At 41.6% G+C, this 144,179-nt stretch overlaps 1 protein-coding gene across 3 annotated transcripts; it reads right to left on the bottom strand.

The window, feature by feature from the left end:
* Nucleotides 1-39,751: 39,751 nt before the first annotated feature.
* AGTR1 (angiotensin II receptor type 1) lies at nt 39,752-111,619 on the bottom strand. Of its 3 annotated transcripts, XM_056121745.1 has the most exons (3): nt 111,506-111,619; nt 94,257-94,323; nt 39,752-41,891 (listed from the first exon to the last, which is right to left on the bottom strand). In XM_056121745.1, exon 3 carries the CDS (start codon nt 41,842-41,844, stop codon nt 40,765-40,767), a length of 1,080 nt encoding a protein of 359 aa, XP_055977720.1. In that variant the 5' UTR covers nt 41,845-41,891; nt 94,257-94,323; nt 111,506-111,619; the 3' UTR covers nt 39,752-40,764. The 3 variants fall into 3 exon arrangements, with proteins under 3 accessions (XP_055977720.1, XP_055977721.1, XP_055977722.1); XM_056121746.1 differs by lacking the exon at nt 94,257-94,323 and having other exon boundaries at nt 111,506-111,601; XM_056121747.1 differs by lacking the exons at nt 94,257-94,323; nt 111,506-111,619 and adding an exon at nt 43,735-43,821.
* Nucleotides 111,620-144,179: the final 32,560 nt, after the last annotated feature.

Raw genomic sequence — 144,179 nt, forward strand, 5'->3', positions numbered from 1 at the left:
GATACCCATCCCTCCACCAGTGCCCATTTTCCACCACCATGGATAATATTCCCCCCACCCCCATCCCCCCATCCCCCCTGTCTCTGTGGCAGGGCAATCCCCTGTGTACTCTCTCTCCTTTTGGGTGTTGTGGTCTGCAAAAGAGGCATTGAGTGGCAAACATGTTCAGTCCATAGTCTACTTTCGACATGCATCTCCCCTCCTGGGAGGATCCTCCAAACATCCTTTATTTGGTGCTCCCTTCTCTATCTGAACTGCCCTTTCCTCTAGGATACCCGGCTGGCCTCTAAGTTATGGAGTAATCCTCCTGGTGCTGATCTCAGCTATTCTTGGGTATTAATCTCATACTTTGTTACTTTATATCCCCCAGATGAATGCAATCTTTCTATGTCTATCCCTCTCTTTCTGACTCATTTCGCTTAGCATGATACTTTCCACATTGTACCACTTGTATGTAAATTTCATGACTTCATCTTTTCTAAGAGCTACATAGTACTCCATTGTGTAGATGTACCAAAGTTTCTTTAACCAGTCATCTGTTCGTGGGCATTCAGGTTTCTTCCAGAAGAAAACCTATTTTTAGTCTTTTTTGCTAGAAGAGCCTTTTGTAAATTTCATAATCTGTAGGGGGAAATTTTTCCTCAGAAGAAAATATATTTACAATAAGTGATACTATATACAATTGGAGAAAGGAAGATTATATCAGAAATCTTTGTTTTAGTCAATGTTTTTGTTCCTTCTTTAAAACACCTGTATAAATTATAATTATAAAATAAAATATTGGCAAAAATTATTTTTGTATAAATCTGAGAAATGGTGGAATCATGATAAAAAACAGATTGTGGCTTAAGGGAAAATCATCTGGAAAAAGCAAGGACTTTGAGGTGGGTTCAGATCCATTGACAAATTTTGACTTTGTCCACGTGGCCTCTCACAATTTTTGCAAACGTTTATTCATGTTTTTAAAATTTGGCTTTTTGGGTCACAACTGGTGATACACAAGGGTTACTTGTGGCTATGCACTCAGGAATTATTCCTGGTGGTGCTTGGGGGACCATATGGGATGCTGGGGATTGAACCTGGGTTGTGAGCAAGCCAAATGCCCTACCCTCTATACTATAGCTCCAGATCCAATTTTATTCCATTATTTAAAAAGAATCTATGAGAAGAAAAAAGTCGTATTTCATTGACTGGATTATTCAGAGTTATGCAGTACCTTGTGAGTACCTGGCACCCAATCCATAGCTCATTGGTCTGGATGTTTCTTCTAGACCCACAAAGACTTGGTGCTGGTTTTGTGTGTTGCCATGATTTCTGGTCTTACTGATGTGAGATCTTTGATCACTTTGATTTGCTGATGACGTTCTTAATATTGGCCATACCTTCCTCTAAAAGAGAGTGGGAGGGGAAAGTGGAGAATCATGGAGAATCTCCTTTGTAAGAGCCAAGTGCAGCAGAGATTTAGACTGGAGAAACATACTGTGGATAGAGCACTTGCCTTGCATGGGGCTGATGCAGTTCGATTCCTGGCATCCTATATGGTTTTCTGAATACCGCCAAGAGTGGACCCTGAGCACAGAGCCAGGAGTAAAATATCGGACTCTCATTTTGCTTTCAAATCTATGGGAAACCCCCTTTTGCTGTTTTCATTAGAATCCCAAGACAATTCTAGCTGACTCTGGCTGCTTGAGAACCAGATGTCCACATAATTAAAGATGATTTTATTAAACTGAGTTATTTTACTTTCTGGGTGTCCAAATTGAAACCAACATTTTTATATTTCATAGCTACCGAGAGTATCTCGCCATCACGGTAAAGCCTAGCAAGCTACCCATGACGTATTAGATATGCCAAACACAGTAACAACAAGTCTCAAGATGGAGATGTTACTGGGCCTGCTCGAGCAAATCGATGAACAATGGGAGGACAGTGACAGTGATTCATTCAAGAAAAGGAACAAACAAAACACCAGTTTGATTTTTCTTCTCTACTATGCCACTTCTGAATGGGTCTCCAGTTATAAATTCTACAATGAAAGATGGGGTGATTCTGAGACCGTCTGTTTCCCTTGTTTAGAAGCATAACCCTTCCAATGCACTCCTCTTATGTGATGAGTTTTCTACTTCCTGGTCTTCAATTAAGGAGGCGGGTTCTCTTCCAACCTTTAGCTTTCTTATATAAATTTGTTTGTTTACAAGTTACATAAGTAATAAGAAACCCAGATAGAATGATGTGGTGGTTAAACTGTTCTAAACATAACAACAACAACAAAACAACCCCACAACTATCTTCTTTGGAAAACAAGATGATATTATAGATAAGGATCTTTCCCTTTAGTCAGTAAAGAATCTGGACTCCTGAATGCTGCCTCCCCAGACCTTTTCCTCAGTTATGACTGAGGAATAGAAAAGATTTTATTTTGTTTCTAAAAGGATAGTAGCCTAACAATTTTTTACATGTCAATTTGGAGTAGGAGTACTGCTATTAATTCAGGCACTGATTAGCTGATTGAATTGTGCGTGAATTTCACCTTACTTTTCTTTTTTTCATATTTTATAATTTTATTTATTGAATCACCATGGGAGCAGTTACAAAGCTTTTGGGTCTAAGTCTCAGTCATACAATGAAACACCCACAACCTTCACCAGTGCCCATTCTCCACCACTAAAAACCCCAGTATACCCCCATCCTACACCCTCCCCCTACCTGTGGGGCAGATGATTACCACATTACTCTCTCTATACTTTGATCACATTCAACACTTTGACACCAGACCCACCATTATTATTTGAGATTTTTACCCCAACATTCAGATATGCCAAAAAGGCAACAGTAGAAAATCTGTTTTGTATTGCTGGTTATGAATAACATATGATATCACGTGGCTGCAGTAGTGGCCGCGTGATTTTGAAATTCAGAAATTTTAACACTTAAATCTGGAGGGATTTCTGCCAAAACCTTCTAGGTTCCGACATTTGCTCCTGAGTCTCTGGGATCATGGCCGTTAAGCAGCTTGATCAGGAGCCAGAAAGACCATTTGGGGGCAATGACTTGGGGTCTCGTTGGGGTGGGGAGGACAGGACTGGCTCCACCCCCACCCCATGAGGCCCCAAATGTCTCGTCACTGTGGGCCCAAACCTGACTGTCCAATGGCCTCTGGAGGATGATGGCCACCGAGCCACCAGGGGGAAGAAGGCGGAGGGACAACACTCTTTCCCCCCTGGGGTGGCCCAGCGACAGTAACCTACTGTGGGGTCCGGACGCATTTTTGCCAAAAGCCACTGGGTTTTGAGGTTTGTTTCTGAGTCTTTGGGATAATGGCCATTAAGCAGATGATCAGGAGCCAGAGAGGCCATTTGTGGGCGATGACTTGGGGTCTTGTTGGAGTTCTGGAGGATGGCAGCCACCGGGCCACAAGGGAGAACAGGACAAGGCACGAAACCTATTCCCACCTGGGTTGGCCCAGCACCAGTAACCTACTGCGTGGCCCACACGCATTTCTGCCAAAAACCGCTGGGTTTTGAGATTTGTTTCTGAGTCTCTGGGATCATGGCCATTAAGCAGTTTGATCAGAAACCAAAGAGGCCATGCCTCCAATTATATAGCAGAGCCAGAGGTGGTTTGTGGGTGTGTTTCCCATATAACTAACTTTTGGCCGTTTACTTTCTTGGTAAACTTTGCCCCAAGTTTTTGGGGTCTGACCAAAGGCACCACAGCAATTTTGTGGTATCTGGAAGTCTGAAGGTGCCATCAGGCTGCTGATGCACTCACCTCACAGATTGACCTGCTGGCGGCACCATACCCCCATCAAAACATTTTTGTTTGATTGATCAGATGCCATTTATTCCATTCTCTCCATGTGCGTGTTCCAGTATCTCTGAACCCCTAGTTCTAGTCTCATGCTGCCCCTCATTCTCGTCTCCTCCTTTCTCTCCTGCTCATCTCTCCACACTCCAACTTGCAGCCTGGGTTCTCTCTCTCCATGTGCCTGCCTTCTTCTTCTTCTTCTTCTTCTTCTTCTTCTTCTTCTTCTTCTTCTTCTTCTTCTTCTTCTTCTTCTTCTTCTTCTTCTTCTTCTTCTTCTTCTTCTTCTTCTTCCTTTTCCTCTTCCTCTTCCTCTTCCTCCTCTTCCTCTTCCGTTTCTTCTTCTTCTTCTTCTTCTTCTTCTTCTTCTTCTTCTTCTTCTTCTTCTTCTTCTTCTTCTTCTTCTTCTTCTTCTTCTTCTTCTTCTTCTCCTTCTTCTCCTTCTTCTCGTGTTCTCTTTTATTTACTGAAGTAGCATTTTGTAGTTTTCTTTGTACAGGTCCTTTACTTTCTTAGTTAAGGTGATTCCTAGGTACTTGATTTTCTGGGGCACAATTGTGAATGGGATTGTTTTCTTCATGTCACTTTCTTCTCTTTCACTATTTGTATATAGGAAAGCCATGGACTTTTGGGTATAGATTTTATAGCTTGCCACTTTACTATACAAGCCTATTGTTTCTAGAAGTTTCTTGATAGAGGTTTTAGGATTCTCTAAGTATAGTATCATATCATCTGCGAATAGTGAGAGCTTGATTTCTTCCTTTCCTACCTGGTTGGCCCTAATATCTTTTTCTTGCCTAATCGCTATTGCAAGTACTTCCAGTACTATATTGAACAGCAGTGGAGAGAGTGGACATCCTTGTCTTGTCCCTCATCTTAGAGGGAAGGCTCTCAGTTTTTCGCCATTGAGGACGATGCTTGCTGTAGGCTTGTGGTAGATGGCTTTAACTATATTGAGGAAAGTCCCCACTATCCCCATTTTGGCTAGGGTTTTCATCATAAATGGGTGCTGGATTTTGTCAAATGCTTTCTCTGCATCTATTGATATGATCACATGCTTTTTATCTTTTCTTTTGTTGATATGGTGCATTATGTTGATTGATTTCCGAGTGTTCAACCAACCTTGCATCCCTGGGATGAATCCTACTTGGTCATGGTGTATGATCTTTTTGATGAGTAGTTGAATTCTATTTGCTTGTATTTTGTTGAGAATCTTCGCATCCGTGTTCATCGGGGATATCGGCCTGTAGTTTTCTTTTCTTGTGGTGTCTTTGTTTCCTTTTGGTATTAGAGAGATATGGGCTTCATAGGAACTGTTTGGGAGAGTTTCCGTTTTTTCAATTTCCTGGAAAAGCTTGAGAAGAACTGGCAGTAGGTCCTCTTTAAATGTTTGGAAAACTTCGCTAGTGAATCCATCTGGACCTGGGCTTTTGTTTTTGGGAAGACTTTTCATTACAGTTTTGATTTCGTTGATGTTAATAGGTCTATTCAGATACTCCAGATCTTCTTGATTCAGCTTTGGGAGATTATAGGAGTCCAGGAATTTGTCCATTTCTTCTATGTTCTCTTGTTCCGTGGCATACAGACTTTCAAAGTAGTCTCTGATGATCTTTTGAATTTCTTTGGTTTCTGTTTTGATATCCCCATTCTTATTTCTGATTCAATTTATTAGGGTTCTCTCTTTCTGTTTCTTTGTGAGTGTTGCTAGTGCTTTATCTATCTTATCTATTTTCTTGAAGAACCAGCTCTTGGTTTTATTGATCTTTCGGATTGTTGTTTTGGTTTCCATGTCATTGATTTCTGCTCTAAGTTTTATGATCTCTTTCCTTCTGCCTGATTTCGGCTCTTTCTCTTGATCCTTTTCTAAGGTCTTAAGCTGTGAGGTCAAGTTGTTTATGTGCATCGTTACTACAGACCTAAGATATGCTTGCAGCACCATAAAGTTTCCCCTTAAAACGGCTTTCGCTGCATCCCATAAGTTCTGGTAGCTCGTGTCTTCATTCTCATTTGTTCCCAGGTATCTTTTGATTTCGTCCTTGGCTTCATTCCTGACCCACTCGTAGTTCAGCATTGAGTTGTTTAATTTCCAGGTGTTTGATTTGGTTCTCCGTGTCTGTGTGTGATTCACTTCTATCCTCAGTGCATCATGGTCTGAAAAGATGGCTGATACTATTTCTATCTTCCTGATTCTCTTGAGGTATGTTTTGTGTCCTAGCACATGGTCTATTTTGGAAAATGTTCCGTGCGCACTGGAGAAGAATGTGTATTCTTTCTTTTTGGCGTGTAAAGCCCTGTATAGGTCTATAAGTCCTCTCTCTTCTATTTCTTCGTTCAAAGCCAACGATTCCTTGCTGGGTTTTGTTCTTGTTGATCTGTCCAGAGGTGATAGGGCGATGTTCAAGTCTCCAAGTACTATTGTGTTGTTAGAAATGTCCTCCTTAAAATCTGTTAGCAGTTGTTTTAAATATTTAGCTGTTCCCTCATTAGGTGTGTATACATTTAAGAGTGTGATTTCTTCCTGTTGTACATATCCCTTGATGAAGAGAAAATAGCCTTCACTGTCTCTTCTAGTCTTTTTCAAGGTGAAATTAATGCCGTCGGATACTAGTATGGCCACCCCAGCTTTTTTTGCAGGAGCTGTTTGCTTGCAGGATTCAAAACTTTTAATAAAAGAATATTGTTTGTTCAATGCTGACTAGAAAGAACTTCAAAAATGCCAGTAAACTAGTTACTAATTCCACATGACTCCAATAACTTACATGGCTTGGACATTTTATTTCAGTCATTGGGTATTAAACAGTATTCATCTCATTTGTCTTTGGAAATATCGAGTAATTTGTCTTTGAAAATGTATTGCAGAGTATCATGCATTTAATTTCATTCTGAATAGCAATAGCTGAGTTATTTTCTTGGGGTGTTGGTAGCAAGAGACACGGGTTCAGGTCCTCTTTGGTTTCTCTTAGTTTTGATTGAGTTCTGAATCTAATCTCTTTTCAGAATAAATAACTAGTTTTAACAAATCATAAAATATTTATAGTCTCTAAGTCATTGAATGATTACCCAAGAATTTGATGTTTCTATTGCCTCTTACCAATGCAGAAAACAAGGCTCACTTATCATTAGGATTTATTTAACAAATGTCAACTTATTTTCAAAATATCTAACTGCATCATCAGTCTTAAACTTTGGTAATAAATTGTGGCTAAATTGTCACACAGCCTATATATGCTGTAGGCAATGTGCTACATTTTCTAAATGAGTTGTTTAGATTTTTTATTTTCAGTTGTCAAAATTGACACACAACAATCTCAGAAGCCTGATTCTACAAGGTCAGTCCAGAGTAAAGCCTGCTTGTATATGGGAGGTGTGACTCCAGCCAGAGTGCCCACACAGCATTGAGTATATCTGAACAATTTGTCCCATCTCATTTTCATAAGCTAAAAGTTGTATGTTTGGAAACCACATCACACCTGCACCATTACAGCTTAAGCCAAATCTACCGTTCTGGGATCCAGGTGCTGTTTTGTTTTCACCGTTGTGTGCAGCAAGATGATAGAGGAGAAGATCACAAAAAACTTCGACTAGATCAGCGAGAGGATTTATTTATATGGACCTGTGACGGACTTTTATTAAAATTAAGATCAGAGGATTACATTATATGGGTATAAACATACCCATATAATGTAATCCTCTAATTTTATGGAGGATGAAATCTGGACTCAGAAAGATTAAGGAACTTTCTCAAAGTGCTACAGTCGCTGAATTGTGGGCTGGTCATTTCTCTGGACCATTTTTATGTATTCCCGGAGCTATTTTTGTGGTGTACAGAGGAGGCTGGCCTAGGCCTCAAATTTTGGGATTAGATGGAGTCACGTGTCTAATCTGACTTTATTTTCAGACATCCACCCTTGCACATTTAGTGCCATCTTCTCCTACCATTTCCTCTGGAAGTAGCTTGATCTTAGCAAGTCTCTTGTAGAGCTCTGCTATGTGAGGATTTTGACAAATCTAACCGAAAGGTTGATGTTAAGACCTCTAGGGAGAGTAAATCAGGATTTACTAAACATATACCAGGAAACACCCCAATCGAAGCAACAGAAACACTAAGTCTAATCAGACAAGTATTCCCTTGGGTTTCTTGATGCCTTCTTTTGGGCCTGCATTACCTATTAAATTTTATAAGTATTTTTTATTCAAGCCAGAGCTGGAAGAATAAAAAGTTTATGAAAGGATCAAAGCATTTATTCCTCAATTTCCTTGAGCTACAGCATGAATCCCTTGACATGGGGGAATCTATTCTTATAAATATGTGTTTGTCCGAAAAAAAGAAATCACTCTGTATCTGGTGAATAAAACAATCATTGTGTGTATGTGTGTAGGTGTGTACATGTGTGCAGGTGCACACATCAGGACTTAAAATTATTATTTCCATAAGCTTCTATTTTCTTTGGGATATCCACACAATATTACTCAACAAGCAATTTTGAATTCATCATGAAAACATTTTTCCAGTCCTCCTTAGTGCCAAGAATTCATATTTTACTTTGAAAACTATACATATTGAAAATAGTTTTATAAAGGTACATAGGTACATTACGATGAATGAAAAGAATCTTACTAGCTTCCGATTCCATGAGGTTCTTTGCTCAATGAGAGTTTCGGGCTTTTGGGGGCCATTAAAGCTGATGAATCCACACCTTCATGTTACTTAGAGGAAGGACAGCCCTCCACAGAGTGTATCACGAAATTGAGAGCTGGTTTGGGGCGACATTAATGAATTGCAACTGTAAATTATTCTGTATCTCTTCTATTTTTGTTTGGGAGCCATGGCTAAAAGGCTGATACTGGGTAATTAGCAGACTCCATTCTGCCTTGTCAGTGAGGCTAATTCGTAAAGGATTTGATGTTTTCTTTCCTGAAACAAACAAAAACAGCGTCAGAACTGTCAGGAAATAGCAGCCGCTCTTGAAGGCGCATCATTACCAGCTTTTGTCATGTGGTTGTAATTGTTGCATGAATTCTGCTTCAATCAGGGAAAAATATGCTTAAGTGCCAGTAAAAGTTTTTATGCTGCTATGAAATTTTGCAATTTATGGCTCTGTACAGATCAGCTCATGTTACTAGGCAACACTCTATGTGTCGTTTGCTCAAATTATTTGTTAATCCCAGGCATTGCTCTAGCTGAGGAAAGGAAAAACCAACAACAAAGAAAACCATAACAAAGTATTGTAACAGAGTTAAATCTGAGGACAAAAGTAAATGAAGGTTTGGGTGCTGAAAAAATTATAGAATTTATTAAAACACACACACACATGTACACACACATGCACACTGGCCAGAAATTGATAAGAATATTAACCCTTCACCATATTCACCTTAGGAAAAAAATAGTGGTTTCAAATGAATTTAATGATGATGCAGATTTCTTATTGGCTGTTCCCCGGGCCAGGTATCTGGTAAACAGGCATCCATCTCTGGATGCTGGTTTTAATTAAGAAGTACACTGCAGGATAGCCAGTGACCAGGGAGGTATCATACCACTGCCCACTTGCGGTGTATTCATATGCATTAGAGAGAAGAGAAAGGCTGGAAAAGAGATGCAGTGTTGTTCTCTCTCTCTCTCTCTCTCTCTCTCTCTTAAATATCACCTTAGGCATGGACATTACTTCTACATAATGCTTCTTTTATTTTTTAAATTTATTTATTTATTGAATCACTGTGGGAAAAGTTACAAAGCTTTCAGGTTTAAGTCTAGGTAATGCAAATATCAAACACATTTCCCTTTACCAATACTTATTTTTCACCACGAAGAACCCCAATAAACCCCCCCGCCCCAGCCCTCCCAATGCATGTGAGGCAGATGAATTCTAGTTAACACTCTATCTACTTTGACTAGATTCATTGTTTCAACAAAAGATGCACCATTATTATTTAGAGTTTACACCCCCAAATCAGACATGCTGAAAAGGCATTGTGAAATAATTTGTTTTCTACTTCTGGTCACAAGAATCAAATGATGTCGCGAGGCCGCGATAGCGGCTGCTCGATTTTGGATTTCTGGTATTTTACTTATTAACCCTGGAAGTATTTCTGCTGAGAGTCAGATAGTTATGAGATTGGTTTCTGTGCTACTGCAGCCATGGCCATGCTGGAGAGCCGCTCGTGGGGGGCAACTAGTGACCTCGGTAGGGCGTGAAGGATGAGCCGGGAATGCCCTACTTCCCATGAGGTTTCAGTCACCCCATCACGACCGGCTCATACCTGGCTTTCCACAAAGCTCCCAAGCAGCTGCCATCTTTTTTTTTCCATAATGCTTCTTTTAAAAAAGATTTTTTTTTATTAAATCACAGTGAGATTCAGTTATAAGACTGAGTTTGAGTTTCAGTCATACAATGATTGAACACCCATCCCTCCACTAGTGAGTGCATTCTCCATCACCAATGTCTCCCATATCCCCCCTATCACCAACCCTCCCCCTGCCTCCATGGCAGACAATTTCCTCCATACTCTCTCTCCCTATTTTTGGGCATTAAGCTTTGCAGTTCAGATACTGAGAGGCTATCACATTTGGTCCTTTATCTACTTTTTGTTTGTTTTTTGCTTTTTGGGTCACACCCAGCGATGCACAGGGGTTGTTTCTGGTTCATGCACTCAGGAATTACTCCTGGCCATGCTCGGGGGAGCATATGGGATGCTGGGAGTTGAACCCGGGTTGGGCCGCGTGCAAGGCAAATGCCCTACCCACTGTGCTATCACTCCAGCCCCCTCCCCCTCCCCGCCCTTTATCTACTTTTGGTGAGCTCATTCTCCATCTTTCAACAGCCAGGCCACCTGACACCCTGAACTGCTGTGCAGAACATGGTCTTAGAACCATGAGAAGTCCCGGCTTTGCTATGGAGCAGGCTAGAAATGGGAATGTGTTCCTCAGAGCGGTGCCACAAGGAAGGGCCAGCTCTTAAATGGAGGTGCTGCAGAGATGTTGGATACTTCTGGATGTGGTAGAGAAACCCCATTGTTGGCTACAACCACCTTCCCTAGTGAGATGTGAGTGCTTTCTGCTTCATATGCTTCTGGTGTTTTGAATCACCATTCTTATGTCTGGGAAGTAGTTTTCATGCTGTTTCACAAGGGGTTCCACGTCAAGATGCACGTTTCAGTTTCAGGCTGAACCCTCCTCACCCCCCCACCAACTTCACATGTGGATGTTGCTTTCCCATTGGAAAAGCTTGGCCCAGTACCACATGCAATTTTGGGGCCAGGAAGCATGAATGCTTGAATTAATGAATGCTTGAATTAATTCTTGAAGTAAGCTTGAATGCTCAGAGATCAGAGTTGGTCTTCCTCACTGGTTCCTCTCCTGGAAGCAGGAAGAGCAACAGCTGGGAAGGAGGATTGAAATTGCCCCTGCCAGTTCCTCTAGCTTGCAGACTCAGGCGTCTCACTAGCTGGAAATGGGGGGTACTGGGAGTAAGTGATGAAGAGAATATTAATAGAAAGAGGTAACGGGCAATTCATTTCCTTGGAGACAAGACAGTTGTCCTTGCCTACAGAAATACATCCCTTCCCCTTCTCTGATTTCCCATTTTCTCAGTGGGTGATTTGGTTCTTCCTCCCATGACCTCTGCTTACTATCAGGTTTGACCTAAGTAAGACCTAAGTCAAGAGTCCTAGAAGAGCTTCTCTTCCAAACCTGCTCCCCGTCATCTGAGAGAATAACCTCCATCCAGAGGCCCACCTCTTGTGGTGGGCACATCATATGTTATTCATAACCAGAAATAGAAAACAAATTGTCTACTGTTGCCTTTTTGGCAGATCTGAGTGTTGGGGTAAAATCCCAAATAATAATGGTGGGTCAGGTGTTATATTGAATGTAATCAAAGTAGAGAGAGAGAGTAATGTGGAGGTCATCTGCCCCACAGGTAGGGGGGAAGGAGCTGGCCTCAGGAGGGCTCATTTTTCAGGGATACACCTCTGGAGTAAGTGCTGCAACCCCCCCCCCCGACTTATTGGACATTGCCTTTTCTTGGAGTTATAACCTGTATACAATTTGATGAGAACTTTTCTCCTTGAACTGCAACCAGCCATGGAAGGAGTGGGGGTGAAAAGTTTGTAAAAATGAGGTAAGAGATTTGGTGAGCAAGAGATTAGCCCAGAACAAATAGTTCACAGAAACAAAAATTAATCGTTAACTTCAGTAAAATGTGGCAGCTGGGTACCAGAAACTTTTTTTTTTATGTAGGAGTACTGCTATTTATTCAGCCACTGATTAAGCTGATTGAATTGGGCATGAACTCCACCTTACTTTTTTTCATTTTTTATAATTTTATTTATTGAATCACCATGAGAGCAGTTACAAAGCTTTCATGTTTAAGTCTTGAAAGACTTCTACATTGTACATTTCATTCTACAATGAAACACCTGTACCTTCACAAGTGTTCTTTCTCCACTACCCAAAACCCCAGCCATCCCAGACCTTCCCCCCTACCTGTGGGGCAGATGACCTCCACATTACTCTCTCTCTACTTTGATTACATTCAATATAACACCTGATCCACCATTATTATTTGGGATTTTACCCCATCACTCAGATCTGCCAAAAAGGGAACAGTAGACAATTTGTTTTCTATTTCTGGTTATGAATAACATATGATGTCAATTTTGAAATTCTGAAATTTTAACGATTAAATCTGGAGGGATTTCTGCCAAGACCTGCTGGGTTCTGAGATTTGTTTCTGAGTCTCTGGGATCATGGCTGTTAAGCAGCTTGATCAGGATCCAGAGAGGTCTTTTGTGGGCGGTGACTTGGGGTCTCGTTGGGATAAGGAGAAAAGGGTTGGCTCCACCCCCCATCCCGTGAGGCCCAAGATGTTTCATCACTGCGGGCCCAAACCTAACTGTCCAGTGGCCTCTGGAGTATGGTGGCCACCAGGCTGCCAGAGGGGAGCAGGCGGAGGGACAGCACCCTTTCCCCTCTGGAGTGGCCCAGTGACAGTAACCTACTGCATGGTCCGGATGCATTTCTGCCAAAAGCCACTGGATTTCTAGATTTGTTTCTGAGTCTCTGGGATCATGGCTGTTAAGCAGCTTGATCAGGAGCCAGAGAGGCCTTTTGTGGGCAGCGACTTGGGGTCTCATTGAGACGGGAGGAAAGGGCCGGCTCCACCCTCATCCTGTGAGGTCCCATGTGTCTCGTCATTGCGGGCCCAAACCTGACTGTTCAGTGGCCTCTGGGGGAGCAGGTGGAGGGACAGCACTCTTTCTCCCCTAAGGTGGCCCGGCGACAGTAACCTATTGCGTGGTCCGGACACATTTCTGCCAAAAGCTATTGGCTTTCGAGATTTGTTTCTGAGTCTCTGGGATCATGGCTTTTAAGTAGCTTGATAGGAGCCAGAGAGGCCATTCATGGATGGCGACTTGGGGTCTCGTTGGGATGGGAAGGAAAGCCAGAAACTTTTTAAGTGTCAGATTATTTGAATATCATTCGTATGTTTTGTGCCTGCATAAGGTAGAGGGAGAAGAGGATTACTTACAAAATATACATCTAGGTATTAGCCACATGATAGGTATTTTTAAAATACACATGGCATTGCCTTACATTTTTCAAGTCACTGTAGAATGCTTGAACTTCTTAAAAATGAAATCCAATGATATGCTAAATGTATTTGAGAGTGAAAATGTGGGAAAGGTGGTTCCACTTAAACATCCATTGGATGTGCCCCCAAGGGTGTCTTTAAGAAGTGACTGGCTGCCCTGAGTAGGGGACCCCTTTCACACACAGAGCGGAGGGAAGCCCCCACCAGTAGGGACAGCAGGAAGTGACATCTCAGATTGACAGAAAACAAGGAGGAAGGAAGAAGCCTGAATGCTACATAAATCAAATTATGACCTCTCGTTCCTTGAGACAATTTCCTGCTTTCCACCATTAGGATTACAGGTGGGAACTATTGGCTTGTCCTTAAGTGGAGTGAAAAATTATTTATCTTAGAAATGTGTGCTGGAATTTTTCTCAGAGAATACCCCCGTAATCTGTGGGAGATGAGTCCCTGCCTTGATCATGGTGGCTATTTAACAGGGGGAGTTAATGAAATGAATGACCAGACTGACTTAGGAGAGAAAGTATAAGAAACTGGACTTGTTTCCCCAGAGGAGGTGGAGATAGGACTGTACAGGGGCTGGAGAAGGAAACACAGGATTTGAGATGAGATGAAGTTGGGGACTGCATGAGGGTGCCTAGAGAGAAATGATCACAAGATGGAGGAGTTTTGGATAAAAGAGTTATTGCTGATGCCATGAATGTCCTGTGAGTGTTGTGTGTGTGTGTGTGTGTGTGTGTTTTACTGGAGTTTTTGCACCTGTATCACATGGTTCAGGATGTACTACAGTCTGCATAGAATAGTGAGATGACTTTAAAGAGAACTGGGAAAAACAGAAGGATAGACTGATAACATGGAAATGTAAACTTCTTAGCCTTCTGCATAAAATTCTGGAGATTTTTTTTGTTGCATGTTTTATTTCAGTCTGAAAACAGGAAGTGGTAAATTTAGGTATTAATGAGTATAAAGAAAAGACCCCTAGGACCCTCCAGCCAAGTTGAGGTGAATGAAATGATACTCACCCCTCTATTTTTAGGAATCATTCTGGATTTTTCTGGGACTTGAGTCCTTTATGTCTTATTTGGGCTGGAAAGTAAAATTTCTTAGTCACGCTCACTCAATTCTTCTAGTTCTCTTATTTAGATTTTCTTTCCTGGGCTCCTGGGTTTGCTTTTCATATCTCCCTTCCAAACTCCATCATCCATGATTTCTTATTCTTATTTTATTTTACTTCATTGTATTCAATACATTTCATTTTAATTTAGTGCATTGGGTAGTGTTTAGCATTACGAGAAACTCAAGAATATATGTGTTAAAGAGGCATGGTAATTAAAAAACACACAAAGTCTTGAATTTTGTACTTATGCCCTTTTTTTTTACAACTAAACTTAATTAGTTAATTAATTTATTAATTTTAGCTGGAGCGATAGCACATTGGTAGGGTGTTTGCCTTGCACGCAGCCAACATGGCCGACCCGAGTTCGATTCCTCCGCCCCTCTCAGAGAGCCCAGCAAGCTACCTAGAGTATCTCACCCGCACAGCAGAGCCTGGCAAGCTCCCCGTGACGTATTCGATATGCCAGACACAGTAACAACAAAGTCTCCAATGGAGACGTTAATGGGCCCACTCGAGCAAATCGATAAACAACGGGAGGGCCTTTACCTTTACCTTTACCTGGATGGTGACTTTGGGGTCGAGAGGCATCTCTATGGTGTATCATTCTGTTTCGCTCTCTTATGAGAGATTTATTTGTGAGTCTCTGGATCGTGGCCATTAATGAGCTTACTTGGAGCCAGAGGTAGTTCATGGGCATGACTCCCGGGCTAGAAGAAACACAGGGAGATGGGGAAGGTTGCCCACTCCAGACTCAGTAACAGCCTGGAGATTTCAGTCACAAGTCCTGCATTCCTGGGATTTTCAGCAGATTCACTCATGAATGAGGCTTGTTCAAACCTGTGGAGATCACCCAGGAGCATGGTGGTGATTGAGTTCTGTAAGTTTTCAGCTGCTAAGGCTCTGTTGGCAAGGGGAGAGGAAGTCACCCACACCTCTCTGAGCTCCCCAGGATAAGACAGTCTGGTGCATGTCCAGAGGCATTTCTATTGCAAGGACCCTCAAACCCAGCTTATAGTCAAATTATTGTCATTCTGGAGATCTTGGACTTTCTCAGGGAGTCCAAGATGAATCAATCTCATCTAAGTTTCCAGAATACCAGAGGTCCCCACAGATATCACAAAGGCCTTACTTCCCTGTCAATGATGTCATTGGATGCGCTCACTTTACTGCCTCCATGGATTTGGTGGCCATGCTCTTGGCTTTAGTGAGGAAAGATTGCAAACAACAACACCAACAAAACAAAATCCCCAAACAACCCCATATAAGAATCATGGAAAGTATTTTAGAAATAAATCAATATTATGAAAAATAGCATGAAGATTCCTTATCCCACTCTGGGCAATTCTCTGACGCATACAAAAACACAAATTGACAGCAATAAATGCATTCCTCCCCCCATGTGTATCCACGGCATTATTTACAATAGCCAAATGTTGACATCAAATGTCCATTGACAGAGAATTGGGTACGAAGTTGTGCTTTTCACGCATAACGGATTACCATTCTGCTATAAACAGATGAAATACTGTCATTTGCCAAACAGGGATATGTTTAAAGAGTATTACAATAAGTGGATCTAAATTTTGTGCCTCCTTTTATCTTCATCACAATGGAGATGGATGGGCCCGAGAGAAAGCCCTGGGTGCTTGCTTTGCATGTGGCTGACTCTGTTGTCAACCCAGGCGAGACCCAGCAGCTCCTGAGAACCTCCAGAAGTGACCCCTGAGCACAGAAACAGAAATAAACTCTGAGTATGGCCGGGTGTGGTCCCCAGACAAAACAAGAACAAAGCAGAGATCAGCTCCCAAGGATAAATGAGACCGGCTGGAGGATTGCAGTTTGGAGGTACGGACCTCCCTACCCCCTTCCCCACCCACCATACGCCCTGGTGACATTCTTTTTAAAATTTTGCTCGAGGTAAAGGTAAAGGCCCTCCCGTTGATCGTCGATTTGCTCGAGCGGGCCCAGTAACGTCTCCATTGGAGACTTTGTTGTTACTGTGTCTGGCATATCGAATTTTAATGCAAGTAAATAACTGTGAGATACGCAAACTTGTTCATGATTGGGTTCCAGTCATACATTGTTCCAACACCTGTTTGTTCACCAGTGCATATTTCTCACAACCAATTTTCAATTTTCCCAGATTCCCTCCCGCCTACCCCTACCCCTGGTCTGCTTCTATGGCAGACATTTTTCTTCTCTCTCACTCTCATTCCTCTCAGGCATAGTTGGCACTACAAGTACTAAAAAGGTGATATTCTTTTGAACTTTGACTGGATCGAGAAATATCTTTGTTCTGAAAAGGATTGAGACCCCCGACTAGACAGAACTAGCATAACGTGTCAGTGTACAATGGGAACCATGCCCTGGGCCCTCCTTGACCTACTCATCATCTTTTTCCTCCTTACCATACTAAACACACAACCCTGCCACATTTCTCTAGAATTTTTGGTACCAGAGATGTGTGATTTTGTATGTTCATTGTCTGTTCCTCCATGGTGCATGACCAGCTTTCTCCCTCATGATGCGAATGCTTGTTCTGGAAAACTCCTACCTTTGTACAGACAGTTCCTGCTCCCCACCCAGATCCCTACTTTGCAGCTTGCTCTAAAGCCTGTGCCAGCCAACTTTGTTTCTCAACCTGTATGTCTTCTGTGAGTGATTATAGTGCAGTTTGGATGACCGTTGATTGCCAAGTGAAATGACTTGGACACCTTACAATGTTAGGGGAAAAGGCAGCTGGGATGGAGAAGGGACCACCAAGTAAAGGGTGCTTGAAAGGCTAGCTTGAGATGGTAGATGTGTGCTGAAAGTAGACTATGGACCAAACATAATGGCCATTCACTACCTGTATTGCAAACCATAACCCAAAATGAGATAGAGAGTAAAAGGGAATGTGCCTGCCACAGAGGCAGGTGGGGGGGATGAGGTGGGGGTGGCGGGAGGGATACTGGGAACATTGTTGGTGGAGAATGGGCACTGCTGGGGGGATGGATACTCTATCATTGTTTGACTGAAACATAATCACAAAAGTTTCTAAGTCTGTAACTGTATCTCATGGTGATTCATTAAAAGTATGTATATATGTATATATACATATAAATATATATAGATATATATATAAAGAAATGACTTGGACAGAGAAATATTATATGACCTCACTCTTATGTGGAAGATAAACTAGTGGGCATGCAAAACCTACCACACTCTTAAAGGTAAAGGCCCTCCCGTTGTTCGTCGATTTGCTCGAGCGGGCCCAGTAACGTCTCCATTGGAGACTTTGTTGTTACTGTGTCTGGCACATCGAACACGTCACGGCAAGCTTGCCAGGCTCTGCCGTGTGGGCGAGATACTCTCGGTAGCTTGCCGGGCTCTCCGAGAGGGGCGGAGGAATCGAACTCGGGTCGGCCATGTTGGCTGCGTGCAAGGCAAACGCCTTACCGCTGTGCTATCTTGGTCTCCAGTAATATTTAGTGGTGACCAGAAGGAAAGGAGGGAAGGGGTACATCAAGTGTTGGGGGTCAGCTGTATAGCAGATGATGGAAACGATTGTTTGGTGGCAAACAATGTGGTAGATACAAATATCAATTTATGATGGTCCACACCTAAAACTTACATAAAGTTATAAATCAATGCTGCTTCAGTTTAAAAAAAATAAGGGGCAATAAGGGACACTTGAAGTAAAAAAAATAAGAACAAAAACAAATCACTAGATTTCTGCATGCAGACCTGTGCGAGTAATTCAGCACCCAGCGGACCCTGCTCTGTTTGGAAACCTGGTCTTCTGTCCCTTCAATGAAAAGAGCTGGAAATATCAGGTTTTCTCAATGCAGTTGCAATTGGCTCTGCTGTTTCTCTCACACACGCCCCTGGACCCCCTTCAGCCTGCATTGTCAACGTTCCTTTCTGCTGTCCTTTTTCTCATTCCTGTTGTGATGTATCCTTCAGTATGCTCTTCCTTGGAAGTTGCCCAGTTCCACTATGGAAATAATGAGAGCAGAAATAAAACACACCTTCTCTTTGGTTACTCAGTTTCCATTAGGCGGTCCTCTAATGCCAGAGCCACTGTAGAGTGAGTGACAAGCAGGGCACGCATGCCCACAGATTCCATGTGGGAACTTGATGCCTTCTCTGAGGATTAGCTATCTGCGGGAAACCCATCTTTGTTCTATCTCCCTTGGAGAGAGATTGGAGGAGGAAGAGCATGTGTGTATGTGTATGTGTATGTGTGTGTGTGTGTGTGTGTGTGTGTGTGTGTGTGTATTCATGTGATAACCCTAAGGCTTTTCCATCCTGTGATCAGCTGCATTTGTTACTAACATTCACAAGTGAATTTAAAATATGCAACTGTTTAAGCAGATGGAAGTAGACTCACCGACTTAGTCCCAGATATACCACTGTAGGTGATAAAATCCCTCCTCCTCCATGAAATTCTAGCTGTTTGGATAAGATTCATATGGCAGACAACTCAGTTACCAGGAGCACAGCGAAAGAGAGGAGGCAGCTGAAGATCCTAACGGCAGGGGACTAGCACTTTCCTATCACACAACTTAAGTGCACTCTCCCCTCCCTCCTCCACCCCAGGAACTCTCAGCCTGAGCTCGTAGGACATTTTGGAATTCATAGTGTGAGACTCTGTGTTCTCTCCATTGTTGGCTGTTTAGTGGCATCCCTGGCCTCTACCCAAGAGATATGGGCTCTGTACTTTTGCCTCAAGTTTTGACAACTGAAAATATCTCCAGAATGAACAAGGATCCTTGGGAAAAAAATCATCCCCTGCTGGGAATGTCTGTTTTATCTTTCTGTCCAACTTGCCCTTCATCATTGGCTTTGCTCTTGCATTCATCTTGGCTGGGGACTTTCATCATCTCTGGGTGATTCTCCTGGTCTGTGGCTGAATTGCCATGCATCAAAGTGTTTTCCATGTCACTATCCTTCTCTACCTCTTCTGCAACCAGAAGCAAAAGGTGGATGGTGTATGTGACCCACCTGTTCTGGCATTGTGACCATTTCTGACTGTCCTGGTAGCATCCATCTTGGTGCCATTTGTAGTAATGCTGATGTAATTCTCCTCAGGACTCTTGGTTGTGCTCAGATCTTTATCCTCCTGGTTTTGGCACAGTTAAATAAACCATGCTTTTATCTTCATTATTTTAGGAATAATAGGCATCATCTAAATTTACTGTCCTATCTGCACTGTATACCGTAAAAGGAGACCTATCTCAGAATGTGATTTTTTCTGTATTGATTTTCCCTGCCCCCCAAGGGACATTATTCTATTAGGTTGTAAAGAGGTAAAATTTGACATTAAAATTAATTTATGAATTTCCTTCCTTCCCATTTAGTTAATGCTATCTAAATTCTTGGCTGCAGAAAAAACCAGAACATTGAACTAATTACTGTGACAGTTAGCAGTTGTAGCCTATTTGCTAGACCCAATATAAACTCATCCAAAATCAAATTACAATAAATGTAAAATCCAGTGATATGCTGTGTAAGGTCAATTAGTGCTTTCCATTAACTAGTTCAACTTTCAAGGACAAAGACTATTAAAATTCTAACTTGAACTTCAGAAAGTATGTGTTTAAGACACAGTGCATATTACTTATCTTGATTTTGAATCACTAGATATGGGCAATATTTTAGACAATATCTACATGACTCATATTTTGTGAAGCCTTTATATTCCCCATATACCAGTCAAATTTAACAAATTAGTGCTTAAATTCTGGATCAGAATGCCTGTTTTCAGATTTCAGCTCTAACATTTGCCAGGCAGGTTGCCTTTGTGATAATTATGCAAAATTTCTAATCTCCTTTGATTGGATTGGATAATAACTGTCATGACAGGTAGTTGTGAAGATTAAATAATCTAATGCATAGTAACAGAGAGCTCTGAAGCTGTCCTTAATAAGAATTTGATAAATCGTAGTTATAATGATTTTGCTACAGATTGTATTTTATTGGATCATTTTGATGAGAAACTCATTCTCAACTGGCACAAGAAAAAAAATTAATGATCTGTATGGTAGTGTGTGCGAAACTTCTGGTTCAGGAAATCATATTTCAGATATTATCGATGTGCTTACTCTTTAGGTCTTGGGCCAGACTATATGTGCTTCATATGTTGACTTAATTCTTGTGCGTGGTGTGTGTGTGTGTGTGTGTGTGTGTGTGTGTGTGTACTTTTCAAGTGGTGCTCAGGGGGCCCGAGGACCCCGCTTGTAGATTCTCTGCCAACGGGGCTGTCAGTTCAATGCCAGGACCCGAGGATGTGGTGTGGCTCTGGCCTTACAGTCCTGAGAATTTCCTGGGCACCTCTTAATGGTGCTCAAGGACTCTGAACTCGTGTCTATCTATCATGATGGAAACTTCTCCATATTAGCAAGGACTGGGAGCAAAGCCGCTGGTCTAAGCGACTTTTCCTTGCCTCAGGACTGGCTTCTGCCAGCATTATCTGCTCAAGAGTCTCCAAAGGGAACACTTTTCTGGCTGGGAGCCCCATGAAGAATCTTCATTATTATTAACACATGGGTACTTTCTCTCCCATCCCTTTTGAAAATTGAAGCTCATTTTTCTCAAAATTATTCAATAGTTGTGTGTACCCACACGGCATAGCAGAGCTTCATCAAGCTTGGAAAAGATATTTCACGAACTAGAACCCAACTCACCAAACGCTTCACCATTATTCCTTTTCCCAAAATGAGCTTTGTAAAACATGGAAGGAATTAAAAAAAGCAAGCTCTTGGGTTTTTATGACTCACCACCATTTGATACCTGAAGCAAAGTACTCATAATAGCAAATCAGCTTCCAAATTGACACCACTTGTTCATTAAACGCACATCCCTGTGTACATAAGTAGTTTTCTGTCATGCTGCTTGAAGGGTGAATCTCAGGATGGTTAAGCTTTTTGATGCATTAATCTCCCTTTTTTACACAGATTCTTTCTATGTGAATGATGTAGAAGTAAATATTGTTAAGATTAAATTCACTCATTCTAAGTCACTGTTAACCACCTCATTGTGGCTTTGACTGATGGGAAAAAATCTTTTGTGGAACCTCAGTTGCTTTAATTTTACTGTAAAGTGAAGAGTCTGTTGCAACAAGTCCTGTTGGGTTCAGGCAGGCCACGGTGCATATTCACTGTCTCTGTGAAATCCACAGCAGTGATTTTTCCATCTTGGGTACAGATCAGTGCCTGACTACAGGGGTCATAGGTTGAAAACCACAGGTCTAGATAACATCTGGATTTTGGAGACATACATAGGTTCTCTGTGTGAGCTGAAAGGTGTAATAGAGTGCTTACTTTGTGCCTTTGATTACATTGATTACTTTGATAACTTCAGGGTCCAAGTTCTGTTCTGTGTGTTATGATTTTTTTTTGCAATGTAGGAGTGTTTTACAAGAGTGCTGCTTTTGCTCATTACAATGTCCAATAGCAGGTCTTCGATGGCCTTTGTTTCATCCATTAAATATTTTCTTTTTCCTTATCTTTATCTCTCTATCTCTCGCTGTGCACACACACACAACACACACACACACATGCTTATTGCTCTCGTTCCCACCCTCTCATGAGTAGGCAAAAAGAGGGCCAGTTCACATGTCCCTTATTGAGATAAAGCCCCAATATTTTAGGACCGAGATGGTATCTTTTCCACTGATGGGATGGCATGGTCCCACTGAAGAGAAATTCTTATCAGTCAGCAGGAAGGAGCAGAGGCGATCCAGCTCTAGATCTCTGTATTTTGTCTCATGATCAGAGACGTTGATTATGACTCCCAAGCGTGATGTGGGCAGGGCCACATTTAGGTATCAGTCACAAGTAGGGATAAGGACTCAGGCATCTCCAAGGCTTCCAGACATTTCTATCATTTTCACTCTCTGAACAGATCAGAGTTTCCAGAGACCAGAGACATAATGAATATGAGGTCCCCAAACTTAGATCTTAGAATTTACAGCACTGAGTTTGGATCAACTCTTTTCCTCAGAACCTGTTTGGAAAATACCGTTGTTTTTTTTTTTGGTGTGTGTGTGTGTGTGTGTGTGTGTGTGTGTGTGTGTGTGTACAGGGGAAAGCTGGTTAAATCATTAAAGACTGTATTAACCACGGGGAGGTGGTGAGATAGGATAATGGCACGTTCTCTTTTTTTCTTTTTTTTTTTAAAATTTTTATTAGTGAAACATGATAGTACAGCAGTACGGCGTTTGCCTTGCTCACAGCCGGCCCTGCTGAGCTGGGTTCAATTCCTCCGCCCCCCTTGGAGAGCCCGGCAAGCTACCGAAGAGTATCTTGCCTGCAAGGCAAAGCCTGGCAAGCTACTTGTGACATCATCAATATGCCAAACACAGTAACAACAAGTTTCACAATGGAGACATTACTGGGCCCGCTCGAGCAACTTGATGAATAATGGAAGGACCATGACCATGACTAGTTAAACACCATGAGGTACAGTTGTAGACTTACAAATTTTTGTGCTTGGGTTTCAATTATACAATGATCAAGTACCCATCCCTCCAACAGAAACTCATCTCAAAAGCTAGAGCAAACACAGACTCATAGTGAAAGAATGGGAAACAATCCTGCAAGCAAACAGCTCCCTCAAAAAAGCTGGGGTGTCCTACTAGTATCCGACAGCATTAATTTCGCGTTGAAAAAGATTAGAAGGGGCAGCAAAGGCTATTTTCTATTTATCAAGAGATACGTACAACAGGAAGAAATCACACTCTTAAATGTATACGCACCTAATGAGGGAACAGCTAAATATTTAAAGCAACTGCTAACAGATTTTAAGGAGGACATTGCTAGAAACACAATAGTAACAGGCAATTTCAACATCGCCTTATCACCTCTGGATAGATCAACAAGAACAAAACTCAGCAAAGAAACATTGGCTTTGAAAGACCTATACAGGGCTTTGCACCCCAAAAAGAAAGAATACACATTCTTCTCCAGTGCGTACGGAACATTTTCCAAAATTGACCTATGTCCTAGGCCACAAAACATATCTCAATAGATTCAGGAAAATAGAAATAGTATCAACAATCTTTTCAGACCATGATGCACTGAGAATAGAAGTGAATCACACACAGACACGGAGAACCAAATCAAACACCTGGAAATTAAACAACTCAATGCTAAACAACGAGTGGGTCAGGAAGGAAGTCAAGGACGAAATCAAAAGATACTTGGAAACAAATGAGAATGAAGACACGAGCTACCAGAACTTATGGGATGCAGCGAAAGCCGTTTTAAGGGGAAAATTTATAGCTCTGCAAGCATATCTCGGGACAGAAGAAAGGATGCACATAAACAACTTGACTTCACAGCTCAAGACCTTAGAAAAGGATCAACAGAAAGAGCCCAAATCAGGCAGAAGGAAAGAGATCATAAAACTTAGAGCAGAAATCAACGAAATGAAAACCAAAGAAACAATCCGAAAGATCAATGAAACCAAGAGCTGGTTCTTCAAGAAAATAGATAAGATAGATAAACCACTAGCAACACTCACAAAGAAACAGAAAGAGAGAACCCTAATAAATCGAATCAGAAATAAGAATGGGGATATCACAACAGAAACCAAAGAAATTCAAAAGATCATCAGAGACTACTTTGAAAGTCTGTATGCCACGGAACAAGAGAACCTAGAAGAAATGGATAAATTCCTGGATTCCTATCATCTCCCAAAGCTGAATCAAGAAGATATAAAGTACCTGAATAGACCTATTCACATCAAGGAAATTGAAATTGTAATCAAAAGTCTTCCCAAAAACAAAAGCCCAGGTCCAGATGGATTCTAGCGAATTTTTCCAAACATTTAAAGAGGACCTATTGCCAGATCTTCTCAAGCTTTTCCAGGACATTGAAAAAACAGAAACTCTCCCAAACAGTTTGTATGAAGCTCATATCTCTCTAATACCAAAAGGAAACAAAGACACCACAAGAAAAGAAAACTACAGGCCTATATCCCTGATGAACATGGATGCGAAGATTCTCAACAAAATACTAGCAAATAGAATTCAACAACTCATCAAAAAGATCACCCACCGTGACCAAGTGGGATTCATCCCAGGGATGCAAGGATGGTTCAACATTCAGAAATCAATCAACATAATCCATCATATCAATAAAAGAAAAGATAAAAATCATATGATCATATCAATAGATGCAGAGAAAGCATTTGACAAGATCCAGCTCCCGTTTATGATGAAAACCCTTGCCAAAATGGGGATAGTGGGGACTTTCCTCAATATAGTTAAAGCCATTTACCACAAGCCTACAGCAAACATCATCCTCAATGGGGAAAAACTGAGAGCCTTCCCCCTAAGATCAGGGACAAGACAAGGATGCCCACTCTCTCCAGTACTTTTCTATATAGTACTGGAAGTACTTACAATAGGGATTAGGTAAGAAAAAGATATTAAGGGAATCCAGGTAGGGAAGGAAGAAATCAAGCTCTCACTATTCGTAGATGATATGATACTATACTTAGAGAATCCTAAAACCTCTACCAAGAAACTCCTAGAAACAATAGACTTGTATAGTAAAGTGGCAGGCTATAAAATCAATATCCCAAAATCCATGGCTTTCCTATACGCAAATAGTGAAAGAGAAGAAAGTGACATGAAAAAAACAATCCCATCCACAATTGTGCCCCAGAAAATCAAGTACCTAGGAATCAGCTTAACTAAGGAAGTAAAGGACCTGTACAAAGAAAACTACAAAACGCTACTTCAGGAAATAAAAGAGAACACGAGGAAATGGAAAAATATCCCCTGCTCATGGATGGGGAGAATAAACATTGTCAAAATGGCAATACTTCCCAAAGAACTGTACAAACTCAATGCGATCCCTATAAGGATACCCATGACACTCTTCAAAGAAATGGAGCAAACACTCCTGAAATTTATATGGAACAATAAGCCTGGAGCAATAGCACAGCGGTAGGGCGTTTGCCTTGCACGCAGCCAATAAGCCCCCAAGAATAGCTAAAGCAATTCTTGGGAAAAAGAAAATGGGAGGAATCAACCTCCCTAAATTCAAACTGTACTACAAAGCAGTAATAATTAAAACAGCATGGTACTGAAACAAAGGCAGTGCTGCAGACCAATGGAACAGGGTTGAATATACTGACATCTCTCCCCAAGCATTCGATCATCTAATCTCAATAAGGGGGCAGGAATAGTGAAGTGGAGCAGGGAAAGCCTCTTTAACAAATTGTGCTGGCAAAACTGGACGGCTACATGCAAAAAGTGGGCTCAGATCTCTGCCTAACGCCATGTACAAAAGTAAGATTAAAATGGATTAATGACCTCAACATCAGACCGGAATCCATAAAGTTCATTGAAGACAAAGTTGACAAAACCCTCCAAGATATTGAAGCTAATGGTATCTTCAAAGATGTCATGCCACTGGCCAAGCAAGTGAAAACAGAGATAGACAAATGGGACTATCTTAAACTAAGAAGCTTCTGCAACTCAAAAGAAACAATGACCAAAATACAAAGACAGTCTACAGAATGGGAAAGGATATTCGCCAAATACACATCCAACAAGGGGTTGATATCAAGCATATACAAGGTACTGGTTGAACTCCACAAGAAGAAAACACCCAACCCCATCAAAAATGGGGCGATGAAATAAACAGAAACTTTTGCAAAAAGGAATTCGAATGGCTAAAAGGCACATGAGAAAATGCCCTACATCATTAATCATCCGGGAGATGCAGATTAAAACAAAAATGAGATATCATTTCACACCACAGAGACTGGCCCACATCCAAAAGAACAAAAGCAACCGGATGTGGCAAGAAAGGGACCGTCCTTCACTTCTGGTGGGAATGCCGACTGGTCCAACCCTTTTGGAAACCAGTATGGACGATTCTCAAAAAATTAGAATTTGAGCTCCCATTTGACCCAGCAATACCACTCCTGGGAATATATCTCAGGGAGGCAAAAAAGTATAGTCAAAGTGACATCTGCACTTGTTTGTTCATTGCAGCACTCTTTACAATAGCCAGAATCTGGAAAAAACCTGAGTGCCCGAGACCAGATAACTGGTTAAAGAAACTTTGGTACATTTACACAATGGAGTACTGTGTAGCTGTTAGAAAAGATGAAGTCATGAAATTCACATACAAGTGGTACTACATGGAAAGTATCATGTTAAGCGAAATGAGTCAGATAGAGCGAGATAGACACAAAAAGATTGCATTCATCTGGGGAACATAAAGTAACAAAATGGGAGACTAACACCCAGGAGTGGCCGAGATTAGTACCAGGAATTTTACTCCATGACTTGGAGGTCTGCCACACATACTACGGGAAAAAGAAGCTCAGATAGAGAAGGGAGCACCAAATAAAGGGTGTTGGGATAATCCTCCCAGGATGGGAGAAGCATGCTGAAAGTAGACTATAGACCGAACATGATTGCCACTCAATGCCTCTCTTGCAAACCACAGGACCCAAAAGGAGAGAGGAACAAAAGGGAATGCCCTGCCACAGAGGCAGGATGGGATGGGGGCGTTGGGGAGTGGAAGTGATGCTAGGACCCGTGGTGGTGGAGGATGGGTGCTGGTGGAGGCATGGATACTTGATCATTGTATAACTGAAACCCAAGCACAAAAATATGTAAGTCTATACATAGTTACCTCATGGTTTTTCACTAATAAAAAACATAATTTTTTTAAATTAGTGAAACATGATAGCACAGCAGTAGGGCGTTTACCTTGCACACAGCCGGCTCGGCTGAGCTGGGTTCAATTCCTCAGCCCCTCTCGGAGAGCCCGGCAAGCTTCTGAGAGTATCTTGCCCATAACCAAAGCTTGGAAAGCTACCTGTGACTTAGTCAATATGCCAAACACAGTAACAACAAGTGTCACAGTGGAAATATTACTGGGCCCGCTCAAGCAAATCGATGAACAATGGGAGGACCGTGACCATGACTAGTGAAACACCATGAGGTACAGTTGTAGACTTACAAATTTTTGTGCTTGGGTTTCAATTATACAACAATCAAGTAACCATCCCTCCACCAGTGCCCATTTTCTACCACAAAGGATCCCAGTATCCCTCCCAGCCCCACCCCCTGCCTCTGTGGCAGGGCATTCCCTTTTGTTCTCTCTCTTCTTTTGGGTCCTGTGGTTTGCAAAAGAGGCATAGAGTAGCAATTATGTTTGGTCTATAGTTTACTTTCAGCATGCTTTTCCCATTCTGGGAGGATCCTCCCAACACCTTTTATTTGGTACTCCTTTCTCTATCTGAGCTCCCTTTCCCCCTAGCATGTGCGGCTGACCTCCAAGCCATGGAGTAAACCCTCTGGTTCTAATCTTGGCTATTCTTTGATGTTAGTCTCCTATTTTGTTACTTTATGTTCTCCAGACAAAAGCAATCTTTCTCTGGCTGTCCCTTTCTTTCTGACTCATTTCACTTAGCATGACACTTTCCATGTAGTACCACTTATATGTAAATTTCATGACTTCATCTTTTCTAACAGCTAATTAGTACTCCATTGTGTAGATAAATAATGGCACATTCTGAGAGGGATATCATTATAGATGTTTAACTGAACTCGGGGCCCCAAGCATGTAAGCTGTGCTCTTTAGCCCTTTGAGCTCTTCTGCAGCCATTCCATTAAACTTTTAAATTTATAACATTTGACACTCAAGATCATTAGCGTCAATATATTTTCTTTCCATATTTTTAAATTGTGGTGTCATGATTCGTTTATTTTAGTTTAATTTAATTTACTTTATTTTATTTTAAATATTTATTTATTTATTTAGCTTTTTGGGTCACACCTGGTGATGCTCAGGGGTTACTCCTGGCTTTGCACTCAGGAATTACTCCTGACAGTACTTGGGGGACCATATGGGATGCTGGGAATCAAACCCGGGGTCGGCTGCGTGCAACGCAAACGCTCTACCCACTGTGCTATCTCTCTAGCCTGGTACCATGATTTAGAGTACTGTTAAGGATATTCTCAAGCATACATTATTCCAACATCACTCACCAGAGTGCCAACTTCCTCCACCAATATCCGAGGACCTTCCCTTCCACTTCCGCTCCTCGAGAATTAGCTTCAATATTCCACCTTTCCCTCATTTCCTTGTTCTTTTCCTCTAGTCTCACCAAGACCTGCCATAACCATCTATCAGGGACCCCTTTTCTCCAGGCATTCAGTCTGCATAAAGAATGCTTCACCATCCGGGGAGTCTCCGGAGAGTTTACCCCTGTAGCACCAGCAGGCTTCCTGTCTTTGAAAAGTCTGAAAGTTACTGGCTGACAAATATCACTTGACAACTATTTGTGCCTAAGCAGCAGAGCTGTGCTTCATTGCACTTGAAGAATAAGTTCCAGGAGATAGATTCTAATTTACTGGAACTTTTGTGAGAATTACTTGTGCATGAATGCATGTATCATACAGTTAACTCTTCTCTATACCACTGTCTCATCTTCATAGTTTACTTCTCTCCATGACTAATATTTCTTTGGTTATTGTATGTCTGGAGAATCCCAAGTGACCCCAAGGCCCCAAACATTTCTGTGTGATAGTTATCTTATCTGGTCTTTGAGGTGGTATCTGTGTGTCTCTCCATATATCACTGGTCTTTGAGGCGTTGTTTATGTGTCTCTGTGTATCACTGGTCTTTTGGTAGATATCTCTATATCTCTCTGTATAACATAGTCGTTGGGAAGGTGTCTATATGTATCTATATGTATCATTGGTCTTTGGGGAGGTATCTATAAGTTTCTTTGTATGTCATTGGTTTGAGGGTGGTATCTGTAAGTCTCTTTGTGTATCATTGGTTTGGGGAGAGGTAATTGTACATCTCTGTATATCATTGGTCTTTGAAGCAGTGTCTGGGTTTTTCTGTATATATTGGTCTTTGTGGTGATTATATATGTTTTTGTATATCACTGGAACTTGATATAATTCTTCATTACCTTCAGAGCTCTAACCATTTATTCAAATATCAAAAACTCCCCTAGACACGTCTCAAAACCGCTAGTTTCTCAGATTGGCATTACTCCAGCATACAGCTCTGTCACCCAGAACTTATAGTTTCAAACCTCAAGCACTTTTCCACGGTTTTAAGAAATTTCTCACTTAGGCCTCTTTTACTGCTCACTGCAGCTGATTGAAATATTGATTATACCTTCTAAGCTACGTTAGAGAGCTAATTTATAGAAGATGTGAGTGAATGATTGACAGAAAAGAGGAATCTTGTGTGCAGTAAACAGCAGTTAAAGTCTAAATTGGACCATATTATCCTTGAGTTCTTTTAGATTCCTAGATCTTTATGGAACATACTCCTTTCTGTATAAATTTAAAAAATATTTAATAAAATTAGGAATCTACCTAACCTCTAAATATGTTAATAGGCAATAAACAATGGAAAATCAAACCAAAAATTTGGCAGTCTCCATTTATTATTAATTTGAGTGGCTGCAACACCACAGAACATAGGGATTACTCCTGGTTCTGTGCTCAGGGATCACTCCTGCTGAGACTTGGGAGACCATACAAGGTGTCAAAGATTTAACCAGCAAGCACTCGGCTGGAGCGATAGCACAGTGGGTAGGGCGTCTGCCTTGCACGCAGCCAACATGGCCGACCCGAGTTCGATTCCTCCGCCCCTCTCGGAGAGCCTGGCAAGCTACCGAGAATATTCGATATGCCAGACACAGTAACAACAAAGTCTCCAATGGAGACGTTACTGGGCCCGCTCGAGCAAAATAGTTTCCATTTAATATTAAATTGGTTTCACTGAAAAAGCAAAACAAATCTTGATAATCTTGAGTTTTCAATACTTCACAAGGTGGGATAAGAAAGTTAAAATGAAAGTGAGGTCCAAGCTGTCTCAAACGACAGTGATGCTTGGCATTTGAAAAGCCCTGAGTTTGATCTCCAGAACTTTAGAGCCCCCTATTTGTGACGACATGTATGGCCTGTGACCCCCAGTACTGCATTTTAGGGTCTGAGCAATTTAACTATCCGATCCAATTAGATGAATAGAGCTGGGTGTTTGTTCCCTTTTCCCTGCTTCCCTGAGCATTATTAGAGAGGTCCCCCAAAGAAAGTGAGGTTTGGGACAAGCCATTTATAGCAGCAATAAAGATGTGAGAGGAAGAGTATCTAAGCAGAGTTATCTACTGGAAATCTTATCACTATAACTTATCAAGTAGCTCAGAGAGCTTAAAGTGCTTATAATCACTTGGAATTAGATGACAATGAAAAAAAATGAACCAGTATAAAATTGACTTGGCAGGATTTCAAAGTAAGTTTCCATTGCAATTTGAGTTTCCACTATAATTTATTTTTTAAAAAAGTGATCATTTGTAAAAGTCATAAAGGAACTTTGAAGTCAGTGACTGGCATTACATTAGGGAACTTTCAAAGAAGAAGAAGGGCAAGCATGAGACTGTCTCACTTCTCTGAGACAGTATATAGAATATAGGTATATAGAATAACAGGTCGGGGGGATGCAGCTTATTAAGGGGGATGCCTAGATCACCCTTGACCCTAAAGTATAGGAAGGAGAAGGGCAGAGAAAGGAAGAAATCAAGGGGGAAGTATAATGAACTGGACAAAAAGTAATAGGGTCGAAGTCAGGGGCCTCAAATTCATATCCAGAGGGGTGGTATGGGATATCTCTATATCTAATCCACAGAGCCCCCAGCACTAACAAACCACAACAACTGACTTACAAATGTGCCTGTCAAGGAGGCAGCTGAGGGGGAGGGAGAAAACACGGAAACACTGGTGGAGGGAAGTTGGCACTGGTGGGGGATTGGTGCTGGAACATTGGATGCCTGAAAGTCAACTCTGGATAATTTTGTAAATCACAGTTCCTGGACAATTATTTTTAAAAGGAAAATGACACGTGAGAGAGATAGTACAGTGGGCAAGAGACTCACTTACCTTGTAAATAGTGGATCTACATTTGGTTCCCAGCATTGTGTGTGAACACCTGAGCCCCATGGGGAGTGATCCCTGAGCATAGAGGCATCGCGGTGGAGACCAGAAAAAGCCCTTAAGCATGAAGCATGAAAAAGCAAGAAGCATACAAAACCATACTTGCTCACACTTTGTTTCTGTTCTTGGCACTATTAACATGAAAGTTTGGAGATTTTGCTCTTCTCATCGAAAATCTTTCAAATGTCTTGCTGCTATTTACCCATAACTCGTATCACCCCAATTCTCTGTTAAGTGAGCCAGAGGAGAACCTCAGGTTATGGGGTATTCACCTGGGGCAGTGGTGGTCTCTACAGTGTGGAGACAACAGCCACCGCCCCGGAAGTTGTGGCACTTCTCCAGCACATCCCCATCTCTGCCCATGCATGTGTCTCCTTGATCCTTGCAGTACCTCTTCACTTTCTTATCAAGTGCAGTAAACAGTAGAGGTGCAGAACCAGTTGTGAGATGTAATTATGCAAGGCTGACTGTATTCTAGCCTTAAAATGTCATGAAGATTCTGAAAAATATTCAGTTATATATAATAAGGATATCAAAAATGTCCGCTTCTAGAGATTCAGTTGTAATCTTTATAGGAGAATATGTGAAGTTTATCAGGTTAAGGGGCTTGAATGTTCATTACAGTGTATGTTACGGCACCAAAAACATCAATAAAAAATAGAAATGCTTCAATATGGCAAATAAAAATATCAGGATGTGTTTGCATATTAAATATTATCTAATTATTTGAACATTTTTGACAAGTGTCTATGGAATAGGAAACTAGTAAGCTATCACATTAAATAAAAATGTATGAAAAGCACTATACAATTATTATTTCAATATATTGGTTGATATATACCAAAATATACAAGAAAATGTGTCCTACTGTTAAAAATAGAAATTTTGGAGCAGAAAAATTAAGCATGACTTTTTAAGGCTTTTTTATATTTTATGAACTGCCTGTAATATTTAGGTATAGAACCAGAAAACTTAATCAAGATTTTGTATAAAATAATAAACTTTTCAAAGGAATGGTCTTTTTAAATTTTGATGAAGATAACTGGAAAATTTAAAACTATGTGTTTAATCCATGTTGTACATCAGAGTAAAATGTGTCTTGTGACAGGATATAAAAATCTATGACCAACTGTATTAAACAAAATTGTATCAAAATTTAAATGGATCTTGAAGCTCTGGTGGAAGGATTTGTATAGTACTCTGCAACTATTAAACAATGACTTCATGACTATTGTAAACTGATATCTCCATTCAAAAGTTAAAATGAAAGAGAATTTAAATGAAAATGTCACTGCACTTTTTCACAGGTACTTTGTATTAAAAAATTAACCTTTAAAGTAACAAAGACTGCTCTTCCTGTTTGTTCCCAATGCTGTGCTGGTCTTCTTCCCCACCCAGGTCAGTTAACCAGCCAATATTCGAACCAGGGACTTGGCTTTCTTTGCACACGCACCCCCCAGGCATCCTCTAGGACCCTGGGATGCCCAGCATTCCTGAGCCTCTTCCTGTTCATCCCCAACGCTGTGCCTATCTTCTTCCCTTCCCAGCTGGTACCCCCCCCCCACCCACACACACACCAGGTACCCTTGGGGGCGTGGTCTCTTCAGAAGTGGACGTAGCTTCTGTAGAAGTGGACGTGGCCGAATTTTGGGCCGGTGGCTACTCACACAGCCGCAGGTAGTTTAATCATACCAAGAAATCTAGTGTAACATCTCAGTCCCCATACCTCCACACCAACATGAAGAAACAACATAGGTGCTACTCACCTAAAGGACCTCTATGAGAAACAATTCAGATATGAAGTAATGAAGATATTCAATGAACTCAATGAAACAGTCAGACAGATATCCAGTAACATGAGAGAAACATTCAAGAAATTACGGGAAGAAACGAGAGAAGAAATTGGAAAGCTACGCACAGAAATGTCACGAATCAAAGATTCTGTAATAAAATAAAAAATTCAGTCTGTGCCCTCAACAGTAGAATGACCACAGCTGAAGACAGAATCAGTGAGCTGGAAGATCAGCTGCATCAAGCCAACAGGCAGCAACAAAAAATGGCAAGAGACCACAAAATAGCTCTAGATCAAAGCAGAGTCCTAGGAGATGATTCCAAGAGGAACAACATTAGAATCATTGGAGTACCAGAAGGTCAGGGAAACAATCCCAGTGAAAAAGCCATGGTCAAACAAATCATTGCTGAAAAATCCCCAGAGCTCAACAATGCAGCCATTCAGATTCAAGGAACTTGAAGGGTGCCAGCTAAAAAAAAAAAACCCTAACAAAAACACTCCAAGACATATCATAGTTAGAATGATGGATGCTGCAGATAGAGACACAATACTACAATTAGCAATGTTAAAGGAGAAAATCACACACAAAGGAGCACCCCTTAGACTCACAGCAGACCTATCAGAGGAAACCCTCCTAGCCCAAAGGCAATGGTGGGATATAGTGAAAAAACTCACTGAAATGAACGCTTCACCAAGAGTACTCTATCCAGCGAAATTCTCACTCAAACTCGAAGGAACTGTACACTATTTTATGGATAAACAACAGCTCAGGAACTTCATAGACTCAAAACCAAACCAAAAAAAAAAGGGCTAAAAGGGCTACTCTAAGACGACAAACCCTACAAGCACAACAGACCCTTACAGAGAGAAGACACAAGACCCCATAACAATAATCTCTCTCAACATCAACGGCCTAAATTCACCAATTAAGAGACAAAGAGTGAATTCAGAGTCAGAACCCAACATTCTGCTGCCTACAAGAAACTATCTGAACAGTCAGAGCAACAGACTCAAAGTTAAAGGATGGAAAACAATCCTGCAAGCAAACAGCTCCCTCAAAAAAGCTGGGGTGGCAATACTAGTATCTGACAACATAAATTTCAGGTTGAAAAAGATTAGAAGGGACAGCCAAGGCCATTTTCTATTCATCAAGGGATATGTACAACAGGAAGAAATCACACTCTTAAATGTATATGCACCTAATTAGGAAACAGTTAAATATTTAAAACAGCTGCTAACAGATTTTAAGGAGGACATTTCTAGCAACAAAATAGTAGCCGGAGACTTCAACATCACCTTATCACCTCTGGATAGCTCAACAAGAACTCAGCAAGGAAACAGTTGCTTTGAAGGAAGAAATAGAAGAGAGAGGGCTTATAGACCTATATAGGGCTTTACACTCCAAAAAGAAAGAATACACATTCTTCTCCAGTACACACAGAACATTTTCCAAAATAGACCATGTACTAGGACACAAAACATACCTCAATAGAATCAGGAAGATAGAAATAGTATCAACAATCTTTTCAGACCATGATGCACTGAGAATAGAAGTGAAGCACACACACACATACACACACGCACACGGAGAACCAAATCAGACACCTGAAAAATTAAACAACTCAATGTTGAACAGTGAGTGGGTCAGGAAGGAAGTCAAGGACGAAATCAAAAGATACCTGGAAACAAATGAGAATGAAGACACAAGCTACCAGAACCTATAGGATGCAGCTAAAGCCGTGTTAAGGAGAAAATTTATAGCTCTGCAAGCATTTCTCAGGAAGGAAGAAAGGGCCCACATAAACAGCTTGACTTCACAGCTTAGAAAACGATCAACAAAATGATCCCAAATCAGGCAGAAGGAAAGAGATAATAAAATTTAGAGCAGAAATCAACAACATGGAAACAAAAAAAAAATCCGAAAGATCAATGAAACCAAGAGCTGGATCTTCGAGAAAATAAACAAGATAGATAAACCACTAGCAAGACTCACAAAGAAACACAGAGAGAGAATCCTAATAAATTGAATCAGAAATGAGAAGGAGTATATCACAACAGAAACCAAAAAATTCAAAAGATCATCAGAGACTACTTTGAAAGTCTGTATGCCACAAAACAAGAGAACCTAGAAGAAATGGATAAATTTCTGGATTCCTCTAATCTCCCAAGGCTGAATGAAGAAGATCTAAGAGCTCAGGCTAAGAGTACCTGAATAAACCTATTAACATCAAGGAAATTGAAACTGTAATTAAAAGTTTTTCCAAAAACTAAAGCCCAGGTCCAGATGAATTCACTAGTGTATTTTTTCAAACATTTAAAGAGGATCTATTGGCAGTACTTCTCAAACTTTTCCAGGAAATGAAGAAACAGAAACTCTCCTAATCAGTTTCTATGAAGCCCATATCTGTCTAATACCAAAAGGAAACAAAGACACCACAAGAAAAGAAAACTACCGTCCAATATCCCTGATGAACATGGATGCGAAGATTCTCAACAAAATACTAGCAAATAGAGTTCAACAACTCATCAAAAAGATCATACACTATGACCAAGAGGGATTCATCCCGGGGATGCAAAATGGTTTAACATTCAGAAACCAATCAACATAATCCATCATATCAACAAAAGAAAATATAAAACCACATGATCATATCAATAGATGCAGAGAAAGCATTTGACAAGATCCAGCACCTTATGATGAAAACTCTATCCAAAATGGGTATAGAGGGGACTTTCCTCAATATAGTTAAAGCCATCTACCACAAACCTACAGCAAGCATCATCTTCAATGGGGAAAAACTGAGAGCCTTGCCTCTAAGATCAGAGACGAGACAAGGATGCCCACTCTCTCCACTGCTGTTCAATACAGTTACTGAATGTACTTGCAATTGTCGTTAGGCAAGAAAAAGATATTAAGGGTATTCAGGTAGGAAAGGAAGAAATCAAGCTCTCACTATTCACAGATGATATGATACTATACTTAGAGAACCCTAAAACCTCTACCAAGAAACTCCTATAAACAATAGACTTATATAGTAAAGTTTCAGGCTATAATACCAATACCCAAAAGTCCATGGCTTTCCTATATGAAAATAGTGAGAGAGAAGAAAGTAACATGAAAAAAAAAACCAATCCCATTCACAACTGTGCCCTAGAAAATCAAGTACCTAGGAATCAGCTTAACTAAGGAAGTAAAGGACCTTACAAAGAAAACTACAAAATGCTGCTTTAGGAAATAAGAGGACACAAGAAATTGAAAAGATATCCCCTACTCATGGATGGGGAGAATTAACATTGTCAAAAAAGCATAGAATAGAAGTGAAACACACACACACATACACACACGCACACGGAGAACCAAATCAGCAAAACATTGTACAAATTCAATGTGATCCCTATAATGACATTCTTCAAAGAAATGGAGCAAACACTCCTGAAGTTCATATAGAACAATAAGCCCCCACGAATAGATAAAGAAATTCTTGGGAAAAAGAAAATGGGAGGAATCAACCTCCCTAAATTCAAACTGTACTACAAAGCAGTAATAATTAAAACAGCATGGTACTGAAACAAAGGCAGAGCTGCAGACCAATGAACACAGTTGAATATACTGACATCTCTCCCCAAGCATACGATCATCTAATCTTCAATAAGAGGGTAGGAATAGTGAAGTGGAGCAGGGAAAGCCTCTTTAACAAATTGTGCTGGCAAAACTGGATGGCTACATGCAAAAAAGTGGGCTCAGATCTCTGCCTAACGCCATGTACAAAAGTAAGATCAAAATGGATTAATGGCCTCAGCATCAGACCAGAATCCATAAAGTTCATTGAAGACAAAGTTGGCAAAACCCTCCACGATATTGAAGCTAATGGTATCTTCAAAGATGTCATGCCACTGGCCAAGCAAGTGAAAACAGAGATAGACAAATGGGACTATCTTAAACTAAGAAGCTTCTGCACCTCAAAAGAAACAAGGACCAAAATACAAAGACCATCTACAGAATGGGAAAGGATAATCACCCAATACACATCCAACAAGGGGTTGATATCAAGCATATACAAAGTACTGGTTGAACTCCACAAGAAGAAAACATCCAACCCCATCAAAAAATGGGGTGACGAAATGAACAGAAACTTTTGCAAAGAAGAAATCCGAATGGCAAAAAGGCACATCAGAAAATGCTCTACATCGCTAATCATCAGGGAGATAATGAGAGATCATCTCACAGCACAGAGACTGGCCCATATCCAAAAGAACAAAAGCAACCGGTGCTGGCGCGGATGTGGCGAGAAAGGGACCCTCCTTCACTGCTGGTGGGAATGCCAACTGGTTCAGTCCTTTTGGAAAACAGTATGGACAATTCTCAAAAAATTAGAAATTGAGCTTCCATTTGACCCAGCAATACCACTCCTGGGAATATATCCCAGACAGGCAAAATAGTATAGTTGAAGTGACATCTGCACTTGTTTCTTCATGGCAGCACTCTTTACAATAGCCAGAATCTGGAAAAAACCTGAGTGCCCGAGAACAGATGATTGGTTTAAGGAACTTTCGTACATTTACACAATGGAGTACTGTGTAGCTGTTAGAAAAGATGAAGTCATGAAATTTACATAGAAGTGGTACTACATGGAAAGTATCATGCTAAGCGAAATGAGTCAGAAAGAGAGGGACAGACATAGAAATATTTCATTTGGGGAACATAAAGTAACAAAATAGGAGACTAAGACCCAAGAATAGCCGAGATAAGTACCAGGAGGTTTACTCCATGGCTTGGAGGTTAGGGGAAAAGGCAGCTCAGATAGAGAAGGGAGAACAAAATGAAAGGTGTTAGGAGGATCCTCCAAGGATGGGAGATGCATGCTGAAAGTAGACTCTAGACCGAACATGATTGCCACTCAATGCCTCTTTTGCAAAAACAGCACCCAAAAGGAGAGAGAGAACAAAAGGAAATGTCCTGCCACAGAGTCAGGGTCGGATGGGAGGGAGGATGGGGGTTGGGAGGGATACTGGGATCCGTGGTGGTGGGGAATCGGCACTGGTGGAGGGATGGGTACTCGATCATTGAATAACTAAAACCCAAGCTTAAATATTTTTAAGTCTACAACTGTACCTCATGGTGTTTCGCTAATAAAAATTAAAAAAAAAATAAACAAAAATTTTGAGGACTAGCTACAAAACAGGCAAACTTCAACACATTTAGAGTTAAAACATCACTTTTTCCTATGCTAATGAAGTTGAAATATGTTCTACAATATATTTAGTTTACTATTATTTGTCCATAATATCTAAATACATAGTTAAAATATTTATTATCCATGTGTAAAATGTTCTTGAGTAGAAAAATATTTTTCTGTTACCTATGTGCATGAAGATTGGTATTATTCTGCAACTGTAGACTAAATATATAAGGTAGCAATCTTATTAGCCAAAATCATTCCCAATCATATTAATAAAACTTTCACAAAATTATGTACAACAATTTATATAGATAATATCAGAAGTTTTTTTTTCATAGAGGCTGTTACAAATATCAATCTATCTTGTATTACTCGCTTCTCCAGAAGAAGCTTAACTTTCCATGTTAAGAAAAGATATGATGCTGAAAGTATACTATAGACCTTCATGATTGCCACTCAATGCCTATTTTGCAAACCAAAACACCCAAAAGCAAAAGGAGAGAGAGAACAAAAAGGAATACCCTGCCACAGAGGCAGGGTGGGATGGGGGGATGGGGGGTGGGAGGGATACTGGGACCCGTGGTGGTAGAAAATGGGCACTGATGGAGGGATGGGTGTTTGATCATTGTATACTTGAAACCCAAGCACAAAAATTTGTAAATCTACAAGTGTACCTTATTAGTGTTTCACTAATAAAAATTTAAGAAAAGAAACGATGTGAACAGCCAGAATCTGGAAATAACCTGAGTGCCCAAGAACTGACGACTAGTTACATCTCTACAATGGAATACTATGAGGCTGTTAGGAAAGATTAAGTCATGAAATGTGTCTATAAGTGGTTGGTCATCGAGAGTATCCTACCAAGTGAAATGAGTCATAAAGAGAGGGACAGAAATATATTCCACAAATGCATTTATTTGTGAAATACAAAATAACATAATATGAGACTGACAACCAAGGATAGCAGACACAAGGATCGGAGGATTCCTCCATGGTTGGAAGCCTGCCTCATGAGCTGGGGGAGAAGGTAGCTGGAATAGAGAAGTGATCACTAAGTCAGTGATGGTTGGAGGGATTTCTCAGGATGGGAGATGTGTGCTGAAAGTAGATAAAGGACCGAACATGATAGCCTCTCAATATCTATATTGCAAACCATAATGAGAGAAAGTTTAGAGGAAATTAAAAAATAGAGAGAAAATTTAGAGGAAATGATCTGCCACAGATGCAGGGGGAGGGTTGGGATCGGGTGGGGGAAAAAATAAAGTAACAGAGACCATAACGTCACAAGAACCTGCCACCTTTTTAATCAAGTAACATTAGTTTAAAGATATACATATACATACATAGGTAAAATACATACTTTTGAAAACAGTAAAGCAAACTTGATGCGATATAATTTTTTACACACAAAATATAGATACTCTTCAGATATAAAATATAACTAATTTCACAGGAAAGACACAACTACCTGGGACTCAAGGACAGCTTTATCTTCAGATGAATTGTTATGCATCAATGTAGTGGCCTCATCAACACAAATCAAGCATTTGCTAAGTTTTGGGGGGTGTGAACCTATATATATGACACAGGTGGAGTTTCACAAAAGTTCTGGACCGTGATAACTAGTCTTCAGGCAGCTTTTGGACCACCAAGTGACCTATAGTAGCAGGAATGAGAGGGTCATCATACTCCGAGCACAAAAACTGGGCACAAAAACTCTAGTGCCTTTGGAATGGGCACATCTTCAGCTCTGATCTCCTAGAATTAGTTCTAAGGGAGCGTTTCTCAACTTGGGGTCAGGTGAAGATTCAAAGACTCCCAGAATACTCCCCGGGGACCAAGTGGAGAAAACTCGAGTACACAGATGGGGGCACAGCACAAGCTTAAGATGTGGGGGCTCCAGGAAACAAGATCAGGAGCGGGTGACGATGAGGAAGAGTGTAAGAACGGCTGCCGGGAAGGGTTCGTGTGCTCCAAGCACCTTCGTGTAGGACCCACAGCGACCGAGCAGGGGCGACGGGGCAGGCTGCGTTTCTCCCCCCAACGCAGATGTCCAGGTCCACGTCTGAGATGCGAGGTGTCCTCGCCCACATCCCCACAAGCCCTGGGAGTGGCCGCCACCCTGTGCCGTGAACACAGAATGCGGCACTGGCGGCTCTGATTTTGAGGGGACAGACGGAAGCATTTGTTCAGAGCTCTAGGAACGAGATTCCGTCGCCTGGTCCAAGACCTTCTGGGGAGGAGCGAGAGCTGCCGGGCGCACGGGGAGCGAGGGCCGGTTCCGCGCTCCTCCCGCCGTGGCCTCACTCGACCTCGACCCGCGGGGCCGGCTTCTTGGAGGAGGAGCTCCCGGGATCCGAGGGCCGGTAGGAGAGCGTGCTCATTTTGGTCGACAGGCTTGCGTGGGACTTGGCCTTCGGGGGCATGTACTTCAGGAGCTGGAGGAAGTACCTCTTGAACTTTTTCCCCAGAAAGCCGTAGAAGAGCGGGTTCAGGCAGTTGTTGAAGTAGGCAATGCAGATGGTGATGGGCATGGCCGTGTCCACGACGTCGGACACCCGGCAGTCGCGGATGATGCCCAGCTGGATCAGGACGTCCAGGAAGGTGAACACCTGGTGGGGCACCCAGGAGAAGAAGAAGAAGAGCACGATGGCCAGGATCATCTTGAAGACGTCGTCGTTCCTGGGCCTGCTCTTCTGTATCTCGTAGGCCTTCTTCAGGGCCTTCCAGATGAGCGAGTAGCTGGTGAGGATGATCAGGAAAGGGAAGAGGAAGCCCAGGATGTTCTTGGTGAGCCCCAGCCCGACGGGCAGGGTGGAGTTCTGGGATTCGTAGTGGAAGGCACACACGGTGATGTTGGTATTCTCGATGAAGAACACGTTCCGGTGGATGACCGTCGGCAAGCTGGCCAAGCCGGCCAGCAGCCAGATGACAATGCAGGTGACCTTGGCCACCAGCATCGTGCGCCGCAGGCGGGCCTTCATGGGGTGGACGATGGCCAGGTAGCGGTCGATGCTCAGACAGGTGAGCAGAAACACACTGGCATAGAGGTTGAAACTGACGCTGGCCGAGGCGATCTTGCACAGGGAGTTGCCAAAAGGCCAGCGGTATTCCATTGCTGTGTAGACGGCCCAGAGGGGCAAAGTCAGGAGGAAGCATAGGTCGGCCAGCGCCAAGTTCAAGAGGAAAACACTTGCCACAGTCTTCAGTTTCATGTAAAAGTAAATGACGATCACCACCAAGCTGTTTCCGAATATTCCCACCACGAAGATGATGCTGTAGAGAGTGGGGATCATGATAAATATGTAATCGTGCCTCCCGGCTTTGGGACAGTCATCCTGGATTCTTTTAATGCCGTCTTCGATAGAGGCGTTGAGCATCATTTTGATTACCTGGATGAATTATTCTCAGACACGATCACCGAATTCACCTGGAGAAAACAAAAATGAGAGGTGAACGTGCGGTTTACAAGATGCAAAGTGTTCTTTTTCTCAATTATAAATACAGTAATTCAATGCTCTTCTCGGAGGAGGAAGTTAGATCATAACTTCTAAAGAAAAATTGATTTGATTGATTTGAATTGATTCTGTCTAAATTGTATATTTAAATTTATTCTGAAGCGACAGCACAGCATGTAGGGCATTTGCTTGCAATGTGCCGACCTGGTTTCGAATCCTCCATCCCTCTTGAGAGCCCTGCAAGCTACCGAGAGCTGACTCTCTTAACTTCTGGGCCTGCCAACCATGTCCAGAGTCAATTCCCAGGGTCAATGAACTGCTTCTGTAAGAAGGGTGTAGGTCATGCTTAATAAAGAAAGATGGCTTTGTGCAGACACAGAGAATTTTAGGAAGCATCAGATGTTCGGGATGGAGCCCCACAAAGACGTTTGCCAATCTCAACTCTGGTATGTTGTATAATTAACCATCAAGATCTTCCTTTATTTGATTGAGAAAAATCAATTTATTCTGCCCGTAACCTAAATCGATTTGCTCGAGCAGGCCCAGTAACGTCTCCATTGTGAGACTTCTTGTTACTGTATTTGGCATATTGAATAATCTCAGTAGCTTGCCAGGCTCTCTGAGAAGGGCGGAGGAATCGAACCTGGCTTGACCAGGTTATCTGCGTGCAAGGCAGACGCCCTACCACTGTGCTATCGCTTGCGCGCAGCCAGCCTGGCCGAGCAGGGTTCGATTACTCCACCCCTCTCGGAGAGCCTGGCAAGCTACCGAGAATATTCAATATGCCAAACACAGTAACAAGAAGTCTCACAATGGAGATGTTACTGGGCCCGCTCGAGCAAATCGATGAACAACGAGAGGACAGTGTAACCTAAATCTACACAAACTTGGAGATGTATAAAGTGAATAATCTCCCAGATGTGGCTCAGTTAGGCTCACAGATCAAGGGGCTCTCAGGCAAGGGAAGCCTGGTTGGGCAGAAGTTTGGCACCAAGATCCAATTTCCACAGTAGTGTATCTCTAGATGAGCATGATTGTATGTCCCCCTTTTACAACATCTCCTAAAGAAGAAGATGAATAGAGACCAGGAATCCAAACCAGGGTTGGTCACATGCAAGGCAAATGCCGTAACCCTTGTGCTCTCTTTCTGGAATGTTCCTCTTAAAAAAAAAAAAAAAATATATATATATATATATATATATAGTTTATATAAGATGGTTACAATAGTGATAAAGTTTATGGTATTGGTGTACAAAGTTCTTGCACTCTCCTCTCTGACCAAAATTTCCATGATCCTCCACCGCTGGTTTATCAGTTGCTGGGAAGGCAAGACCTATTCGGAAACAACCTGTTTACTAGTGGACATCTGGCTGTTCCAGGAGGCAGATGATAGATGTCCCATGGATATTGGAGAGAGAATATGAGAGAGTGAGCAGCGTAGAGCTGAAAGCATTGAGTAATAAAGAAACTAGTTTCTATGGGATTATGATGTATAGTTACATGTTACTCTCGAGTCAGAGAGAAAATGTTCATTGTCAACCTCACCCTTATTTGACAAGAAAACAAAACCCAAAATGAACACAGACAAGCAAATGGGCACATGCACACACACACACACACACAATAATAACCCTTGGAACTCAATAATGTGGTTTGTAAAATGGAAGACAAGAAGAGAAGGTCGGTTTTCAAGAAGGTCTGACCTATTCCTCACTCTGAAGATTTCTCTGAACTTTGATGATTTTTCTGCTCATTTGATTATAGTGACTGAAATTGTGCCAATTTAAAAACATAAATTCATTTAGGTAAACAAACATTCTCTAGTAGAAATTAAATGCTTCATCAAAGGTTTGAGGGCTTGCAATCATTCATGTCTTTATGTAGACTGATGTCTTATTTGTTCTTAATCTTGCTGAAATCAGTTGGATGTTGCCTAGGAAAAACTGGAAATGTCAAGGTTAAAGACTCTCAAAGATTAGAAAGGACCCGGGTGAGCTCCAGAACTGAAAACTAGAGCAAAAGTAAATATTTGCTTCACTTTAGACACAAGGGCATGCAAGCAATGGAAAAACTCGATGCATGAAGATCCTTGGATTCCTGGAATATGAGAACTACCTCTTTAAGTGTTGGGGGGGGCAGGGTTCCCAAGTGGTGACTAGGCCCAGGAACTTCTGACAATTCTTGACCAACTGGGCCAGTGGTCCAATGGAAGGGCTCAAGGATGTTGTGTTTATGAGACAAGAATTGCCCAGGCCACCTCAGAGATGCTTGAGGAACCCCACGATTGCAGTGATGCTCGGAGGATCATATGGTCCTAGGGTGGAGCCAGGGTCAGCCTCATAATGCACCTTAACTCCTATGCTATTTCTCTAGTACCCCTTTCCATCTTGATCAACACTGCTCATTCTGGCTCTATTACTTCCGTGTTGGGAAACTGCAGAATTTCATCAATTCATTAGAACCATCAATTTACAATTGAATCTTGAAGAGAGAAAGTTTCCTTCAGGAATTACCAACTTCTAAACACCTTTGTACTCCAACTACATTGTCAGCTGAAGCCAGTTTCTTGAGTTTCCATCCATACATACGGATGAATAGCTTAGCCTATACAAAGTTGCTCTGAATATCCAGAGGGGCATCCCTGGAAATTTTAGGGAGTTATTTATTACTTTATGGAGTAGATCTCTTGGGAAGCTCTGTACACATCATTGATATACTACTACCAGAAAAGGTTGCCATAAATGTTTACATTAAGTCACGATAGAGATTTCCTCTCCTGTAGGGAAGCCAGTGTTCTCATACTTTGGGGTGGAGAAAGGAGGAAGAGGCTTTCAGGTGATATAAATGATAAGAGCAAGCACCGGGTAACAAAAATTCAAATAGGGAATTCCATAGGCAATCCATCCATTGCACAGTCCCTGATGCCCCACTCTGTGCTGAGTGAAAATGCAGAGGGAATCAAAATTCCCTCAAAAATCTTCTTCTCTGAGGTGTTTCAGTCTAGCTAAAACTTCTCCAGCTCATTGAATAGAAATATCTCTAGTGCATTTAGTGTTATACCAGTCCCAGAACACATAATCTAGCCTGTGCATATTACTCCCACAGCATTGCTGGGGAAGGGCTGTTGGTGGGGGAGATCTTCTAGACTTGGGAGCTGTACATGGAACAGACTGACTAGAATTAAAGGACTTCAACCAACTGGCCGGCCAAGGCAGAGAAGAAATTATATATTCACTTGATTTTTCCCCCTTTATAGGAATGCTGACCCCAACATGCACCATCTATGAGAAACTGCTCTTGCATATATCTGAATATCGCTCAACCTTCTGTGCATGGGGTTTTTAGGGAGGGAGATGTGAGCTGCCCCAGCACATAAGAAACATCCTCTCTGCAGCCTCTGCAAAACTGGAAGTGTTCCAGACGGTCTATGTCTTCCAGAGAGAAGCAGAATTCTTAGGAAAGAGAAAATTTGGAGGTCCTTTGTGGGCTGGTGTTGAAGGATGTTGTTTTGGGAAGAGCTATAGGAGACAGATGCATGGGGACTCCTAGGAAACACACATGGTCAGTTCCCGAAGGGATTCTCATTCCTCCCCCATTGGTTCTAGACTACAGGATGCTGACAGAACACGGTGGGAAGTCTGGTGGTCCACCTCTTTTTACTTCTGGCCACAGTTGTGGCCAAGTTTTGACCACAGCATGGTCTTCTTGGGGGAAAGGATATAGGATTAAGGGACATAATATTCTGGTGGAACTCTACATGCCACCTGCATAGCTGTGTGACTCTGGGCAGGCCAATTTCTCAGACCATGAACCCCAGTGTCCTGAGATGTGACACATAGAAACACTTCTCATAGTTCTGAAGTGTTTCAGGCATTCAGGGAGGCAAAGGGTACAGAACCAGGTGGATCTTTCAAATCAGAACTTTCAAGAAATATGTTTTATTTCGACCTTTACTATTTTGAAAGTCAGGCAACTTTCTCTAGCCATGGTTCAGACACACAGGAGGTTGAGGGGGAAAAAAGTTCAGGAAGGGTGAGCTCTTTCTCTGGTCATTAAAAGGCTAAATATACCATGCTATTGGCTTTCGATGTATGAGTAAAAAATGATCTTCAACAGCTGATTAAATTTGCTCTGAGTCAGGTGGGCCTTTCATGCAGCTGTCACTGTCTGGCCTCTCGGGATTTTTTTTTACGCGGGCATTGCTTTCTCTTCCTTGAAAGCTTCCTTATTCTTAAAAACAAGCCTAATAGAGAAAAATTTCTTCCTTCCTTTATTTTTTTTAAAATTCGGAGATATTTCCCCAAGACTTTTGATTAGAATATTAATACCTTCTTAAGCTTTTGAGGCAGGCCCCAAACCAATCTAATTAAATTGTTCATTATGAGCTTCTTTTTTTTTTCTTCTAATGAGTTTGCAATCGAAATAAAAAAAATCACCCCCTAGTTTCTGATGATAATAAAGAGAGAACTAAAAGACCAAGTAATTATATTTTAGAATCATCTTCTATCAAAGTCTCACTCTCAGATAGATATCAAAGAGGAAGGCAAAATGGGTAAGTCATTTACTTGTGGAGTTGGACAGTGCCATAACACATCCTGTTTAAAAGTCTTTCTCTTTATTGCTACTAGTTTGTAATTCAGACTTTAGAAAACTACAATTTCTGCTCCTGCATGTCCCACCCCCTTGCTCCCCACCCTCCAGTGATAAATGAATCATTCTGCAAGGAGCAACTGTTTCCTAATTTCTACATGAGAAGTCATTGGATGGCAGAAGTTGACTCCAAAATATTTTAGATTTCTATTATGTTCTCCCTTTCAAAACCCACTGACCTTTCTTTTTTCCCGCTTCTAGCTTGTTTTTGAGGGGTGGTTGGGTTACACCTGACAGTTCAGGGATCAGTCTTGGCAGTTCTCAGGACCCATTCATAGTTCTACGGGTCAAACTAGGTGTTTCTATGCAAGGGGACAGCAAGATTGTTTTTTAATTCAACTTCAGAATTTTTATATAATTGGTATATATTATACAACAGTACATTGTCCTCAGAATATTTGTTAAGTTTGGTACAAGGTTTTCTCTGCAGTACTTGTGTAGAGCATTCATACAGGAAATAAAATAAAAAATAAGTTTATAAACTTGCTGTTTTAAGCCTGTGATCTCTCTTGAACAAATACCTCTGTTATTTGGAGAATAGATAAATAAATAAATACTCTGGAGAAGCCCATGTGTTTCCTCTCTTTCTCTCCCTTCATGCTTTACTAAATAAATTTTGTTCAATAAAATCTATTTTGCTTCACTACAAAACAATATATATGATCTCTAGACTCTCTTTACCGATACTGGCTTCTTTTATCTAAACTTTGTGTTCTTCTTTGTGTTTGTGTCTGGGGCCTTTTTCTACTCTTAGCTTCTTAAGCATTTTGCGCAGCTTTGCATTACAAGCTCTTATCCAATAGTTGTATGACTTGCCCTGTTCAGGTGTAAATTCTGCAGTTTCCTCAGTGGATCCTCTTGGCATTTGCTGTTTAATTACTTTGCTACTTCCCTTGGTTATGGAATACATAGCCTGTGAACTTTTTCCTGGAGCATGTAAGACTCTCTTGATAAGAAAGCATTTTAAATATCAATTCTTGCTCTAGTTTCCAATCCCCTTCTTGGTCACTGGGTTTGCAGATAAGAACCTTTGTTCATTCTTAAATTGTGACTGGCCTCTGGAAGTTGGTTGATTTTTGACTATGGAAGGCAATCAGCTTTAAATGCCAGACATTCACCAAAGAATCTGGTTTTAACTGCCTTCTTCTTCTTCTTCTTCTTCTTTTTTTTTTGGTGGCACACCCACTGTGCTCAAAGTTTACTCTTGGTTATGTGATTAGGAATCATTCCTGGTGGGTTTGGGGGATCATATTAGGTGCCATGGGGATTGAACTTGGGCTTTCCATATGCAAGACAAGCACCTTATTACTGTACTATCTCTCCAGCACTCTCAACTGCCTTACAAATTGGAAGTCTTGACTCATCTTGCTTTTATCTCATCTCCATTGCTGCTACAAACTCTTTCCTGATCCCTGTTGTTTCCTTCTGTGTTCAGAGCTGCACTGATATGTTATGTGTTAAGAGAGAGACGGATTTCCCTGACTGTGGAGTCTTCTTTTATTTTGGGTGGTGCGACCTTCTATGCAATACTTGGGCAACCTGGGGGACAGTCCCAGCAATACTGGGCCAATGAGGCAGGATGGTTCAATATTTGACCCATTTCTGAAATGCTGTTTGGTGCTGTTTGGACCTAGCAGTGCTGTGGACCACCAAGGCCACACTTAGCAGTGCTTGGGGGTAGGTATAGATGTGTGTGATCATGTGATGCTGGAAACTGACCTCTTGCCTTGGCACATGCAGGGCCTATACTCATCCCTTTGAGCATCCTTCCCTGCTCCACCATCTCCATCCTAACAGGAGGTTGCCCTACACTTTATTTGGACACAGTGGAAGATTGCTTTGACCAATAAGCTTTGTCTGTCTTGCTCTTCTTCACATCCTTCCCAATTCCTCATCCATCTCTTTTTTTTGGGTGGCACTCTTCTCCTTTCAGGTAATCCTAGCAGCCAGGAAGAAGGGAACCCTGTTAGAGTGCCCTGCATCACAGAGCTGGTAGTAAATAGTGCCACTTTTGAGTCAGAATCCCAGGAGAAGGCCATACAGTTGGCCAGCGACAGTAACCAAATGCCTTTATTTAAAACGTTCCTTGAAGATAACTTTGTTCCCCTCTGCATTTTCTAGATTAGTCCTCTTAATAAAAAATAAACCTTATTTCAGTCATATAAAAAAAAGTAATACACATTCAATTTCTTCATTCTTAAGGAGTGGCTATGTGGTTGGTCTATGTTGTAGACTCATTTCTTGCCCTTTTCTTAAGTCACTATTACTTCTGGGGGACTGTCTTCAGAAGAGATGGGAACTGGACCAGCTCTTTCTTATTACTGCATGTACCAATGGCAGTCAGCTGTGGGGACAACCAGGATACACTTTTACCCCAATTAGTCTTCCTATTTGATTCATCTAAGAATGGCTTTATACATTAAATATTTTCTTTTGCTTAAAATGTATATCCTAACTTGGAATGAACTTCTGAACGGTTTTCCTAAAGCCATCTCCTAAAGCCATTCTTTAGATTCTTACAGTATTATGGGCTGGAGCAATAGCACAGCAGTAGGGCATTTGCCTTGCACGCAGCTGACCAGATCGACTCAGGTTCAATTCCTCTGCCCCTCTTGGAGAGCCCGGCAAGCTACTGAGAGTATCTTGCCTGCACGGCAAAGCCTGACAAGCTACCCATGACGTATTCAATATGCCAAACACAGTAACAACAAGTCCCACAATGGAGATGTTACTGGGCCCACTCAAGCAAATCAATGAACAATGGGAGGACAGTGGACAATGGATATTATTCCATTCTTTAATATCCAAGTATCTAGTGTGAATCTATGATCAAACTTGTCCCCTCTCAGAGAGTTCCTACAGACCATAGGTGGTAGTTTTAATCCAGTGGTGCTGAAAATCTCGTTTCCCAAATAACTCTCTTTTAATTCTTAATGCTCCTTCCTAGCATTAAGGAAATTTTTTTCCCCTTTATTTTATTTTATTTTTTTTAAAGTTGTAGATTTACAATTTTTTGTGCTTTGGTTTCAATTATACAATGATCAGATACCCATCCCTCCACCAGTGCCCATTTTCCACCACCATGGATAATATCCCTCCCACCCCCATCCCCCCATCCCCCCTGTCTCTGTGGCAGGGCAATCCCCTGTGTTCTCTCTCTCCTTTTGGGTGTTGTGGTCTGCAAAAGAGGCATTGAGTGGCAAACATGTTCAGTCCATAGTCTACTTTCTACATGCATCTCCCCTCCTGGGAGGATCCTCCAAACATCCTTTATTTGGTGCTCCCTTCTCTATCTGAACAGCCCTTTCCTCTAGGATACCCGGCTGGCCTCTAAGTTATGGAGTAATCCTCCTGGTGCTGATCTCAGCTATTCTTGGGTATTAATCTCATACTTTGTTACTTTATATCCCCCAGATGAATGCAATCTTTCTATGTCTATCCCTCTCTTTCTGACTCATTTCGCTTAGCATGATACTTTCCATATTGTACCACTTGTATGTAAATTTCATGACTTCATCTTTTCTAAGAGCTACATAGTACTCCATTGTGTAGATGTACCAAAGTTTCTTTAACCAGTCATCTGTTCTTGGGCATTCAGGTTTCTTCCAGTTTCTGGCTATTGTAAAGAGTGCTGCAATGAACAAACAAGTGCAGATGTCACTTCGACTGTACATTTTTGCCTCTCTGGGATATATTCCCAGGAGTGGTATTGCTGGGTCAAATGGGAGCTCAATTTCTAATTTTTTGAGAATCGTCCATACTGTTTTCCAGAAGGGCTGAACCAGTGGACATTCCCACCAACAGTGAAGGAGTGTCCCTTTCTCGCCACATCCACGCCAGCATCGGTTGCTTTTGTTCTTTTGGATGTGGGCCAGTCTCTGAGGTGTGAGATGGTATCTCATTGTGGTTTTGATCTGCATCTCCCTGATGATTAATGATGTAGAGCATTTTCTCATGTGCTTTTTTGCCATTCGGATTTCTTCTTTGAGAAAGTTTCTGTTCATTTCATTGCCCCATTTTTTGATGGGGTTGGATGTTTTCTTCTTGTGGAGTTTAACCAGTATTTTGTATATCCTGGATATCAATCCCTTGTCAGATGTGTATTCGGTGAATATCCTTTCCCATTCTGTAGACTGTCTTTGTATTTTGGTCACTGTTTCTTTGGAGGTGCAGAAGCTTCTTAGTTTAAGATAGTCCCATTTATCTATCTCTGTTTTCACTTGCTCGGCCAGTGGCGTGGCATCTTTGAAGATACCATTAGCTTCAATGTCATGGAGGGTTTTGCCAACTTTATCTTCAATGTACCTTATGGTTTCTGGTCTGATGTTGAGGTCTTTAATCCATTTTGATCTTACTTTTGTACATGGTGTTAGGCAGAGTTCTGAGCCTATTTTTTTGCATGTAGCCGTCCAGTGATGCCAACACAATTTATTAAAGAGGCTTTCCTTACTCCACTTCACATTACTTGCACCTTTATCAAAGATTAGATGAACATATGATTGAGGAGAGATGTCAGTGTATTCAACCCTGTTCCATTGGTCTGCAGTTCTGCCTTTGTTCCAGTACCATGCTGTTTTAATTATTACTGCTTTGTAGTACAGTTTGAAGTTCGGGAGGTTGATTCCTCCCATTTTCTTTTTCCCAAGAATTGCTTTAGCTATTCGTGGGGGCTTATTGTTCCATATAAATTTCAAGAGTGTTTGCTCCATTTCTTTGAAGAATGTCATGGGTATACTTATAGGGATTGCATTGAATTTATACAATGCTTTCAGTAGTATTGCCATTTTGACAATGTTAAGTCTCCCGACCCATGAGCAGGGGATATCTTTCCATTTCCTCATGTCCTCTTTTATTTCCTGAAGTAGCGTTTTGTAGTTTTCTTTGTACAGGTCCTTTACTTCCTTAGTTAAGCTGATTCCTAGGTACTTGATTTTCTGGGGCACAACTGTGAATGGGATTGTTTTTTTCATGTTGCTTTCTTCTCTCTCACTGTTTGCGTATAGGAAAGCCATGGACTTTTGGGTATTGATTTTATAACCTGCAACTTTACTATACGAGTCTATTGTTTCTAGGAGTTTTTGGTGGAAGTTATTGGGTTCTCTAAGTAGAGTATCATATCATCTGCGAATAGTGAGAGCTTGATTTCTTCCTTTCCTACCTGAATGCCCTTAATATCTTTTTCCTGCCTAATCGCTATTGCAAGTACTTCCAGTACTATATTGAACAGCAGTGGAGAGAGTGGGCATCCCTGTCTCGTCCCTGATCTTAGAGGGAAGGCTCTCAGTTTTTCCCCATTGAGGATGATGCTTGCTGTAGGCTTGTGGTAGATGGCTTTAATTATGTTGAGGAAGGTCCCCTCTATACCCATTTTGGCTAGGGTTTTCATCATAAAGGGGTCCTGGATCTTATCAAATGCTTTCTCTGCATCTATTGATATGATCATATGCTTTTTATCTTTTCTTTTGTTGATATGGTGGATTATGTTGATTGATTTCCGAATGTTAAACCATCCTTGCATCCCTGGGATGAATCCTACTTGGTCATGGTGTATGATCTTTTTAATGAGTAGTTGGATTCTATTTGCTAGTAGTTTGTTGAGGATCTTTGCATCTGTGTTCATCAGGGATATCGGCCTGTAATTCTCTTTCTTTGTGGTGTCTCTGTCTGCTTTTGGTATCAGTGTGATATTTGCTTCGTAGAAACTGTTTGGAAGTGTTTTTGATATTTCAATTTCGTGGAAAAGCTTAAAGAGCATTGGGAGTAAGTCCTCTTTAAAGATTTGGAAGAATTCACTAGTGAATCCATCCGGGCCAGGACTTTTGTGCTTGGGGAGACTTTTTATTACCATTTCAATTTCCTTGATGGTGATAGGTCTGTTCAGGTATTCCAGGTCTTCTTGGTTCAGCCTTGGGAGTCTGTAGGAGTCTAGGAATTTATCCATTTCCTCGAGGTTTTGATGTTCCGTGGCATAAAGCTTCTCAAAGTACTCCCTGAGGATCCTCTGAATTTCTGTGGTTTCTGTTGTAATGACTCCCTTTTCATTTCTGATTCGGTTTATTAGGGTTTTCTCTCTCCCTTTCTTTGTGAGTTTTGCTAGAGGCTTATCGATCTTGTTAATTTTCTCGAAGAACCAGCTCTTGGTTTCATTGATCTTTCGGATTGTTTTTTGGGTTTCCATCTCGTTAATCTCTGCTCTGAGTTTTATTATTTCCTTTCTCCTGTTCGGGTTGTGCTCCTTTTTTTGGTCCTTCTCCAAGCTCTTAAGCTGTGAGGTTAGGTTACTTATGTGTGCTCGCTCCTCCTTCCTGAGGAATGCTTGTAGAGCTATAAACTTTCCTCTTAACACAGCCTTTGCTGTGTCCCATAAGTTTTGGTAACTCGTGTTCTCATTTTCATTCGTTTCTAGGAATCTTTTGATTTCCTCTTTGATTTCCTGTCTAATCCACTCGTTATTCAATAGTGCACTGTTTAATTTCCAGGTGTTTGATTTAGTTTTCTGTTTTTGTGTGTGATTTACTTCTAATTTCAGCGCATTATGGTCTGAGAAGATTGTTGATACAATCTCTACCTTCTTAATTTTATGGAGGCATGTTTTGTGGCTCAGCATGTGGTCTATCTTGGAGAATGTTCCATGGACACTTGAGAAGAATGTGTATTCAGCTTTTTGTGGATGAAGTGTCCTGTATATATCTACTAAGTCCCTTTCTTCCATTGTTTCCCTCAAATGAAGTATGTCCTTGCTAAGCTTGAGTCTGGTTGATCTATCAAGAGGTGACAAAGCAGTGTTGAAGTCTCCCACTAGTATTGTGTTGCTATTGATGTCTTTTTCCAAATCTATGAGTAGTTGTTTTAAGTACTTTGCTGGTCTCTCATTAGGTGCATATACATTTATTATTGTAAGTTCTTCCTGTTGTACAGATCCTCTGATCAATAAGAAATGGCCTTCACTGTCTCTTATGACCTTCCTCACTCTGAAATCGATGTGGTTTGATATAAGGATGGCTACCCCAGCTTTTTTATGGGAGCTGTTTGCCTGTAGGATTGTTTTCCAGCCTTTGACTCTGAGTCTGTGTTTGCTTTGACTATTGAGATGCGTTTCTTGCAGGCAGCAGAATGTTGGGTTCAATTTTCTAATCCATCCTGCCACCCTATGTCTTTTAATTGGTGCGTTTAGCCCATTGACATTGAGAGAGATTATTGTTATGGGATTTTGTCCCATTGTTATGTTAAAATTTGGTGTATTTGAGGGGCCTTTCTTGCCTTAAAGTAGCCCATTTAGTTGTTCTTGTAACCATGGTTTTGAGTCTATGAAGTTCCTGAGCTGTTGTTTGTCTGTGAAACTGTGTGTTTGTCCTTCTATTATGAATGAGAGTCTTGCTGGGAAAAGTATTTTGGGGGAGGCATTTATTTCATTGAGTTTTTTTACTATGTCCCACCACTGTTTTCGGGCCATGAGGGTTTCATCAGAAAAATCAGCTGTGAATTTTAAGGATGCTCCTTTGTAAGAGATTTCTTTCTTCGATCTTGCTGCTTTCAGAATTTTGTCTCTGTCTAAGGTTTTGGTCATTTTGATCAGAATGTGTCTTGGGGTATTTTTATTCGGATTTCTTCTAGCTGGTACCCTTCGGGCCTCCTGAATGTGGTCACAAGTTTTCTTCAGCTCTGGAAATGTTGTAGCAATGATGTCTTTGACAGTTTCTTCTTCATCGAGGTTTTCTTCCTGTCCCTCTGGGACTCCAATAATTCTTATGTTACCCCTCTTGGCTTCATCACGATCTTCTCTTGCCATCTGTTCCCGAATTGTGAGTCTCTTTTCCATTTTCTGCTCTTTTCTGGATAGTCTCTGAACTTCATCTTCGAGCTCACTGATTCTGTTCTCAGCTGCTCTTACTCTGCTGCTGAGGCCTTCCACTGAGCTTTTCAATTCGCCTACGAGATTTTTCAGGTCTGACATTTCTGATTGCATTTTCCTCATTTCTGCCTTCAGATCCTCTTGTCTTCTATTGGCATTGCTTTCCATTGTTTCTTTTAATTCCCTAAGCATCCTAAGTAGCTCCCTTCTGAATTCCTTGTCAGAGAGGTTGTCTAACACTACAGTACTGTTGGTGTCATCTGGGCTAGACTCTTCAATGTGAATGTTTGGTGGGCTTTTGCGTTGCTTTACCATTGTGAGAGGTGTGGTTTAGTCCTTCACGTTCAGTGTTACTATTCTGCTTGATATGCAGTGTGAGTTAAGATAGGCTTATGAGTTATTGGCAACTGTGTTTCTAGTGGCTGAGCTAAAATGGAGAAGTTTCCATCTATGAAGTTCGCTTATGTTTCCTATGGCATATGTAGTGGGAAAATATTTCGCGGCCGTGTTAGCGGCCGCGGCTCCGGAAAGAATCCCTGGCACTCGGCGAGGAGTTGGGAATGTCTCCTGTTTGGAATTGGAGCCATTCAGCTTTGTTGCCCAGAGCTGGGCCTCTGTGCCCGTCCCACGCAGATCAGGGGTTGAAAACCGGCTGTCTAGGGGCTGTTTCTAGCTGCGCGTGCCCAGAGAGGAACCCAGGCCCTTGGGGGCGGGCTGTACCTGTTGAAATTGGAGCCGTTCAGCTTTGTTGCCCAGAGCTGGGCCTCTGTGCCCGTCCCACGCAGATCAGGGGTTGAAAACCGGCTGTCTAGGGGCTGTTTCTAGCTGTGCGTGCCCAGAGAGGAACCCAGGCCCTTGGGGGCGGGCTGTACCTGTTGAAATTGGAGCCATTCAGCTTTGTTGCCCAGAGCTGGGCCTCTGTGCCCGTCCCACACAGATCAGGGGTTGAAAACCAGCTGTCTAGGGGCTGTTTCTAGCTGCGCGTGCCCAGAGAGGAACCCAGGCCCTTGGGGGCGGGCTGTACCTGTTGGAATTGGAGCCGTTCAGCTTTGTTGCCCAGAGCTGGGCCTCTGTGCCCGTCCCACGCAGATCAGGGGTTGAAAACCGGCTGTCTACATTAAGGAAATTTTGTCCCCAAATTTTGGATGTTATTATTGCCTATTTTTATTTACAATGATAAGTTAAACAGGAAGAGAAAACAATATATGATGTTTTTGAAAAGCAAGATTGAGTGTAATCACATGCTGAGAGAATCTTCATTTTGGTATGTTGGTGTTGGTAGAAAACATTCCTCCTATATTAAGTATGGAAAGCCATCAAAGGCTTTATTTTTTGTAAACATAATGAGCCTTGAACAGGTAGGGCCCAGAGATGAGTGCAAGGGGAAAACAGTGTCTAGCATGGCAGCAAACTTGAATAGGGAACAATGCCTGCCCACTGTCCTCTTCTATTCCAAACATCTGAACTTACAGAATTTCCTCCAAATAATCACAGGCACGTTTCAAAGGATCAGAGTCTCAGCCAATCAAAGAGAAGGAATCTTCACCTGTGTGTTGGGGGGCATGGGGACTCCCAATCAGAACTCAAATGTTTTAAGGGCCATCACACTTGGCCAGCCTGGCAGCTACATTTAGTGCTTGATTCTGGTTATGTTGGAGGACCACCAGGAATATGTGGAGCTGGGGATCAAACTCAGGGATTAGTGTTAACTTCCTGGTCCCAGAAACCTCATTTGTAATGATCCAGCTTTTCCACAAGCTGGATTCAACAAGCTTTAGTTTTTTTCTTTTTTAATAGATGAAAGAAGATGCCTATATGTCATCTTCATCCACAGCTATTTTTCCAACATCTGAGCCAACCCCAAGGTTTTGTTGATAAGCCTCCACCCCTGCCAACCCATGAGTTTCTTTGGGACTTGTAATCTGCAACAGAAATGGTTTAATTCCTTTCAAATTCTAGTTTAAGAGATATGAGACAAAAAGGAAGCAGCAATTAGTTCATATTCTTAATAAATTATAATAATATGACAAAATTTACAGGTGCAGTTCCTTTTTGATGAAAGTTTTTAAGCATTATTTGAACCACACAACCAATCATTTTAAATGAAGCAGGAAGGATTATAGATCCAGTATATTGTATGTTTTCACAATGATTCAAGCTTCTTACACCAGTAGAAATAAAGCTTGAATGATGGCTTACAAATTTGTTTGGATGATGTATAAAGAGACTGGGGTTCTATTTTAGAGTGACCTTAAGATTTCCAGTTTCTCTAGACACTTATTCTTCTGCATCCTTAGGGAATTGGTATATAAAGACACCTCCTGACACACCAAAACCTCATAATTGTTTTGAAGACAAAAAGGGAATAATGAATTATTGAATAGAAATGGCTTGGTATACCCCTATGTCTTAACCTACTGTCTATAAATTGACAATATTCTAGAATTCAGCATATATAATGGAAACTAAATTTAACCTTTTCCTGAGGATGAATAAAGAAACTCCATGTAAGATTACACAATTTCACAAAATATAGTAATCTCTATTTATATTGGAGATTTATTTTACTTTAAATCGTTTCCATTGTTTCCAATGAAGTAATCTGTTTGAGGAAATGTTTCTCCAGCACAGTAATTTTGACAGCTGGTTGGGATCCTAGAGTAATTGGGTCAAGGTTATGGGATTATGCCCCAGGTAGACCAGTTGGTTTCACGCCATTACACCAAAGTCCATAGCCTGAGGCATGCTCTGTGCTATTCATGAGAAATACCAGGTGAAATGGGGAAGACAGATTTGTTCATCGCTGCAAATCAGATTTTAAAAGAGCTCGTCCTGCAGATAGGGAGTCAAGATGACATCATCTTTTGAGAAAGGTGGCACAAAGTTTATTGTCAAAATAACTTATACATAAAGGAACCTACTCGCAGATTCTCTGGGAAAAATACAACTTTTAAAGTGCGGCTGATAGTTCGTGTGGTTCCCTTTCCCAGATGAAAAGTAAAATGCTGATGACAGAAAATTCCCTCAGCAAGGTATCAGTTGGTTTAATTCTTTGAAATGCTATATTGGTCTGTGCCCCAAAGAGCTAAGTGGACTTTGGTCCTAGGAATATGACTTCTGTAAAAGTCATGCTTATTTGGTTTTTATCAGTTCCTTTTTTTCAAAGAGCTTTGCATGCATTTATACATCTGTACTTTTAAAAACAATAGTAAAAGTCTATTAAAATGGAGACAGCAGAAAATGTGGGGGAGAAAATGTTGCTCTTCAGCCTGTTCAAGGCCCTAACTAGTCACTGACATAAGAGATAATACTGTCACTTAATCTCTTTTTCTGGTCATTTTTTATACATCTAAGACATTCAGAATGGGAATCCCCACACTTCTTTTCACCTCTTTATTTTAGATTGTTAGAGGTAAAATTGTAAAGCTTTTGGAGGAAAAATCCCCTGAAAAATAGCCCATTAATAATGAGGAGGGAAGTCAGATGGGTTTAAGGACAAAAGACTCAGAACTTCCAAAGAATGGACTTTTTTATATAGAAATCTAGTTTATTATAATTATAACAAAGAACTTATTAGTACAGAAATAGAAGTAAAAAGGCAGATAGTCTAAGATTCTATACTTAATATCTGTGGCAGCAAATGCCTGGCATAAAGAGAAGTGTTTCAGGTTATGACTAACCCACAGACATATTTTCTCTGCCCCTCAAAGCACTTACAGGTTTGGAGTTTTGAATTCTCTACATTACTCATTTCCACTCTTCTGTATTTCCTCATTCTTTGGGCTCAATGCCAATAAAAGGATATCATGGAGCTAGAGAAGAGACTGTAGTAGGCAAGATGCTTGCCTTGCATGTAGCTAATCCAGATTTGATCCCTGGCACCATATATGGTTTTCCTGAGTACTGCCAGGAGTGATCCCTGAGCACAGAGCTAAGAGTAAGCCTTGAGGACAGCTGGGTATAACCCAAAACACCAAGTGAATAAAATACCTAATGTGACCCACAGATAAAGGTCTACTTTTTCTAGTAGCTGCATTTAAAAAAAAGTGAAAAGAAACAAGTGAAACTAATTAGGATTATGTCTTTTATTTAACCCAAAACACCCAACATATTATCATTTCAACATTGTAGTCAATATAAAAGGTATGGAGCAATTTTATGTCCTTCATTTGGGGTACCAAATCTTCAAAATTTAGAATTTCTATTTCCAGTACATCTTGGTTGAAACTAGCTACATGTCAAGGGTTGGAACTAGCTACATGTGGCTGCTGAGTTAGGACTCGAGCCTCCCCATCTTACCAGTCAGTCCTTCTGGCAAAGGTTCTGAAACATTATCTCTGGAGCAACAGTGTCATCCAGATCTGGGAATTCCTGAGCGCTGCAAATGTGTGTCCCCATGCCAGAGCTACCAAGTCAGCAAGAGGGAGGTTTGGCCAGCAAGGGTACTCCCACCAACTTAGATGCAGGGAAAGGTTAAACACCCACGGTTCCCTGCCCTCTTTGTCATTTCATGAGCAAATCTGGCTGAAAAGTTGACAGTGATGATTCGCAGGCAAAGCAACTCCAACAAACAACTCAAGTGCCTGCTGAGAAAATATTTTCATTTGGTTCTATTCTCACCAAATCCCTGCCAACACTGGTTGCTTCCAGTTTTCTTTTTTTTTTTTCTTTTTGGGTCACACCTGGCGATGCGCAGGGCTTACTCCTGGCTCTGCGCTCAGGAATTACCCCTGGCGGTGCTCAGGGGGCCATATGGGATCCTGGGAATCGAACCCAGGTTGGCCGTGTGCAAGGCAAACGCCCTACCTGCTGTGCTATTGCTCCAGCCTCTCTCTCTCTCTCTCTCTCTCTCTCTCTCTCTCTCTCTCTCTTGATACATACCGTTCTCACTTGTGTGAGATGGTTATCTCTGTGTTGTCTGAATTCAGTTCTCTTAGAACTTTCCATATGCCTACTAGCCAACTCTATGTCTTCACTGAGAATGAGTCCACAGAAACCAGTGTACCTGAATGGGGTGTGTGTGTATGTGTGTGGGAGGGGAGAGGATGGGACGAAAGTGAAAGAAAGTGAAACTCACTGGCAGGGGCTGTGGTGCTGTACTAGATATGCATGAAACTATTATTAACTACAGTAAATCACCATGCCTCAATAAACCTTCACTCATAATCCTAATTAGCTTCACTTGGGGTAAGTGGGTAACATAAATATATGTTTTGATGGGTATTGGGAGCCATCACAACCTAAAGTAAACTTGACAAACTCTTAGGGGATGCTTGGGAATTGCGTTTTTCTTTTTCTTGGCCACAATTTGTGATGCTCATGGGTTACTCCTGGCTCTGTGCTCAGAGATCAGTCCTAGCTTGGAGAACCATATGGGATACTGGGGACTGAACCTGAGTCAGCCATGGATGTAATGAAATCGTGTAGCTCTGAGAAATGTTGGTGTCCTTAAAAATCAGTCTATGGTGTAAATTACTAACCCTTCCACCCCTACTCCTGACCCCTCTCTCCTCCCCCCACACATAAACCCGTAAGGAAATTTGGCAAAGAGGCATTGAGAAAATCTCAGGTAAAGGAAGGAGTTCAAGTATGAGGAAGAGGTAGACATACTGAGGGAGTCTGAACAGAAACTAGAAACCATCTGAACCGATCGATTTTCCAGTTCCCATCATTCTCTTGGTACCTATGTATTTTTAAAATACAAATCACAATGACCAAACTGCTAATTGTAACAAAGAGTTCAGGCCAGCATTCTGGGGACCAAATTGCCTTCTGTGGTCTCCCAGGATATTCCAAGAGACCAGAGGGAAAATTGCATAGAAAGAGGGCCATAACCTGAGGTTGGGGCCAACCAATAGGACGTATGTGTGTGCGTGTGTTTGGGGAGGGGAGAGGCTCATGAAAGAAACAAGTTCCAAAGGAGACCATGGTCAGAAATGGTTGAGAAATACTCTGCTGGTTTAGATCATTCTATCTGCCAATATTTACCACCCTGTTCATTTTCAGTGAAAATGGGGCTCCTTCTCTTCTCTGGTTTGACAGCCTGGATAAGAGGTACAGCATGGCGTAGGTGCATGAAAGGGGGCATTGGTGCTGAACACGGTGTGTCTGAAATCTAACTCTGAATGACTTTGTAAATCATATTAAAAAATTAAAAAATAGAGAAGTGAACAACTCTGCCGACTGAGTGACACGACGAGATCCTGGCAGTTGCTGTTTCCTCTGCACACTTCCTTGGCAATCTGTGAGTTCCTATAGGTCACACAAAACATTTGAAATAGGATCTGCGCGGGACGGGAACTGAGCCCCATGGCTCGGCAACAAAGCTGAAGGGGACCCCTCTCCTCCTTCCAATCAGGTACAGCTCGCCTCCAGGGCCTGGGACTCTCTGGGCATGCACAGCTAGCTCGATCTCATAGCACAGCCGTTTTTTTCCCCCTGATCTGCAAGGGACAGGAACTGAGCCCCACGGCTCAGCAACAAAGCTGAAGGGGACCCCTCTCCTCCTTCCAATCAGGTACCAGCGCAGGGACACTTTCTGGAGCTGCGGCCGCTAACGTGGCCGCGAAATATTCTCTCACTACATATTCCCTAGGAACCATAAGCTACCTTCTTAGATGGAATCTTCTCTATTTTAGCTCAGCCACTAGAAACACAGTAGCCAATAACTCATAAGCCTATCTCAACTCACACTACCTATCAAGCAGAATAGTAACAATAAACGTGAAGGACTAAACCACACTTGTCACAATGGTAAAGCAACGCAAAAGTCCACCAAAATTTATTATTGAAGAGGCTAACCCAGAAGACATCAACAGTACTGTAGTGTTAGACAACCTCTCTGACAAGGAATTCAGAAGGGAGCTACTTAGGATGCTTCGGGAACTAAAAGAAACAATGGAAAGCAATGCCAATAAAAGACAAGAGGATTTGAAGGCAGAAATGAGGAAAATGCAATCGGAAATGTCAGACCTAAAAAACCTGGTAGGCGAATTGAAAAACTCAGTGGAAGGCCTCAGCAGCAGAGTAACAGCTGCTGAGAACAGAATCAGTGAGCTGGAAGATCAAGATCAGAGACTCTCCAGGAAAAAGCAGAAAATGGAAAAGAGACTCACAATTCGGGAACAGATGGCAAGAGAAGATCGTGACGAAGCCAAGAGGGGTAACATAAGAATTATTGGAGTCCCGGAGGGACAGGAAGAAAATCTTGATGAAGAAGAAACTGTCAAAGACATCATTGCCACAACGTTTCCAGAGCTGAAGAAAACTTGTGACCACATTCAGGAGGCCCGAAGGGTACCAGCTAGAAGAAATCCGAATAAAAATGCCCCAAGACACATTCTGATCAAAATGACGAAAACCTTAGACAGAGACAAAATTCTGAAAGCAGCAAGATCGAAGAAAGAAATCTCTTACAAAGAAGCACCCTTAAAATTCACAGCTGATTTTTCTGATGAAATCCTCATGGCCCACAAACAGTGGTGGGATATAGTGAAAAAACTCAGTGAAATAAATGCCTCTCCAAAAATACTTTACCCAGCGAGACTCTCATTCATAATAGAAGGAACAACAAACAGTTTCACAAACAAACAACAGCTCAGGAACTTCATAGACTCAAAACCATGGTTACAAGAACAACTAAATGGGCTACTTTAAGGCAAGAAAGGCCCCTCAAATACACCAAATTTCAACAGAACAATGGGGCAAAATCCCATAACAATAATCTCTCTCAATGTCAATGGGCTAAACGCACCAATTAAAAGACATAGAGTGGCAGGATGGATTAGAAAATTGAACCCAACATTCTGCTGCCTGCAAGAAACACATCTCAATAGTCAAAGCAAACACAGACTCAGAGTCCAAGGCTGGAAAACAATCCTACAGGCAAACAGCTCCCATAAAAAAGCTGGGGTAGCCATCCTAATATCAGACCACATCGATTTCAGAGTGAAGAAGGTCATAAGAGACAGTGAAGGCCATTTCTTATTGATCAAAGGATCTGTACAACAGGAAGAACTAACAATAATAAATGTATATGCACCTAATGAGAGACCAGCAAAGTACTTAAAACAACTACTCATAGATTTGGAAAAAGACATCAATAGCAACACAATACTAGTGGATGACTTCAACACCGCTTTGTCACCTCTTGATAGATCAACCAGACTCAAGCTTAGCAAGGACATACTTCATTTGAGGGAAACAATGGAAGAAAGGGACTTAGTAGATATATACAGGACACTTCATCCTCAAAAAGCTGAATACACATTCTTCTCAAGCGTACATGGAACATTCTCCAAGATAGACCACATGCTGAGCCACAAAACATGCCTCCATAAAATTAAGAAGATAGAGATTGTATCAACAATCTTCTCAGACCATAATGCGCTGAAATTAGAAGTAAATCACACACAAAAACAGAAAACTAAATCAAACACCTGGAAATTAAACAGTGCACTATTGAACAACGAGTGGCTTAGACTCGTTCCTTTTTCCTCAAAGAGGAAATCAAAAGATTCCTAGGAATGAATGAAAATGAGAACATGAGCTACCAAAACTTATGGGACACAGAAAAGCTGTGTTAAGAGGAAAGTTTATAGTTCTACAAGCATTCCTCAGGAAGGAGGAGCGAGCACACATAAGTAACCTAACCTCACAGCTTAAGAGCTTGGAGAAGGACCAAAAAAAGGAGCACAACCTGAACAGGAGAAAGGAAATAATAAAACTCAGAGCAGAGATTAACGAGATGGAAACCCAAAAAACAATCGGAAAGATCAATGAAACCAAGACCTGGTTCTTCGAGAAAATTAACAAGATTGATAAGCCTTTAGCAAAACTCACAAAGAAAGGGAGAGAGAAAACCCTAATAAACCGAATCAGAAATGAAAAGGGGGTCATTACAACAGAAACTACAGAAATTCAAAGGATCCTCAGGGAGTACTTTGAGAAGCTTTATGTCATGGAACATCAAAATCTTGAGGAAATGGATAAATTCCTAGACTCCTACAGACTCCCAAGGCTGAACCAAGAAGACCTGGAATACCTGAACAGACCTATCACCATCAAGGAAATTGAAATGGTAATAAAAAGTCTACCCAAGCACAAAAGCCTGGGCCCAGATGGATTCACTAGTGAATTCTTCCAAATCTTTAAAGAGGACTTACTCCCAATCCTTTTTAAACTTTTCCACGAAATTGAAATATCAATAACACTTCCGAACAGTTTCTACGAAGCAAATATCACACTGATACCAAAAGCAGACAGAGATACCACAAAGAAAGAGAATTACAGACCGATATCCCTGATGAACACAGATGCAAAGATCCTCAACAAACTACTAGCAAATAGAATCCAACTACTCATCAAAAAGATCATAAACCATGACCAAGTAGGATTCATCCCAGGGATGCAAGGATGGTTTAACATTCGGAAATCAATCAACATAATCCATCATATCAACAAAAGAAAAGATAAAAAGCATATGATCATATCAATAGATGCAGAGAAAGCATTTGACAAGATCCAGGACCCCTTTATGATGAAAACCCTAGCCAAAATGGGTATAGAGGGGACTTTCCTCAACATAGTTAAAGCCATCTACCACAAGCCTACAGCAAGCATCATCCTCAATGGGGAAAAACTGAGAGCCTTCCCTCTAAGATCAGGAACGAGACAAGGATGCCCACTATCTCCACTGCTGTTCAATATAGTACTGGAAGTACCTGCAATAGCGATAAGGCAAGAAAAAGATATTAAGGGCATTCAGGTAAGAAAGGAAGAAATCAAGCTCTCACTATTCGGAGATGATATGATACTATACTTAGAGAACCTAATAACTTCCACCAAAAAACTCCTAGAAACAATAGACTTGTATAGTAAAGTTGCAGGCTATAAAATCAATACCCAAAAGTCCATGGCTTTCCTATACGCAAACAGTGAGAGAGAAGAAAGCTAAATGAAAAAAATGATCCCTTTCACAATTGTTCCCCAGAAAATCAAGTACCTAGGAATCAGCTTAACTAAGGAAGTAAAGGACCTGTACAAAGAAAACTACAAAACGCTATGCCTGGGCAGGGCGAAGCCAGAGGAAACTTTGGTGGAGGTCCGTAGCGGTCCTGACGTGCAAATCGGTCGTCCGACCTGGGTATAGGGGCGAAAGACTAATCGAACCATCTAGTAGCTGGTTCCTTCCGAAGTTTCCCTCAGGATAGCTGGCGCTCTCGCACGACCACCCACACAGTTTTATCCGATAAAGCGAATGATTAGAGGTCTTGGGGCCGAAACAAAACGCTACTTCAGGAAATAAAAGAGGAAATGAGGAAATGGAAAGATATCCACTGCTCATGGGTCGGGAGACTTAACATTGTCAAAATGGCAATACTACCGAAAGCATTGTATAAATTCAATGCAATCCCTATAAGGATACCCATGACATTCTTCAAAGAAATGGAGCAAACACTCCTGAAATTTATATGGAACACTAAGCCCCCACGAATAGCTAAAGCAATTCTTGGGAAAAAGAAAATGGGAGGAATCAACCTCCCTAACTTCAAACTGTACTACAAAGCAGTAATAATTAAAACAGCATGGTACTGGAACAAAGGCAGAACTGCAGACCAATGGAACAGGGTTGAATACACTGACATCTCCCCTCAATCATATGATCATCTAATGTTTGATAAAGGTGCAAGTAATGTGAAGTGGAGTAAGGAAAGTCTCTTTAACAAATTGTGCTGGCATCACTGGACGGCTACATGTAAAAAAGTGGGCTCAGAACTCTGCCTAAGACCGTGTACAAAAGTAAGATCAAAATGGATTAAAGACCTCAACATCAGACCAGAAACCATAAAGTACATTGAAGACAAAGTTGGCAAAACCCTCCATGACATTGAAGCTAATGGTATCTTCAATGATGCCACGCCACTGGCCGAGCAAGTGAAAACAGAGATAGATAAATGGGACTACCTTAAACTACGAAGCTTCTGCACCTCAAAAGAAACAGTGACCAAAATACAAAGACAGTCTACAGAATGGGAAAGGATATTTGCCGAACACGCATCTGACAAGGGGTTGATATCAAGGATATACAAAATACTGGTTGAACTCCACAAGAAGAAAACATCCAACCCTATCAAAAAATGGGGCAATGAAATGAACAGAAACTTTCTCAAAGAATAAATCCAAATGGCAAAAAAAGCACATGAGAAAATGCTCTACATCATTAATCATCAGGGAGATGCAGATCAAAACCACAATGAGATACCATCTCACACCTCAGAGACTGGCCCACATCCAAAAGAACAAAAGCAACCGATGCTGGCGTGGATGTGACGAGAAAGGGACACTGTTTCACTGTTGGTGGGAATGTCGACTGGTTCAGCCTTTCTGGAAAACAGTATGGACGATTCTCAAAAAATTGGAAATTGAGCTCCCATTTGACCCAGCAATACCACTCCTGGGAATATATCCCAGAGAGGCAAAAATGTATAGTCGAAGTGATATCTGCACTTGTTTGTTCATTGCAGCACTCTTTACAATAGCCAGAACCTGGAAGAAACCTGAATGCCCAAGAACAGATGACTGGTTAAAGAAACTTTGGTACATCTACACAATGGAGTACTATGTAGCTGTTAGAAAAGATGAAGTCATGAAATTTATATACAAGTGGCACAACATGGAAAGTATAATGCTAAGCGAAATGAGTCAGAAAGAGAGGGATAGACATAGAAAGATTGCATTCATCTGGGGAATATAAAGAAACAAAATATGAGATTAATACCCAAGAATAGCTGAGATCAACACCAGGAGGATTACTCCATAGCTTAGAGGCCAGCCAGGTATTCTAGGGGAAAGGGCAGCTCAGATAGAGAAGGGAGCACCAAATAAAGTGTGTTTGGAGGATCCTCCCAGGAGGGGAGATGCATGTTGAAAGTAGACTATGGACTGAACATGTTTGCCACTCAAAGCCTCTTTTGCAGACCACAACACTCAAAAGGAGAGAGAGAACACAAGAGATTGCCCTGCCACAGAGGCAGGGGGGATGGGGCGATGGGTGTGGGGGGGATATTATCCATGGTGGTGGAAAATGGGCACTGGTGGAGGGATGGGTATTTGGTCATTGTATAATCGAAACCCAAGCACAAAACATTGTAAATCTTCAACTGTACCTCATGGTGTGTCACTAAAAATAAAAAAAAATTTAAAAAAATTGAAATAAAAATACAGGACACGTGTGGCTGTACGTGGGAGGGGGAGATAGAAGTTTGGCCCGGGAGAGTGGCCAGTATGAGGAAATTCACCCATTCATGGTTCTGTGATGGCTTTTTTTCTTTTCTGAATGAAAAACCAAAGAACTCTCAGTTTTTAGGTGAAAATCAAGCATTTCAGTGGGCCACACGGCAGCACACAGAAAGATGGCAGTCCTCTTTGGGGAGAGGGGAACATTTTGAAACACTCTGGGTCATTCCAGGACCCCTAGCATCTCTTGTTTTGAACTTTGTTATAGTCATCTCTCTTTCCTCACTTCACTTTCCCCTAATAGGAGCAACCAAACTATTCCAGTTAGCAATGGTCAACAGTAACTGTCCTCTTCTAGAATTTTCTATCACATTCAATGGTAGGAGAATGCTTCTCGGGACCTTCAGATGGCAGAACCCACTCTGTTCTTCTCCACAGTAATAAGTCCCCAAATTTACAGACGTTAGGGAGGTACCCTCTAATTCAGTTAGAGGGAACTCAGTACCTTTTCCTGGGGGCCAGGAGTAAGTGATCAGCCTTTGCAATGGGCATATTTGACACAAATAATTTGGGCCCCTCTTCCTTTGAAATGTCTAACTCCCCATAGTTTCAGCCAGAGACCATGACCATTTGAAACCTCATTTTTTTCTCACCCAAGTAATTTTTGTTCTTATCTTCCATGAGGCAGGTGAAGTTTATAATCAAATTAAGAGGGGAGAGGGCACGACAGCTTCCCAGCCTCCTCTTAGAGACACATTCACGCACTTTATTTCTACACAGAAATCATCCTCCCACCACTTAAATATTTATTTCTGGTTCATTAATTACTCATCAGAGGCTTTGATAAAGGAGATGCTGACCTTTGACCTCCACATAAGGGACGAACACACTGAAAAGGATTAGCTTTGTCAACAGGGATCCGAGGCAACTTAAACTCCACGTCAGCACATAGGGACTGGCTCAAGCTTACTTAGTGTGCAATTGTTTTATGTTTTCTGAATTTCTGCTGAAATCTGATTCACCAAGAGGAAAGAGAATCACAGTTCAAGATTAGTGATGGCAACATGTGTCATGATGACTGGAGAACTTCCGAAGTGTCAAGCATTTTGCTAAAAATTTTTCCCAACTCTTAAGGATGCTATTGAGTTCTCTGATCCCCAAATTCATAGACTGAAACTTGAACAGTACTGAGGTGACCATAGTTGGAGATTGGGTCTTTCAAGAAGTAATGAAGTGGGCTGGAGCAAGAGTACAGTGGGTAGGGTGTTTGCCTTGCACGTGGTCAACCCAAGTTTGATCCCCAGCATCACATATGATCCCGAGCACTGTCAGGAGTGATTCCTGAGTGCAGAGCCAGGAGTAAACCCTGAGCATCACTGGGTGTAACCCAAAAAGCAAAAATAAAAAAGTGATGAAGCTGGCACATGTGGAGCCCTGTGTGGTGTAGAGAATACACCCTGAGGAGATTCATCCTTGATGTCTGCTGTCCTTAACAAAGGCCACACAATGACCTTGCAGGGCAAAGGCCATGTAAAGAAAGAGTGAACCAGGAAGTCAAGTCTCAGCAGAAGCCAACCCTGACCCCTATCCACCACTCCGATCTTGACCTTCTGTCCAGGACTGTGGAAACAGACATTTGTATTGCTTGGGTGGCAATTTGTTTATGTGGGAAACCTGTGGAAGTTTGTTATGGTGGCCATAGTGAGGGAATCTGAGATTTCTGAAGGAAAATACAAAGATTCCCATTCTTGGGGTGGGATGGGGGGAGACCTAGGGAGTAAAATCTGACATTGTTGGCCTTTCTGAAACTTCAAGAATCCCATTTTCCTTCCCCCACCGCCTTTTGGGGTAAGAAATAATTTTGCCATCTAGGGGCATTGCCAAATTGTTTTCTGTATGATACTTCCAGGTTCCCAGGAAAACTCAGATGCCTCCAAAATTTTAATCCTGCCAGATGACCCTCACCAGCCAAGGTCATGGTGAGCACGTGGTAGGAACTTTGAGACTCCAAACTGATCCAGCAGTTATGGGATTAGATCATCCTAGAAATTAGCCTCTGTGCTCTCCCCAGGATGCTAGGGTTGGGCAGAGACTGGGAGAGAGAAAATGAGTTTGGATTTATGAGAGGGTCTTTCAGGGATCTGATGGCCCTCAGAAGTAGACTTACCTCCGGACAGAGGGACCACCATGTCCAGAAGTCAAACCCTGCCCTCTGGTGGCAGCAAAGCGCTGTTGGGCACCTGACTAAGAGCCTGGAGACCATGACCTCCAGAGTCAGAACTGATGAGTATCAATTTCAATATAAACATTTGAATATGAATTTGAATATAAACATATGAATATAAATGTGAATATAAACATTTGAATGTAAATTTGAATATAAACATTTGAATATAAATTCTGTTTGATACACATATAACCCGTTGTCTTTTTCTCTCGGGGACACTGTTAAAGGTAAATGCCAAAGCTGTCATTAGAATGACACCAGTGGGGGGAAAAGTGAGAGAGAAAAAGTATATGCACAAACCTCATCGCAGGACAATTTGTAAAAGATCACAGGAAGACTGAAATTTGGGTTTTGGTTAAAGGCCTTTTCTCCCCAACTGCTCTTCTGCTCCAAAAGAACACTGAGTTGGGGTTCTCTTTGGAGCCACTTCTGGAAGATGTTTCCAAAGGAGCACTATCGTTAGGATTCTGGATTCTGATGGCCCCAACTTATACTTATTTACAGGTTCAAAGCATCCACGTGTTTGAAATACCAGCTAAATCTGAGGAACTCATACTCCCATTTTCCCCAAGAATATGAGTCTCAGGGAAAGAGAGCTAGTACAAGTTTAAGGTACTCGCCCCCATATGGTCTCCTGAGTACCCTGGGAGTAATCCCTGAGAACAGAGACAGAGTGAGCTCTGAACACTGCCAGTTGTGGCCCCTAAAGCTAAATAAAAAAATACAAAGAGTTAGATTCTCTACCTAGGAAGGCTGCAACTGTATCTGAAAGAAGGCTGCTCTGGGTACTGATGCCAAAGGGGTCACATTTTACTGGGGCAACTGAACCTGTGACAGGTGACTGCAGAGGAGACACCCAAGATCCTTTAGAAATTCTCATCCTTGGGGACAGGAGAATTTTCAAGACAGGGAGCAGCCTCTCGTGGGCAGGTCGGGTAAGAGGGAAATAAAGCAAAAGCTCATCACAATGAAAACTAAGCATGGGACACGGAGACTCAGAGCACTAAGATAAGGTGGATGCCAGGCATCAAGAGACAAGAGCCCAAGTAGTGAGCCAGAAAGACAGATGATTGAAGGGTCTGAAGGTAAAAACCAGCTGATTGCAGGATTTAACAGAAAAAAAATTGAAGACAAACACGGGAACAAACAAGGGTCAAGAGTTGGGGGCTGACAGTGTGGAGGATTTTTCTTTGCTTCTCTAGGACTGAGAGCAGAGGCCAATTATTAAACCCTTCTGGACTTTCCTTTGACAAATAAGAAGAATGCTATAAACAACACGACAAAGCCTCTGTATTGTCCTTGGACGAATGCTGCCCGGTTCTCTGTTTAAAATTATTTCCTCAAAAGTGGCAGTCAGTCAGTCTTCCTGGACTAGGCTGATCCAGGGCTGAAGTGGAAAGCTAATCTTTGCCGGGAGGTAACGACTCAGCACTTGGAGCCTTAAAAGGGAGCCGCAATTCAATGGACTCGAGCTAAGCCTGCTGGCTGGCAGGCAGCAAAGAAAACAGACCAACCCTGAGCTCTGTGGCCACAGGGTTCAGCGGAGATCATGGCTTCGCTAATCTTGTAAGTAGTTAATGGACTCAGCCTCTTCAAACCTGCTTCAGCTCATCTTTAACACGGGATAAAAACGAACTCCATCCTGTAAGCACCAGGTGAAATAGAACTAATCACCAAATCCAGATCACCGGACACTGAACAGTCAATGATGTGATTGTTGCGAGCATTACTTATGCCCTCCGTATCCATGTACATGTCTCCGTGCAAGGGCCAAGTAAATGATGCCATAATATTTTTACCTGATATATACATGCTCATGCATGACTGTGAAACAAATCAGGGTGATGTAAGAAGCCTGTAAATATAATATGGTGGTATTATTGTTTATTAATGCCACAAAGTAACTTTTCTCCGGGGGTTGTTTTGTAATCCATGCCCAGTGGTACCCAGGGGCTATTCCTGCCAATGTTTTGGGGGCAATGCAATGAGGGGATGGAACTCAGATTCCTGCCTGGGAAGGCCTTGCATACCACTTGTACTACATCCCTCAACCTCAAACCATTTTCTTTTTTTATGTGCTGCTTTGTTTTGGGGTCACACACAGCTGTGCTCAGGACCGACATAGGGCTCTCTGCTTAGGGATAACACCTGGAGGGGCTCAGAGGCTGTATATGGTCCTGAGGATCAAAACAGTGACTGTCATAGACAAGGCAAAATCCTTCTACTCAACCCTAGATCAATCATTTTGGGAGGTGGAAGGAGGAACATCTAAAGAGAGGATGATTTTAAGATTAAATAGGAGGGGAAATATCAGACTATAGACCTTTGTTTGTTGACTCATAACTCAGCCAATGAAATGGTAGAAATGTCCTTCAAAATGCAGGATTCAGGGGAAAAAAGTTTTTTGGTAACAGTTTCTTTAGTATTCATATAGGTTTCTTCCTTGAATTATCTGACTTAACATGTGGCAATTGCTGTTCTTTAATATCATTTCACGAGATGCACTTTCTAATAATTATACAACACTGTATTGCTTCTGGTAATAACGTTTTTGATGTTACTTTATTACTCTATGAAATAATATAAAAACAAATTAAGCAAAATGTTTTTGTACTCAGGATAGAGCAAGAAGATTTGTGAAGTTCATTAGAACTTTGTGAAAATACCACACTGGTTAATAACTTTGGATATCTTTCTAGAAGGCAGTTCCAGTTCAGAGAAGACAAGTGTAGAAGTCAGTATCCTTCACTAAGGCATAGTGGTAGACAGCTCAAGGAACAGCTTAAAGTATTCGCTAGATAAAATATATAATTTATATTATACCAGCAAATCAAAATGTTATTTTACATGAAAAGCTATTCTGTAATTAAGGACTTTAGATTCAGTTGTAGAGAGTAACTTTATTTCAATGTGGAGAAAGAAGTTACAGAAATTTCTGCAATAGGACACTTATGGGTCAAATTTGTTGCTTTCCTTCAGAGAAATACAGAAATATATATCTGTACCCTTTATCTGTATAAATGCACAATTACTGCACTGCAAATGGTATTTTTGTTGTTAGGTTTTTTCAAGCAAAAGTCTATTTTAACCTATAATGGGCTCCAAGTATCATTTTCTACAGCTTTTTGCTTTTATGGAAACAACTGTAACTCAAAGCTGGACCATTTTACTCTTGGAATGGCCCCAGAAATTACATCTTCAAATACTCTCAGGGGCCAGGAAATAGGTCTGAAGTGGGGGGGGGGGGTAGGGGGGCTGATGGAGAAGGATGAGGAGAGAATGCTGTCTCCTTCTTGGAGGTTGGGGGACTTGAGGTACAGGATGGGGAACAGACTCACTTCTGCCAGCCTAGAGCAGCTGTGGAAGAGCCTTTCTGAAGTCTGCAGTGAACACAAAGGACAGGAAACAGAACAAATGCCCTCCCCCCCAGCACAATGGAGTGCTGTTATACAGAATTGCTCCCCATCTAGATCATGTTTGGGAGAGGGCTACCTATGGACAGCCCGAGGAAATGGACTCTTTTTTTTTTTTTTCTTTTTTCTTTTTGGGTCACACCCGGCAACGCACAGAAATTATTCCTGGCTCCGCACTCAGGAATTACTCCTGGTAGTGCTGGGGGGAACATACACGATGCTGGGAATCGAACTCTACTTGGCTGCGTGCACGGAAAAAATCATCCCTGCTGTGCTATTGCTTTAGCCCCAGAAACGGACTTTTCTGCCAGCAGGCCCCAGCTGGATGCATCTGCGGGTGGGTAGGAGAAGCGTATTTCCGGAGGAGACCTCCAGGTCCATTCCCAAAGTCCATAGCCAGCCGTGGCCAAGGAGTGGGAGGTGGAAGCAGGCAGGTGACTGTGGGGGCCTCCTGCACAGCGCCTCTCTCCCACATATCTTCATCCTGCAGAGTCAGAGAATCTTTTCAGAGGGCAGCTTTGGGCAAACTCTCCCCTCTTCTCCTTTGCATGGTTCGCTTTCTGTCTTTTAGGGTCCTGGTGGCTGCATTGCACTCGAGTGATGTCTCTGCTTGGGAGAACTCTACCCAGAATTTGGGATTGTTGGCTATGTTTGCATGGCATTTTATGTTTAAATTATCTTTGGTGTGTGTGTGTGTATGTGTGTGTGTGTGTGTGTGTGTGTGTGTGTGTGTGTGTGTTGATCTGAACCACACTCAGCAATATTCGGGGCCTATTCCTGGCTTTGTTCTCACTGGTGTTTGGTGGATCATAGGCGGTGCTGGGGATCTAGACCAGGCTGGCCACACGCGAGACAATTAAGCACCTTAATTCCTTTACTATCTCTCTCCAGTGAATACAGACTATTTAACCTTTATTCAACTAATATCGCCTCATGCCCAACAGATGATCAACAATGCAAGCGACTGTTTCTGTTACATAGACCCACATTGACCCACAGCAGCTCTGGCCAGACAACCTGCCCATCAGGTTCGACTCTCAAGTGTTCTTACTGGTTTGTTAGTTTTTGTGGTGGAGGTGGACCCCAAGCCACCCCCAATTGTACCAGGACTTGAACCCACAGCCTTACGCTGGCTAGGCACATACTTTATCATTTGAGCTACATTCCCAGCACCACACTCCAGCCCCCACCGTTTTTTTTTTTTTAACTAAGTGTTGAAAACAATTTGTTTTTGAAAGCTTCTGTTGTTAAGTGGAATATTTTTGCTGTGATGTTGATGCCTTATGTCCTAGGTGTTCCCTGCAACTGTGTCACAAGGCCACTTGTATCTTTTAAAGTAAAATATCTTCTGAACTCATTCACCACAGGTTTCGAATCACAAAAAGTGTCTAAAGAGAACAGATTTGGGAGCCAGGGAGAGGTCAGGGAGTTGGAGTATGTGCTTTGCATGCAGGCGGCCCAGGCCTGGCACCACATGTTCCCCCAAGCATGGCCGGGTCTCCCTCCATCACCCCAGTCCCCAAAAAACCATGTATCTGTTGCTAATTTGGTGAATATATATTGGTTGAGGTAGTCCCAAGGGATTAATGGATTAACACTTGATGGATGTAGAGGGTTTCTCATAAGTAGGGGATTTTTGGACAACACATACATGTTTTGAGATGGAGCCTTTTGGGACAGGTGAACTGATGGTTCAGATTTGTTAAACTGAGAGTTTTATTCTCATATGTTGACCTCTGAGGATTGGGTTAGTTGCTTGGTGAGCTGATAGAATGGTTCATAATTCAGTATGTAGAAGCTGCTAAGGTCCTAACACCCATTTTGCATGTGAAGAGATCACATTCATGCTCTCATAAGCTGTTAGGTTTACAAAGTGAGGACAGACAACATGGAGATGCAAAATGAAGTTAGTCATGGGCTCAGAAGGTACCAGAAGGTGTCCTGTTGAGAACTCCAGTGGCACCTTTATTGAAAGACTTTGTACTGGAGGAAAGGGGTGTCAGGTCAGAGAAGGGGGTGGGCTCTGCTCCAAGAGTGAAAAACAAATGGGGGTGGGTGGGCGGAGTGTGGGCTCTGGACGCGGATATCTTCAGCTGCTAACACCCCTTTACTTCTAATTTTTATTATTTTTAATTTTCTGTTGGGGTACGGGGGCACATCTGGCAGTGCTCAGTGGTTATTCCTGGCTCTGTGCTCATCAATGACCCCTAAAGGTACTTGGGGACTATACACATAGTGTCAGGGATTTGAACCTAGGTCAGCCAATGCAAGGTAAGAAACTTAACCCCTGTATTGTGTTTTGGCCCCTAAGCTTCCTTTTAGAGGAAGCTTTCTCCTGAGGGCTTGTGCATTAGATAGGCAGTGTTAAGTTTCTGGGGTCAAACTGAGGCTTGACAGAGAACATGTGGGTGCACCAGACACAGAAAGATTCTAGTGTCTGAAGTCTGCACTGGAGTTGTCATCTCAGATACTGTCGTTTTGAAATCTAACTTCAGTTTTGAGCTTCTTAGACATCTGGGTGGCTCATGTAACCGCAGAGTGGCTGAAGAATCATCCTTGTAGCCATGGAGTCTGTTTGAAGGGGGTGGACTTTCTTTTTCTTTGTATGGGTTGGCCCTTCCTGCTTCCCTGCATGCCTGTGCATGCGTGTGTGTGTGTGTGTGTGTGTGTGTGTGTGTGTGTGTGTTTTCTTGGAAGCCCAGTACTGTCTGTGTTACCTCAGTGGGTACCGGATGTTTGTGTCCTAATAAAAATTCTTCAATGTTGTGGTGGGAAGCAGTGAAGAGACTTCCTGTCATCCCAGGCTTTGTTGTGTTGATTTGACCAGAGTAGTATCAAGGCTGAGCATTTTCCTGCTCATGACAGAGTTGTGAGAATGGTGCCCCTAACTATGCCCAGAGAACTGGGGAAGTGCTCCAGTCTTGCCTGTGGGAACAAGGACTATTTTCTAGTTCGGGATGCAGTTTCCTCTCATCCTTTTAGGGGATTCCTCACCTCCAAACACAGAAGCAAGGGGGCATGGAAGACCCTTTGCAGATTTCCTTGCTCTTACTTTCCAGACCTTTCTTTTGTCTGGTACTCTGTCCTGTGAATTTGAGTTCTTGGCTCTCTGCTTCCCAGGACCATCTCCTCAGCTCCACAAACTGAGAGTTAGTTTTGGGTTCTTTTTCATTTTCTTTTTGTTTGTTTGTCTTTTTGCTTTTTGGGTCACACTCAGCGATGCACAGGAGTTACTCCTGGTATTGCACTCAGGAATTACTCCTGGTGGTGCTCAGGGGACCATATGGGATGCTGGGAATCAAAACCAGGTCAGCCGCGTGCAAGGAAAATGCCCTATCCACTGTACTATTGCTCTAGTACCCTTCAGGTTCTCTTTTGGAGGGACTTCACAGCCAGCAATGCTCAGGGGTTACTCCTGGCTCTGCACTCAGGAATCACTTCTCACGGTGCTCGGGGGACCATCCAGATGCTGGGGATAGAACCTGGGTCTTTCATATGCAAGACAAATGCGGTACCTGCTGTACTACCATTTCAGCCATTAGCTCTGGGTTCTTCTATCCTGGGTCCTGACTAAACACTCTTTTCTGTCAGGGAACTGCACCAACCCTAAGCTCCTTTCCTTGATTCTCAACCCTCAGGGATCTCAGCCTCTAGTGGCTTCAGCTCCACTTTCTCCAAAACAAAATTTCCATCTCAGTGTCCATTTTCCTGATGTTGCTTTTGGGCAAAACATTGTGTTTGGATTACTCCATCTTGACCAGAAGAATAAATCTCTGGACATGAGTTTGACCCCTGATCTTGCGAGGATTTAAAAACAATTTTTGGAAGTATTGCTTAGCCCCATTGTCTGCCCATTAATAAGCTAGAGATGATACAGATCATTCTTGAACAAGGTGCGGGTGAGAGGCCTGAGTCAATAACTGACTAATAATCTGCTCTATGTGTGAAATAAACCACTGATGACCACCTATCTTGTTTGTTACATATGTTATATATTGTGTTTCTACAATACAGTAAGCTAAGGAAAAGGCAATGTTATTGAGATAATCATAAGGAAGAGAAAATGCACACACAATATTGTATTTATTGCTGCAAGTTTATGGGGTATGTTTACAGGAATGTACTCATAAAAGTGTACCCACACCTTTCTATGGGGGGAAAAGAGATTGGGACACATTTAGTGTGTCCAGTGACTAATTCCGGCTTTTTGCTCCAGTGACTTGTGGTGGTGCCAGGGATTAAACCTGGGCTGGTGACGTTCAATGCAAGTTCTCTAATTCCCAAACTACCTCTTCGGCTATCCACAGTGTGTTTCAATCCTGAGTTGTTCAAGGGTTCACTACACAATCACTAGTCTAAGGAATCTTGCAAGAGTGAGTGAACCAAGGCCTTTGAGGTTGGCAATGACATATCCTCAAAGGGAGACAAATACTGCAAAAAACACAAACATGGGATGACCCCTTTGTCCTAAGCAGGAGTTCCTGAGCCCTTTTCTCTTATCTTAACAGTTTCCTTGTTGGCTGCAGTTGAACCAATAAATGAAGAAAACTTTCCCTCGTTGGGGAAAAACCACTTACCATCAAAGGCAGCTTACTCCTACCCAAGATTCAGGGGCAGAAACCAGGTTTCTTTGGAATCTCTTACTAAAACTGCACCACTGAAAGATTGAAGCAACCTTCCAGAGTCTAGCCGATGTGTAGGAAAAAAATGTTTTTTCTTATTTTCACTTTGATTTAAAACATTTTTTTCTTTTGCCAAACTCCTGTGAAGTGGAATGCACAAAACTTTAATTGAAAACATCTGCCTACAATTATCAATATGTGGAACCTATCCAGCTTACAAGTAGTGCATTAACATTTGAAAATAAAATGCTTTTTTTTAGAAAAAAAAAAAGGAAAGCCATTCTTCTTCTGACATGTTAAAATTCAACTTACTAAAGGAGTAACATGAGTGAAAAAATAATAAAATCATATGGCTTTTTATAGCATGTTTATTTAGGCCAAACCAGTATGAGGCAGTGAGATTAATTACTTTTATACTGTTAAGTACTGTACGTAGTTAATTGTTTCATCTAAGTCGTATCTGAGCCAAACCTGCGAATTACTGTTCATGCAGGGCAATGATGATGATTTATGTACTCCCTCCATGCTACAGCTTGTTAATATGTTATTTTTGATTTAAAACTAGATGTTAAAAGTTTGTGAGAGGCTTTTAAAAACTACCCCATGACATAAGTTTGAAAATTATGGATTTCAAGATTTAAAGGTTGACAACATGCTATGATCAGGAGTTATTTAGATGATGGAATTACAATAGTTGTCTGAAAAATGTATTTTCCCATCTTTTATGTGGATCGGTTGACTCTCCTGGTTTCATCTTGTGCACTATTTTTCTGACTGATCTTATTCTTCAGTAGTGAGTTGGGTGCTTGGCAGCTTTCCAGGCTGCACAAAACCTGACACCATCCATACTCCCTGTATGCGAATCAGCTATTTCATTGTGGTGACACATACTCAGGGACTTTGAGTGCCAGAGAGATGCTTGCAACACAGCAACTCACTAAATAGATGCTAAATAAATGTCATGGAATCCATTAAAAAAAAATCTAACATCTACATTACAAGATTGAATAACAGGATTCCGGGCATAGATTTTTATCCTAGTCAAGTGAAGGGAAATGTTGCAAGTTTTATCATTTCAAAAATTCAATGTTAACAAGAGTCCTTAAAAAAGAAAATAAAAAACGATGAAGACATCAGTAAAACACAAAGTAGAATGACCAAGAAGATGCTACTGAGCCTCCTTGCCGGTCCCTTTGGGGCTCAGTAGGTTACTTAACACCATCAGGGAGATTCCTGATATCTCACTGGTCTCCGGAATCTGCATTTTATCAAGATTCTCCAGGGTATTGACTTGTTCATTCAACTTTGAGAAGGGCTTGTTTACAGAGAATTAAACTATAATTTTAGTTTTTACATGGATCTAGTATTTTGCACACACATAGTCTGAAAAGACACTCTTGTGTTTTCATGAACAGTCTTTGGAACACAGAGGAAAGAGTCCCACAGAGGGCAAACTCAGTACAGAGGAAAAGAAAGTCTATTTCACATAACGCCAATAACGTTAGTCCCTTTTCCCAACAAATGAGCAGAATGTTAGTTTTTTTAGAAGAAAAATGAGATAGAGTCAGACTCCCTGAAGAGGTTTTGGTGGAAGAGTTCTTTCATTGGGGTCTCTAAGACACAGCTGGAATGTCTGTATAAAATATGGCATTTTTGCACCGAATTGTTTTAACATTCGCTATCTTCTCCTTGGCTGTACAATTTCTCTTTCAAAGGCTTTCAAACTAACCACTAGAGGTCTGTATTCCCTATTAAAAAAAAGCTCATCCAATTTGCTGAGACTTTCAGTTCTCAATTTCAACACCCAGTTCCATCTTTTGAGATTGAAAATCTTAAAAATATAACCAAGAGAAATAAATATTTGGGAAAGGAAGGGGAAGAGTGGAAAGGAATCTTTACATTGCAAAGGGAAGGGAGCATATCATGTGATGAAACTCAGAAATCAATGACTCACCAGTCAGGGGGACAAATGTACTTTCTACAGAAGTTTACCCCCTCCCCCCCAATATTTTTTTAAGATTTTAACTTAAAATATTTAAAAGCATAAGATGCCTGAACTCTAATTTTTAAAGCATTTCTTTTTCTACTGCAACAACAACAAAATATTTAGTTCTCAGATGAATGTCATTAGATAATCATTTACTACATTTACTATCTGGGGGGTGGGGGTTAGGCACACTTGGCAGTGCTCAGGGATATTCTCTGTTCTTGGGCTGGGGTGGGAATCACTTGAGGTGGTTCTCAGGAGAAGATAGAGTCCAGGATCAAACTCTGGCTTCCTGCACACAATGAATTGCATTACCTATCCTAAGGCCTGTTTTTTCAGATAGTGTTTTAGATATTATTTTTTAGATATTATTTTAATGGGTCATTAAAGATAAATATTTCTTACATTGTAAGACTGAAACTATCATGGACAGTACTACAAAGCACCACAACTCAATACAAATTAAGGACGGATGTTTTCAAAACTAAAGTGTGGTTAAGAAAATAACATTTTTCATCTACACAATGGAGTACTATGTAGCTGTTAGAAAAGATGAAGTCATGAAATTTACATACAAGTGGTACTACATGGAAAGTATCATGTTAAGTGAAATGAGTCAGAAAGAGAGGGATAGACATAGAAAGATTCCATTCATCTGGGAAACATAAAGTAACAAAATAGGAGACTAACACCCAAGAGTGGCCGAGATTAGTACCAGGAATTTTGCTCCATGGCTTGGCGGCCAGCTGCACATGCTGGGGAAAAAGGGAGCTCATATAGAGAAGGGAACACCAAAAAAAGGGTGTTGGGAGGATCCTCCCAGGATGGGAGAAGCATGCTGAAAGTAGGCTATAGACCAAACATGATTGCCACTCTATGCCTCTTTTGCAAACCACAGGACCCAAAAGGAGAGAGAGAACAAAAAGGAAAGCCCTGCCACAGAGGCAGGGTGGGATGGGGGGCTGAGGGCTGGGAGGGATACTGGGACCTGTGGTGGTGGAAAATGGGCACTGGTGGAGGGATGGGTACTCAATCAATGTATAACTGAAACCCAAGCACAAAAATTTGTAAGTCTACAACTGTACCTCATGGTGTTTCACTAATAAAATTTTTTAAAAAATTATCAGATTAAATAAGTCTGTCATTTACAAAAAAAGAGAAAGGAACATTTTTTCAGTATTCCATTATACGTATTCCTCTGCTATGATTTTATGAACAGACATTTGCCGAGGTGTGCCTAATATTGCTATCACGGAGGTGGTCGCAGGTGTTCCCGCTGCAAAGTGGATCACCCCGAATTTCTCAGTGTCATCTACACCTGCTTTTCTCTGTGTGACCCAATAGTCCAGTTTGTGCAGCAGCCCACTGCCCGTGAGCTTCCCTGAAGTCTGTCTAAACATTCAGGGTCTTGTTTAGGCCCCCCATTAAGAAGCTCAGAACTGTCCACAGTATTTGGGACAGATCTACAGAAGTACTCGTGCTTCTATATTCACATGGAAAATGTCAGTGGATTAGCTGAAAATATTACTGACATAAAAGCTGTAATTTACCCAGTACTTCCCTGGGACTTGTGATGCGAGATTTCCATAGATTCTAATTATACCCGCATTTGGAGTAAGTGGCTGCATTTGTTGCCAGGCAAGGTGTAGTGCTGAGAGGTTTCCATCTCTAAAAGGCACCATTGCATAATGTTCCTGCTTGTAAAGCCTCTCCATCACTTTATTAAAACACACGATTTGCAAGTGTTACTTAGCAGATCAGCTGGGCTCATTTCAAAGGCTAATATTTAACACAGGGAAAATAACCCATCCTGATCCTTTGAAAAAAAGTGTTTTCCATGTATTCGTAGGTAAATTGCCTAGTGTTTGATACAGCCTGCAAAGCTTGGTATGTGGATAATTTTAGTAATGTCTTACCCTGTCCGTCTACATAATCCTGATGATGAATTCTGCAGCAGAAAGAAATGAATTCACGGAGCAAGAATTTTTACTACAGGCCACATTATTTAGCGTAGTTGAATTTTTCTTCATTTCTAGTTGCATTTCTGTGTATGACTGGCGGCATATGAATTAACAATTTTGTCACTGAAATGTGACAGAAAAAGATTGCCTTTATACAGTCCTGAATATTCTTGTCTCTGTGACATAACAGAATGATGCGAGGTTTTATACTCATACCCAATATCAGTATAAAATTCTAAATGTTAGCACTTATGTACTTAAGTGGAAGCACATATAACCTGTTTGCAGATATAGAAAAAGCCTGGTAATGTAGTTCGTTAGTTAAGCAGCAGCAGGGAAAATCTCAGCCCTGGGGGATTCGAGGGTGTACAATTGGGCGAAATGATCAGAGCCAGGGGCTTAGCATTGGTCCCAAATTTCTGTTGGAGTCTGCACATTGGTTAGTGATGAGGTTCCCTCTGACATTCAGTGTCTTTGACAAAGTGAAATCAGTAAGACATTCTCAATTGTAGGCTTTATTTCCCCTTTTGGTGGAATTAAACTAGAAAATGCTAATAATCAGTGCCTGACCCACGTGTCTGGTTAATAGAGTCAATCATTATTTTCTTGAATCCTTTTGTTTGGTTTTACTAGTGGGTGGGGGTGGGGTGGACACTGGGCCACACTCAGTTATGCTCAGGGCTTCCTCGACTCTGTGCTCAGAGGGTCACTCCTGGTGATGCTCAGGGGACCATATGCAATGCTGGGTATGGAACTGGGGTTGGCAGCCTCCAAGACAAGCACCTTAACTCCTGTATTATCTCTATAGCCCAGTGTCTACCTCTGGGAATCTAATGTATGGAAAGATTCCTACTTTCAAAGAACCCAAGGTGTTGCAAGAAGACAGACCACTGTCCTACACTGTACCTGATACTGCCCCCCAAATTGGCCTTTCAAAGTGTTCACGCATAACAAAATAGAGTTTTGGAATGATACATTCCTGACTTGAGGCATTTTCTTCTTTTCAAAAAAATTCCATGTGTTTGAGTGGAAAAGTTTAGATTACTCTTAGTCTCTTTTGCTTTTTCTCCCCAATCTGGATGATGACTTAAATGTGTGTCTCACCAGATGAAAAGGATAGGTTTGCATGGAAATAAAGTCCACCAAAGAAAGAAATGAGTGTGGAGCAGGGAAAACATTGAAGTTAAAAATCTATTTGGTCTCCAGGAACTGAAAGACAAGATGCAATTGTGATCCTAACCAAAATGCCTTTTCAACCCTTTATTCCTCCCTCATCGTAGTGATGGAGAAACGTTAGTTTTCCTTAACATACTGCAGAACAATCTTCCTCCTTTCAGGTGAGAGAAATCTGTGGGGCAGGAGCTTGAAGCAAGCTGTGACTAACTAGATTTTCATATGGGGCAGAATAGTGATGATGAAATGACAGGCATTACTCAAATTCAAGTTGTCTTCTCAATACTGTTGGGGCTGAGTATCTGAAAGACCGTATTTTATCAAGACACCGAAGACAACAGGGGCCAGATAGTGAAACAACAGAAAAAGCAGCTCCCCGGAGGAGCAGGGCCTGTCGTTGGCAGTTTGCCCTCTTTACAGACTTATGAAATGGGATTACAGAAGAAGGTTTCCTGAAACCTGAGACATTGGCCGGGACCAATGTCCATGTCAACTTAAGTCAGCTCTAATGTTTTCTAGAGAAAAGGAAAAAACCCTTGTTTAAAGGTATGTGTTGTAAATTCTCAGAATGTTCTAGCTCCTCCCAGGGCTGATTTTACGGGATGCCAGAGGCAGGAAGGGCATACTGGAACTAAATTCCTGGAGAGTTATAAATAACTATTTGTACCATGCACCAGTCCTGGAACATGGAAGGGGATAGGAAGTCCTGTTCAATGAGATCCAGCAGTTAGGGATCAAGTCCTGTTCAATGGCAGTTAGGGATCAAGCCCTGGATCTTTCTGCCCACTCAACCCAACCTGATATTCAGGATCTTCTTCAGTTCTGATCAGGGATTTTAGGAGATAATTGTGACTCCCTTTGGCTTTTGGAGAGAAGAAAACGGTACAACTTGAGTAGCTCTATGGAAAAGAGCTTCCAGGGAGTTCAGAAAAGGGGCTCTGGGGAAGATGTGCAGTGGATAATCACTTGTCTAGCTCTGCTCAGACCTGCCTGCTTCTCCTAACCCAATTTAGAGCAACTGGCTGATAAAGCATATGGACGGAAGGACGGAAGGCAGCCTGGGGTTAAGAGCTATTTGTGGCATAGAGATGAGATGATCGCTTGTGATCTGCGTTCAAAAGGTTCTGGCAGGCTGGAGAGAGAGCTAGAGAGCTGGAACACAGACTTTGCTTGCAGGAGGCCTGGGTTTGATATCCAGCACTGTAAAGTCCCACGAGTACTGAAGTGCGGTCGAAAATTCAAAACTAAGCTTCTACATACAAGTAGAAACACTCATTCTTTGAAACTTGTCCAAGTCGCACACACTTAAGGTGATCACAATCCACAGGAAACAACATGTAGGCAAAAGAGATTTTTATGCTCTGATTTTTGAGGTATTAAAATGTCTCTTAATAATAGAGTTTAATCCCAAGTTGGGCTGGAGCGATAGCACAGCGGTAGGGCGTTCGCCTTACAAGCGGCCAACATGGCCGACCCGAGTTCGATTCCTCCGCCCCTCTCGGAGAGCCCGGCAAGCTACCGAGAGTATTCGATATGCCAGACACAGTAACAACAAAGTCTCCAATGGAGACGTTACTGGGCCCGCTCGAACAAATCGACGATCAACGGGAGGGCCTTTACCTTTACCTTACCTTTAATCCCAAGTTAAGTTACTCAAGGCTAGAATTATTTGAAAACATTCACAAAGATCGTATTTGACAGAGAGAAGAACGGGCATTTATTTGATGAAAAATCAAAGGGTTTAAAAAACCTCCAAAACAAACAAGCAAACAAACAAAGCTAGCACTGGAACTACCAAGCCACTGAGGATTGTTTTTACCAGAAGAAAGGAAGCTGCCTGTATTTTTCTCAGTTTGTTCATGATCACTTCTTATTCTTCCTCTCAGGGAAGTCACTGAGGGAGGCCTGGAAGGCAGTAGGCCCATTTGGGGGAAGCATAATACCACAGATGCTTATCTTCCCCTTGGCCCCATCTGCTGGAAATAGTAACTGAGTCTTTTGTCTAAGCGAGTAGAAGAGGAGCTGTAGAAAATCGAATTAGCGGGAGAGAAACTATTAGTCTTCATTTTCTATTTCCAACCTGCAAACACAGATTGTTAAATACGCCTGTTCACTAATCCTCATTAGGAAATCTTGAAGAATAGCAGGACAAGGGGGAAAGCAGGGGAAAAAATGCCACTAAAAGGAAATCTAAAGTCAGGATGGATATTTCTCATGTAGACTTCCTGTAATTTAAATTGGTTGAATTTGAAAATTTCCATTTAGTAACCTTATTCCTAATTATATGTGGATGGATGGCACAAATATCACTCAAATGTATCTTTTCATTTAGAATTTTTCTTTTGTCAGTCTGGACGATAAAATTATTTCAATGGAATCATCAGTAGTGAGATCATTTTGCATTCTACGGCATATCCCTAGGACTTAATAAACTACTGGTGTCTTTGTCTAAGACAGAAAAAATTTCACTGCAAATTCTCTTATGGAAATTTTGTACACCCCCCACCCCAACTTTTTGTTATTTGAAGAGTTCTATTTTTTAGGCTTAGTGCTTAGAGTTACAGGGTAAAGCAAATTGTTTCTGGAATATTCCAAAAGTATCCAGTAAGTTACTTGGGTGACCAGAAGGACCTGGTATCTGAACTGATAACTGATAAGTAAAACAATGAGAATTTGACTTGCACCCAAAGAACCAGTCACTAGGGATTAAGCCATGGATCTGACTTTTAAAAATCTTCAATTTTTGAAGCATTTGATTGGTTGTTGGCATATATCCATCTTCCCCAGGTCCAGAATATTTCCTTTCTTACTTACTAAGGAAGCTTTCCCTAAACTGCTTCCTTCTTTCCTCGTTGCATCCACATGCAATTCCCTTCCCCACATCAGCCAACATATTCTATATTTGACTTGTTTTCTGTCTATGTGGGCCAGAATGAAAGTTTTAGGTGGTCCGGGAGTCTAGTCTGATTTGCTCATATAGTCCTCAATGCTGAGAATAAGTAAATGCCCAACAAAAATACTTATTGAATGAATCATAGCATCAGAACTTGTGGCAAATCACAGCCCTCCACAGGCTTACACTCTGCTTATTATTATCCTTGTTCTTACTGTCAGGATACTTCTTTGCTATTCCTATTTTAGAGTTGGAGGAGGAGAATTTAGGATTACCCCACACCTGTTTAATAACAAGCATCTAGGTCCTCCTCATTGCAACTTGAAATGCCATAAGCTTCTGGGCAATAAATAAATGTGCAATACAGTATCCACTGTCAGCTTTCAGGAGCAGTGGGGCTTGTGACAAATAGCAGAGTTCATTCTACTCTACTTAAAGCACTTAATATTAAAAGGATTTTAAAATATAGATTTGAAAAGAAATTTAAATTTAAACATAGTCCCCATCTACTTGTGCTTTCAAAGGCCTTCTCATCTCTTTGTGTTCAGTTGAACCATGAGGACAGATTCTAAGTCACATTGAATTTTCCTTCTTTTCCAAGTATAACACACAGGCTTGGGCATGTGGCTGCTCTGTATCAGGTCAGGAAAACACCACTGACCAAATCTAATTACATCTGCTTCCAAGTAAACCATGTATCACCTTCCCCTTGTGATAGAAGTGGCCCCACTTGGGTCCTCAGCAAGTGATTATTGCAAATCTAATTGATTTGGAACATTTCATTAATAAAGTTAACTAAAACTAATTATACATATTGAATAAAAGTTTCCTCTGAAATGAATTTTTATACTTAGCTTTAGGGTTTTTAATTGTTAGAAGTAATCGCTGAGGAGGATTGTAGAATTACTTTCTCTTGGGATCTATCTTTCTATCTAGATCGACCAATATTTATTAATAGACAATGCCCACAAAAACTAAAAACATTAATTAAATGTGAAAGCTAAAGTCATCAAAAAATCATCCTAAAGAAATAAAATTGAAAAACATTGCATAGATCTTTATAAGATGTCAAAACAAGCCTGTTAAGTGTGTCATACATCTCAAGGAAGCTAAAATAAAATTTTACATGTGTTGAAATTCATCATTTTACTCATAGTACAGATTTTCCAACACTTAATTGGCATAATATTATATATCTTAATTTTGAATTCAAGTGGTGTGTTTCCTCTGAGTCATTCATCTAATTAAATCTAATTTTCAGCAGAAATCCAAGGGGACTCTACTGCTATTTCAATTGCCCCCAAGGTAGTGGACATACTGGATGCCAATATTTCTCACAGGGCATTTCCAAGGTTTCCTTTTGTTCTGTTGCATTGTATATCAGAAGATGCTCCCCGTAAAACAAAGACTGTCACTCATTAGAGGTTGGGCGTTGAATCAAGCGTGACTCACCCATTCATTTTACAGAACACCATAGAGCACAGAAGCTGTTTGAATCTCCCAGCATTACATTGCTTTTGCATGTTACACCAAGCTAGACTCCTTGCTTTGGTAAGGAAGACACTCCTTTGGTGGCTGGTTCGACAGTGCCCACCAGTGGAGAACAATGGCAGAAAATGAACACTGTGTTCATCCTCTTAGATTGGGGAAACTCTGGGAGGAACCATAATTCAGGTTCTAGATCAAAGCTTCCAGTCTGCATGCTTGTCTTATGTTATGGATACAAATTTTAGCTTTGTCTAGATGAGAGGAGAAACAGAGCTGTTACTGATTCGACTTTGGACGGAGTCTTTGTCTCTGCAGTTGTGCTAAGATGAAGCCATATTAAATTAGGCTGGGCACTATTTTTTATGACTAATGCCCTTATGAGAAGAGAGCTGTAGCTGTAGCACTGTCCTCCCGTTGCTCATCGATTTGCTCGAGCAGGCCCAGTAACGTCTCCATTGTGACACTTGTTGTTACTGTGTTTGGCATATCGAATACGCCACGGGGAGCTTGCCAGGCTTTTGTCGTGTGAGCAAGATACTCTTGGTAGCTTGCTGGGCTCTCCAAGAGGGGCAGAGGAATCAAAACTGGCTGAGTTGGACTGGAGTAATGATGGAAATTTCTATGAGATGAGTTAGGAGTTAGGAGTCAGGAGCCAGATACAGAGTTAAGTTTGGATACTGAGTTGGATCCTACGGTATGACAGGATGCCTGGATAAGTCTAGCATTATCTAAATCTGGACAGGTAGAAAGTTATTTTCCATTAGGGCAGTGCTATATTATTGCATTTGAAATATCCTAGAACTTTCTGGATCTATCTTTTGGGGGCGATGGGGCAGCGGGAGGCTCCCATGTGATGCTCAGGGATTACCTCAGCCAGCCTGATGTGACTGAGGTCCTCCAGGATGTATCCCAAGGTGTCAGGGGAACCATGTGGTCCCAGGGGTCCAAACAGAGTCAGCCACATTGCCCCACCCCCTATGTTGTTTCTCTATCTCCAATTTCTGGAATTTAAAAATTGAATCCTGTGGGGACCCACTTCCCTTCTACAGTCCTTAGACTTGCTTAGCATTAGCACTGCCATTCTGGGTAAGGGCCCACTGTCCACTGTCCACTGTCTCCCATTGTTCATTGATTTGCTCGAGCAGGACCAGTAACGTCTCCATCGTGAGACTTATTGTTACTGTGTTTGGCATATCAAATACGTCACGGGGAGCTTGCCAGGCTTGGCCTTGCGGGCGAGATACTCTCGGTAGCTTGCCAGGCTCTCCGAGAGGGGCGGAGGAATCGAACCCGGGTCGGCCGGGTTGGCCGTATGCAAGGAAAGTGCCTTACCTAAGGGTAGTATTTTTTTAAAATTAATGAACCAGCAGCTTTAGCCAGTAACTGACAGTTGAGCCCAATAACACCCTCCCAGTATCTGATAGATAAACCCAATAACACTCATTTATCTAACCCAGTTCAAAAAGCAAAACTACCCCTATGTGGGCAAAAGGAAATAACCATCATGCCAATCAGGAAAAAGGTCACCGGAGTGTGTTATAGTGTAGTTAGGAAAGCCCCTAGTGGTTCTAGAGTTTCTAAACCCAGTACTTGCTTGCCTTGTGCCAAATAAAATCTTATACTGCAAAACTCATTGCTTTGTGTGGTCTTTTGGACACTGGAACCCTAAAAAAAATCCTATATGTCAAAATTTTCTTATAAGTCTTAGTTAACTAGGAAGATAATCCAATTTTGGCACTGGTTAAAAATTTTCCTGATATCAAAAATAGAACCTCTAAATTTAGAGACAGATTTTCTGAGCTCTTACAATTATTAAAATGTTAACATTTTTCTAGAGTAAATTAGAATCACTCACACTGCCAGTTATGTGTTAAGCAGATCTACTTATATTATTCAAGTCTAGGGACGATATAGAGTAAATTTTATTTTTATTTATTTCACTGTATCACTGTCATCCCATTGTTCATCGATTTACTCAAGTGGGCGCCAGTAACATCTGCATTTGTCCCAGCCCTGAGATTCTAGCAGCCTCTCCTCCAATACGGCAGTGTTGGGAAAGACGAGGAAGGAGAGGCTGCTAAAATCTTTTTATTGAGAAAAAAGTCAATAATCTACAAATGGCTAAGCTTTGACTTTTTTCATTGTAAGACTCTGGGGTTCATATCTGACGGTTCCAAATTGCATTAAAAACTCCAATTATTTATGCTTTCCTTGAAAAATGAGACTATTAAATGTAGAAAGGGAATACTGGCTGTATAGCTACATGCTTTCCTCAGAGCTAGTTATATAGCGATTTCCAGTCTTTGATGGTTCGATGACTCAAAGACAGATTTGTTTTTAATATTTTGCCTGTGTACCAAGCAATCATTAGTCCAGGAGCCAAATGTAATTGAATCACTAGGTATAAGTAACTGGAAAGTTATCGAGATGGATGTTTTGAATAATGGGATCATATTAATAGAAAAGCATACCCAATAATTTTAAGAATGTACTATGATGGGGTGATTATATTCATTAAAATTAAAAACAAACTACTTTTTCTGGGATGCATATAATTAGGAATAAAAAATGGAAACTTCTAATACCTTGCACATTTACATTAAGAAAGAAAAAAAAGAAAATGGTCAAATGTGTATTTACTTAGTTTTCCAATTTCTTAATGACATTTGGGAAGATAACTAAAGTGATAGAGGATAAGCTTTGCATATGTGAGGACCAGAGTTCAATCTCCAGATGACCCCCATCCCCCAACCCAAACACTTGGGATAGCCCTAGCAGTCCCCTGAGCACCACTGGGGATGGCCTCTATACAAAACAATAAAAATACTAAACAACTCACCAGCCAAATAAGAACAAACAGAAACTAAATAAGTTTCAGTTCAGTCCACGCAACTCAACATCTCTACCGCTGTAGGGGAAAAATATCACACTGAATATGAAAAATCAGCAAAAATAATGGCCTGTAAAGGAAAATGTAATGAAAATAAAAATGTCAATGTAAAATCAATTATTCATCTTTTTTAACTCTACTAACTGAAAATATCAATGATACAAAAGCCAACAGTCACCTCTCAGCACATTGTGTGCCTCTTTTCACAATAAAGGGGTGGGAGAAGTTGGTCACATGGGGAGATACCAGGGCTTCCTTCTGGCTTTGTGCTGAGGAATCACCTGGAGGTGCTCAGGGACCCTGTCATTGTCAGGGATAGGACAGGGATGGCCATGTGCAAGGAAAATGCCTTATCCCTGTACTTTAGAAACCTAATTATAGATTTCAGTTAAATACATTTTAATAAAATAAGCATAAGTGGCAATGACCACCATAATGGATGGTGCAAGCCTATTGAATATAGTCATTTTATCTATTCTTCAAAACGCCACAATCAGCTTTTACTATTTTTTATAAGTAGACTGGAACCTACAAATTTTTGGTCCTATGAAACAAGTTCTGAAGTGCTATTTGTTTTTCACTAGTTTAAATCAATAATAGATCAGAGTTCTTTAGTTCTGAGTAGGTAGACACTTTGAAAGGACACGACAAAGTTCAGAAGGTAGTTCTGGGAAGCCTTTTGTTTGTCAATACAGTGCTCATGGGATAGCAAGCATAACTGTCTCTTTTGACACTCTGGCGGTTATTTTACAGGATGCACAAGGCATATTTGATACAGAATGGCAGAATTAACAGAGCCCCCATTCGGAAAGAAAGCACACCTCAGAATTAAGCATGATTGCTTATTCATCTGAAACATAGAGGGTGGAAAAAGTTTCCCAACTTAGCCTGCTTTCTTCAGTACTTTGTTTATTTGTAAGCAAAACATTAACAATTCTATTGAAAGTTTTGCTACAGATGTGTGAACGTTAGTCAGAAGCCAAAGGTTTCCAGAACAAAGGATAGAGTCTACTTTCAGAATCTTCCAGCAAGTGCCAGGAGGCTAAGAGCTGCTACTGCCAGATTCTGTCATCTTAGTAAAAAATAAGGGTAATTTCCCCCAAACATATGATCATCTAATCTTTGATAAGGGAGCAAGAAATGTGAAGTGGAGCAAGGAAATCCTCTTTAAAAAATTCTGCTGGCAAGCCCTCTTTACAATAGCTAGAAACTGGAAGAAACCTGAATGCCCAAGAACAGATGACTGGTTAAAGAAACTTTGGTACATCTACACAATGGAGTACTATGTAGCTCTTAGAAAAGATGAAGTCATGAAATTTACATACAAGTGGTACAATATGGAAAGTATCATGCTAAGCGAAATGAGTCAGAAAGAGAGGGATAGACATAGAAAGATTGCATTCATCTGGGGGATATAAAGTAACAAAGTATGAGATTAATACCCAAGAATAGCTGAGATCAGCACCAGGAGGATTACTCCATAACTTAGAGGCCAGCCGGGTATCCTAGAGGAAAGGGCTATTCAGATAGAGAAGGGAGCACCAAATAAAGGATGTTTGGAGGATCCTCCCAGGAGGGGAGATGCATGTCGAAAGTAGACTATGGACTGAACATGTTTGCCACTCAATGCCTCTTTTGCAGACCACAACACCCAAAAGGAGAGAGAGAACACAGGGGATTGCCCTGCCACAGAGACGGGGGGATGGGGGGATGGGGGTGGGAGGGATATTATCCATGGTGGTGGAAAATGGGCACTGGTGGAGGGATGGGTATCTGATCATTGTATAATTGAAACCAAAGCACAAAAAATTGTAAATCTACAACTTTAAAAAAAATAAAATAAAATAAAGGGGAAAAAAAAGAAAAAAAAAACCTTTTTTTTCAGAAAGTCAAAAAAAAAATTCTGCTGGCAAAACTGGACAACTACATGCAAAAAAATGGGCTCAGATCTCTGCCTAACAGCATGTACAAAAGTAAGATCAAAATGGATTAAAGACCTCAACATCAGACCAGAATCCATAAGGTACATTGAAGAAAGAGTTGGCAAATCCCTCCATGACATTGAAGCTAATGGCATCTTCAAAGATGTCACACCACTGGCCAAGCAAGTGAGAATAGCGATAGACAAATGGGACTATCTTAAACTAAAAAGTTTCTGCACCTCAAAAGAAACAGTGAATAAAATACAAAGACAGTCTACAGAATGGGAAAGGATATTTGCCCAATACCTATCCGACTAGGGGTTGATATCAAGGATATACAAAGTACTGGCTGAACTCCACAAGAAGAAAACATCCAACCTCATCAAAAAATGGGGCGACGAAATGAACAGAAACTTTCTCAAAGAAGAAATCTGAATGACTAAAAGGCACATGAGAAAATGCCCTACATCATTAATCATCAGGGAGATGCAGATCAAAACCACAATGAGATACCATCTCACACCTCAGAGACTGGCCCACATCCACAAGAACAAAAGCAACCGGTGCTGGCACGGATGTGGCGAGAAAGGGACACTCCTTTACTGCTGGTGGGAATACTGACTGGTTCAGCCCTTTTGGAAAACAGTATAGACGATTCTCAAAAAATTGGAAATTGAGCTTCCATTTGACCCAGCAACACCACTCCTGGAAATATATCCCAGAAAGGAAAAAAAAAGTATAGTCGGAGTGACATCTGCACTTGTTTGTTCACTGCATCACTCTTTACAATAGCTAGAATTTGAGAAAAACCTGAATGCCCAAGAACAGATGACTGGTTAAAGAAACTTTGGTACATCTACACAATGGAGTACTATGTAGCTGTTAGAAAAGATGAAGTCATAAAATTTACATACAAGTGGTACTACATGGAAAGTATCATGCTAAGCGAAATGAGTCAGAAATAGAAAGACATAGAAAGACTGCATTCATCTGGGGAACATAAAGTAACAAAATAGTAGACTAACACTCAAGAATAGCCAAGATAATTACCAGGAGGTTTACTCCATGGCTTGGAGGCCAACCGCACATGCTGGGGGAAAAGGCAGCTCACATAGAGAACAGAGCACCAAATAAAAGGTGTTGGGAGGATCCTCCCAGGATGGGAGATGCATGGTGAAAGTGGACTATAGACCGAACATGATTGCCACTCAATGCCTCTTTTGCAAACCACAGCACCCAAAATGAGAGAGAGAACAAAAGGGAATGCCCAGCCACAGAGGCAGGGTGGGATTGGGGGGGCTGGGGGCTGGGAGGCATACTGGGACCCGTTGTGGTGGGAAATGGGCACTGGTGGAGGGGTGGGTGCTCGATCATTGTATAATTGAAACCCAAGCACAAAAATTTGTAAGTCTACAACTGTACGTCATGGTGTTTCACTAATAAAAAATTTTAAAATAAATAAATAAATAAATAAAGGTACCTGTTTTATGATATAAAATAAAGAGCATTTTATTTTTATTGAAGCAACATTGGCTGAAACATGATACAGGCTTCTTGCAGGTGACCTTTGTTTCTTTTAATCATCTTCCTAAATACTAGATATGTATATATATATATATACATATACATATATTGTATTTATATGCTGCTTTTTGGGTCACACCTCGTGATGCCCAGGGGTCACTTCTGGCTCTGCATTCAGGAATTACTCCTAGCTGTGCTTGGGGACCATATGGGATGTTAGGGATCAAACCCAGGTTGGACATATGCAAGGCAAATGCCCTACCCACTGTACTATCACTCCGGCCCTATATATCCTATCTATCTATCTATCTATCTATCTATCTATCTATCTATCTCTATATCTATCATACTTCAGAGCTATATTTTGCTAAAAACATGCATAGTCCAGCTTCCTAAACTTAACTACATCTTAAAGATATCCCTGCCAATTCCCCCCTGCCCCACCCAATTTTCAGTGACAGAACCTTTATAACACTACTATTTTTGTCTTGTGACTAGCTAGCTGAAATTCTCATCACATGTCTGCCAGCCCTTGTTTCTGACTTGCAAACCAAGCAAAGAATAAAGTCAGCCCCACCCCCACCTGCCCCCATGTGCTGCTCATTCACAACTTGGACTGTCTTCTGCTTTGATAAAATGCAGTCACCCCACAGTTAGAAGGGGACAAACTAGCCCTGTTATCCCCCAGGGAGGAACTAGGAACATCTCACTTCATTTGACAAGCCGAAGCCTCATTCTTCCAGCTGAGCTTTTGGCAGAAGGAGGAAAAAAATCTTTAGGCATGGGTAATTCCAGGAGTTGCTTTGTTAAGGAAGAAATTCCTGCAGACCCATGTGGCAGGAGTTGACGGAATGGAGCAAGCCCCAGCTTGCAGGTTCTGGAGGGATTCTACAGAGCTCTTGTACTTTTGAGGTGCCTGGGTGGTCAGGATAAGAGGGTGCCACTGCTTCCAGTTTCCTAGTGCCTTCTTGCTGATATTCAAATTGAGCATGAGAAACATTTGTTAGAGACAGGATGTGGCGTCTCGGTTTCCAGGAGGTGAGTAGGTCAACTTTTGAGGTCCATGCTCTGGGGCCTGCATAGAACCTGCCTTTCCCACCTGGAGGTGGATGAGTGTGGCGCACGTACACACACACACACACACACACACACACACACACACACACACATTCAAGTCAGAGCCTCCCAAGCTTCACCCAGGATGTTAAGACCCGCTCTGAGAGCCCTGTGCCATCATGCGAAGGGCTTACAAACCACTTGCCTGGTTTATGGTCAGTACATGGTTTATAATCAGTGCTGGATTATTTGGACACTGCTGACATTTATAACCATAGAGACACATTTATTCTGTAGCTACGCATTGGGAGCACTTGGGTTTGATGAAAAAACATGGTTCTCAGCTTCCTCTTTTGGCTGCCAGACACAGTACACAGCTTCTTCGGCGGTTTCTGCTGTTGACACATTAAACTACCAGTGGATTCAGGTGGGGGACTTTTACCTGGCTGCAGAGCTCACAGGATGGCTTCCATGACTTCCTCCGAGATGAATCTGGCAACAAATTCAAGCTAGAGAAGGGGGAAAAAAGGAGTATGGTTCACTCAATATGGTCAGATTGTTGTCTTAGGGGTTTGGGAAGGGGGTTTTAGTTCACATCTGCAGGTGCTCAAGGCTTAATCCTGCTCTGTGATATTTCTAAAACATCCTCCAGAATGGTCATATCTACTTTTAATACCCCAAACAGACTTTATCAAAACAGTCGTTATCAAAGTTTGATTACCACCCGCCCCCACATCTAACAAGTGACAAGTAACCATTAGTTCTGATTTACTTTCTTTTCTCTTGATCCCCTATCACTACTGCCCACCCCACGCCCTCTCCCCTTACCCTGTGTTGCTCAAGGTGCCTGGGAGCCACTTAAGGCAATTCCCAGCTAACAGGTCAGTGGGGCAATAGGAGGAGCCGAGGGTGTGGTGCTTTGCAGGCCTTGCAGTGCTAAAGATTCTGCCCCCGGCCCCCCATCCCCCAGGGATTCAGGAAGCCTTGTGATGCTGGGGGTTAAATTGGGTTCCACTACATGCAAGGCAAATACCCTCATCTCTGTACTATATTCCTGGTACCTGGTTTCCTTGTATCTTTTCCTGGTTTCACTAGGGGGCATTTTTTTGGGGGGGGGGTGTTAGTTATTTTTTAACTGGTCTGCTGATTCATGGCCTTTGCAGCTTTCAATTGGGTTGGTCATTGGACCTCATTTTATTTTATTTTATTTTTTTAATGTAGCAGTACTGCAATTTATTCAGTCACTGATTAGCTGATTGAATTGGGTATGAACTCCACCTTAATTTTTTTCTTTTTTTTTATATTTATTTATTGAATCACTGTTGGGAAAAGCTACTAAGCTTTCAGGTTTAAGTCTCGGGCACACAATGATCAAACACCTCTCCCTTCACCAGTACTCAGTTTTTCACCACAAAGAACCCCAATATAACCCCCCTCCCAACCTTCCTAATGCCTCTGAGGCAGATGATTTCCACTTAACTATTCTTTACATTGATTACATTCATTATTTCGACAAAAGATGCACCGTTATTGTTTAGAATTTCCCCCCCAACAATCAGAATTGCTGAAAAGGCATTGTGAAATACATTTTTTTCTATAGCTGGTTATGAGAATCATATAATCTCGCGTGGCTGCAATAGCAGTCTCGCTATTTTGGATTTCTGCAAAGAGCCAGATAATTACGAGATTGGTTTCTGTGCGCCTGGTGTTATGGCTGTGCCAGAGAGCTGCTCATAGGACATGAAGGACGAGCCAGCACTGCCCCCCTTCCCATGAGACTGCAGATACCCCATAAACGCTGGCTCATACCTGGCTTTCTTATAAACTCTGAGGCGGCGGCCACCTTGCTGATGGGGGGGGGGAACGGAGGCAGAAGGAGCAACACCCATAGCCTCCCCGGGAGGCATGGCGCCGTAGTTTAGCACATGGTCCATTCACTTTTCTGATGCGAGATGCCAGGCTCTGGACTAAGTCCTTTTGCCTCTGAAGCCATGGTCGTTCCAGAGAGCCACTTGTGGGGGGCAACTTGTGACCTCGGTAGGGTGTGAAGGATGAGCTGGTAATGCCCCCCTTCCCATGAGACTGCAGTTGCCCCGACACCGCCGGCTCATATCTGGCTTTCCAAGAAGCTCTGAGGCGGCAGCCACCTTGTATGCAGTCCAGATGCATTTCTACCAAAAGCCGCTGAGTTTTGAGATTTGTTTCTGAGTCTCTGGGATCATGGTCGTTAATTAGCTTGATCAGGAGCCAGAGAGGCTGTTTGTAGATAGCGACTCGTGGTCTCGCTGGGACGGGGAGGAAAGGGCTGGTTCCATCCCCATCTGGTGTGGCCCCGTGTGTCTTGTCACTGCAGGCCAAAACTTGACTGTCCAGTGGCCTCTGGAGGATGGTGGTCACTGGGCCATCAAGGGGAACAGGCCAAGGCATGAAACCTATTCCCACCTGGAGTGGCCCAGCACCAGTAACCTACTGCAGGAACAGGATGCATTTCTGCCAAAACCCTTTGGGTTCCGAGATTCATTTCTGAATCTCCAGGTTCATGGCTATTAAGCAGTTCGATCAGGAACCAGAGAGGCCATGCCTACAATTATGAGGTGAGCCAGAGGTGGTTTGTGGGTGTGTCTCCCACATACCTAACTTTTGGCCATTTACTGTCTTGGTAAACTTTGCCCCAAGATTTTGGGGTCTGGCCTAAGGCACAGCATCAATTTTGAAGTATCTGAAAGTCTGATGGTGCCATCAGGCTGCTGATGCACTCGCCTCACAGGAACAAATTGACCCGCTGGCGGCACCATACCCCCTGGACCTCATTTTATTTTATTTTTTTTTTGAGCTTTATGGACTTATATTAGAATAGTTTTTTTTTATATTTATTTATTTTTTAATAGTGAGGCACCATGAGGTACAGTTGTAGACTTACACATTTTTGTGCTTGGGTTTCGATTATACAATGATCAAACACCCATCCCTCCACCAGTGCGCATTTCCCACCACCTCGGATCCCAGCATCCCCTCCCCCCAGTCCCCATCCCACCCTGCCTCTGTGGCAGGGCATTTCCCTCTCTCTCCTTTTGGGTGCCATGGTCGGCAAAAGAGGCATTGAGTGGCAACCATGCTTGGTCGACAGTCTACCCTCAGCATGCTCTCCCATCATGGGCGGATCCTCCCAACACCCTTCACCTGGTGTTCCCTTCTCTTTCTGAGCTCCCCCTTCCCCTAACATGTGTGGTTGTCCTCCGGGTCATTGAGTAAAATTCCTGGTACTAATCTCTGCCATACTTGGGTGTTAGTTTCCTATTTTGTTACTTTATGTTCCCCAGATGAATGCAATCTTTCTATGTCTATTCCTTTCTTTCTGAGTCATTTCGCTTAACATGATACTTTCCATGTAGTACCACTTGTATGTAAACTTCATGACTTCGTCTTTTCTAACAGCTACATAGTACTCCATTGTGTAAATGTGCCAGAGTTTCTTCAACCAGTCATCTGTTCTCGGGCACTCAGGTTTTTTCCAGATTCTGGCTATTGTAAAGAGTGCTGCAATAAACAGACAATTGCAGATGTCACTTCGGCTATACTTTTTTGCCTCTCTGGGATATATTCCCAGGAGTGGTATTGCTGGGTCAAATGGGAGCTCAATTTCTAGTTTTTTGAGAATCATCCATACTGTTTTCCAGAAGGGCTGAACCAGTCGGCATTCCCACCAACAGTGAAGGAGTGTCCCTTTCTCACCACATCCGCGCCAGCACCGGTTGCTTTTGTTCTTGTGGATATGGGCCAGTCTCTGTGGTGTGAGGTGATACCTCATTGTGGTTTTGATCTGCATCTCCCTGATGATTAATGATGTGGAACATTTTCTCATGTGTCTTTTAGCCATTCGGATTTCTTCTTTGTCAAAGTTTCTATTCATTTCATCTCCCCATTTTTTGATGGGTTTGAATGTTTTCTTTTTGTGGAGATGAACCAGTATTTTGTATATTCTTGAAATTAACCCCTTATCAGATGTGTAGTTGGCGAATATCCTTTCCCATTCAGTTGACTGTCTTTGTATTTTGGTCACTGTTTCTTTTGAGGTGCAGAAGCTTCTTAGTTTAAGATAGTCCCATTTATCTATCTCTGTTTTCACTTGCTTGGCCAGTGGTGTGACATCTTTGAAGACACTATTAGCTTCTACGTCATGAAGGGTTTTGCCAACATTTTCCTCAATGTATTTTATAGATTCCGGTCTGATGTTGAGGTCTTTAATCCACTTAGATCTTACTTTTGTACACGGAGTTAGGCAGAGATATGAGCCCATTTTTTTTGCATATAGCCATTCAGTTTTGCCAGCATAATTTGTTAAAGAGGCTTTCCCTGCTCCACTTCACTTTTCTTGTCCCCTTATCGAAGATTAGATGCTCGTATACTTGTGGGGGGGACGTCAGTGTATTCAACCCTGTTCCATTGGTCTACAGCTCTGCCTTTGTTCCAGTACCATGCTGTTTTACGTATTACTGCCTTGTAGTAGAGTTTGAAGTTAGGGAGGTTGATTCCTCCCATTTTCTTTTTCCCAAGAATTGCTTTAGCTATTCGTGGGGGCTTATTGTTCCATATGAATTTCAGGAGTGTTTGCTCCAATTCTTTGAAGAATGTCATGGGTATCCTAATAGGGATTGCGTTGAATTTATACAGTGCTTTGGGAAGTATTGCCATTTTGACAATGTTAATTCTCCCGATCCATGAACAGGGGATATTTTTCCATTTCCTCGTATCCTCTTTTATTTCCTGAAGTAGAGTTTTGTAGTTTTCTTTGTACAGGCTGGACCTCATTTTAAAGAGTGCCTGTTATGTGATAGAAAGTGAGACGTGGCAAAAGCCTTTCTCAGGTCTTTATTTCTGGCATTTAACTTGTGTTTTTATAGTGTAAGCAAAATTTATCAATTTTTAAATTACAAATTGGATTTTTAAAGAAAAATATCTGAGCAGGAGAGATATTTGAGAAGACCATGTACAGACTACCTTTTAAACAATGTATAGCAAGGCTCTACCCTACCATTTTCTATAGAAGTATTCTGACATTAGAAACAACTATTTTTGCTCATATTTCTTAGTGGTTTTGTTTTAGCAAGAAAACTTTACCAGAGGTGGTTTTACCTATAAAATACTACTGTGTGATTTTCTGGACTCTGAGAAAGCTCTACTATACATTCAGAGAGAGAGAGAGAGATAGAGAGAGAGAGAGAGAGAGAGAGAGAGAGAGAGAGAGAGAAAAGAGACCAGATTAGATTTGCCAGTAATGTTCTCCAGAGAGTTAACAGTAATTGTCTAAGATCTGAAATCTAGAGTGTGTTATCAGGAAAGCAATAGAAATTCTAAGACAAACAGAATGTAAGACATAAGTGCAATGAGCAATCATTATGGGAAAAATTGAAAGCATATGCAGAAAAATCAGCCCATCATCTTATGGATTGACTTCGTGGGTAGTCTATCTAGTAAACTAAGTCATATGGAGAAAGGCAAACAGTGTATGGCTTCATTTGTATGCGTAAGAGAAGGAAACAAAGCAAAAAGAGAAACGAAGTCAACAGAACCAAACTGATATACAAAGAAAAGATTGGTGGAGCAGGGACTAGGTGAAATAAACGAAAGTGGTCATCTGCGAGGCATTAGATGAATGCTAGGATTTGAACAGTGACGACGGGATGCTGAAGTACAATGTCGTATACATGAAGCCCACATCATGTTCAGTCAATGTTGCGTCAATAAAATTTGGTGAGACCTGGGATCAAGCCGCTCTTCACAATTCTCAAAAGTTTTAAACTATTGTTATACATATTTTCAGTTTCTTATCTGTTCTACAAATATATGTTTATTTTTTTCTTTTATTTTGGGGGGTCATGCTCAGTAATGCTCAGAGGGTACTCCTTCCTCTGCACTCAGGAATTACTCCTGGCGGTGCTTGGGGGACCATATGGGATGCCGGGATTGACCCTGGGTCAGCCATGTGCAAGGCAAACGCCCTATCTGCTGTACTGCTGCTCCGGCCCAATATGTGGCGTTTTAATGTTTTTTGTTTGTCTGTTTGTTTGTTTTTGGGCCACACCTGGCAATACTCAGGGCTTACTCTCAGCTCTGCACTCAAAAATCACTTCTGGTAGCAATCTTGGGAGTTCGAGAGGATGCCAGATATCAAATCCAGGTGGGCCACATGCAGGGCAAGCGCCTTACCCGCTATAGGTACTATCTTTACGGCCCCTGGATATATAAAAATTATATCAATGAGTTTTTTGAAGATTAGTGTTAATATTTACACCACAATATTATGACCGATGTAAGATGTTACTTGAATATTGCCATCTTTCAAGCACTCACCTACATACTAAAACACAGGCATGCATTCCAAAACATACCCACGATGGGTCTGTTTTACGTTTTTTTTTTTTTTTTTTTTTTTTTTTTTGCTTTTTGGGTCACACCCGGCGATGCACAGGGGTCACTCCTGGCTCTGCACTCAGGAATTATCCCTGGCGGTGCTCAGGGGACCATATGGGATGCTGAGAATTGAACCTGGATCAGCTGTGTGCAAGGCAAATGCCCTACCCATTGTGCTATCACTCCAGCCCCAATTTTTTTCACGTCTCTTTTTTATGGATCTGTTTTAAATATTGCTTTATTCACTTATTTTTTACCTTTCCTTACCACTGAATCTCTGATAGTAGGTAAATATGGACTTATAAATATATAGTAGGCACATATTTATATAAGGAGGTAATGACTAGATGACATTCTATCATATGGCTCATTTCAGTAGGAATTTGAAAGAATAAGAACAGATTTGTTGTTCTCTACTATGAACACAGTAAGCAAGAGCACATTCAAAAATAATGATGTCTAAAACATACTGAATTCTCTTCTATTCCTGATAAAGTGGCAGCAATGAACTCTGTAGAGGTGAAGGGCTGGGAGCCATCATGATAAACTGTGTTTTTATGTGAAGTGACATCATTTGAATGGAAAAAGAGATGACTAAAGTTGGGCTAATGGAACATTCTTGTTCTAGGGCAGAGGTCCCTAAACTTATTTGGCCTACCACCCCCCTTTCAGTTGAAAAAAAATCATTCAGTGACCCCTTGGAAATCTTACTTTATTTTTATATTTTAATACATTTTATTGGATTCACCGTGAAATAGTTACAAACTTTCATGATTCTGTTTCAGCCATACAATGCTCAAGCACCCATCCCTGCACTAGTGCACATTTTCCACCACCATTGTTCCCAGTGTCCCCCCCCCCCCAGCCCCCCGGCCCGCCAACCCCATCCCAGTCACTGCCTCTGTGGCAGTACAGTCCTTCTTACTCTCTCTAATTTTGAGCATTATGATTTGCAATACAGATACAAGAGGCCATCATGTTTGGTCCTTGGTCTACTTTCAGCATACGTCTTCCATCCTGTGCTATCCCTCCAATCATCATTTTCTTAGTGGTTCCTTCTCTATCCAAACTGCCTTTTCCCCCAGCACGTGGAGCAGCCTGGAAATCTTACATTAAATGAATTAACAAGCACCTTCGAACACACAAGAAATCACTACCACCTCCATGTGCCTCCCCCTAATGCCCCCATCATTCCAGAGCTCCCCAGGCAAGAGATATAGCCCATTTTGGGAAACACCAGACTTGGGGCATAACATGTCAATTCAGAAACCAGTAAAGTACATTGGGGACCAAGAAGAATTTGAGTGAAGAAATAAAGACAGGGGTATGCAGTGATAAAACTGGAGAGGTATGAAGTTTCCTAGAAGAAACATTAAGACTTGTTTCATTTTCTTTGGAACAAAACTTGCTGCAGATTATTGTCAGTCTCAGTCACAAATCCGTGGGTTAGATGAGAAGAGCAAGGCAGCAAGGGTTCTCAGGCAATCAGGAGTGCCTTAGCATTTATTAGCACAAAGCACTTCTTCCAGTGAGGCATGGGCTTTGCCTGGACACTGCTCCCTCCCTCCGATCCAGTCTGTGGTGTTACTGCAACCTTGCATTGATGTTGTCCTAGCCTGTAACTTCCAAGTGAGACATGAGGTCGTCAAAACTGCCTGTGTACCTAGAGTTCTAGAGCAAATGTGAAACCGTGTTGCCACAGGTGGCCCCACTCATGGAGAAAGTCATGGCTTCTCAATCCTGAATATACACCACCCCCTGTAAACAATATCCCAAAGAACCAGGCTCACCTCAGTCTTTTGAACAACTCTCGAGGGTTCTTGTCAAAACAACAGGAGTTTGACCAGATCCAAGTCACCCACTTCTCAGAGCATCTACACGCCTTGGGAAAAATTGCTTAGGAACTAAACAACGTGGGGAGGCTTAAAAATAAGTCACCACTTGCTGACAAACTAGTTACTGACTATGTTGGATGATGGTTTTGTAAACCATGCTAGGAGATAAATGTGTTTATTTTAAAAGCTGAAAGAATGATCTTTAATTGAGGTTGGAATGTTGAACAGTTTATGCAGGGAATGACTTGTTTGCTTCGAGGGAACTTTTAAAATAGCATTAGAGGGGCTGGAGAGATAGAATAGTGGGTAGGGTGTTTGCCTTGCACGTGGCCGACCCGGGTTCGATTCCCAGCATCCCATATGGTCCCCTGAGCACCGCCAGGAGTAACTCCTGAGTGCAGAGCCAGGAGTAACCCCTGTGCATCGCCAGGTGTGACCCAAAAAGCAAAATAAATAAATATATATATATATTTTAAAAAATAGCATTAGAATGTCAGAAGGTAAAACATGAACATTTTACTTATTCCATTATTTTTCTAGTTTGGGGGCCACGCCCTATGATGCTCAGGGGTTATTCCTGGCTCTGTGCTCAGAGAGGGGACCATAAACAGTGAGAGGGATCAAACCTGAATCAGTGGCATATAGTCAAGTACCTTACCTTCTGTACTATCTCTCAGGCCTCTTGAAAGTAAAAATTTAAATGTTATTGGGGAAAAAGAGATCTCAATCTACGTTAAAAATATTGGTCTTACTCAATGCCTCTTTTGCAGATCACAACACCCAAAAGGAGAGAGAGAACAAAAGGCAATGCCCTGCCACAGAGGCAGGGTGGGATGGGGGGAATGGGGGTGGGAGGGATACTGGGATCCATGGTGGTGGAAAATGGGCACCGGTGGAGGGATGGGTATTTGATCATTGTATAATCGAAACCCAAGCACAAAAATTTGTAAGTCTACAACTGTACCTCATGGTGTTTCACTAATAAAAATTAAAAAAAAAAGATAGAAAGGAAGGAAAGGTGGGAGGAAGGAAGGGAGGAAGGGAATCAACAAAGGAAGAGGAAGGAAAGAGGAGAGAAGGGAGGAAATAAATTATGGAGGAAAGGAGGAAAGAGGAAAGGAGAAAGAACAAAATAAGGAAGGAAGAAAGGAGGGAAGGAGGAAGAAAGAACCTCAAATGTGTTAAAACCTACCCAAGACTTACTACCTAACCAGCAGTTCCAATCTCTCACCAAAAAGGTATTTTAAACTATAAGTCTGCAGTTTGGGGTTAGTGTTAATGAAATAATCAGCAAGATAGAAGCTTCCCTGCCTTGTCTAGGAAAGGTGGCTTTATTAAAATAATATTCTTTTCCTTCTGTTAGTCACTTGATGAATCTCCAGACAATAAAACCCCCATTTTATAGATCCTTTCTACTGCTTGATAGGATGCGACCCAATTTATAATCATTGTATAAGGCCCATTAGATTTCAACATTATTCAGATGAATCTTATTTTCATTGTAACAAGTTCAAAGAAAAAGCTACCTGTCCAGAGTAGTTGAAATGAGGTTGATTATGGGCACTGGTGGAGGGATGGGTACTTGATCATTGTATAAGTGAAACCCAAGCACAAAAATTTGTAAATCTACAACTGTACCTCATGGTGTTTCACTAATAAAATTTTTTAAAAAAATGGTCACTTTGCTGGTAGTGAAGTGCAATAATTTTCTGTTTCAAATTGCACATGTAAATATGATTGAAATAATGTCAGGGGAACAATGATAAAAACCAGAAAATTAAGTAATGTACTTGGTCATCATTTTAGTACTTCCCAACAAAAGAAGAAATTTCTAGAATTCTTCATGAGTCTACAGAGGAAAAAAAACAAGTGACAAGTCCATGAAATAAATCTTGCTATTTTCTTTGAAAGAATTTTGTTCCAAAATCTAACTTTAATTGAGATTTGAGGGCTCTACACAGCAGTGCTCAGGGCTTAATTCTGGCCCTGTAGTCAGGGATCAGTCCTAGAGGGCGAGGGGGCCACTGGCTATGGAACCTGGGTCAGCCACCTGAAAGGCAAGCACCTTCCCAGTTGTGCTATCTCTCCGGTCCCTCAAACTATAACTTTAGAGACATTTTCAGTACCTAGTTGGCCTTCAAAGCAGGATTCAGTGTAAATAGTGTATGACTGGGGCAGAGAGCACAGGATTCAGGATTCCCGCCTTCAACCTGGACTTTGCCACTTACCACACTTGGATGACGCACTTGTTATAGCTCAGTATCCCAAGCTATACCATAAAGCAGAGACTGTTTCATAGGGATGCATTAAACACAATAGTTAAAAGCTGGACTGGGGAGGGTCATTAGAAGTGCCCTATAAAAATCTGCGTCAGAAACTAGGAAAACAGCTCCTAGGCCGAGGTGTTCGGAAAGAGAAACAGGTTCAGTATGCTCGTGCTTCTCAAATGTTAATGGGATCTCATCCCCTTGCGGGCCCATACCCCCTGGCTCTGGGTGGGGTCCAAGATTCTTTATTGCTAACAAACTTTCTGGTGATGTTTATGTATCAGAGATTCCCAAACTTATTTGGTCCATTTAACCTGTTTTATTCGTTTTTAAATGAAAAAAAAAAACATTTTTCTTTGTTTGGGGGCCACACCTGTCAGTACTTACTTCTGGCTTACTTCTGGCTTTGTGCTCAGAGATCATGCCTGACAGTGCTCAGGAGACCATATAGAATGTAGGAAATAGAAACCCAGGTCTACAGTCCTTCTATTTTTTCCCTTCTCTCTCTCTCTCTCTCTCTCTCTCTCTCACACACACACACACAGAAACACATGCACACCCCAACTTAGCATCCATGGGGAAATGTACTTTCTTTAACAAAAACACAGAAAGCTCCCCACCCCTAGTTGCACCTGAAGCTACTACCAAGCCCCTGGGTTGTTCCAACACTCCCTAAGATATAGCCCACTTTGGAAAGACTCCCCATGATACTGCGTTTGTCCACACTGACTCCTGAGATACATGTGGACAATTGCTTCTAAGTTGTAAGTATCATGCTTCTCCGTAGGGGAATGGGAAATGGGGGTCAGAAAGGAAGGCCCAAGCATTCGCCTTCTCTACTCGTTGCAGCATTACTGGTGTGAATAAACACCAGTCAAGATGACTATCAGCAGATGACTCAATAAAGATATGGTATATGTACACATACATACACACACTCACATGGAATATTACTCAGCTATAAAAATAAAGTTGAGTCTTATTGTAACATGGATGGACTCAGTGATGAAGATCTAGAAAAACTGGGGCTGGAGTGATCGTACAGCCGGTAGGGCGTTTGCCTTGTACACTGCCCACCTGGGTTTGATATCCCAGCATCTCCAAGCACCACCAGGAGTGATTCCTGAGTGCAGAGCCAGGAGTAACCCCTGTGCATTGCAGGGTGTGACCCAAAAAGCAAAAAAAAAAGGCAGAGAAAAACATGTGATAAATAAATGAACTAACACAACAAAATATGAACCAATAAAACAAAAACAACCTCTTATATGATTAGAATAAAATGGTGATTACAATCAGGGCAAGGGGATGAGGGGTGAGCAAACTGAATATGCCAGATATGGCATAAAAACAAACAAAACAACACCTAAAAACCAATAGAATATAGCCTATACAAGTGTTGAATTATAACGCTGGGCACATAAAACTATGCTGAAATTTAAACTGATGTTACTTTAGTAAAAATAAAAACTAAGAAGAGATGTTTTTGGGGAGACCAAATTATGTAGGCTTATCTGCTCCCCAATATCTCAAAAATAATTAACTGATATTCTAATCTTTTAATCATTTTCATTTTTTCTTTGTCTTTCTTCTATTTTATCCTTGGCACTACTACTTTGTACTAAAACAAGGTATTAATGCTTAGTTCTCCAGTTAGCAAGACTAAAACATCAATTTAAATCATATTATTGTGTGTAATAGGATTATTCACTTAAAAGAGGTGAGGAGAATGGGCTCTCTTTAACATTTTTTTAAAAGCATGAGGATCTCAAATTGTATTTCATATCTTTAAATTTTCATTGAAAACAGCCTTAAAAAATAGGCAAGAAAGTGAGGTGTTGAGTGTTTAGTGATAGGATGCAAAAATTCATTCCTGGACGTGGTCCTTATAATCAAAGGAATTATGATCCCATGGGGAGGAATACACATTTTAGCATAAACTATATTTTAGTATTTATGAAGAAAGTGGCTGAAATCAGGTATGTGTTCATAGTAGCTAGTCCATCTGGTCAGAAGGAAAGTTGTTTTAAATTGGCTTCCGACCCCAGTAGCACTGGTGTCATGAGGAAGACCCATATCTAGATACTCAATTTGACCAACATCTCTGTAGGTTAAAGCCCATTTTTATATTTTGGTATATCTTCACAGTCTACTATCAAACCAGATCTATTATATTTTCTCCATAATGATTTTCTTTCATTGTTGGCAATTTTCAAAAACAAACTTTTCTTTTTCCAAGGGAGATATAAAGTGCGTTGACTAGTATAAAATAAGAACGATCTGGAGAACTGAAGAAAATGTAGGATATAAATTCGCAATCTTCTGCTCTTTTAAAAGTCTTACTCTGAAGTAAATCACTTAAGTCATTTATTTTTATTTTTTAAAAATTCATTGTTCTCTGATGACTGGTTAAAGAAACTTTGGTACATTTACACAATGGAGTACTATGTAGCTGTTAGAAAAGATAAAGTCATGAAATTTACATACAAGTGGCACTACATGGAAAGTATCATGTTAAGCAAAATGAGTCAGAAAGAGAGGGATAGACATAGAAAGACTGCATTCATCTGGGCGACACAAAGTAACAAAATGGGAGACTAACACCCAGGAGTGGCCGAGATTAGTACCAGGAATTTTGCTCCATGGCTTGGCAGCCAGCCGCACATGCTGGAGAAAAAGGGAGCTCAGATAGAGAAGGGAGCACCAATAAAGGGTGTTGGGAGGATCCTCCCAGGATGGGAGAAGCATGCTGAAAGTAGACTATAGACCAAACATGATTGCCACTCAATGCCTCTTTTGCAAACCACAACACCCAAAAGGAGAGAGAGAGAGAGAAAAAGGGAATGCCCTGCCACAGAGGCAGGGTGGGACGGGGGGATGGGGAGTGGGAGGGGTACTGGGACCCTTGGTGGTGGAAAATGGGCACTGGTGGAGGGATGGGTACTCGATCACTATATAACTGAAACCCAAGCACAAAAATTTATAAGTCTACAACTGTACCTCATGGTGTTTCACTAATAAAATTTTTAAAAACATTATTGTTCTCAGTAAGATTTCAAAATAAGGGACGTAGAGCCTGGGGACTGGAGAGGTAATACAGTGGGTAGCTTGCCTTGCTTTCAGTTCACCTGCCTCAACACCCCAAATGGCCCCCGGGACACCACCAGGAGAGATCCCTGGGTGCAGACCCAGGAGCATAGCTGGGTATACAACCCTCCCTCTTCCAAAAATAAAGTTGAGCCTGAGCTAAGTCATTATTAATCTTATGATTTAAAATGTTAAGGACTTGTAGAATTAGGACTTTGAAAGTGAGGCACACTTCAATTTTGAAAAACAAACATTCATTGTATGACTCAACACTATTTAAGTTCTTTTTAGATATAGGAAGAAAACTAAAGGTACCTGGAAAATTCTAGACATTTTTAAGTAAGATATTTATTTAAATAATGTACCTATGTGGGAACTAAACATTGAGTTTTAAGAATAATACAGGGCTGCAGAGATAACGGCCTTGCTTTCCCCATAGCTGACCTAGGTTTGATTCCTGCCAGCACACTCATTCCTCAAGCACAGCCAAAAGTGAACCCTGAGCACAAAGCCTGGAGCAAGCCCTGACCATAGCCAGATATGGCCCCCTCAAAAAAGAAAGTAAATGATATGAAATAGAACATAGCCATGAGTCTTTACAATACATAGTGAATTCTTTGTTAAAATGCTTTGAAAGTCAGTTTTGATTCTTAAACTGAATAATCACGGCAGAGCCTGGCAAGCTCCCCGTGACGTATTCGATATGCCAAACACAGTAACAACAAAGTCTCCAATGGAGACGTTACTGGGCCCGCTCGAGCAAATCGATGATCAATGGGAGGGCCTTTACTTTACTTACTTAAACTGAATAATATTTCTCCTCTCTCTCCTGCCCACTGTCTGCTATCAATAATAAAATCAGCAAAGCTTTGCATGTTAATATAAGCACAGCAAATAGCAAGGCTTCTTTATCATTTCTAAGGCTCGGAGAGCCCGGCAAGCTACCAAGAGTATTCGATATACCAAACACAGTAACAACAAAGTCTCCAACAGAGACGTTACTGGGCCCGCTCGAGCAAGGCTGTGCTAAATTAAGTACGTTTCTGCGTTCAATTGTCAAATCTGTCCTTGAACTTACCACTAACAAATCATGTGGGAACCTACATTTCTGCTGTCATTGAAACATTGTATTTTAGAACTTTAAGGTGATAAAGGTGTTCACTTGCCAAATCAGGCCACTATGACCTTAATACCCCCTTGCCATTGAAAAGGTGATCTAGTACCAAAAATTTATATAATGGATAACATAGAAAATGTAAAATACAAACTAAATTTAGACTAGAAAAGAAATAGAATTTTACTTTGGCTTGTGGATGCTTTTTTTTTTACACTTTGAATAAACACATATAAAAAATCATGTGAGTAATGACTACTGACTTTATCAGGCAATTTTGAGAGACAAAGCTCAGAATTATCATGCAGAAAACTAAAGCCCTTTCTCATGCTGGTAGTTCAAAAGCTGGTTTTTCCCTTTCTGCAGATACTGTGGTACACAGTGCTTCACCCTGAATATTGTCTTATTTTGTTGCTCTGGCTTCATATGGTTTTATTGCCATATTGTGTCTTCAGAGGAGCTTTCTAATCTTTACAAGGCTAGGCTTCAGTCTAAGCTTCTGAACACAATTCTTCACTTACGAACCCACTTTGCAAAGGAGACTCAGGATTTCTCCTGTTGCCAGTGGGTGGAATGAGGGGGGGTGGCGCTCGGTAACCTTAAGAACATCTGGTCAGAGGGCTGGCATCCACCCTAGGTCACTGGATAACAAGGCTCTATCTTGGTCCTCTGGCACCTTCAGAAGCAAAATCTCACACAGCAGCACACAGCTGCTCATCAAGGATGAGGATGGCAACGATAAAACTATAGGAGTCATGCATTTAAATTGCATCATGCATTTAAAGTATGAGTTTCAAGCTCCTTAGCTGAGTGTTTTACCTGAGTGTTGGGTAAATAGCAGATTCAGTTTTCTCTCATGATGTTGCTTCGAGCCTAGGGTTAGTGATGATCTCTACCCAGCAATGTTGAGGCACAACCGACAATAGTAGTAAGTTGTAGGAAAAAAGAAAACACGTGAGTGCGAGTGTGTGGCACACACACACACACACACACACACACACACACACACACACACACACACACACACTCCTTACTCCAAAGTAGGAAAACAAAAAAGAAATGGAACCATTCCCTAATTTTTCCCATTTTGAACCCTACCGTAGTTAGAGGGAAGATTCCAGGTCAGTGTTCTTACCCAAGAACAGGGCCAATGACGTAAAAGAGAACGACATCGAAGGGCAACAGCACGGAAGAAAATCTGTTTTGTGAATGATAGAGCACTTGATTCAGTTGAAGATCAAAGAGGAGCTGAACCAGAAATCAAGGCCTCATCATGGAACAAAGGACAAGGAAGTCAGGGGGATGAACAGGACTCAAATTGTGATGAAATGAAATTTGATGTGTGGAAACCTATTGGTGTAGGGGGCGTTTGGCTACTCCTGCATCGTGACCCCTGAGATGCTGATAGCAACTGCCAGCCAGAACAGGGAGCATAGACACTTGGTACTGCTCTGGGAAACCTGACTGTCCAGAACAGATCACTCCACAGAGGAGTTTGCCTAGAGTTTGGCAGAGCCTGAACTTGGCCTCACAATTCTACATGTCCTTAAAATTTTAAATCATACATATTTATTTAGCAATAATCAGGAAATCAGAGGACTCAAGGAATTTTGTCATTGGAGGGACCTAGAGTCCAGGGTTGTGAAATCCCCCTGCTAACTGTACACAGCTGCTTAAGGGGAATCTCCAGTTAGGCTCAGCTGGATGGGGGGCAAAGGGGACTTCCCTGCCTGTCAGGCCTGCTGGAAGGGGGCTGAAACCCATCTGGGCAACAGGAGAGATGATCCAGGTGTGGCCTTAGTGCCTGGGAAGCACCCAGGAAAGCAGGTAGATTCTTTTTCAAGGAAGACTCAGGAAGGATTTACACTTTCTATTGCCCCAGTACGCCCTGGGATGGGGGTGGGTGGAGATGGTGGGTGGGGGTGAGCCCCAACGAAGTACAATGAAGAGAGGCAGCTCAGAGAGTTACTGACAAAGTTATAAAGCCACACGGTGGGGGACAGGGTTTTGTTTTGGCCTCCCCTGCCCTTACCCTTTCTTTCCAGAAAGATTCTGGATTCCGCAGTGATCCCAGAAGAACATGAGTCCCCTCATTCCCCACTCCCCAGCCTTACCCAACACACACACTCACACACACACACACACACACACACACACACACACACACACACACTTACACACACTCAGTGGGGAGAAGGGAGGCCCTGGAGATCCAGAGGTGGATTTACAGGCCTGGAGCAAACAGCAGCTCAGCCGCCCAAGGTCGGGAGATTCTTCGGAAGGCCGCGCAGGGCGGTGGGGGGATCACACAAGACTGCCTGGCGGCGACGATCAATGGGGAATTCGGGCGCTGGGGCGAGAGGTCCTGCTCAAATCTGGCAGCAGAGGGTCTCTAAAAACCCTCCTCAGCCGCAGACAGGTGTGCCCGCCCCGAGGTGGTGGGCTCGGAGCGCGGAGCCGCCCCCCCCCCCCCCCGACCCCTTCAAAGGGCACGTGGGTGCACCGCGGGGACGAGTGTGGGGGCCAGGTGGCTGGTGGGCGGGATCCGGGCAGAGGGACCCGAGCAGTGCTGAGGTGTCTGCGGAGGTTGGGGACACTGTTCTATGTCACCCCAGAAGTAGCACAACTTTTAAAGGGACGAATAACGGAGCGAACCCGGGGTCCCACTTTTCTAAGCGCAAAGTTAGCAGCAAGCCTCGGAGGGGAGCCAAAAAGTTGGACTCGGCGACTGCCCGTTTCTGCAGATTTGCTGCTCGCGCTCTCCCACAAAGTGCAGTTCCCCCAGCAATGCCATTTCGAGGTGCACAAGGCAAACCAGCCCCGCGGCGCTCCCTCCCCGCCCCAGCCGCCTCACCTGCTCAGGGCAAGTGTCCGGGACGCCCGTTTCCAGCGCCCCCCGCCCCCTCAACTCCCCACCTCCCTGAGCAGACCCTGGCCACTCGTGCCCCCAGAACCCCCAAGCCCCAGCCCGGACACTCACCCAGCCCGGGGCGCCGAGCTCACGTCGGCCGGGGAGGGTGAGCGGCTCTGGTCCGCGGGTCGGCGGGGGCTGCACCCCGCGCCTGGCAGAGCTCCGAGCCGGCCCGAGTGCCAGTCGCTGCAACCGGCCGCAAGCGGGGCGCTCGCAATTTATAGCGGGGGCGTTGCTGCGCCCAGGCGTCCAGGGGCGAGGCTGTTTTGCATTTCCTCCTCCTCCTCCTCCTCAGCTCCGCCCCGGGAGACCCTCACGGGCCCAGCCCTCTCTCCCCCCGCGGATGCTGCGGACGCCTGAGGATGCTGCGGTCCAGCAGGGTCCCCGCGCATCCGCACTCAGCGGGACCCGGAATCGGGAGGGGTCGCCGGGGCAGGGGGCAGTCCCCGTGCCCCGCGCGCGCAGCCCGGCACGTCCTCCCACCGGTCGTTGTTGGGGTGGTGGTTGTTTAAACTTAGAAAACTTTCTGAGCACAGATAAGGCAACTTCGCTCTCTTTCCGGCGGTGAATCCAGCCGGGACGGCGTCTGCTGCCAGAGGGAGAAGTGAGGCGCGCGTGTCCCGCCGCGCATCGCCGGGCTGCTGTTTGTTGGACGTTGTCTCCACTGGACTTTGTGTATTGTTTGTTTTTGCTGTCGGGCCACACCCGGCGTGCTCAGGGCTTCCTGCTGGCGCCGTGCTCAGGGATCACTCCAGACTGGGCTCCAGGGACCTTATGTGATGCTGGGGATCAGCCCAGCTCTGCCACGTGCAAGGCAAGCGCTTAACCCGCTGTCCTATTTCTCCAGCCACCCAGCTCCTCCACTCCCCAGGAACGCACTTTAGACTTGTAAAAGGGGCAGGAGAGTTCGTTGAAGGGGCTGGGCAGTGGACTTTGCATGCATGAGGACCTGGGCACGAATACTAACACCCCCCCCCCCCCCAAACAAAACAAAAAGTATGAAAATAGGAAAAGTTCAAAAAACAAAATATGACTTGGTGTTTGAAGAATGGTATATAAGTTTTTACAAGCGATTGCAAAACACAGAATAGGAAGAATCACTTTCAAACCCATGGTGGGAGGCCAGTAATACCCCATCACCAAGTCCAGATAAAACAGGAGGAGGAAAGGAAACGGCCAATAACCCTTAGGAATATAGACCCTTAAAGCAGCTACGAAAATTTAGGGAGTCAAATCCAGAAAATCTGAAAAGGTGACTACAAAAGTATAATTAAGTGATATTTCCTCCCAGGAATACAGTTAAAGAAAATCAATATAGATAGACTATCAAAGGACTAAAGCCCCCTCCCCCAAAGTGATTTTAATAAATCAGAAAAAGCATTTGACAAACTCCAACACATTTCATGGTGAAAAACATTCTGTAAACTTCCACAAACAATTAAGTCTGAAAAAGTCACAGAAGTTATATTTAAACGATAGGTGTTTTGTGGCTAGGGTTAGGAATAAAATGAACAGAATATTGATCACTCAGTTATCCAACACATCCAACCTAGTGCTTCAAACTAAGGCAACTGGGCAAGAAAAAAAAGTAATAAAAAGAAATCCAAATTAGAAAGGAAGTAAAAATATTCCTGTATACAGATGACATTGTCTTGCATCAAAACTTTTCTAAGAAATAAATTGCACAATTAGAGTATTAGAACTGACAGAAATCCAGTAAGGTTATAAGATATATTATCCAAAACAAATTGTATTTTTAGTCCATCAATAAATAATACAAAAATTAAATGAAGGGAAAGTTCATTTACCACAGTCAAAAGAATAAAATACTTAGGAATAAATTCAACAAAAAGGATACAAATTGTATGCTCTGAAAAAAGTAGAACATTTTACTATATAAAGTAGGAGAATAGTAAAAAAATTAGATGTAAATAATAGCAATGGCACCCATGTTTATAAATTAGAATATTTAATCGTATCATAGTGGAAGTAATGTAAAAATTTTAAATTATTTATTTTTAAATTATTCATTAAACATGATCCCTAGAAGAATCCCAACAAGATTTTTTTCGGTATAATTAACAAAGTGATCCTAAAACTTCGATGAAAATGTAAAGACCCCAGAAGGGCCATAACAATCCAGAAAAAAAAATGAAGTTGGAAGACTCCTAATAGAAAACTTGAGAATTTACTAAAAATTATGAAATAACCAATACAGTGTTATTGGCATAAAAAGATAGGTCTATCAACAAAACAGTCGAGTCCAGAAATTGAAACAACACATTACAGTCATTGTCTTTTGCTAATGATAACAAGACAATTCAGCAGTGAATGAATAGTCATCCCAACAATGGTACTGGAATAACAGGATGTCCACATGCAAAAGAATGAAGCTGAGCCCCTTTTAATATGTGAGCAAAACAGAGTTCAAATGGGTCATGAACCTAAACATACAAGATGAAGTTCGGAGGCAATAAAAAATAGGGCTAGCTCTTTGTGATCTTGGGTTATACAAGGTTTATAACTCTGCCCTCTTAATTTGACATGAAAACTTAAACTCAAGAAATGCAGATAATTAGATTTAACCCACATTTTAAACTATGTTTCAAAATACCAGCAGAGTTATACAACTCAAAACATCAAAAATAAATACTTAAAATCCTGTATCAAAGAAACACTTACCCTTAGAATATAGAATCTTCCCCAATTGGTAATAAAAACACAAGAACCCCAATTTAAAAGAATACAAAATATTTCTCCAGAGAAGAAGTACAAGTAATCAGAGAGAATATGAACAGATGTGCAACACTTTTACTTATCAGGGAAGTGACACTGAGAGGCACAAGGCATGCTTCATGTTTTTCAGGACATCTATAAGAAAAAGTCACAGGATGACAAGTGTTGACAAGGATATGGAGAAACTGATCACTGGTGCATTGGTGGTGGCATTGCCAAATGGTGCAGGCTTTGTGGAAGGCATGTTGGCAGTTCCTTAAAATGCTTAGAATTACCAGAGACTCACTTCAAAAAATTCTCACAAAGTTAAAGAAACCAATTTTATACAACAACTTTATACAACTTCATCAAATATCTACCAAACATGGGCATTTTTTAAATTTTATTTTGTTTTCAGACCACACCAAGCTGTGCTCAGGGTTTACTCCTGGCAGGGCTCAGGGGACCACATAGAATGCTGGGGATTGAATCCAGTTGCCTACGTGCACGGCTAGTACCCTCCTGGGTGTACTATCTCTCCAGTCCCAAGCAGAGGTTTTTATAGGAAGATTTTATGAGAATGCCAAGCTGAAGGACATGATTCTGGAGTCCAAGATGTGCTGACAAAGACGGGAGATGATGTCCATCCTCTTTTCCCTATGTCCCTGGGGCAGGACCCTGTCGTGGTGACTAACACATGGTCAGCGTCTTGTAAATCCAAGCAAATCCTCCTGGTGGGTCTAATTTGACTCCATTCTAACAATATGTCTTGGAAGAAATGGTACTGGAGATGGTCTTGGAAGAAAAATCGGATATTTTGGACTTAGGACCAATCAAGCAAAGATCTTTGGGGTAAAGACTTGTGTAATATCATGGTGAATTAATGGAAGAGCTGGAATCAGATTCTTAATCTTATTCTTGTCTAAATTATTTTTTCCTTTTATCAATTAGGAGTAAAACGACTTATTGGAAAATTCTTCAGTCATTTGCTGGGAATTCTTGTATTTGCTGGCGAGCCCACAAGATTGGCCATTTTGATTTATGACTTACATGTTCATAATAAGCACATAAGGACTTGAGACAAAGAGCAAATGAATTGTAAAGCAATTATCTTTTTTAAAAGTTCTAAGTTATTGAAAGTAAAAGATTTTTTGAAAAGTTATAGTTGCTATATTAAGGGTATATTAAGGAAGCCTAAGATATCAGCAGTCACCAAACTATCACCAAACTACCAAGTACATGAGAGGTCATAGGAAAACTCTTATGCAGATGAGGCATATAAAAGCTCATAAAAATAATTTTGTATTATGAAATTAAGAGATACTTCTTAATTTTATATTACTTTACATTATTACAGGGTTTCTAGGCATAATTTGAAAAAATCAGAGTAATATTCTTGATACCTTGTAATGTAGCCCAAGAGGCATTAAAACCATGTTACCAAATAGCTTTAAAAAAAAATACTATCTGCAGGGGATATGGTGCCGCCAGCAGGTCAATCTGTACCTGTGAGGCGAGTGCATCAGCAGCCTGATGGCGCCTTCACACTTCCAGATACCCCAAAATTGCTGCTGTGTCTTTGGCCAGACCCCAAAAACTTGAGGCAAAGTTTGCCAAGAAAGTAAACGGCCAAAAGTTAGGCATGTGGGAGACATACCCACAAACCACCTCTGGCTCAGCTATATAATTGGAGGCATGACCTCTTTGGTTCCTGATTGAACTGCTTAATGGCCATGATCCCAGAGACTCAGAAACAAATCTCGAAACCTGGCGGCTTTTGGTGGAAAAGCGTCCTGTCCCCGCTGTAGGTTACCAGCACCGGGCCACACCAGGTGGCAATAGGTTTTGTGCCTTGGCCTGTTCCCCCTGGCGGCCCAGTGGCCGTCATCCTCCAGAGGCCACTGGACAGTCAGGTTTGGGCCCACAGTGACGAGACACATGGGGCCTCACAGGATGGGGGTGGAGTCGGCCCTTTTCTCTCCACCCCAATTAGACCTGAGTCACCCCCCATGAACGGCCTTTCTGGCTCCTGATCAAGCTGTTTAACGGCCATGATCCCAGAGACTCAGGACCAAATCTCGGAACCCAGAAGGTTTTGACAGAAATCCCTCCAGATTTAAGTGTTAAAATTTCAGAATTCAGATTGTGTGACCACTACTGCAGCCATGCGACATCATGTGTTATTCATAACCAGCAATAGAAAACAAATTGTCTACTGTTGCCTTTTCAGCAGAGCTGAGTGTTGGGGTAAAATCTCAAATAATAATGATGGGTCTGGTGTCAAAATATTGACTGTGATCAAAGTAGAGAGAGAGTAATGTGGAAATCATCTGCCCCACAGGTAGGGGGAGGGCGTGGGATTGGGGTATACTGGGGTTTTTGGTGGTGGAGAATGGGCACTGGTGAAAGTACGGGTGTTTCATTGTATGACCAAGATTTAAACCCGAAAGCTTTGTAACTGCTCTCACGGTGATTCAATAAATAAAATTATAAAAAATGAAAAAAAAGTAAGATGAAGTTCATGCCCAATTCAATCAGCTAATCAGTGGCTGAATAAATAGCAGTTACTGTCACTGTCACTGTCCTCCTGTTGTTCATCAATTTTCTTAAGTGGGCCCAGTAACGTCTCCATTGTGAGACTTTGTTGTTACTATGTTTGGCGTATTGAATACGTCATGGGTAGCTTGCCAGGCTCTGCCGTGCGGGTGAGATACTCTTGATAGCTTGCCAGGCTCTCTGAGAGGGGCAGAGGAATCGAACTCAGGTCAGCCATGTTGACTGCATGCAAGGCAAATGCCCTACCCGTACATTTGATATGCCAAACACAGTAACAACAAGTCTCACAATGGGGACGTTACTGAGCCCGCTTGAGCAAATAACAGTAAGGTAAAGGTTGATATGCCAAACACAGTAACAACAAGTCTCACAATGGGGACGTTACTGAGCCCGCTTGAGCAAATAACAGTACTCCTACATAAAAAAAAAATATTATCTACATTCAAAAGAGTAAACACACTTGTTGCATGATTTAAAATTTTCCTTGGGAGAAGGTCATACCTGGCAGTGTTCAGGGCTTATTTCTGTCTCTCCTCTCAGGAATCACTCCTGAAAGTGCTCAGGGGACCATGTGGGGTTCCTGGAATGAAATTTGATTGGATACATGCCTTACCCAGTGTACTAGCTCTAACATGTACTAAATTTGACATGTACTAGATTTAACATGGTTTAAAAATGTGAAGGATTAAATAATTGGCTCAGAAAGTAAAATTATCTAAAAATATTGCATATATTTCACTTGAGACTGCTGTCTGCTCAAATCACTGGAAAACATAGTCTAGGATGCCTGAAATTTCAAAATATTCCTGCCTCTACTTAATACTACTAAGTTACAAAAGAAAAGTTTATTAACATAAACCAATACTGAATTTCAGACAACAGAGCTTCAATTGAATAAGTATATTTACAAAACCTACATTGTTTAAGCTCTGTGACAATGAGAGTAGAAACAACACACATGTACACGTCTTTGGTGGAACAGAAGTTGAGTCTCTTCAGTTGAGAAGATCCATATCCTGAAGGAGGAGGGCATGTAAACTTGGAATGTTCTCCACAAGAGGATGGCAACATCCATCAGGACCATAAACTTTGGAAAAGAAATCATTTCCACGGTCTGGTCTTCTTTACACTTCACGTGAGTGAGCTCATCCAGCATTTATCTTAGTCCTGACTTATTTCACCTACCATGGCACCTTCTCATTTCATCTATAAACATATAAAGGAAAAAGCACGCAGAATTTTCCATGATATTAACTGCAGAGGTGATTTCAATGATTAGAATGCACTGTCAAAAAAAGTAAAAGCATATACAATTGCGACTACAAGAAGTTATAAAGTTTTGGTGCAGACAGTCAGCTATTTGGGGCAAGAACTCCTGAAATGGTGATATCTGGTGATATCATGTCACCAAAACAGCATCATCATATTGTGATGTATCAGCTGAGAAATGGCTTGTTATAAACCATCTTGAGTATGCAAAAGAGATGTTATTTAGAGGAATGAATAGAGACAAAGATTTGAAGTGTAGCTTCAAACCAATATACACAGAAATATACATATGCATGAGAAAAAGATATATTTTAATTAAAATATTCACATTTATGAATGTGGTCATTATGAGTACTGAGAGTATTTCACCCACATGGCAAATCCTGGCAAACTCCTGTGACGTATTCGATATGCCAAACACAGTAACAAGTCTCACAATGGAGACGTTACTGGGCCCACTCGAGCAACTCGATGAACAACAGGAGGACAGTGCTACAGTGCTATGAGTACCTTTAAAATTTTATTTTATTTGGGGGCTTGTCTCTACAATCCTGATTTAACATAACAATTACATAGCTATAAAAAGTTAGAAGGAAAAAATGAGCAGATTGGGCAAGGAGGCAGAGAAATGTTTGGTGAGAATGGAATACCAGGGGGAACTTTATTTTTTTATTGTATCACATTGAAATACACAGTTACAAAGTTACAAATAGGCTTTAGTCATACAATGTTCCAACATGGGCTGGAGCAATAGCACAGTGGGTAGGGCATTTGCCTTGCATGCAGCCATCATGGCTGACCTGAGTTCAATTCCTCCGCCCCTCTCAGAGAGCCCGGCAAGCTACTGAGAGTATCTCACCCACACGGCAAAGCCTGGCAAGCTACCCGTGATGTTTTCAATATGCCAAACACAGTAGCAACAAAGTCTCACGATGGAGACGTTACTGGGCCCGCTTGAGAAAATCGATGAACAACGGGAGGACAGTGACAGTGACAGTTCCAACATCGTCCCTTCATCAGTGTACATTTCCCACCACAAATATCTCCAGTTTCTCTCCCATCCCCCTTCTTTTCCCTCCCCAGCCTGCCTTGGTGGTGGGCACTTTTCTTCTTTATCTCTTTCTTTCTCTCTCTCTTTCCTTTTGGGCATTATGGTTTGCAATACAGGTACTGAAAGGTTATTGTGTCTATCCCTTTACTGACTTTCAGCACTAAGTTCTTGTCCACAATGATCATTTCCAGTTGTCACTGATACGGAGGACTTCTCCATCCTAACTACACTCCACCTCTACCACTTATAACAAGCTTCCAACTGTGGGCCAGTTATTCTGGCCCTTATTTCTACTCTCTCTCTCTCTCTCTCTCTCTCTTTTAATACATCCCACAAAAGAGTGCAATCATTCTATGTCTGTACCTCTCCCTCTGACTCATTTCACTGAGCATGATGCTCTCCATTTCCAATCATTTATAAGAACATGTCTTGTGGTAATAAACTTGGAGTTTCTTTCATTAAACTTGAAGGTCCAATATTTCCGCCCTGTGAGTGTGTCTATTTCTGGGTACGCAGATGATACAGCCAGTGCAAGTGGTTCTCTTTCCATAGCAACTCTGTACCTGAATATGAGAAATGAGATTCTAAACAAACACATGGAAAGACTCACCAGATTCATGTGTGTTTCAGAGTAGAAGTGCATCCTCAGGACGGCAGAGCTGCAGAGGTAATGAACCCAGGCTTTGGAGATAGGCCGTGTGGCAGGAGTGAAACTTCTTAGCACCTGTTGCTTTCCAAATTTTGCCTCAGAGTTAAACTCACACTGGGTTAGATTTACCACATAGTACTCACATGTGTCCTTCCACAGGAACTTGTTGCTTAATGACTGGAAATGGTAACCAGGATCCACGCATAAATGGTCACCTACGTTAGTCAAAGTGAAACGAAATGAAATTTTCAGCATTTCTAATTTTTTCTTTAAAAAATTCATCATGTTTCTGGGACTGGGGAGAGAGTATAGCAGGAAAGGTACTTACCATGCATGCAATGCATGCAATCAACCCTGGTTCAAACCCTGGCACTGCATATGGTCCCCTGAGCACTGCCAGGAGTGATCCCTGAGCACAGAGCCACAAGTAAACCCGGAGTATTGCCAAGTGTGACTCAACCTCCCTTGCACAAATTATTAATTTTAATGACTTTTATTTTTTAAATTATTTTTATTTGGACATTTCCCCCTTTAGATTTACTTATCACTAGTTTATATCATCATAGTATACACACACACACACACACCTAGATAGATAGATGTATAGGATTCACAGAAACTAGATATCAAGTTTCTGGTGCCATTCGCCACCAAAATGATCCATTTTCTATTCCTTTCTTTCCCTCACTATTTTCCACCTGGTCAACTACAAGTGTTTTCTAGGGTCTAAGAGTCAGTTTGTTGTTTTTGGTCAAATCCTTTGCTTCTCCGAGGGTGAAATCACCCTATAATTGTCTTTCATTTTAAATTTACTAAGCTTCACTTTTATTCCAATTTCCTCTACTTTGTCTCCTTATTAAATGTTCCCCCTATTCCTAGAGTCCCTTACTACACCTTCCACAGCTCTTCACTTTTGAACTGTGATCCCTTTGCTGAGGTTGGTCCATTTTCAGCCTGCTGTCTGGCCTTTGCTGTTCCAAAGCCTTCCTGTCCTCAAAGACACAGCTCAACTGCTAGGTTTGCATTTCCTTGCTTGCCTCTGCCAGACATTACCACATTCTCCTTTGAACTTTATGTCCTGTTTTTCAAAAAATATAGAAAAGTAGTTTGTGTTTAATGGAAAAAGCTACTAACTAGGTGTTCAGGGAGCTGAAGTTCATTTTTTACTTGTTCTCTGAAGTTCATCACTAGAGCTCGTGCAAGTCAGTCAACATCTAAACTATTCTTTACTATCAGGGAAATATAGTTTACCAGTTGTGTAAACTTTGGCAAATTATTTAACCTTCTTATACTTTAGTTCACAACAAGCTCCCGGGAGAGCACAAGGCAGAGTCTCCTACCCTGTGCCTGACTATCCTCGCCAGGGCCCAACAGCTGAAGACCTCCAGGCCCCAGCCAAGGCCATACTGGGACCACTCTCCACACACTTGGATAAGCCTCACGCATAACAGAACTGGCAGAGGAACCCAGGTGTGTGGGACCCGGGGCTGAGATCTCCAAGCCTGCACGGTTTGGGACTGGACCTGTCAGTAGCTAGACAATTACACCCACCAACTGCCGTGTAACCCCAACAATGGCCAGGATCCAGAGATTAACACAACAAGCTCCCGGGAGCGCGCAGCCGCAATGCGGTAGTTCTGGGTGTCCTCTTCTTAAACCTTGCATTCTTTTCTCCTCATTCTGTGAGGTAGAATTTTGCACGAAGAAGACAGTGGTCTGATCCCGTTTGGTATTCTGGGACAACAGCAACATTGGTTAGGCAAAACCGCTGATTGAATATGATGTGGTCTATTTCATTGTGGAACCGTCCATCGGGAGACTCCCATGTCCAACATTTAGATTCAGCCTTTTGGAACTGTGAGTTACCATGGAAGGTTTTGGTTGACATGATGAACTCAGACAGTCTGTCACCCTGTTCATTCCATTCTAGGCTATGGGTCCCGATGTGGAGTTCATCGGCTGATCTTCTTGGTCCTATCTTGGCATTAAAATCACCGACAATGATCTTGTAGAAGGTGTGATCTTCTTTATAGAACTTCTCCAGCTCCATGTAGAATTTCTCAGTTTCTCTTTCACCATAACTGGATGTTGGTGCATAGACAACAAAAACCATCAGCATTAATTCTATTATAAACATGTTATCAATACTACAATAGAAGCTAAAAAGAAATTTCTCTATGAGCATAGATAAAATTAAAATGCTAACATAAAAATAGACAAATAAATTCAATTAAGCCTACAGCTGTGTATTGTCAAAATATCCAGACACAACCACTATCCTAAGGGATCCTCTTGAGAAGACAGACATCTATCTTAGTTGACTTTGCAAAAATTATTTCCTTTGCATTAAAAAGTTTTGCAAGAATATAGAGTAAGACAAGGATGTGGAAAAAAAGCAAGATTGTTGAGCATTCTTTACTGGCATCCATAGGTAGTTAAATATAAGAGAACTTTATAGCATTCTATATCACATGAGGGTTTTTGTCTCCAATGAACTACTTCGAATTCCCATTTAGTAAACTGGCAGAAGCTAAGATTTAGAGTCAGGAGAAACTGCTATAGACCTCTGATTTTCTACCTTTGCAAATGTTATCTTTTAGAAAAGAAAACCATAAACTTCATAGAATCACAGAATATCTCTACTATTTCTTATTCCCCTTACTTACAAAGATGGGAGAAACAGAGTCTGCAAGTGTCTGTAACTCAGAGAAAAAGGAGTATACAATAAACACCATCTGATAAACTGATGGATGTGATAAAATTGTTGAGGCTTGATTCATCGATTTGCTCGAGTGGGCACCAGTAACATCTCACAACAAATTGTTGTTACTGTTTTTGGCATATTGGATACGTCATAGGTAGCTTGCCAGGCTTTGCCATGAGAGCAAGAGATTCTTGGCAGCTTGCTTGGCTCTCCGAGAGGGCCGGAGGACTGAGCACTGAGCCAGAAGTAACCCATGAGCACTGACAGGAGTGGTCCTGTCCTCCCTATTCCTCTAAAGCGCAAGGCTACTCTACTCAGAAATTTAACTTTTCTTTAATAATTAAAATGTTGTTCGGTGATTATACAAGTATAATTTTCAACAGGAAAGTGGTAACAGGAGATTTCTAAATTTATGAGCATAAATTTTAATCATTAAATGCATCATGGATGCAGGATTTATTGACTTCTTTTTCATTTAACTTGAAGTATATTTTCTATCATAATGTTGAAAAAAAAAGCACTGGTGGTGCTGAGATCTGAAGTATCTGAGAAAGGATAAGGTAGGTATTTAGGATGGCAAAGAAATCTATTTGTTGTTTTTTCTTATCACACCTGGTGGAGCTTAGGGGAACTCCTAGGTCAGTGCTCAGTGACCCTGAACACTGACCCTAAGATCAAACCCAAGTTAGCCTCCTATAAGGCCAGGGAACTAACTCTTATACTACTTTTCCAGCCCAAGAGATCTATTTTGACACATATGAAGAACTCATCTGACTCTCGGATTCCAAGTTGTAGGTGAAAGGATGACAGTTCCAAAACTGTGTTTGGCCTTACCTGGTTCAGGAAAGATATGAAAATGAGGGACTCTCAATGTTAGATCAAATTCTTATTGTGTTTTTAGAATGCAGTCCCAGTATTTGCTGCCAATTTTGAGAGGAGATGATTTTGGGTGAGTGGGGCCTCACTATCAGGAAGTTTATTTATATGATGATGCTGGCACCATCTAACCATTAAGAGGTCAGAATATTGTACTGTCCACTTGGCTCGGCTTCTCTGGCTCCCAGCCACTTTGTGAACAGTCCATGTCCCCCACCTGCTGATTCAGACAGCTATGCCCTACTGGGGAAAGACATCCCTTACAGAGAGGAGCTTTGAGCTCTTTGAGCCGAGAGACAGACTCTAAGGAATGAAGTTTTTTTCTGGCCCATTTGGAACACTTCACTTGACTTTTCCATCCAAATACTTTCCTAGACACAGACAAATTATCTGTAAGGAACGTCTAATCTGATGTTGCCCCTGCAGCCTTGGCTTGCTAGCAGCTGTCATCTGTCAGAATTTTGTCAGTGATTTTTCATACTGGATTATTCGCCCAGTCTGCATAGACACTCTGTATTTAACAAGAGAACCATTTATTAGCAAGGTCTGAGAAGTGTTTGGTGAGAGATGAAATAAGGTTATTAACAGCATAATATTCATGCATCCCTATGAGACTGGGGTGAAGGTGAGTGTGGGCTGAAGGTAATTTCTGAAAAGCAATTTTTGTCTAACTAAATGCTGTACTTTCTAGAAGCAAGAAAGATAGTACAGGGGTTAAGTTATTTACCTTGCAAGTGGCTGACCTCATCAGATGCTCTGTACCTCAGAGTAACCTGGGCACAGAGCTGGAGTTGCCCCTGAGCACCACTGGGTGTTACCCATACTCCTATACCCAGATAAAGTAAATGTTATCATTTCTAGTGTATCAATGAAAGTTATTTTTTTCTTTTTAGGATTGTTTTTCTCAAAGATGCCTTTAAAAAAACTGTTGTTAGCACCATTTTAAATAAACCAATTTAGTTTCCTCAGGCTGGTTCTGTTCATCCTCTGCTTGTACTCTGGTCTGTATTTCACAACCTTAGTACATGGACTCATGCTGCTGGTTGCTCATTAAATTGTTCTTCCCTAAGTACTTCCTGATCAATCCCATTATTATTTGTTCTTACTCATTTCTAGTATTGATGTTAACTGCTGTTAATTTCCTAAATCTCTCCTGTGGCACATTTTACTGATTAGGATTGGTATTATTAAATTATTTCTTTGAATGTTACTGCAGCTCATTCATCATTATTTTCAACATTGTTTATGACTTGGGGATCGGCAGGATAAAAATTCATGTAGGCGTATCTTACTATGATCATAATATTTTAGAATATTTATAAAAAACTTTGTATTTAACTACAGTAGATTTTTAAAAAATCATTGAATCACTGTAGATACACAGTTACGTTATGATTTTCAGTCACACAATGTTCCATCACTTGTCCCTTCACCAGTGTAAATTTCCCCCCAACCAATGTCCCCAGCTCCTCCCCACCCCCGCCCACCTCCCCTTTCAGCCTGCCTTTCTGGCAGGCATTTTTCTTCTTTGTCTCTCTGTCTGTCTCTGTCTCTGTCTCTGTCTGTCTGTCTGTCTGTCTCTCTCTCTCTCTCTCCTTTTGGACATTATGGTTTGCAATACAGATACTGAAAGTTTACCATGTTAGTTCCTTTATCTGCTTTCAGTTTTGAGCTTTAATCCAGAATGATCATTTCCAACTATATTTGTCACAGTGGTCCCTTGTCTATCCTAGGTGCCCTCCTCTACCACAACTTGTGGCAAGACCCCAACTGTGGACTATTCCTCTGTGAACCATTCCTCCGGGACTTTTTTCTTTTTTTAAATTATTATTAGTGAAGCACCATGAGGTACAGTTGTGGACGTTACAAGATTTTGTGCTTGGGTTTCAGTTATACAATGATCAAGTACTCATCCCTCCACCAATGCCCATTCTCCACCACCAATGATCCCAGTATCCCTCCCACTCACCCCAAACCCCCCATCCCATCTCGCCTCTGTGGTAGGGCATTCCCTTTTGCTCTCGCTCTCCTTTTGGTTGCTGAGGTTTGCAAAAGAAGCATTGAGTGGCAATCATGTTTGGTCTATAGTCTACTTTCAGCATGCATTCTGGGAGGATCATCACAACACCCTTTACTTGGTGTTCCCTCCTCTAACTGAGTTGCCCTTTCTCCTAGCATGTGCGGCTGGCCTCCAAGCCATGGAGTGAACCACCTGGTACTTATCGACTATTTTTGGACGTTAGTATCCTACTTTGCTATTTTATATTCCTCAGATGAATGCAATCTTTCTATGTCTGTCCCTCTCTTTCTGAATCATTTCACTTAGCATGATACTTTCCATGTAGTACCACTTGTATGTAAATTTCATGACTTCATCTTTTCTAACAGCTACATAGTACTCCATTGCGTAGATGTACCAAAGTTTCTTTAATCAGTCATCTGTTCTCAGGCACTCAGGTTTTTTTTTTTCCATATTTTGGCTATTGTGAACAGTGCAGCAATGAACATAGACGTGCAGATGTCACTTCGACTATACTTTTTTGCCTCTCTGGGATATATTCCCAGGAGTGGTATTGCTGGGTCAAATGGGAGCTCAATTTCTAATTTTTTGAGAATTGTCCATACCTTTTTCCAAAAGGGCCGAACCAGTCGCCATTCCCTCCAGTTCCTTTCTTGCCACATCCATGCCAATACCGGTTGCCTTTGTTCTTTTGGATATGGATCAGTCTATGTGGTGTGAGATGATATCTCATTGTTTTTTGATCTGCATCTCCCTAATGATTAGTGATGTAGAGCATTTTCTCATGTGCTTTTTAGCCATTCAGATTTCTTCTTTGAGAAAACTTCTGTTCATTTCATCACCCCATTTGTTGATGGGTTTGTATGTTTTCTTCTTGTAGAGTTCAACTAGTGCTTTGTGTATCCTTTGTTGATACCCCTTGTTGGATGTGTATTGGGCGAATATCCTTTCACATTCTGTAAATTGTCTTTGTATTCTGGTCTGTATCTTTTGAGGTGCAGAAGCTTCTTAATTGAAGATAGTCCCATTTGTTTATCTCTGTTTCCACTTGGATGGTCAGTGGAGTGTCGTCTTTGAAGATAGATACCGTTATCCTCAATATCTTGGAGAGTTTTGCCGACCTTGTCTTCAATGTGAGAAGACAAGGTTCGCAACCTCAAGCGAACGTCCAAGCTCGCAAAGCAGTGCAGAGATGCGATCAAGGAAGACCTCAAAGAGAGAAGAGCAAAGTGCTGGTAGATGCAGCAGAAGCCAGGAAAAGTATTCCTAATGCCTGCTTGTCCTTCGCCAACTACTAGACCAAGATGACTGCCCTTTGATGTCCTGATGGATCTATCACATCCTCCAGAACGGCAATGGAGAAGATTATCCATGACTTCTACTCAAATCTCTTCAATAGCCATGTCCACTTGCCGACATACCAAATTCCACAGGATAGATATGTCGTTCCCAATGTTCTCCCTTCTGAAATTCGACGCGCCATTTTGTCAGTAAAGAAACGAACAGCACCCGGCCCAGACAAGGTCAGACCTGAACACCTGAAGAACCTGCCGTCAGTACTCATCAATACGCTGGCTCAGCTCTTCACACGCTACCTGTCTGAATGCAAGGTTTCGTCCCAATGGAAAACCAGCAGGACTGTACTACTGTAAGGGAGACATCCACGACATTGGCAACTATCGCCCGATCTGCCTATTGCCTGTCATCTACAAGTTGTTCACTGGAGCCATCCTGAATAGGATTGGCAGAACACTAGATGAAGGACAACCATGCGAGCAAGCCGGGTTCCACAAAGGATTCAGCACCATCAACCATATCCACATGATAACCAAGCTCATTGAGGTTTCTCGAGAATTCAAGATGCCGCTCTGTCTAACGTTCATTGATTTAAAGAAGGCCTTTGATTCTGTTGAGACGGAAGCGGTCATTGAAGCCCTAGCCAATCAGGGCATTCAAGCTCAATACATCAAGATCCTCTGTGAGCTGTATTGCGAATTCACTACCAGGATCTCACCATTCTACAAAGAAGTAATCATTGATGTCAAGAGAGGGGTTCGGCAGGGTGATAGCATTTTACTGAAACTCTTCAGTGCCACCCTCGAGAACATCATGCGATGACTGGAATGGGAAGGAATGGGAGTGAAGATAGATGATCGGCAACTACACCACCTCCGCTTTGCTGATGACATTGTTCTAATAACACTAAACATCAGTCAAGCTGCACAAATGCTGGCTGACTTCGACCATGAGTGTGGAAAGGTCGGACTACAGCTGAATCTTACGAAGACAATGTTTATGAGAAACAGCCTCGTTCCTGATGCCCCATTCGCTCTCAAGGAAACGACCATCTCTGAATGCAACAGCTATGTGTACCTAGGTTGAGAAGTCAACATGACAAATGACTTGGCACCCGAGCTGCACAGAAGGAAGAGAGCGGCTTGGAACGCCTTCAAGAGCGTAGAAGAAATAGCTAAGAGGACGAAGAACCTCCGGCTCTGGGCACATCTCTTTGATTCCACTTTTCTTCCTGCATTAACATATGCCTCAGAGACCTGGGCCCTACGAAAACAGGATGAGAACGCTATTCGGGTCTCCCAAAGAGGAATTGAAAGAGCTATGCTTGGAATATCACATTTCACTCAAATGAGAGAAAGAATCCGGAGTTCCGACAACCGTCAATGATCAAGAATCACGGACGCTGTCTTGTTTGCCAAGTTGTCAAAAATCAGATGGGCTGGTCACGTAATGAGATTTAAAGACAACTGCTGGACTAGAGCTGTTACCGACTGGATTCCACGGGATGTCAAAAGACCGCGTGGCCGCCCACCTACCAGATGGTCAGACTTCTTCATCAAGATCATGAACGATCAGTTTGAGGCTCTTCATGTTCCTAGAGCGAACAGACGCCATTGGGCTACACTAGCACGCCACAGGGACAAATGGAGACATTACTGGTGCCCACTCGAGCAAATTGACGATTAACAGGAAGTCAAGTGATCAAGTGATCAAGTCTTCAATGTACCTTATGGATTTTGGCCTGATTTTGAGATCTTTATCCATTTTGTTCTGACTTTTTGCATGGTGTTAGGTCAAGGTCTAAGCCCATTTTTTGCATGTGATTGTCCAGTTATGCCAACACCATTTGTTGAAGAGACTTTCCTTGCTCCACTTCACATTTCTTGCTTCCTTATCAAAGATTAGATGTTCATATACATTTGGAGTTGTGTGTATGGATATTCTACCCTGTTCCATTGGTTTGCAGACTTGCCTTTGTTCCAGTACCATGCTGTTTTAATTATTACTGCTTTGTGGTAAGGTTTGAGGTTGGGGAGGGTAATGCCTCTCCACGTCTTTTTTTCCAAGAATTCCTATAGCTATTAGAGGGCGTTTGTTGTTCCATATGAATTTCAGGAGTGCTTGATCTATTTCTTTGAAGAATTTCATGGATATCCTTAAAGGGATCACATTGAATCTGTATAATGCTTTGGGGGAGTATTGCCATTTTGACAATATTAATTCTTCCTATCTATGAGCAGGGGATATGTTTTCATTTCCTTGTGTCCTCTTTTATTTCATGGAGTAGTGTTTTGTAGTTTTTATTGTAGAGGTTCTTTACCTCTTTAGTTAGGCTGATTCCAAGGTATTTGATTTTATGGGGCATGGTTGTAAATGGGATTGTGTTTTTTCTTGTCACTTTCCTCTCTCATTATTTGCATATAGGAAAGCCATGGATTTTTGGACATATATTTATAGCCTGCGACTTTTCTGTACCAGTCTATTGTTTCTAGGAGTTTCTTGGTAGAGGATTTAGGGTCCCCAGAAATAGTATTATATCATCTGCGAATAGTGAGAGCTTGATTTCTTCCTTTCCTATCTGGATGTCTTTAATGTCTTTTACTTGCCTAATCATTATTGCAAGTACTTCCAGTACTATATTGAACAGAAGTGGTGATAGAGGGCATCCTTATCTTGTCCCTGATCTTAGAGGGAAGGCCCTTAGTTTTTCCCTATTGAGGATAATGCTTGCCATGGGTTTGTCATAGGTGGCTTTGACTATCTTGAGGAAAGTTCCTTCAAAACCCATTTTGGTGAAAACCTGTTTCATCATAAACTGGTGCTGTATCTTGTCAAAAGCTTTCTCTGTGTCTATTGATATGATCATATGGTTTTTATCTTTATTTTTGTTGATATGATGGATTATGTTGATTGATTTCCAAATGTTAAACCATCCTTGCATCCCCCTGAACTTGGTCATGGTGTATGATCTTTTTGATGTGTTGTTGGATTCTATTTGCTAATATTTTGTTGAGGATCTCCACATCTGTGTTCATCAGGGATAATGACCTATAGTTTTCTTTGTTGGTGGTGTCTTTGTTTGCTTTTAGTATTAGGGAGATATGTGCTTCATAGAAGCTGTTTGGGAGAGTTTTTATTTCTTCAAATTCCTGAAAAAGCTTGAGGAAAACTGGCAAAATGTCTTTAAATGTTTGGAAGAATTCACTAGTGAATCCGTCTGGGCCTGGGGTTTTGTTTTTGTGAAGACTTTTGATTACTGCTTCAATTTCCTTGATAAGAATGGACTATTTGGGTATCCCAAGTCTTTTTGGTTCAATCTTGGGAGATTATAGGAATCCAGGAATTTATCCATTTCTTCTAGGTTCTCTTGTTTCATGGTATACAGACTCTCAAAGTAGTCTCTTACAATCTTTTGAATTTCTGTTGTGATGTCCTCCTTTTCATTTCTGTTTCAGTTTATTAGGGTTCTCTCTATTTCTTTGTGAGTCTTGCTAGTGGTTTATCAATCTTGTTTATTTTCTCAAAGAACCAGCTCTTGGTTTCATTACCCTTTGGATTGTTTTTTTTGATTTTCCATGTTGCTAATTTCTGCTCTAAGTTTTATTATTTGTTTACTTTGGCCAACTTTGGGTTCCTTTTCTTGGTCTTTTTCTAAGATCTTGAGTTGTAAGGTTAGGTTATCTATGTAGGCTCTTTTTTCCTTTCTTAAGAACGATTGCAATGCTATAAAGTTTGCTCTTAGCACAGCTTTATCTGCACCCCATAGGTTCTGGTAGCTCATGTCTTCATTCTCATTTGTTTCCAGGTATCTTTTGATTTTGTCCTTGACTTTCCTCCTGACACAGTCATTGTTCAACACTGAGTTGTTTAGTTTCCAGGTGTTTGATTTGTTTCTTGGTGTCTTTGTGGGATTCACTCTTATCTTCAGCACATCATGGTCTAAAAAGATTGTTGATACTACTTCTATCTTCCTGATTCTGTTGAGGTATATTTTGTGGCCTATCATGTGTTCTATTTTGAAAAATGTTCCCTCTGCACTGGCGAAGAATGTGTATTCCTTCTTTTTGGGGTGTAAAGCCCTGTATAGGTCTATCAGCCCTCTCTCTTCTATTTCTTCCTTCAAAGCCAATGTTTTCTTGCTGAGTTTTGTTCTTGTTGATCTATCCAGAGGTGATAAGCTGATGGTTGAAGTCTCCAACTACTATTGTGTTGCTAGCAATGTCCTCCTTAAAATCTGTTAGTAATTGTTTTAAGTATGTAGCTGTACCCTCATCAGGTGCGTATGCATTTAAGAGTGTGATTTCTTTCTGTTTTATGTATCCCTTGATGAATAGAAAGTGGCCTTTCTTGTCCCTTCTAATCTTTTTCAACCTGAAATCTATGTTGTTGGATATGTATGGCCACCCCAGCTTTTTTGAGGGAGCAGTTTGCTTGCAGGATTGTTTTCCTTTAACTTTGAGTCTGTGTTTGCTCTGATTGTTCAGATGAGTTTCTTTTAGACAGCAGAACGTTGGTTTCCATTTCTGGATCCATTTAGCCACTTTGTGTCTCTTGATTGTTGCATTTAGACCATTGATATTGAGAGAGATGTTCCTGAGCTTTTGTTTATCTACAAAATGGTGTATTGTTCCATTGAGTTTGAGTGAGAGTTTAGCTGGATAAAATATTCTTCGTGAGGCATTCGTTTCATTGAGTTTTTTCACTATATCCCACCATTGTCTTCTGGCTTGAAGGGTTTCCTCTGATAGTTCTGCTGTCAATCTAAGGAGTGCTCCTTGTATGCGATTTCCTTCTTTGACCTTGCTGTTTTCAATACTGTGTCTCTATACATGGTATCCAACATTCTGACTATGATATGCCTTGGAGATTTTTTTATTAGGGTCTCTTTTAGCTGGCACCTTTCTGACTGCTTGGATCTGGATGTCTGCATTCTTTAACTCTGGAAACTTTTCAGCAATGATTTCTTTTACTGTGGCTTTTTCACTGGGGTTGCCTCCCTGTCCTTTTGGTACTCTGATGATTCTAATGTTGTTTCTCTTGGCATCATCCCCTAGGTCTCTGATTCTCCTTAGAGCTATTTTGAGGTCTTTCCCCATTGTTTGGGCTGGAGAAATAGCACAGCAGTAGGGCATTTGCCTTGCGCTCAGCCAGCCTGGCCCCGAGCTGGGTTCGATTACTGCACTCTTCTTAGTGAGCCTGGCAAGCGACCGAGACGATCTCGCCTGCATGGCAAAGCCTGGCAAGCTACCTGTGACGTATTTGATATGCCAAACACAGTAACAACAAGTCTCACCATGGAGACGTTACTGGGCCTGCTCAAGCAAATCGATGAACAATGCGAGATCCGTGACCTTGACCGTTCCCATTGTTTGTTGTTTCCTATGTGATTTCTGTTGCTCATCATCAAGCTCACTGATCCTATCTTCAGCTGTATTCATCCTACTGTGGAGGGCTCCCACTGACTGTTTAACTTCGTCTACCGAATCCTTTATTTATGACACTTTTATGTAGCTTTTTTCTTTCTGCTTTCATTTCTTCCTGTATTTTCTCGACTATCTGTTCTACTGTTTCTTTAATTTCTTCCTTTAATTTCTGGATGGCTCCTCCATTGATTCTTTGAGCAGTTCCTTGAACATCCTCAGCATTTCATCTAGGAATTCTTTATCAGAGAGAGCATATTTGTGGATACCCCTGGTTGAGGATTCGGGACTCTTTTCTTCATCCTCTCCTTGTGGTGGAGATTTGTTCTGTTTCTTCATGCTGTTGTGGTTGTCTAGAGGTAAAACCTTGGAATTCACTAACACTGTTTCCTCTTATCGTGGGAAAGGATTCTGAATAAGGTCAGTCGATGGTGGTCACTTTTCTCCCTTTCTAGAATCTGACCTTCCTCTCAGGCATTATTCTGTGGCTTATGACGGGCATCTAGTGAAGTTTTAGAGGAGGTGCTCTTTAATATTGGGCTTGTACAGCTTCTTTCATACTGGTCTTTTGTTAGAATTGGAGTAGGCCAGTGTATTATTCTTGTATTATAGTTGATGCTGCCAGGATTTTTTCCACAGAATGAGGCGATAAAGCCTGGGATGTGATTCGAGAATACTGGGAGTGGGAAATGTAACTGCGGCTTTGGTGAAGGCCATGCCCACTTTTGAGGAGGCCTCGCCCCCTATATGGAGGCCACTCCCCCAGCCTGTCCCAGGGAGGCGCTGATCTAGGAACCTGCAGAGGAGGGCCAGGCCCTGGAGAGGTGGGTGGTAGATCTGGCAGAACTTGGGCAGGTGTTCCCCAAAGTCTCCTCTGGCTGCCTGGCAGAGGGGGTCCAGTGCTGCGGGAAAAGGGGCACGCACACGGGGCATGGGAAAGGGACGCGGTCCCTGGAGCCCCAATGAACCTTGGGCTTGTTTCTTAAGTGGATTTGGAGTATACTAAAATAGGGAATAAAATTAGAGGATAAAATTGAACATTCCTACTAAAAATGCCTTTTAAAATAAATCTTTTCATTTACGCTGAATAAAGAGTAATGTAAAGTAAAATTATTAAAATAAATTACTTAAAAAGTAAACCAACTACCATTAATTTATTATCCCTGAGAAAGGCTGTGTCTTTAAATTTTTTAAATTATCTGATTCCCCCCACAATATTGCTGATTATTATAGTGTGACTATAAACAACTTTAGGATTTGTAACAAAGAACAACACAGCTAATGAAATCAAATATAATAACTACTGATTGGACAAGAGACCATCAATAAGACATAACTACTGGATATAAGATACTGGAAATCCAATGAGATTAGGTCTTGGGACATATAATCACAATCACGATCACGACCATCCTGTTGTTCGTCAATTGCCTCGAGCAGGCCCCAGTAACGTCTCTTTTGTCCTAGCCCTGAGATTTTTTAAAAAGTGCCATATTCAAGGCTCTTTCAGGGTTAAGAGAATGAGACCCATCATTGTTACTGGTATTTGGCATATTGGGTACGCCACGGGGAGTTTGCCAGACTCTACTGTGTGGGCAGGTTACATTTGGTAGCCTGCCAGGTTGTCCAAAGTAAGAATGAGATAATAAGAAGTTGTGCGGCCACTTTCCGGGAGCTGAGTTTTATAGTCTCTGGGTCTTGGCTGTTGATGGGATTACACGGCACCCGGGGGCCAGTTGGTGGGTGTGACCCCTGCCTACTGGAATATGGAGGATCTGATTGAAGGATGCTCAGCCCTGATCCGAGCAGGCTTGGAGATCTCAGCCTTGGGACCCGCATGCCTTTGTTCCTCTGCCGGTACCTTCATGCGTGTGGAGAGTGGTCTCAGCATGGTGGTAGCTGGTTCTGGAGGTCTTCAGCTGCTGGAGTCCTGGTTGGGGCGGGGAGGGAAACTCAACCCGTTCCCCTCCAAGGGACCCCGGCGAGGACAGCCAGGCATGGGAGCAGGAGATTCTGCGCTGTTCTCTTCTGGGAGCTGGGTTTTATAGTCTCTGGGTCTTGGCTGTTGATGGGATTACGTGGCGCCAGGGGAACAGTTGGTGGGTGTGACCCCTGCCTACTAGAATATGTAACGTGGAGGATGCTCAGCCCCGACATATAATATTGTCTATAAATAATATTCGTGTTCAGAACGTACATAGTCAGAATGAACAATGATAAGCCCAAATCAGGGAAATTTTCTAAACCAAAGATAGTTTTTGAGCCATGTCTTGAAGATGAGCAGGCATGCTATGAGAATGTGCTTCTCCCCAAAACCTCAAAGGTTCTCAGTTTGATTTTGATCCCCTTTGCTGGATTGAATTCTGTCAGTGAGAAGAGACCATACTCTTGGTGTGGCACTTCATTAGTAATAATACATACTCAAGAAGTACTTGTGGAAGAGGTGTTTCAATGTGGGCAAGATTTTAAAAGGCTTAGCTCAAAAGGTTGGATTTAGCCCATAGACCACGAGAGTCCCAGGAATCATTGAATGGGAATCCTGTAGTTCCATTAATTATCCTGGAAGATGAGAGGTAATTCTGGTGGAAATGCAGAGGAAATATTCAAATGGGATTAGAAAGGAAGCCCATAGAATTAGAATTTCTAGGATTAAGAAATTTCCCCTTCAGAAAGGATATGAAGAGGCTGAACTCACGTGGCAGTTGGTGGTCAGTGAATGAGTCTCTGAACTGTAGTCAGGAAGATGAATTGTACACTTTGGAGATGGAAGGAGAAAGGGAAGGATGAGATTACTGGGCTGAGAGGCTTGGGAGATGGATGGCAGAGCTCTTTACTGAGTTTAGGAATACAGGCAGGGAAAGATGAGCTTAATTTCGGGGTAATCAGCTGGCTTTCCTGGAGGGCATTCCAGCAAAGCTGGGCTGGGGTGTGCAAGTTGGGGTCCGGAGTCGGAGAAGAGACTTGCAGCGATGGCAGGAGAAGAGAGGGGAAGTTGCAGTCTTGGGGAATCCACATCTGAGAAAGAGACGAAGAGGGACATCAGCATCTGCAGGAGTCAGCGCTGCTTCAAGCAGGGATTGATCCAGAGGCTGACTCAAGCACCCTTGGACAGGTCATCGTCCCAATCTTCGCCGCAGTGCTGGGAGGACAGATCAGCTGGTAAGAATGTTTCCAAGAAGCATCCTGAAGTCTGCTCTGGAGGGAAGCTTGCATAGGCATTGGCAAACCTTTTATGTCAAGGGCCAGATAGTAAATATTTTAGACTTTTCTGGCAATGCTGGCTTGGTAGCAATTTCTCAACTCTTTGTGAGCTGCAAAAGAGCCACCAATGAGCATATAGGTGAGGTCTATGCCACAGGGACCCTGACATTTGAACTCTGTGTAATTTTCTATTTTTTTTCCACAGCTCTTGGGCCAGATGAAACCAGGCAGCAGAGTATGGTTTGACTACTCTGGGTTTGAAGAAAATGGGGGTGTTCAATGCAGTCATAGAAGCCTTGCAATATTATTTAATCTGGAAAGCTGAGGACTAATCAAATGATTTGTGTTTTCTTAAAAATCTAGTTCTATTATGCAGATGTTTCTTGTTTGGTCCACTTCTCTGCTATCCCCACCTAGTATTGTATTGTTTATTGAGTTAGAGTTGTTTAGCCATTTTACAAGTGTGTTTAAGAGGCTGTTCTTTAAGACCAAAAAAGGGATTGCCAGGGACTTCCCCTAACGTTTTTTGGTTTGATCTTTGCAGAGAATGTATCCTCCTTCTAAGGAGGTGATAATTCTGAATTCCTGAAAGAGGAATTTATTTATTTATTTATTTATTTATTTATTTATTGAATCACCATGGGAAAGGTTACAAAGCTTTCAGGTTTAGGTCTCAGTCATGCAAATATCAAGCACATTTCCCTTTACCAAAACTTATTTTTTACCATGAAGAACCCCAATAAAACCCCACCCCCCACCCCTCCCAGTCCCTGTGGGGCAGATGAATTCTAGTTAACACTCTATCTGCTTTGATTAGATTCATTGTTTCAATAAAAGATTCACCACTATTATTTAGAGTTTACCCCCCCACCCCCAAATCAGACATGCTGACAAAGCACTGTGAAGTGATTTGCTTTCTATAGCTGGGTTCAAGAATTATATGTTGGTTTTGGATTTCTGCTATTTTACTTATTGACCCTGGAAGTATTTCTACTGAAAGTCAGATAGTTAAGAAATTGGTTTCTGTGCTCTGGAGTCGTGGCCGTGCTGGAGAGCTGCTAGTGGGGGGCAACTGGTGGCCTCGGTAGGGCGTGAAGGACGGACCGGAACGCCCCCATTCCCATGAGGTTTTAGTCGCCCCCACACCCCCGGCTCATACCTGCTGTCCACAAGGCTACCATGCGGCCGCCATCTTTCTTTCTAGAGAGGAGAAGGCGACTGGGGCAACACCCTTTCCCCTCCGGACAGACCTGATGGCCTGGATTAACGCATAGTCTGTTCACTTTTCTGCTCCAAGCTGCCGGGTTCTGCATTAAGTCCTTGTGCTTCTGGGGCCGTGGCCGTGCTGGAGAGCCGCTCCTGGGGGGCAACTGGTGACCTCGGTAGGGCGTGAAGGACGGACCGGAACGCCCCCCTTCCCATGAGGTTTTAGTCGCCCCCCACACCCCCGGCTCATACCTGCTGTCCACAAGGCTCCCATGTGGCCGCCATCTTTCTTTCCAGAGGGAGGAGGGCGGAAGGGACCAACACCCTTTCCCCTCCGGGCAGACATGATGGCCTGGATTAACGCATAGTCCTTTCACTTTTCTGCTCCAAGCTGCTGGGTTCTGCATTAAGTCCTTGTGCTTCTGGGGCCGTGGCCGTGCTGGAGAGCCGCTCCTGGGGGGCAACTGGTGACCTCGGTAGGGTGTGAAGGACGGACTGGAACGCCCCCCTTCCCATGAGGTTTTAGTCGCCCCCACTCCCCCGGCTCACACCTGCTGTCCACAAGGCTCCCATGTGGCCGCCATCTTTCTTTCCAGAGAGGAGAAGGCGACTGGGGCCTGAAAGAGGAATTTTAAAAATTCAGCTGTCTGTAGATTCTATTGCTATTTCCCAACTTTTATGTTGAAAGGACCAAATAAGCTCAACCACTTGAAGAATCTGTTCTGCTGGACTCAGAATGACAGAGAATCCCACCTTAGCATTTATAGGAGGGTTTTCTGTTCATAATTCCAAGCTTGGTGTGATCACCTATATCATCACCTATGTTGGCCAACCTATTTTCATCATGGGTATTTTGATTTTATCAAACTCCAGTGCAGATGCAGTTATGTCTTTGAAAAAGAAATACACTTAATTTAAACTCAGTTATTTAAAACATATTTTCTTAGCACCATTTTTTCTGTTACTTTTAAATGCACACAAAACATTTCAGTACAAATACTCAATGGCTTATGCTTTTGCAGGGAAGAAAGTAACAAAAATAAGGACAAATATATTAAATTGATCTCCAAGATACACAGTTACTCATCTTGGAGAGATATGAGTGGTGAAGAGTTTATTTGTCAGAATGTTTTGTTTGATTCTCTCTAAATACACAATTTTAGGCATTCAAAATAATATAGGAAACCTTACTCTTGGTATGTTATTTCCTCGCAATAGGAAAGGATAATAATGCTTATAATGTTACCATTGCTCAGAACAATGCCTGGACATAGCAGATGCACAGTAAATAATACATGTTGCTGTTAATAAAGTCCAAGGCCATTTAGAGATCCATTCTGAATCTTCATACCTGCCAAACACTTATCACCACATAAACCTCATTTGAGAATCTAACAATTCTGTTGCCTATGGCTTTCATGTTTTGCATATAGCATGAAATGTATTGTAAAGATGAATTCCAATGGAATATACTGTGTTTGAGGCTAATTCCCAACCCCAAGATGCTGTTTGTCTTGCCTAATAGTCTCTGAAATCAGTATGAGACTAATGTATAGTTGATAATTTTACAACTGGCCTATTTTAACACAAAACATAAAGCTTTTAAATAAAGAGAACAAGCTTAAATATTATTTGTATCTACCCAGTACAGTAATATTTGCACCTAGGGGAAATATAATATGTTTTAAGCATGTTCAGTATTATTTTCACAATGTGGTGTCTTTGCAGTTTTCAAAATTAATACCTTTCCTCTTTTGATTAACTTTTCTTTTTGGCTTTTTGGGTCAAACCTGGCTTTTTGGGTTACTCTTGGCTCTGCACTCAGGAATTACCCCTAACAGTGCTCAGGAGACCATATGGGATGCTGGGAATCGAACCCAGGTTGGCCGCATGCAAGGCAAACGCCCTACCCGCTGTGCTATTGCTCTAGCCCCTTGATTAACTTTTAAGCACTTGAAAATGTGAAATAAGTGATGGTTCTGAGTATTTGGAATTGAACTACTTTATAGATAAGTAGATGCATGTGTAGATGTTTGTATGATTTAATTCATTTTTTAAAAGTCACACTATTCCAGAACCTGGCATCTTACCCTTAGCTATATCTTTATTTTTATTCCTAGCTTAGGAATTTTTGCATATAGTATAGAACCCAGGACCTCATACATACTGGGAATGAGTTCCACCACTTGACTCTATTATCATTCTTGGGCCCTTGACTATATTTTAATTGAAATCTTTAATACATGTGAGAACCAAGAGAAACCAAAGTTAACGGTGGAAAAAACAGGGCAGAGATAGAACAACAATGTATAACTGAGTGTAAGAAGCAGGTTTAACAGTATCCATTCAACATTTCCAGGTGAATTACTTCAAGTTCTCAGGGTGCTTTTGAACTGGGTAATAACAGATTATGCATATGAGAACATTTAGCTCAGTGTCTGGAACCTAGAAAGAGCTCATTGCATTATTAGTGACATCCATCTTCCTTCTCCTAGGGGGACAATACCCCATTTATGTGATCCATTGTAATCCCCCTTGCCTTCTTTAAAGCTTCCCTGTTGAATGAAATGTGTATAGATTTCTCCCTTATTTGCCACAGACTTCAGTAAAGCACATGGACAGTGTCTCTAAACACATTCTGATTGATTGTGGTACCTAGAGCTGTTCAGAACTTGGAGGCCCCTTTTCTTTATGTAAAGGGAGAAATAAATGGGAGCTGAGAGCCGCTAAAGGACTCATCCAGGTTCATCTAAAAATTCATTTGATTGGAAGTCAAATGACCCAACTCCCTAGCAAATTCTTTGTTATATAGCACATCAAATACATTGACAAAGAATCATGATTGATTAAAAATTACTCTTATATTAGAGGTTTTAAATTTTAAACTATTGTTTACATGCATTGTCAAAATGCAAATGTCTCTCACACATGCGAATATTGTGCTCTTATTGTAACAAATAACTCCAGGTAATTTCAAGGAACTGATTTGACAAGTAAGCAAGAATTTTTACTATCTTCTAGTCATCACATGTTGACAATTTTAACTTGTTTTCTAGGGATTAGAGTATAGAAGAAGACAGAAAGGGAGAAAACTGGAGATCCTGACCTGGACATATCACATTAGATATTTAGAAAGGCTTATTTAACTTATCTGATGTTTTGCATTAATGATTTAAAAATAGAGACATTTACCTTGTATTTAAAAAAATTGAGTTAAGTCACTGTTTTCTACTTGCAGACCTATCACACCCCCTCCCAACCAATCTTTAAGATTTCCCCTTATCTCTCCTTATCTCACCATCTCTGTTTTATCCTCTCCCCACCCTCTCAGTTCAGAGTTCTACTCATCATGTTTTAGGATTTGTTTCCTCTGAGGATTTTCTCATTTTCTTCCTTTCTTTAAACCCTGCATATGAGCAAAATCATCTGGCATTTCCCTTTTGCTTTCTGACTTACTTCACTTAGTGTGGCTCTCTCCAGTTCCACTCAAGTTATAGCAAACTGCAAATTTTCATCTTTTCTACTAGCTAACTAGTATTCCGTGGAGTCCATACACCACCATTGCTTTTTCCACTCATCAGTTGTTGGGCTCTTGAGGTGTTTCCAGATCATGGCTATTGTAAATGGTGCTGCAGTGAACATAGGTAGATGTATACCTTTTCAGATGAATGTTTCTGGGACAGATCTCCAGGAATAGGATCACAGGAAGTTCTATTCAGAATGTTTTGAAAAGTCCCCAAACCATTTTCTAAAAAAGATGAAACATGCGATAATCAGCCAACAGTGATCGAAAGTGCTGAGACGTTCATGTGATAGCATTTTGTAAAATGCTAAACATTGCATAACATAAAGTGTTAGTTTTCTGGAATAGAACAAAGTCCTAAGAATGACTCTTGAAGCCAAAGGGCTGTGTTCTAAGAGTGTTTCTTCTTGAAGTCCTAGCTTAGAAAAATAATCACAATATAAATGTTATATATAATAATGGGACTAGGAATGAATTTAATAAAAATAAATCTAAAAATAAATCTAATAATGGCACTTAACTTGGTGATTTTGTGTTTTGGTGTATATGAAACTTCCATAGTGCCACTGTTTTTTCAACATTTTTGATAGTGACCAGAATGTTTTGTATATCATGAAAAACATTTTATATTTTGTAATTAACAATGTGACAGGCTGGAGCGATAGCACAGTGGTTAGGGCATTTGCTTTGCACGTGGCTGACCCAGGTTCGATTCCTCCATCCCTCTCGGAGAGCCCGGCAAGCTACCAAGAATATCCCACCCACATGGCAGAGCCTGGTGAGCTCCCTATGGTGTATTCGATATGCCAAAAACAGTCTCACAATGGAGATGTTACTGGTGCCCACTCAAGCAAATTGATGAACAATGGGAGGACAGGAGAATGGACAGACAGACAATTAACAATGTGATATGAAGATAATTAATTAAAAAGGAAAATATTCAGTTATTTTGGGAGAATCCATACATTAAAATCTATGCAATATTTGTACAAATGAAGCCATAAGAGAGTTTCATGAACAAATTTACTTGGGGTGACTTGAGAAAGAACCTGGTTATTTAAAAATAAGGCTACCAGGGATCTTACTTAGAATTTTTATTTCTTGGTTCACTTGAGTGTTACAACCTTATTTGTCTTAAAGATAATTCCTCATTTTATTCTCAGCTGTGCATCATGTCCTAGAATAATAGAGGGGATAAAGTAGACAGCTACTGGCTTGAGTCCAGTGTTCAGAGAGAACAATTAAATGTGAAGATTAATAAAGTCTTTTGTACTGCACACGTGAAGAAGGAGGAAATGAGAATCAATAAGCAACCGGTAAATGGGAGTTTAAGAATCTAAGATTTTTGTGATCACAAGCTAAATCCCCCTCCAAAGTTAACAGTGTCACTTGTTAACTTTATTTTTAAAAAAACAAAACACATCTGATGTAGGGTGAGAGAAAGTCACATTGCAGATGAAAAATTATTAAGAACTCAGACTCTGGTAAGTTTTTTGCAATGATAGAGTTTCTAGCTTTTGGGAGAAGATATGACATGATTCTTGAGATGCTCTCAATGAACAATCATGAGAGTATTTTTGTAAACTTTTAGGGTAAATTTTACTTTTTTAATAGCCTGATTATCATTTGTTGATGTGAAAGGACAGATGATGGGAAAACTAGGGGACCTGACTCTAAGGTGCAAATGAGGTCCCTTATCAATGGGCATTCATCATGGGACTGAATAGTCCTACTTTTTAAATTATGTTTTAAGGTGTATTTTTTCACCCCAAGCCATGGGAATTATCTTTCATTTTCTTATTTTTCACCAAAATTAGAATCATGGGCAATCTTAGGGGAAGAGGGCACTGTGAAATTATAGTTTAAAGGCAAAGAACATAGGTGGCTAATAACATAATTAAGTTAATTAATCTACCATCTTACATATTTCATAAATCATTAAATAAGAATGATACATTCTTAGCTCTATTGAACCTATTTCCTTTGTGATTCCATGTCATTACTTTCGTTTTTGCCAGTTCCACTCTTTTGGCTGGACAATTGGGACAGTGCCTATGTGTGTTGAATAATGTTCCTTCCACTGGGAAGGGAGATCCTCTGCCCATATCCCCCTCAGCAGTCACACCCATAAGCCACCCCTGGCTGATGCCAGAAATCCTGTCATCGGCCACATCCTTCTCTCCCGGAAGGGAGCAACATGATGCTCAACATAACCATGCTGCCAGACCCTGCTCCAGACTGTTTCACTTAGGATGCCCTGGAGGGGGACAGGTGAGAAACCTCCCTACCCCAAGGGACCCAACCCCAGCAGCCGAAAACCTCCACAACCCAACCGCTGCCATGCTCAAGGCTGCTCTCCACGTGCTCTGGCCGAGTGAAACTTTCCCTGGATCGTGTGGCAGCGAATGCGACACTTTATAGGACACACTCTATCCATGCTCCAAGAGTACTGCACCACATTTGATGGGATTCTAAGAAGGAGACAACCAATCTTAGTGAGAAATATTATATTATTTTTGTTCTACTTTGGGTTGGAGCGATAACACAGCGGGTAGGGCGTTTGCCTTGCACACAGCCAACATGGCCTACCGGAGTTCGATTCCTCCGCCCCTCTCGGAGAGCCCGGCAAGCTACCGAAAGTATCTTGCCCGCACGGCAGAGCCTGGCAAGCCACCCGTGATGTATTCGATATGCCAAACACAGTAACAACAAGTCTCACGATGGAGATGTTACTGGGCCCGCTCGAGCAAATCGATGAACAATGGGAGGACCGTGACCATGACCGTTTCGTTCTACTTTGGGGCAGGAATTGGGGTTTGGGATGGAAACACCCAAAGTATGGTGGTAGGAAGGTGTAATGGTGATGGGATTGGTGTTTGAATATTACACGTAATCAAATATTGTGAACTACTTTATAAAATAAAATAGTTAGACAAAAACAGAAAAAAGAAGAATGTCCCTTCCAAACCCTTGTTCAACAACACTCTGAGAATGTAATCTTATTTGAAAATAGACCATGTTATCAAATTAATTTATACTTGATTTGAGTGGGACCTAATCTCACGACTGGTGTCCTTGACCAAGAAGGAAATTTCCACACAGACACAGATTAGAGAATGCAAAGGCAAGACAGACACCTGGGTAGAACATCAGGTGAAGCTGAGGTAAGAGTCATGAATTCAGAAGCCAAGGGGCATGAGGAGTTCTCAGAAATTAGGGGAGTGTGCTTGGGAAGGGGAGGTCCTAGGATGACGGTGAAGGAACCCTACCCATTGGCACTGGACATGGCATAGCACCACCACACATAAAAATAATATTGTACTATTGTGAAAATATATTCATTAATTTTATTTATGTTTTCTTCTTTTGGTCTTTTTGAGTCTCACCTGGGGTTACTCCTGACTTTGTACTCAGAAGTGACTCCTGGTGGTGCTTGGAGGACAAGATAGGATTGAACCTAAATTGTCTGTGTGCAAGGCAACACTCTACCACTGTACTATTGCTCTGGGCCCACATTTGTTAATTTTTTAAGACACAGGACGAGACAAGAAAGGGTCCTCTCTGGAGCCTGTATAATAGAGTATCACATTGATATCACATAGAGTATCAGAAAAATAACTTGGCTTTGAACTTCAGACTCTAGAAAGATGAGAGAATAAGTCTATATTATTTTAGTCTACCTAATATGTCAGCTCTGGGGAAATGATACAGCTCCAAATACTTCTTTTTCCCTCCAGTTTTTTCCATACATTAGATTATAGTATGTCACCTATGTTACCTAAAAAGGAACTTCCCAAAATATCAGTCTTTTAAAAGAGCTCCACCACTTCGGCATTTCTTTGGAGGTTTGGGGGACGTGATTGTGTCCTTAGTGTAGAAAAAAAAACGTTCAGAATCAAGTCTTCTGAAAGTTGCAAGCTTCTCTACTCCCATGCAAATATCTTAAAACCCAGTCATTTCTCATATTATTACCAGAGGATCATATGCTTGCGTTCAGCTCCCAATCAGTTCTGAGTCTCAGCTTAGGGATTCTCTGTTGGAATTATTTGATTGCGACCATCAGCATCTTTACGCCTTCCTCATGGATTAAAGAAAATTTTAGTTAGAAAGCCTGACTTGCAATGCTGTTGATAATTTGAAAATAGACCATGTCATCAAATTAATTTAGGCATGCAGTGTTCCAACTCTAAAATCAGCAATCTCTGTCAGTGTCTCTACCAATATTTCCCCAGTCTTTTGATTTAATTATTATAGTTT

This window comes from Sorex fumeus, unplaced genomic scaffold (genome assembly GCF_029834395.1).
Source record: "Sorex fumeus unplaced genomic scaffold, SorFum_2.1 ptg000044l, whole genome shotgun sequence".
Classification (NCBI taxonomy): domain Eukaryota; kingdom Metazoa; phylum Chordata; class Mammalia; order Eulipotyphla; family Soricidae; genus Sorex; species Sorex fumeus.

Coding starts and splice junctions, on each gene's coding strand:
- AGTR1 (XM_056121745.1), bottom strand. CDS start 41,844: ATGATGCTCAACGCCTCTATCGAAGACGGCATTAAAAGAATCCAGGAT.